Raw genomic sequence first — 101786 nt, forward strand, 5'->3', positions numbered from 1 at the left:
CCATTTGGGCCCTGCATCTGATTGGGCCCTGTGGTCAGGTGATGAGCAGAATGAATGAATCTGTTGGCAACCTTCAGTCTTGAAAGACTATGGTATCGCGCTCTGAATGGTGGTTCTGGAACAGCGTCTAGTGTGGCTGAAAAGGCCGATTCGGGAGTGACAATCCCTTCCACACCGGGAGCAAGTGCAGTCTGTCCCTGGTCTGTCTCCTTGGCTATGGGCCTTCCTTCTTTGCCTCTTAGCCTCAGACTGTTGGCCAAGTGTCAGAATGTTATGTCAGAATGCCAGATGCAAGGGAGGGCACCAGGATGAGGTCTCTTGTTATCTGGTGTGCTCCCTGGGGCATTCGGTGGGCCACTGTGAGATACAGGAAGCTGGACTAGATGGGCCTATGGCCTGATCCAGTGGGGCTGTTCTTATGTAAGTGTCTCTTCAAACTGGGAAAGGCCATGCTGCACAGCCTGCTTCCAAGCGGGCCACTCAGAGGCCAGGGTTTCCCACCTGTTGAGGTCCAGTCCTAAGGCCTTCAGATCCCTCTTGCAGATGTCCTTGTATCGCAGCTGTGGCCTACCTGTAAGGCGCTTTCCTTGCACGAGTTCTCCATAGAGGAGATCCTTTGGGATCCAGCCATCATCCATTCTCACAACATGACCGAGCCAACGCAGGCATCTCTGTTTCAGCAGTGCATACATGCTAGGGATTCCAGCATGTTCCAGGACTGTGTTGTTTGGAACTTTGTCCTGCCAGGTGATGCCGAGAATGCGTCGGAGGCAGCACATGTGAAAAGTGTTCAGTTTCCTGTTGTGAGCGAAGAGTCCATGACTCACTGCAGTACAGAAGTGAATGAATGCAGTACATGTACAGTACATACCGTACATGTACAGTACATACAGCACAATGAATGAATGAGTACAGTACAGTGAATGAATGTAGTAAAGAATGAATGAATAATCCAGCATGAATAATCCATTCCAAGGCATTGCAGTGCTGGTACAGTGAGTGAAGCTTCACCCTCAGTGAGCCCTTCTGCTCACCCCTGTGACAGACTGGCCTCAAATCATGGGGCCCAGAACCAATTGGCAGTGACACAACATAGTCATCCCATCACCTACTTTCAGGAAGGCATGCCTCACTCCAGATGCCATTGGTCCAGTTTCCTGTATCTCACAGTGATACAGGCTGGCTCGTGACTCTTCCTCGTGGGCAGTGAGGGGCCCTGCTCGCCCCCAGGGCCCTCCAAAAGTGTTTTGAATTGGGCCCCACAGCTCCTAAGGCTGAACCTATCAGCATGAAACCTTGTGATGTGATAAACCATAAAATAACCTCCCACAATCTCAGTCTCTAAACAGCAATATTTGCATATAGTGAATCAACTGACACACTAATAAGCACATAGGCATTTGTTAGTCTCCCTCAATTGGGATTTGATTTACTCTGTTTTCGATTGAGGCCCTTTCGTCTAGAGTGTTTCAGTTCTGAAATGAGGCTTCCTAAACAAATCACCTTGGCAACAAGGAAAATAAATGCTTCTTCAGAATTCTGAACTGAATTCCTGAGCCAAGCCGAATGTCTTGCAAGAAAACCTTTGCGCAAGAAATTCACTGCAAATTAGTGAAAATAAAAATTTATGGACCTGCTTCCCACTCCTCCGAAAACCTACTTCCCCTCATCAGCAATTAGAATTAGAATCTAATATTCATTTTGATATTTTTGAAATTACAGTTTGTTATAATATAGAAGACAAGTGTTCAGTTGGAAATCCACTTCTGAAAGGTGCGCATACATATGCATAGCACTTGATTTATCTTTACACCACTAAACAGACAAATTAAGAGCGCAATCCCAAGCCATAAGGCACACCTGTGACAACTCAGGAGTCAGGGAGGCTGGCGCAAGGATGTATGCTGCCTCCTTGGGCTGGAGCAAGCCCTGGGACAGGTGAGTTTGTGCTGGCAGTGGGCTGCCAGCTTGGGGATTGGGGGAGGGTGAAACTGGGGTGTTTGAGGGTGGGGGGAGGGCAAGCCTGTAGGCAGGCTGGGCCTGAGAGGGGAGAGGAGTGAGTAGTAGAAGACTTTCATCCCCTTCTCCTGGGTAAACAGAGTAGTCCTGCGATGGGGCTACTCGATTCTCCGCAGACCCAAAGGTTGGCAGAGAATCAAGAACCTCCATGTCGGGCGGTGAGCTGATGAGCCACCGGTCTCACCTCCCTCCCTCCCCCTGGAATGCTCCTCCCTGCCCTCCCTCCACCGTCCACCCGCCTCTCTCCTCCCCAGAACGCCTCCTCCCTGCCTCCCCCACGCCCCCACTTACCTCTCCACTGTTTAGCAGTCCGTGCGATCACCGAGCAGCAGAGCTCTGGTGGCCACCCAGTGGCCAGTGCTGGGTTAGCACCTGTGCTTGCCCAGTGGTAGGGCCTGCAAACGTGCCTTCCAGCACCTTTGCAACAGTGCGCGCTGGCAGTAAGTTCAGGATTGGGCAGTAAGTGGTGGAAAGATTTATTTACTGTTTTATTTAGGAGACATAGGATTGAGGAAATTCATTAAGGGCCCCATCCTATCCAAATTTCCAGCACCGACGCATCTACAATGCAGCCCTGAAGTAAGGGAACAAACATTCCCTTACTTTGAGGAGGCCTTCAGGACTGCCCCCCCCCCACCACCACTGGAGCAGCACATGCCCATTGGCACAGCTGCCTCAGTGCTGGAGAGTTGGATAGGACTGGGCCCTTAAGAGTATTACTAGTGCTTGGAAAGATATGAAGCTCCTTTATGCAAAAGAACATTAATCCATCTTGGTAAATTACATGTTTGTTTTTGTTTTTTACCCCTTTATTAGTGATAGAAAAAATATATCAAAATATAATCAACCAAACACAAAAAAGAAAAAAAAGAAAACTATACAGTATTTAAATATGACATTAACGCAATATATAAAAATATAGAAAACCTGTAACAATCTATACAGTACTATAATCTTCCTTAAACAGTAAATACAATATGCATTCACATCTAAAAAAGGCTTCCCCCAAAATATATTCATTGCAATTGTCATTTATAAGCTATTTGTTCAAATGCTTATAACAGTAAAAGGTACTCAATTAATTGAGCTGTGGCAGGAGGGCATTTGTGCTTCCAATTTTTTTTTTAATACAAATTTTAATATGAGGCTGCAACTCTCTATACACTTTCCTGGGAGTAGGCCCCATTGACCACAATGGAACTTACTTCTGAGTAGATGTGTATAGGCTTGTGCTATAAGAAGTCTTTTAGCTACAGTAAGGGCACTAAGAGTCCATTTTTGCTGCCCTGCTGTTAATTTCCACAAAACAGATAAATAATTCAAAAGGACATAGGAACACATATTAATGATTGTTGCTGTATAACAGTGCTCACACATTTAGCACAGGGACCCACTTTTTAGAATGAGAATCTGTCAGGACCCACCAGAAGTGATGTCATGACCAGAAGTGACATCATCAATTTCCTCAAGGAAAATTTTTAACAATCCTAGGCTCTAATCCTACCCACACTTACCCAGGAGTACGTCCCACTGACTACATAGGCCAACACACATTTTGCTTCCCTAGACCTGCCCAAGAAAGGTGGTATATAAATACCTATTATTATTATTATTATTATTATTATTATTATTATTATTATTATTATTTGCTTCCTTAAATGTTACACCAATTCCTGGATATATTTTGGGTGCCGATTCAAAAAATGATATCCGTTTTGTCCTATCACGTCTAGTTTTGGAGGCACGACATAGCCTCTTTAGTGAATGGTTCAGGCAGCTTCCTCATGAGGAAGCTGCTTGAACCATTCACTAATGAGGCTATACTCTATCTCCATTTTTGGAATCAGCACCCCACATTCATATCAAACCACCATAAAGTTTGGGAAAAACTTTTCTGACCCTCAATTTTGTAGGCCTGTGCTATCATTGCTAAAAGCATATACATGCTGTTCAAAGTACAGATCTGCAACATTTCCCCAAATCCAGTCACATACCATGGCAGCATCAAGTCTAATATATTAAAAATAAAATATTGAAATGAATGGGGACTCACCTGAAATTGGCTCGCCCACCTAGTGTGTCCTGACCCACAGTTTGAGAATTACAGTGTATAACATTAAGGGCCCAATACTATCCCTCTCCACACCACAGCATGCAGATCTACTGACTATGTTTTGCATGCTGTGGGTGGGAAGGCGCCAAACAGCCCCTCCAGGAGAGATGTTAAAATCCTTTTTACTTACCAATCCATAGGCCACCCAATCTCCAGTGGGTCTTCTTAGACCTATGCCAGCTTATTTGCTGGCCTGAGGAGAGTCCAGGGCCCAAGCTGGGAATGGGGGATAGGACCTCAGTGTGCGTGGCTACCACTGAGATCCTCCCCTGAACAAGCTGCTCTGGCCCAGCCTGCTCTCTGCCCCGATCTGCCCATGATCCTCCCCCAATCCTCCCCCACTGCCAACTTGCCATCAGTAATGGGGGATGAAGATGGTGAGTGGACCGCTGTCACCTGCATGTCGCCTGTGGCTGTGTGGCCCACCAAACAGCAGAGTGGTTTTCCCTCCATTAACCCAGGATTTACATGGACGGATTGCAACATCCATTAGCACAAGGCCTTAATATCTAAACAAGACTCATAAGTGATGCATGCAATATGTTGCAAATCTATATTGCTTACACAACTGAGAACGACTTTCAAGGTTCTAGGTCTTTCCCAGCCTGACCTGGAGACACCAGGGATTGATTAGACCTTCTGTCAGCATGCAAAGCTACGTATCTTTAAGCTGTGGCCTGTGCTCTGCTTTCTTGTTATGCTGTCACATCTCAGAGTCATGTTATTTTAGTGCAGTCTGTTTAACAACCGGGGACATTCTATATTCTCAACATTTCCCTCTAGTAGTCTAAATTCTGCTCCTTGAATGTATCTCCCAGAAAGATTTTATAATAATTCACTTTTAAAACTCCTAAGCAGTTCACAGCATATCAACCTCTGTATGAGCCCAGAGCCCACATGGTTAATATCCACAGGAGCAGCCCTTCAGTCTGCTGTGCCATGATTGGCTACAGGCACTGGTCTTCCTCCTGTTATTTATCCCGGCGTTTCTGCTGGAAGGTAGCAGCCTGTACAAGTGGCAGAGGGAAGCCTACAGCAAGCAGTAGCTACCTGTAGGGGCAAGGAGAAGGTGTTTGCACCTTTGCCCCTGCTCCTGTCACTATCATGAGGGCTAAGCGTTCCTGGATCTTCCCCTTGTTCTTAGCTGGCTTAATTCAGCCAAACTGGGGGCAGGAAGAACAGAAGGTAAGAAATTACATCCCTGGTCAGTGGGAGTGGGTGCCCACACAGTCTCTCAGGACGATATTCTGGGATAGAACATCATTTGATCACAGGGTTTGGTGAGGAGGAGCAACTGTTTTTGAATGATTAAATATGACACAATACTCAGATAGTGAACTGAAATAGCCAATACCCTCTATGAATCTGCAGTGTGTAGCAACTAACCTGTTTGGCTGAGTGGGGGCCAGAGACCTCCAAAACTACAAAGTATTTTTAAACAGAAGGGTTGACAGATCACACTATTCATGTTTACCACTCTCCTTTGTTATCTTTGAAATTATGTCTCTAGATCAAGATGTATATGTGCGCCTACGATTTCACAACTGTGTCTTAGTTAAGGATGACGTTGGTATTTCTCTCAGTATGTATCAGCTGCTTTTTTTGGACTGGTGAGCAGCAAAGGATGCATTTTCTTATCAGTTACCATCCATTCCTGACCTATTAGTTGCTCTGCCTTCTGAAGTGAAAGGCTGATTGTGAGTGCAGCAATTTGTAGAACACCAGATAAATTCCCTTTGCTCACTTTTCATGTGTACAGTGTGAAACACAGGTCTGTCTTGCAGGCTGGTAGCAAAAATGAGTAAGATCATCATTTTAAAAGGGGTAGCGTGAAAGTTAAACATGGCTTGTGTGGTTTTTTAAAAAGAAAACACAGAGGGTTCCTTGGACCTAAACAGAAAAATGAGCTGCAGTAGTGGGAGGAGGAGAACTGTGTTCTCTGGAGCCCCAGACAAGGCAGGTCATCCTCTTGCACAGGATCTTAAGTGGGGACGCGAAAGGGGGAACCGCATGTGATGGATTACTACTGATCACAGGATCTCAGTTTCACTCTTCTTACACACTAATATTATCAGTCCAAAGTCAGGGAAGATGGGATGTGTCTCAACAGACTTGTTTGTTCCAGGGTACAGGGTGAACTGCATGGGCAAACAGTGTGACTGTGGTGTCAGAATCCTCAAGCAGTGGAATTGTCACATGACTGAGAAAGCCACAGATGCCAGAAAGGAAAAATGGGCTAGTTACTTTGTTTCCTGTTTTGCTACTTTTCTCAGCCCGGACCTGCTTCCTGTAGAAAGTGAAATGGAATTAATTTGGTTCAGAAGACTCCTTCTTTAGGAGATCAGCAGGGAAGAGGCTTTGTTGAGTCACTGCAACAGGCTGGCAAAGTACACAAATAAGGAGGTGCAATTGTATTCAGTCATCGTAACCTCTTTGCTGAAAGAATTGTATTGCTATCAAGGATGTTTATATGGTGCCATTCCTCAATAAGATTCTGACTACAGTCCTAAACATATTTACGAGAAAATGAAACCCTAGTGGGATTTGGCACCTGAGTAAAGGTATCTAGGATTGAGCTGCAAAAGTGGTTGGCAACCTTCAGTCTCCAAAGACTATGGTATAAGCCTACAGCACCCAGTATTCCAAGGTGGTCTCCCATCCAAGTACTAACTGGGCCTGACCCTGCTTAGTTTCTGAGATCAGATGAGACTAGGCATGTACAGGGTATGCGATCACTTGTATACTGGAAATGAAATGCAAACTTGTCCATATCCATTTCATAAGATTGCTAACTCCACTCCAGACAAATAACCAATAAAATGTTATAGAAGAGCACAGTTCTATCACCCTGCTTATGAATGCAATGTGGCAATTAATGTATATTTAAGCCATTTCTGCCCAATGTTGCATATACACAACAGGGATCAAATGTGTACACCTGTGGCTGGGCAGAAATGGGTTAAAGAAATAGCTAATCTATGCATCTTTGATATACCCCTTTAAAAAACAATCCTAAAAAAGAAAGATTGTGTCTACCATACAGCAAGTGCTCTTAAAATGTCAATTTTATTTAAATGAACTGTTCAGGGGGGCAGACCCCTTTGCTTAGCTTGGGGAACATAGCACTTTCCTCCACACAGGATCTGCCAGTTTACCTTTTGGAAGCAGCTTGTTGCTCTTCTGGCACAGTTTTCTGGAATGTTCCCCATCTCTCTTAGTTTATCAGCCAGAACATTTAAAAAAATGGCTCCAATGTCTCTTGTAGCAGCTTGATTTACAGAAACCAGTGGGTGAAATTTTCCTCAGTTGCCAGCCCTTGCCTGCAGATCAAGCAGCTGCTGTTAAAGGCACAGGAGGAGGGACCTGTGGGGCTCCTGTACCCCCTTCCATGGTTAATTCCAGATGAAATGGTAAGGATATGAAATATGTAGGTGGATGGATACAGTGTGGACTCCTAGACACAGCAGACGAATCCTATGCACTGTTGTCCTCAGAGGCCCTGCAAAAAGCCAGCATGGAATCATTTAACAGAGCTCTGCTTAATTGCTGTCAAATGCATTTGTCTCTAAATAGTTCAAATACTTTTTGAACGTTTTTATGATTTAACTTCTCCCCGTTGCTGTTTTAACCTCCTTTGAGATCTTCTGACATTTGCACCCAGAGTTGTTCCCTAAAATGGTTGCCTTTTGTTTTGTGTCATGTACTGTACTGGTATTGAGCCATAATTATTTCAGTTTCTGTCCACCACCTTGGGCTCATTTCAAGCAGAAAGGGAGTTTAGAAAGATTTTGACTCAAAACCCCCAACACCACATTCCCCCACCCCACCATTCTTTCCTGTTCCAGTAGCAAAACTATCTCAGATATAAATGTCTAAAGGGAATACATTCCAACAGGGCTTTTGGAGCACTGAGAAATGTAGCTATTCTATGGAAGCGGAATCTTTCCCAAGTTTCTGTTCGCATCCAGTTGGGAGCTTCAACTTGAAGGCTTCTGCTTTTGTTGCCTTAAGACTGTGCTCGGAGATCCATGATCTTGTGGACCACATCTGTAGCCCTGGGCAGTTGCCATGTTCCATGCCCTCAATGAGAACAAGAGACAGAGAGGACATGTTTATCATCTTGATTAAATATCTACCAGGAAGATGTCAAGGGTAAAGGGGACCCATCTCTTATCATTTTGGAGCAGTCCCTGTAAACAGGAAGGCAAACTAGATTTAGCAATGGCTTAGGAGTGCTTGATGACCCAGCTTGTGACCAGCACCTGCTTCTGACGCAAACAGGTTGAACTTTTGGCATCTTCCAGGAGAGAGGCAGAATGAATGATTAAATGCAGTAGTCAGATCCTAGTAACAATGTGTTCCTAGGTGACCATTAAGAGCTAGCTAATGGGGATAGCTCCCTAGAAATGGACTAGAGACTGCTGGGCATAGACCAACCACAAAAGAAAACATTTTCAGCACCCCGCATGCATATGTGTGCATACTCTACACGTTATATTTCATCTGTTTCCATAGTGAGTTTTCCAGTACCTGACCTCAGAGGAGGAATATCCTGTAATTACTGGTGCAGAAAGGTGAGGTTCAGCAGAGGTTCAGTCCATCACTGCACTGTCCTGATGGAAGAAACTGCAGCTGCCAAACCTCTCCCTGCCATATTAAAGGTATAGGAGCAAGAGAAGCGTTCAGAGTTGCCAGTCTGATTCCTTCACTCAAATTGTCCTCTGCACTGCATCATGGATACCTTATTCTTTTGACCTGCTGAGTGTGATATTCACTGAGGGGATGGTACTGCACACAGCCCCCTCTATGGTGCATGTGCTATTCATTGTGGGCAATGGTTTCCAAACTTTTTCACCCGGCAGCTCTCCTGACCTACTGGGCCACTGGCCATGGCTCCCCATTAGGGCTACAATTGTATGTATTTTATAGCAGGGGTCTTCAAACCTTTCAGTACAAGGGCCACATTGTACGATTTTACACATCTTCACAGGCCCCCAAAAATCGTTTTTTTAAATGATTGAGTGAAATTTAAATGACTGAATAAGCTTTACTTTGATCTTTTCTGTAATCGGCATTACATGATTCAGGACAAACGAGAAATGTGACAATTACAAAGAAACCATGCCATACTTTAACTGAGAAATGATGTATAATGAGTAAAAATTCAAACATTAGCAAACACTCTGACAAAAAAGAAAGTTACTATGGGCCAGATAAAATCTTGTGGTGGGCCGGATGTGGCCCCTGAGCCATAGTTTGAAGACCTTTGTTTTATAGTGTGGTGGGTTTTTGGTGAAGATTCCGCAGCTCCCCTGGTTGGTTTCCATGACTCCCTAGGGAGCCACAGCTCACAATTTGGAAACCACTGCACTGTGGGGGTGCTATTGCACACGCCCCCTCCCTGCCGTGATGTTTCCTGCCCCAGTGCTTACCACAGGGCGTTTCCGTGGCCTCCCTGAATGTTCGTTATGGCCCTTGACATGAAAGGCAATGTCCATGGTAAGCACAGCCAAACTTGTTGATGAAGAAAGGATCTCTTATTGCAGGGAAGATGTTTCAGCTGCATCCCCATTGTAGATATAATACTTGTGTCAGCAGACAGTCAGCATTTAACTTGGTTAAAATAATACAGCTCCTAGGAAAGCATTCAGAGATCATTGCTTGTTTTATCATATAGTTCAGCCATTTTCAACCACTGTGCCATGGCACACTGGTGTGCCGCGAATGGTTCCCAGGTGTGCCGTGGGAAATTGGGAGAGGGTCATTTATCAGTAGGACCATTGGGAGATGTGAGCCCCCTACTGACAGCACAGTGTGCCTTGTCAAGTGTCAAAAAACTCATGGTGTGCCTTGACAACTTTAGTGCCTTGCCAGTGTGCCATGAAATGAAAAAGATTGAAAATCACTGATATAGTTTTTCATCTTTGAAGGGGAGAAACAAAGGCTTTTTTTGTGTGCTTCTTGCCCATTAGCCTTCCATGATCTTGAAGCTGTTTTCCTGAACTAGGACAGGGGTCGGCAACCTTAAACACTCAAAGAGCCATTTGGACCCGTTTTCCGGAAAAAAGAAAACCTTGGGAGCCACAAAACCCTTTTGACATCTAAAATGAAGATAACACTGCATATATAGTTTGCGCTCCCCTCTTATAGGTCCCAGTTATATAATACACTCCCCTCTTGTAGGTCACAGTTATATAATACACTCCCCTTTTATAGGTCCCACTAAAAATCAGGTCCAGACCCACAGTTGGAGAACAAATGTTTTAGATTGTGCACAGGTGAACTGCTTGTGAAGGATACTGTCATTCTTTACAGTCATTTACTTCTGTACTTTTGTAAATGCCTTTACACACAATACTACCTCTGAACAAGACCACTTAGTACTACTTAACACTGTTCACAAAAGTGCTCCTGAACAAACAAGCTAAGAGTTCAAAACTGCATAAAATAAAAGGCATACTAACAGTGATTACTTCCCAACAATGAAATATGCTTTGGTGCTACATATACAGTATGTTACACATACAGTATACAAACATATACAGAATACCATCTGGTGCAGGGGTCTCCAAACCCCTTTCAAGTTTCCAAGTGAAGGAAATGGAGCAGTGAGAGTGTGAGTGACAGGGGAATGCTGAGTAGGAAGCTTGAAGGCTGTAATCCTGTGCACACTTTCCTGGGAGTAAGCACAATGGGATTTACTTCTGAGGACACACACACAGGTTTGTGCTCTGAGCTTGGGAGGAGGGCAGAGCAGCTGCACTCAGGAAATGGGGCAGTGAGAGGGTGAGTAAGCCATGGTGGAATGCTGAGTGGGGAACTTGAAGGATGTAATCCTGTGCACACTTTCCTGGGAGCAAGCACAATGGGACTTACTTCTGAGGAAACACGCACAGGATTGTGCTCAGAGCTTGGGAGGAGGACTGAGCAGCTGCACTCAATTGCTTGCTTTTGCGCTGCGGCTCGGGCAGGAGGGAATGTGTGGCGGCGGCAGGGGCTCGCCCTCAGCGGCGGTGCGGGCTCTTTGGGCAGGAGCTTCTCCGCCAGCCCGTTCGTGCCCTCTCCTATGGGGCGCAACTGCAGGATGCGTGGGAGCTGCGCTCGGGTGCTCAGGCTGGTGAGCGGTGGCTGCGTTGTGGGAGGGGTGAGCCCGTCCTCCCCAGATGGGTTGGCCCCGCACGGAGCCGCAGCAAAAGGCTGAAAGAGCCGCTTGCGGCTCCAGAATGGCAGGTTGCCGACCCCAGGCCTAGGAGAAGGGGTAATTTGTACCCGGGCCCAGGGTCAAAAGGGGGACCCAGGAGCCAAAGGAGGGGCCCCAGAAATTTCCTGGGATCTGACATTTTCCTATCTACTCAGACTTGTCGTCCATATGGAATGTTGGGGACAATACCATGACTGAGGTTGCTGGGGACACTACTGATGCCACATGGGTGGGTAGACCTGGGCTCCAAAGACTTTTTCAGCTGTCTCTACCCTCCCCTCACCCTGCTTCACCCCTCCCTGCCCCTATTCTGCTTGCCCATCACCACCCTGTTTCACCCCTCCCCATTTGCAAAGGGGCCCAAAAGAAATGTTATACCCCCTGATAAAATTTCTCTGCGGCCCTGGTGGATGGGATGGATGAATGGGCATAGAATTTTTGGACTTGTGTCAGTGCCCTTGCACTCCTCCGTTCCTAATCATTTGTCTGCTCTTGGGGTTCTTATGATGCAGACCCAGCATTGACAGGATTTATGAAGGAAAAGGCCATCATGGGTGACAAGTCAAGATGGCTGCATATAACCTTTGGATTCTTATGGTGCAAACTGATTATTGGTATAGGTGGGCAAGGTTGATCGGGCTAGAGTTTCTTCAGGAAAATAATTTTCTCACACTGATAGACAAAAGTGGATCACATGTGCAAACTGTATGGTCAGTGGTAGAATTGGTCTGAGCTGTGGCCTGTAGTTGGCAACCTTCAGTCTCGAAAGACTATGGTATCGCGCTCTGAAAGGTGGTTCTGGAACAGCGTCTAGTGTGGCTGAAAAGGCCGATTCGGGAGTGACAATCCCTTCCACACCGGGAGCAAGTGCAGTCTGTCCCTGGTCTGTCTCCCTGGCTATGGGCCTTCCTTCTTTGCCTCTTAGCCTCAGACTGTTGGCCAAGTGTCTCTTCAAACTGGGAAAGGCCATGTTGCACAGCCTGCCTCCAAGCGGGCCGCTCAGAGGCCAGGGTTTCCCACTTGTTGAGGTCCACTCCTAAGGCCTTCACTAAGGAAATCTACACAGTGTCACAGCAACACTTTGATGCAATGTGCCCAAACTCCCTCCTTCCCATGGTGTCTGGCTTGCTGTTTTCCAGGTGAAGTGCTATGACTCGGTAAGAGGCACAATCTATGACTATGGATCCCTCACCATAGATGCGGATGAGTATGTTCCTTTCCAGAAGTATGCAGGAAAGTTGATTCTCTTTGTGAATGTGGCCACCTACTGAGGACTCACAATGCAGTACCTTGGTAAGATCCCCAGAAAGGGAGAAAAGCTCACAAGCATGCTGCACAATGGTTAATCTTGACAATGAAAGATGCTTGAACAGAAGCCAGCCAGGAAGTTGTAGAAACCGGCTTATCATAGCAAATATGCAGCCTAGGTGGAATTACTTAGTGGGGATGGAAATGTATTCTGCTCATGCTCCAAGGGTCCTTGCCTCTTTCAGACATTATATTGAACACTGAATGTATACACATTAAACTAGTCATACAACTATGTCTCTGTGCATTCAGCATCCATTTGTATGTTCATGGGTATTCTAGCTGCCTCCAATACTGCAGGCATAAAATCTGGCATAAAACTGAGTTCTGGGATTCTGACCTAAGATAGTTAGGTCACAAGGGATAAATTGGTTTAATTGTAATATCCTCTCTCTGTTAAATGCTGGATACTTAGGGCCCAATCCTATCCAACTGTTCAGCACAGTGTAGCTGTGTAGCACAGTGTAGCTAAGTGTAGCTGCAATGCAGCCCCGAGGCATAGGAACAAATGTTCCGTCACCTTGTGGAGGCCTCTGTAACTACCCTCCCACAACAGGTTATAGTGCACACCCCATTGGCACTGCTACACCAGGGGAAAGTTGGATAAGATTTGGCCCTTAGATTCTATGAGGGGATACAGGGTAAGAGAGAATTCACAATCTCTGCACCAAATGACTCTTCAGGGGAAAGGGGACTATAACAGTTAAACTGGTAGGAGAGAAATAGTTTCACAATGTAAATGGGTTGACATCTAGGCTACTGGAAGAGCTTTTTCTTGAGGTATTGGAGATAACGTAAAACTGCATAGGCAACACTGGCTCTTTAGGGAGGGGTGAGAGGCCAACTGACGATCTTAAAGGACCTGGAGACCAATTCTAGACTTCTGTTGATGTCTGTATTCATGTGATTCTTGCAGAACTGAATGCACTACAAGCTGAATTAAGACCTTATGGATTTGTCATCCTGGGTTTCCCATGCAATCAATTTGGAAAACAAGAACCTGGTGACAATGCAGAAATCCTTCCAGGCCTGAAGTGAGTACACTAATTGGGTGATGTTGGAGATAATGAGAAGTCTGGATGGCCTCTGAGTGATGCATGGGCTCATCAGAACATACAAATAGCTCAGTCTTATTGGGCACTTTCCCTGGCAGAATGAGTGTTCTACCAGGGGAGACTGCCTTATGGCATTCATAAATTAGACTCCAGCAACATGCAAAGCTGGAAGGCAGCACCTCTGTGGAGGCCCAGCGACCCAGGTAAGTCAGTGGGGGAGGCAGGACAGGTGAGGGGAGGGAAGAATGGGGTGGGGAAGTAGATAGATCAGGTTCTGGAAGGGGGCAGGTTTGGTGGCAGTGGTAGCCAGTAGTATGAGCCTGCAGCCAAGATCCACATGGACCTGAGCCAGTGATCTCATAGGCACAGATCTCTAAGTAGATGCCTCCACACCTGGGAAGCTTACCCCAAAATAAGGGAATAAATGTTCCCCCACCCCCCAGACAAATGGGGAGAGAGAGGAGGGAAGCGCAGGATTGGGCTGTAAGGCTCATGAACAAATCCCTTCTTTACTATCCTTACCCTTGCCAGCTTTCAGACCTATCTCTATAGGGCCCTGCCATCACACCTTCAGCCCTGGTGCTTTTCCTACACTTCCTTGGCAGTAATGGTGAAACAGGCATACTTGTGCCCTAGACAACAGAGTGTATGCAACCTAAGTAGCCAGGGGTGAGAGTGACTGGCATTGCCTTGGGGGCATGGATGCCCTCTAATGAGAGCAGGCTGTTTCTTATTGCAGTCTCTCTATAGAAGAGACTGTTCATCTTCTTGTATTCCAGATATGTCAGACCTGGAGGAGGCTTTGTTCCAAATTTTGAAATATTTCAGAAAGGAGATGTAAATGGAGAGAATGAACAGAAATTCTACAGCTTCCTGAAGGTTTGTATGGTCTATCTCAGTGGTTCTCAAACTGGTGGGTTGCAACCCACCAGTTCGTGTAACTCTTCTCCCGTCCTTTTAAGGGGTGGGGAAAGGGGAGGGAGGCAGCGATGTGATCACCAGGATCACGTCGCTAAGGGGGGCGAGGGGGGTGCTTGTGACTTACTTTACACGATGCTGGGCTGCAGCAGGCTGCAGGAGGTGCGGGGAGCCCTGCACAGCGCTCTCTGATGCTTGGAACCTGCGAAAGAAGCAGGCGCAAAGCACCTCCTGCAAAACAGAAGTGCTTTGCGCCCGCTTCTTTTGCAGGTTCTAAGCATCAGGGAGCACTGTGCAGGGCTGCCTGCACCTCCTCTGCAGCCTGCTGCAGCCCAGCATCATGTAAAGTAAGTCACAAGCGCCCCCCTTCACGATGCGATCCTGGGGATCACTGTAGCCCCTCCCATGCTGCCTTAGCCCCTCCCATGCAAGAACTTACTGAGGGAGTAAAGCTCCCTCAAAGTTTGAGAAACCCTGGTCTATCTGATTTTTGTAGCCTCTCTGACCCTTTCTAGCTTTTTAGACAACAGAATCTAAAAGATCTTCAGGACAAGCAAGTACCTTGGAATTTTACTTTCATAAAGCAAAGGAGAGGGTGAGTGACTAGAAAGGCACAAGATCACTCTTTCCTCTGCTCTTTAAACAGAGAAGACAGAGCATGCTGGGAATGGCCTTGGCCTGCTTCTTATTTCCTGTTTTGATTCAAGAATCTTCAGGGAAGGAGCCATGTTAAGGGGTGGGGGTAGAGCTATGCGCCCTGCTGCGATGCTGCTATGAAACATACTTCCAGCCTTCCTCTTCATCATGGGTATAGCATGGCATAGCGGTGCCAATGGGACGTGTGCTGCATCCTGCAGTTGGGTGGCACTCATGGAGGTCTCCTCAAAATAAGGGAATGTTTGTTCCCTTACCTCAGAGCTGCATTGCCCTTATGTCCATGCTGGGAAGTGGGTTAGGATTGCATCCGTAAACAAAGATCCAAAACTATACTTGTGCTTGTGCGCAGTTTACAGTTTTGAGGAATCTGCTCCAATTACTGTATGGATACTTGACTTACAGTAATCATCATAAAAGATTTCTGTCTTTTGCCTGGTAGAACTCCTGTCCACCTGTTACAGAAAGCTTTGGGGATACCAAGAAACTGTTCTGGGAACCTTTGAGGATTCATGATATCAAGTGGAACTTTGAGAAGTTTCTGGTTGGTCCAGATGGGAAACCTGCAATGAGGTGGTCTCCTAGGACAAATATCGCCACTGTGAAGAATGACATCATAAGCTACATGAGGGAGAAGAAGCTCCTGTATGGTTAGAGTCCAAAGAGATGTAGAGGAGGCAGGGAGGGAAGCTTGCTGCTTTATCCAGAATCAGTTCATTCCCCTTCAAATTAAACAGAGACCTGAACTTCCTTTGAGTTCTTAGATGACAGAATGCTCTGAACAGTACACCAGTTTGTTCACATACTCATGTTGAAGAGAGAACACCCCTCCTTTACAAACACATTTCCAAACATATATTGGGAGAGAAACTTGACTTCAACCTACTCTGACTATCCAGTTTACTATTATTGTATCCTCCATATTTTGGAGAATCTGACTTGCAATCACTCCAACTGGATACATTTCTGAGTAGTTCATTGCATTTTGTAGTAAATCTGTGTAGAAAAAGGGAAAGTTCCTCCTTGTGCTCTGCTCCTGCAATAGGTTGAGAGAGCAGGGTCTTTCCCTACTCCTTAAGTTTTTATGCAAAAAGGTTCTCTTCTAAAAAAACTCCACAGCCTTTAGTCATCACTCTTCCATCAGCACATCTCCCCCCACCCTCCAAAAAAGTCTTGTGTTAACAGATTTATTATGGGATGATATATTCCTGGACAAGAGAAAATCTCATCACGTCTCCCACCTTCATACAATGACCATCAGGGTGACCAGATACAAAAGAGGACACAGTGCCTATACCTTTAACCACTATATAGAAGAGGGAATTTTGGCAGTTACAGCTTAGCATGGAAGGGTTTAAAAAGCTGCACCTGCCAAAATTGCCTTTTCTATACAGTGGATGAAGTACTCTGCACTCCATTGAATGTGGTCACCCTGCCCTTCATTTACAATCCTTTATCAACCTATCATAGAGCAGTTGTTAAGGTCAAGCAAACCCATCAGGGATTAATAGAGTTCACATTTCAGGCCTTTCTGGTTAAAGCAGAGTCTACCTCCCTTCCTCAGAAAATGATGAGAGCCTCTCAAGACATTTTATGGGCCAGAGTTTTTTCAAGAAGTTTTGTCTCCATTGAGAGTGAATATGATGAGAAAGGGTTGTGGGGCTAGGGAAGATGCATCAGTATGATGGTTTGGTCTGAAAACTCCCAAAGAGTAGACCTAACCTAAGCTTGCAAGGTCGTGGTGTAGCCCTTCTAGTGCATTCAGGCTCCTCCACAACTTCCCTTTGCAAAGATGCACTCCTCCTCAGCCCCAAGATCCCAGACTCTTCTGCCTCCACAACCCCCTTGTATGAACATCTCACAATAAAGACAGCAAATATTCAATGCAGCTTGTTTTGTTGGGTCAATTCTTCAGTGATGTTGTGATAAATTTTGAAGTGCATCCAAAAAACCAGAGGTCTCCATAGTGGGGCCTGGTGATGTCACAAGTCTGACAAACCCTGAAACGAATGAAAAAAATCTGATTCCTGGATAGTGCTCTGTAGTAAAGGTGCAGGATGCAGCGGCAATCCCAAAACAACCTGAGATTAACCTTTGCTGCCTGCCCACATGAGAAAAAAAGGAAAAAGCTGGAGAGTTTCATTTTTGACAAACTGGCAACCCTATACTGTCTGGATATACTATCTTTTTCCTTCTTGTGTGATAGAGGATTGTTTCTTATGAGTGAAAGGGCATTAGTGTTCCTGAGTGAGCTTTTCAAAAACAGTTTATGTGCAGGGATCCTGTGTTATGGCCAATGGCACAGCTATACAGTTTGGTGGGGAAAGGAAGAGGGTGCCAGTGTGAAAGGTGCAACAACATGAACTTTGTGGGGGTTAACAGAATAAAGGGGGAATCAAAAATAAAATAGTGCCTATCAAAGCATCCCCAAATAACTCATAGTCAGTCAAGGCAACAACAATTTCAAACCAATCACTCAATGCCAGACCCAATTGTTAGGGAGAAAAGAGGTCTCCCACTGAATAAATGATCATCGCTAGTTGGCCAAGCCTCTGGAAGTGAATTTGTAAGAGTTTCCAATTTGCAAAATTCTTGAGAGATTGTTACTGGGAGTTGTTTGGAAGCAGAAACTCAAGGCTGAATTCAACACTCACTAAAACTGTGAAAAACTCACTCACAATATTGTGTATTGTATTGACCTGCTCCACAATTCAAATGTCTTGCTGAAGCAGCAGATTTTGCCTTGTGGTTAATTCAGGAAGGCCATTGGTTCATTAGGGCTGCAAACCTATCCACACTTTCCTGGGAGTAAACCTTATTGATCACAATGGGACTTATTTCTGAGGAGACACGAATAGGATTGTGCTGTAACATGCCTCCTTGATTGAGGTTAGGCATCGAAATGACAAGGGCCATTAGAGTTCCTTCTTTATTTGCTAAACTTGTGTTTCCCAAAGGCAACAAGGCAGAATCTGCAGCTCCATTTGAGCAGGACATTTCAATTTTGGAGCAGGCTAACACCATTTGATCCCACCTCATAGAAAGAGGGTGTGTGATCACCCGTTTAATCAGAAATGTAGCCCCGTGCCATCAGACCAATAAACAGTCATGCTGCTGGTCTGCTTCATGCTCTCCTGGCAGGTACTCAGCACCAAGTACAGATGTGCACCACTTAAACTGTTTACTTAACAAAGGACCATATTTATGACCTTGGTCAAAGCACAATAAAGATGCTCTTAATGAGGGAATCGTATAAAATTGCTGCATGCTACAGGAGACACAAGAGAGGCTCTTAATGCAAAGAAGTGGCAATCCATCTCCAGTAGCCTGTGCAGCTGGCTAGTGTATGGCAGGGAGTGTCTGTTTACACAACAAAGGCAATAGATTGGACTGAATGTTCACTTAATGACCTAATCACATAACAGGGACAAGAGAACGTATCCCCGTTGTTAAGTGATGCACCTCTGTACATGTGTATTCAAGGTGTGTAGGTGACATGCATGTAGTAAAAGAGCGATTAAACAACAGACATGCCACTGTGTCCTGCTGTTTACCACTTGTTCTTCTTGTGACAACCTGAAGGAAACCTAGCAAAAGTGCAAGAGACCCAGTAAACCCATTTCTTCAGCAAATGGGACTTTGATGAGACATTTCAGGCACTGTACAGCACAGAAAAACTTGTACTTTATTAAAGGATAAAATCAAATGAATATTTATAATTATGACCATTTTGTATAGACAAAATGTTCTAAAAATTTACAAAAAAGCAAAGTGACTTGGCTGAAAAATTCAGCTGTCCATTTCTATGCATTCCTACACATGGCACGAAATGAGACTGGCTAGCAAAAAAGCAGCATATCTAGATAGAGCGGCAATGTGGAACAGAAGTCTCTGCCAATGTCTAGAAAAGGAGATCCAAAATGAGAGATGCTGACAAATAAAAGGGAATTCTCTTCCGTTTCTCCTCCACTTCTTTCGGTGTTAATATTTCATATACTTTCCTATAAAAGGATGTCAGCTCCATGAACAGGTGAATTTGAGGACAAAAAAAAGAACATATTACTATTCCCTACCCTACCCTATTACACACATTTTCCAGACAGTACGCATTTGTCCTTGGACTGTACACATTTTGAAAGTGACTTTTTTTCTTTGATGAGGAAAAAGGAACATTTCTAGGGTTACATGAACTGCTTTCTTTAAGAAGTTTCTAAGCTACTTATTTGTGAACGTTCATTCTAATTTCAAAAAAGAGCTCAGTTTTTCATTTCTAATAATTCCAATTCTTACAGCAGCATATACCTAACATTTTAGGCTAGCTCTGGCAAAATTGGCCACAAGCTGCTTGGTTAGCCAGACCAGCATTTCAAAAAAATAAAACATTTTAAAATAATGCTTGCTCAGAGCAATCACATTTGAAACAAGTCACTCCCTACATTTTACAGAAAACTAAAATAGAGGACATCATTGTTTCCTACAGGACCATGATGTTCTGGAATGAGAAATCATAGAGTTGGAATGGACCTACAAGGTCATCTAGTCCCACCCCTTGCCTGTAGCAGGAAATCTGCCTAGAACGTCTCTAGTAGGTGCTTGGCAATCCTATGCTTGAAGATCTCCAGTGAGGGAGAATTCACCTTCTCCCTTTGCAATCAGCGGAATATTCTGTAGTCTTATTACCCTGGCTCTTTAACAGGCTCCACTCAGTCCCTAGCCCACGGGTGCCCAAACCCTGGGCCTGGGGCCACTTGCTGCCCTTGAGGACTCCCAATCTGGCCCACAGGGAGCCCCAAGTCTCCAATGAGCCTCTGGCCCTCTGGACTTCCTGGAGTCTGCGCTGGCCTGACACAACTGCTCTCAGCGTGACGGCCAACTGTTTGACCTCTCGCGTTAGTTGTGGGAAGAGGGCTCCCTCCACTGCTTGCTTTTTCACATCTGTGATGCAGTGGCGGCCCCAAAGGAAAGGCTGGCCTTGCTTTGCGTAAGACCTTTTATAGGCTTTGAGTTATTGCAAGACCTTCAGTCATTCATATAAGTTCCATATCTAATATATTCAATTATGTAAATTTATTCAAATTTGAAATGTAAATTAATTCTTTTTTTCTTGGCCCCTGACACAGTGTCAGAGATTATGTGGCCCTCCTGCTAAAACATTTGGACACCCCTGTTCATCCTCCATTTCTATCCAGTACAAATTGCTTTTTCTCCCTGTACAACTCTTTCTTATGTTAACCACTTACTATGTCCTTTCTTATTCAACCTTACCCAGAAAGCAGATGCTGGACAGCCATCTGTTGGGAATGCTATAGTTGCCTGCATGGAAAAGGACATGGAATGAGACAACCTCCAAGGTCCCTTTGAATCCCTTTGTTTCTAACATTCTGTTATCCCAGCTATTTATCAGCTGTGATCTTGCTGCTACCTTATAACTTAGTCTTCTCTCTTCCCATCACTTTCCTGTGTTTCTTCTTCCTCCTATTTGCCCTGTAAATTACTCCTTACCTTAGACAAAACCTCTTCGTTTACATGAGCTGCTGCTTTCCTGGATTAACCAGCTTGTTTTAGGAGGTAACTGGAAACCATGTTAACCATGGAGGTATATGGTTGTTACCATATATATATATATATATATATATATATATATATATATAACCATGGAGGTATATAACCTCCATATATAACCATGGAGGTATATGGAGGTCACCAGGAGGTAACTGGAAACCATGTTAACCATGTTAAGAAGCTGACGGAGAGCTGAGCTATGTTAGCATCCAAGCCATTTCATTACTATCCAAACAGTTAAGACCAAAGTTGTCAAACCCAGCCCATGTGACCAATAGTGGTAACATCAGCAATACTACCTATAATAAAGATTATGCAATTAAATACAATTTAATTAACTGGTTGTAGTCAAAATGTGTTGCATTCCAAATTCTCACTGATTTTATACTTCATAATACTACCGAGACTTTTGCTAGTTATTGCCTATGGTCACTATCAGCACAGCTTTTCATTCTTATGACCTTCCATATTTAACTGAATCAGAATCCAAATTTGAACTATTTCCATTACATACACTCATCCACATTCTTATACAGTAGAACTGTCTTGCAGACCAGATCAGAGGTCTCTCCAAGCTAGCAATCCGTTTCCAACAATGTTTTCTCAAATTCGAGAAAAAACTATGTAGAACCCGCTATTCACACACAGAATTTAGATAAACAGGTGCAATTTCATGGTGTCCTGTGCTGTTGGTTTGGTAAGAGGACTGTAGCAGAGTCTCAGCTAGAATAAACAGAATTGTCACATCCTAAGAGCAGAGCATTTAAGTTACAAGTATGAAGAGAGAGCTGGGTGCAATGCATGAACCAACCAACCATGGCTGAAACCATGATACACAATACTGTTCAGTGGAGAATTGGGCAAAGCATTAGATTAGAACTGCAAGTTCTTTAAAAAAATTCAGGATAGGAAAAGTACCTCTCACTTTTATTCCTATACACTATAGACATTCATGAGAAAAAAACAAAAAAGAGATTACATTTCAATTTCTTTCTCCTTGCCAATAATCATCATCAGAGTCCTTAGTCTGGCTAGGCATTAGCCACAATCAAAGGATAGTCCTCCTGCAAAAGCCTTTTTGTGCACAGAATGTTTCTGCTGCCAACAAATGCAAAATGCCACACCATAACTGCAAAGCTGTCATATTGCAGAAACATTAGCTAAACATAGGATCCGCTGGCTGATCCATTTGCTGTTGGAGTCTGATAGCTGCTCCCCTGTTGACAACTTCTTCTTGATGCAGGGTGGGAAAGTCCTGAAAGAGACTCAGGTAGATTTCTCAAATGGGGATTTCCCCAAAGCACTGGACCACCGGCCACTCCTTGGTAACACATCTTGTATGTCTTCAGAAAAACCCGCTGAAGATGCTGTGGTTTCATAGACTCCAGGTTTACATATATATCAATAATTGTGTCCAGAAGCCCAAGGAGATTAGCTGTACATGCAAGTTCACATGCATACTGCAACTCTGCTTTTGACACCACCACACACTGTCAAAGAGTTAAGCAGGCCTTTGGTTTTTGGGTAACCCAAGACCTGTAGGGTCTGAAAAGCAGAACACACATATGTTACAAAAGATAGTACTTGAGTACTCTTCGCAAGGATCTATTGTTCCTAGCCCACCACCACCACTATTCAGGTTTCTGGGTTGAAATTAATTTGAAGTGTAATCTTCAACATCCACTGGAATGGATTGCAGAGTTAGGTGCTAGTAGAGATTCAGATGGTGGTGTTTCATGTTCAATATCTGACATTCAGCAATTTTTAAAATTTTGAGCAGACACCCTGAAAGTGAAATCAGACCCTTCAAAATTTTAATACTGACAATTTTGTAAAGTTTTTTAAATTTCCATGTCAACAAGAAAATAGTAGACAGAGTGTAAACTTAATATTGTACCTGAATGCAAGAATGCAAAGCCTCCCCTGGCTTTGACCAAAGAGGGTTTACAAAATTTCTAGGTCAAGCAGTCAAGGAAGAGCATTCAAACGGATAGGAATTTTTTCTCTTTCTCCTACAGTCTGGAACAGACTTTATCTATGGGGGAGATAAAGAAGCATCAAGGTACCCTTCACTTATCTGGAGTCTGGCACACACACTCCCTCCTCTATGCCTCTCTTGTTTCAAATGAACAGGAGCATAGTCAGAACCCAGCATGCTTTGCTCCTGTTCATCTGAAGAAGGAATCAGCATGGAGGAGGACGTCTCCATGCCAAACTCCAGGCAAGTGAAGAGTAGGGGGACAGTCTCTAGACTGCCTGTCTCTGCCCACTTGGTGCTTCATTAGCAGCCAGGTAGGTGAGGTGGTTAGCACTGGAGGGAGAAGGGAGCTGTCACAATTCTCTTCCAATTTGCTATTGGTAAGCCAGAAGAGGATGGTAGAGTGATGACAAGAACAGCAAGCTGGGAAATGTGACAAAAAGGTGGGCTAGGCCTCATCAGTTCAATGCCTCTCCAAATTTGTTGCTGTACATGAATGCTTTCACATTGCTTCATGGACAATACAGCCCTGGCATGAAAACTGTAGGTCTCAGATTTCTGCAAATTCTATACATCAGAAATTCCTATGACCATCTGGACATGTCAAAAATGTGTATGTTCAGCTGTCCCTCCCCCCTACATCTTTCCTTTTTGTACAAGGCCTTATATACTACTACAGGTCCAGCCTTTTCATACACAGATTTTTTATACACGATTTGACTCAACACAAACGGCCACTGCAAATGAGAAGGAATGTGCTGATCCCTGGAGAAGGGGAAAAATGCACCCCTTTAAAATCAGTTTAAAAAACTGAACAGTCCTTTAACAATAGCCTCCTTAATGAGAGGGGGGGCAGCTGGCTGACAATCCATCAGTTCTTCTCTCTCCAGCGGGGCCCCTCCCTTCCCCCTGAGGACTTGAAAGAAAGGTGATCACTTTGCATTGGTGAAGGGAGGGGCTGAGTGAAGTGCCTTTCTAAGTGCTTGGAGGATGACTGATTGATGGATTGTCTTCTTCATGACTCTTATGTTACATCACAAGGGTCAGCAAGGCTGTTTTTAAATCACCGGAGCAGTGTTTTTTAAATTGATTTGCTATAGTGCGCTTTTTGCCATCCACTTGAGCGCTTGGAATGGAACCCACGCAAATAATGAGGCTCAACCTGTATAAGCCATGAGATTTCTCTACAAGGCAGTTGTAAAGCACAGAGCAGATCATCATCTGTGTGGCAGGCTGACATCTTGTTAATGTCTGGTGACTTTCCATGCAATGGAAATTATCCACAGTGATCCTCTCCACACATTAAGACCATCATGTGAAGCACCAAGAGCTTCCATGTGCTTTTCAGTGTATTCGGAAATATTTCAGGTACAAGCAAAGAAAAGTCTTAAAAGTGGCCCTTGGTAACTCTTAGATGGCTGAAATGTTTTTCTTACCAGATTCTTTGGTGAGTTGTTTCACACCTTCGACTGCTTGAGAATTATGATTTGGTGACATAGCGCATGGTGGACACCAGGTGTACTCTGGCTAAAGGGAGCAAGAAAATAAAGACATAGTGTTACTGCATGCCTTAAAGTGGAATCTTCACTTCTCCATACCGAATGGCAACTACATACAAAGCAGAAAGAGCACTGGCAAAGGTATGTCCAGCCAGAACAGTTGATTCTGTGGTGTCTCCTGCACACAGAATTTGTGAGCAGAAACAGAAAACGACACATTCCCAAGGACCTACTGAGCTTGTAGATGGGGCCACAGTTCAATGAAAGTTTTGCATGATGAAGATCCCAGTTTCAAATCTTGGCACCTCCACTTAGGGCTGGGAAAGATCCCCCCCCCAAATTCTTCAGAGCTGGTGTCAGTTTCAAACATATTGAGCTAGATGGACTGACTCAGTAAAGGTAGCTTCACATGTTCCTAATCTATCATAAGAATCTCAGCCTCTTTTTTTATATGGACAATGGAGGGCACTATATTTATTGTGTCTAGTTCCCAATGCTCTTCCCAGGACACTGATGCCTTCTCATTTCACCAACTCACTGGAGGGAAACGGTGGTAATTTTGAACGGGAGGACGCTCGTTTGCCATTGTCGAAGGTGGGTAGCGGATCTGCTGCCAATCTTCATAACCGTGATACATGTGTGGTTGGACAGGAGGGCTATACTGGAACTGATACATGGGGCAGGCTGGGGCCACTGGTCCTGGCTGCGGCTCTGGGTGCAATCTGTCACCGGACTGCAAGACAAAAAGCACAAGGTTTAAAAATAGTGTAAGCATTTATTAAGCCTAGTCCCAAAAGGTTAATGATTTACAGAGCCGATTCTTGGAATGTCTGGACACCTGGATTCAAATCATTATGCCCTGACTGATCTGTATCTTGCATGCAATTTAGAACTGACCAACAGAACACCATGGTCCCTGCACAGTTTTTTGATGCCACAGTTGCCAGGAGGAACAGGTAGGAAGACAAAGTTTAGGAAAAATGAGTTACTTGCCGACATAAGGAGCTGTACCCAGAGGGCAATGACAGGTATAGTCAATTTTCCAGTAATTTAGTCCAAACAAAGCGAAGCCCATCTGCAGGGATTTCAACCCAGTGAATATTTTAGAACAAGATGGCTTGTGACAGGGAAGTTGTGGAATTCAGTGGATGACACCAATTGACTTCCATTTCAACAAGGACCAATGGTTTGGGAGAGTTACCTCAATGGTGACTGGGAGGCGGGGGGGGGAGATCCCAGGCCTGTAGGCCTTGTGGGGGCGGCACCATTGTGCCCACCACGCCATTGCTGCCACCTTCACACCACAACTGCCTGCCCTCCAGAGCCATTCCGAAAGCAGGCAAAGCATTTGGGACTGTTCTGAAAGCCTTCCGAGGCTTCTGGTATGGTCTTAAAGCAGCACTTCTGGGAAACCAGAAGGTTTTTGGAGTGCTCCCAAATGCAGTGCAAGGCTCCATACAGAGAGGTAAGTATTCTGGGGGAAGGGGGGGCGGTACTGCAGACCTGCATCCCGAGGTGCCAGGTCCCTGAGTTACCTCCCTTCTCCACACCTTCATTTTTCATAACACGATTATAAAAATCTCGAATATGGGAATATCTATAATCTGTGAACGATAGGCTAGTAAGCTTATGTTGCCTTCATCAGCAAAGCACAATTCGTAGCAGCACCTCACAATCATGAACACCTTGATTTTTGCAAGTCCTCCCCCACATTAAGACACTGCTGTGGTGCTAGTCAGATTTTACTAACAAGATACCAAGATGCCAGACAGCAGGGCCCTTTGCCTAAATTTCTCTGTAGGAGCTTGGGCATGGCCATGAGAAATAAGATCAGTGTGGATCAGGCTGTAAAAAAAAAAAAGTGTGGTGATCCAGCAGCCACTTACATGATCATATCCAAAGCTTGTATAATCAAGCTTACATGAGTCACTTTTCATGTAGTTTGCATGCACATCTGTGAGGACAAATTTAGCAGTATGAAGTATAAAAAAAAGAAACTTGTACATGCAATTGCAGCCTGAGCTGCATGCAGAAGGTGGGGGTCTCCCAGCATCACTGCCAGGGCCCAATTCATCTGGCAACATAAGCCCAGTACTACCCATTTCACACCAATCTTTCACTATGTCTTAAAGGAGCTGGTGCTTTCACCTAGTACCTGTTTTTGCTGCTTGTACAGTTTCTTGAATTTGTCTTTCTCCTCTTTCTCTTTCTGATAGTCCTCTTTAAAGATCCGCAGCTAACATGAAGAGATAAGAGGAGAGGAGGCAACAGGTAAGAAAGGAGTTACAACTCCCATTTCTGCTGCATTTGGCAATTTGTTCCAAGGAGGTCACATAAATGAAAGCAGATCCAGTATCACATTCTGCTCAAAGCTGCTAAACTGGGGGGAATACAGTAGTAACAGCACCATTTATTTGATGCTTGACGAGAGAGCAAGTTGACCAAACTGGCTTGTGAGGTGTCTTCAGCTTCTGGAAAATTTAAGAAAGTTGCAGAAGTCTTGAAGCATCAAGATACTTAATTTGCAAATGAGATTGCCTCTTTTTTTCCCCCTCTGTAAGAAGGAGGCAAAGTCAGAGTAAATGGTCAAGGATCCCCAGAGCTAGGGGAAGGAAAAGAGCAGCAGGCTAAGGGGAGAAGTGACAGAAGAGGAGACAGAGGCAATGGTGGCCAAGAAGGCCATGTCTCAATCACTTGAAGATTCTGGCAAGTACACGACACTGGAGGTTAATCAACTGCCTGGGGCAATGGCAAATACCCTGATTCTCTTCTATGGAGTCAAACTGCAATGAGTAATAACATCCTTGATGTCTGTCTCCTTACCTGGTTATTGGTGAGCATTAACTGCTTCTGAAGCTTCTCCAGTTGCTGCTTCAGCTCCTCCTTCTCCTCATTCATCCTCTCCCTGTCACTCCGCTCCCGCTGGAAGTCCTCCTCAAAGATTTTTACCTAATGGAACAGGAGGTACTGAAGTCACTCAGATGCACCACAAAGTGCCTTGCATGGCAGTGCTCCAACACTGAGGACAAGAAGGGAAAACCTGCTCTGCATACTAGACAACACAGACAAAAATTTGTCCATTCCCATCAAAACCTGTAAATGCTGGCAAATACTTCAAGGAGACATATTTGTATAAAGGATTTGTATAAAGGATCCATATACAGAGTTCACATCTTTTGAGATGTCCAAGGGGAAAAAAAAAACAGCCCATGGATTCAAAATCAAGAGGGCACACCAGGCTGTTGAGCAGGAACAACCACAAAGGAACACTCCTCAAAATGTCTCCTGTAATGTGCCAGCTCAGCCTGCAATGGGTCACATAAAGACACAGGTAAAGGAACTTGCTACCCCACAGTAATATCAGAATACGCTTTCTGTTTCAGCTGGGAATTACTGTGGCTTCATAAATGGACCCAAACAGAGGCACATCTTGCTTTAATAGGGGCATACCATACCTGCTGCTTCAGGAGCTCATTTTGGGTCATCACCTCCTGATGTCGGATGATCATGCTGGGCTCAGAAGGGTTGTTGAAGGCAGAAGGGGAAGGAGCAGAGGCTTGAAAGTTCAGGGCCTCTTCCAGAGCCTGGGGTGAGTGAATGGGAAGATAGAGAGAGTTAGAAAAGATACTACAGCAGACAAAATATTTGCCAGTTGTAGAGATGGAAAGAGATATGGGGCTATTATAAATGTCTACCAAGCCTGTAACCAGGAAAAAAAAACAACCTAAGTCAGAGGCTGCTACAGACAGAGAAGTAGCAGGAACCTGTACTTGAAAGATGACCCACCTTATTTAGTCGGAGAATCTCCTTCTCTTGGTACTCCCTTTGCCTGGTAACTGGAGTCAACTGGTCCTGAAGGAACTTCACTCTCTGCTTTAGCTCCTTCACTTCTCCACTCAATCTCTCTTTTTCTGCCTGAGAAAGACACAAAAGTCACAAGATAAAAGCCCAATGGGACTTTGGCCCCATGTCTATGGTCCTCCCTCCTCCCTGCCCCAGAATGAGAAATAGAAGACAAATGCGGGGGGGGGTAAGTTTCCCCCCACAATTCAGGTTTCTGCCTTACAGATGTTCATTATACGAGAACATTCCCACAAATTAGTGGTACATATGTAGAAAGCCGAATAAAATAAGAACACTTGCCAAATGCCACCAGCCAAAACAGCCCTCAGAATCTCACTGTTTTCCCTCTCCTACATCAAAAGAATACTATCCTCTCTTATCAAAGATGCCATCCTACACATCTACCCAATCAAGTATTCTAGACAAACTCAGAGCTCCATCAGCTTTCTGGTCTTTTTTTAAAAATGGATTATGCCCTAGTGATGCAATGGAAGGTTAAAAGAGGCAGATTACTTCTAGAAAATGTATTCCCAACCTAGGATATTAGTAGAATGGCTCAGACTCAGATATGGCAACATGAACATTTTGCAAGTATTGCTGACTTAAGCTAAAAGTGACAAGCTGTCAGGATTTTCATAGCTAAAAAGCACAACTAGCTGGAACTTTAAGTTCACTGGTGCTAGGCACACAGCTACCTGAATTTCCTGGGACACTTACCTCTTCCTCTTCAATCTTAGATTTTGCCAGCAGAAGCTTGCGGTCAAAATCCCTCTGTTTCTGCTCCCGCTCTGCCTCCAACTCTCCCTGGGCCTTCTGGGAGTCTGCAAGCTTCTGCCGTAGGTCTGTTATCTGTCAGAAGAAAAAACAGCAACCCATTTCAGCTTCCTGGCCATGTTAAAATGAAACATGGTGCAAACCATAGACTGCAAATGCTCCATTTTTTAATGTATGCTAGTAGGGGCCAAAACTACGCTTTGCAATGGAGTGCAGAAACTGAAGCTCCAACATTTCAAATTAGGGAACTTCAGTGTTACGTGTAGCTTAGCCTCAAGATGAAAGATGTGGACAAATGCCAAACATGACAAGACTATAGCCAGAAAAAACACAGCCAATAAAGAGACCCAGTTTTGTCTTGCAAGGCACGCCCATGAACATCCCGTTCTCCTTGACTGTAACAGCAAGACACATTCTCTGTACACTGTGCTACATGGAAGCAATATGCACAATTGCCATCCCTAAAACAGTTCTCATGCCAGACCTTGGCACTCTGCCTTTACCTTCTGCTCATATTGCTGCTTCATGGACCGGAAATGATGGTCCCACTGCTTGTTCACCTCCAACAGCTAGAAACAAATACAGAGTTAAGTTATGTCAAGGTACAGAACTTCAATTCCCTGCTGATCCAGATTGTGAGCCAAACACTGTTTTGCCATGGCTTCCAGTCTGACCAGCTGCTTCCCAAAATGTCTGGTTATCCCCATTTGAATTTGTACTCAGTGCAAAGCCTGAATATTCACAGTCACAAGTGATCCCATCTTGAGCCTCTCTTGGACACAGGCTGCCAAAGAAGCATTACGTGAAAGAGTTGCTTAGGACAACAACATGACAATATTACTGCAGACCAGTTTGCCGAATTTAGATGTAACACAGAGTTGGGCATTGCCAATTGACACATTACAGGTGTCAATTCAAGAGAACATCTTGCTTTGCGCAAGTTACTCATGGCAGAATGGTCAGCCTACCTCATTACGTTGGTGCTCCAGTATCTTTACTTTCTTCTCACTTGTGCCCACAAGGATTTTCCCTGTTGCATTCTCCACTGCTTTCCCCGTTGCTTTCTCTACTGCTCCCTTCTAAAAGAGAGAGACACAAAAAGGCCTTTAGCTTGGGCTCCCAGGGTGGCAGCAGCAGCAGCTGTATCCATGCCTCCTCTCTCAAACCTAGTATTCAAATTGCTATACAATACTGTGATACTCTCTTCCATAATTACCTGCAATGAATGCAATTGGAAGAGAAAGAGTTCAATGTTTAACTAGAATATTTTTTTGCCTTCATGCTTATGCATCTTTTAAACCGTACCATATTCAGAGCAAGGAGGCAAGAGCATCCCCCCATTTTCACATTCTGCTCTTGAACACGCCTTCAACACTCCTTGCCACTATTGGAAATGGGTTAATGTGTCAGGTGGACCAACAGCCTGATTTACAGGGAAAGGTTCTCACCTGTTGCTGCCCGACACTTTCTGTACTTTCCCCTTTCACTCCTTCTTTGCTACCTATCATCACCATCTTCTTCAGCTCCAGATTCTCACACCTAAATTGCAAGGGTCAAGGGTTGTGGGGAAAAGAGAGAAAGCAAATGGTATCAGAAACCCTGTATTAGGGAGAGAAAAGCATTTGCTAGGTTTGCAGCATGAAGTGCAAGTTAGTTCACGGTATACTCTAACCCTGTAAGCATGGAATGGTTCAAGTCAGACACAGGTACCAGAAATAAACAACTAAACTAAAAACACACACACACACAAAACACACACCTCTTTCTTCAAATGACTTTGTAATACAAGGAGTTTCTGCTCGCTTCTAGTCTTTCTCATTGGGATATATCAGGGACATTTTCCTTTGGATGCCAGATAACTTAATAACTTTCTCTGCCTGTATGCCACATTGTCAACTTTGGTTAGTATTACAAAATATACTACTTACTGTACCACTAATTTTACTCCAAGACAAACACAATATCTATTTTTTTCTCCTATAAAGCTCCTATGAAACCTCTAAGATGACAGACTTCTATCAGTCTATATATCACTAGGTCAACCTAGAAAGCAGCAAAGTTGCATGTAGCTATAATTAGTTTCATTCCCAATACTGAATATGTAGTGGTTCAGACAAGCCCCGACGTGCCCAGCTATAACCTAAGCTGGGAAATCATTCCTAAAGCAGGTTATCCCACTATGCCAAGTTTACATCCAAATTTCCTATAAATATGCAATCAAGTCTGGAGTTATGCTTCCTGCAGGGGGCAGCATCCTACCAAGAAAATCTCAAGTGACTGCTTTTGAAAGAACTTCTGCCAATCAACTTGGACAAAGGAACGCAAGTAATATGGGACCAGATTTTTACTAGACCAGTGTTTCTCAAACTTTTTAGAGACCTTAAAGTCTGCTGCCTGATTTATAAATGCCAAGGGGTATGGCTATAATGGTGATTGGCCAGCAGTACTCTTCCCCACAAGTAGCAACTTGTTTAGCCCTTGATGCACATACCCTAATCTGCCCTGCCCGTTTCACAAACCACCAAAACCGGGTCACAACACACTGATGGATCCTAGATGCAAAGTTTGAGAACACTGGACTAGAATACCAAGATGCTGAAGTATGGCTATTCAGAGGAGCTTTCGCAGCTGCAACCATCATGTCACATGTCATCAGCATCACTAGAGAACTACTGTTTGTGTGTCTCTCAACAGCCTAAGGGCTGGCTAAAAGGGCTTCATAGCCTCCAAATAGTTTGCATCAGATGTGAGCAACTCACACTCTTCTGTCTAGCTGCCGCTTTATAGACAGTTTTACATTAACTGCAGAGATTGTGCCACTGCAGAAGGAAGACTTTTAAGAGGTGTGGGCAAAGAATACCTGGGCATATACCCCTAGCCCCAGAAATGAAGAAGATAGACCAACTCTTACACCTTCCAATGAGGCATACCAAGGTAATTTTGTTGCAAACTCTTACTCCTCTCAAAAAACAAACAAAAAAAACCACCTTTCTTAAGGAAAGGCTGAAAATGGTTTTGACATTGCTACTGAGCAATCGAGGTGGTGGCGGAGGACTCTCTGAACCAAAGGGGGTTACTATCTTGGTGCCTCTTTTTTGGGGTGTGGGGAGTTTGGGACCTCTCACAGATGTTATGGGAAACAGTAAACCCAGAAAGGACAACCAAAATGGTCCCAATTGTGGGCCTCTATGTAAACATGGTTTCCCTGTTTATACAGTGGAAGCTCTAGCCCTGTACTGGGTCTCACCTTACATCAACCAACACATGGAAATTTCCATTATCACTATCTGGGGATTCCCAGCACCTGGCCATTTCAAAGGAGTGACTCTGCCCCTTCTGTACCTTATGAACAGGTAGATTCAATCTCTCCCATCACTACTCTCTTCTGCCTCTCTGGGATTGGTGACCATCTTAATGCTGAGTGGGGGTTTGGTGGCTGTAAAGTTGGGTGGATTTTAAGGTCAGCCTCTAGGGCCAGGGGAACCATATTGCATGCTTCAGGATTAACTTTACTGGTATCATACAGCAGAAACATATCAAAAAAACCCTGAACTGCTGCTTTATCTAGCATGCATATTCACCTGGGAAATCTTTTCCCACCTGCCAGACACTCACCTCAGTTTCTCTGAAGCCTGATTCCTTTTATCCAGTTCCTTCTCCAACTTTGCCCTCAGCTCCTCATTCTCCTGCCTCAATTGCTCACACAATGACTATTTAAAAAAACAAGCAAACAATCAGCAATGACAATTATTAATACTACTGATAAAAATAAACACTACACATTTGCATAGCACCTTGGGAGGCATTTCACCGACATTATCTTGACACAAACCTTACACCAGCCCTGCAAGGTATTGCCCCTACATTGCCAACAAGGTTGAGAAAAAATTGTTTGCCTCAAGTCACATAGTGAGTTCACAGCAGAGGAAAGATTCAAGCTGGGGAAGTCCTAATTCACAGTTCAGTCCCTCAGCTGTCGCACTATAGAAAGAAGGATACCACACATTTGCCAATGAGCTTCCGAAAATAGATCACTGACTGCACTAGTGGGCAATCATGTATTACTTGGTGGGGGGGGGATTTCCTAGCCCAGAATCCAACTAACTCTCCCTCCCAATTCTGACAAAAGCCAAAATTGGATTTCTTCTCCCATAACAAAGAAGGACAAGAACAGGAGGTGGCTTCTTCAAATTCATCAGACAAAGAATGAAGCATTTTTCTGAAAAAGGACGGGCATGACTACCAGGGAATAAGAGAGTGACACAATTGTTGTTGTGGGTTGATGATTTTCCCTGGTTGAATTTACTGACAAAAGAAAGCATAAACCTTCCTCATATTGAGCAATTACGCAATATCTTGCCCTGAGAAAAAATGCCTTTTTCCTTACCTAGGCCTTTCAGTGATTAACTCATGGCCTGAAGGATGTTTCTGATGCTTTAGACATTTGCCTCAGTGAGGGTGTGTGTCACATCCTCTGAAAGTTTCACATCCTCATTGCAAACAGAGAAGGGTTACCCAAGGAACCTTTGTCCATCTCAAGGCCGCAGATGGACAAGCCTCCTCTGCAAGCATCTCTAATACTACTAGTGTAACACTGGTGTGTCACTAATCATCAAGAGACTTTCCAAGACCAACAACTGACCATGATGATGACAACTTTGGGTGTATGAGAGGTGTTTCTGCAAACAGAAGCACAAACAGTGACAGTGGCAATGGAATGTTGCTGTGAAGTTACACATTCAGTGGAGTTTAATTACTGCTACCAGAGCGGCCAAGAGAATGAGCTGTGATCCAGAAATCCCCTGGTTGAAGCCTCAGCTCACGGCTCAGCTACACATTACATGAAGTACAGGCTTAATGCCAGTATGTGTGCTTTTTACAAAAACCTAACTAGGACTTGGGATCAGCTATCTCCCCCCCATCCTTGGAAATGCAGAGTAGGGGGAAGGAGTCTTTAACTCTCTGCCCCACATTGATACTATTGGAACATCCTCCCCTCCCCCCAAGGCAGGGGAGCTCCAATGTAGCCTGACCACAAGGAGGGATAAACTGAAGTCCTCCCCACACCATCAGCCCCAATACAGCTGTTATTTCATTTAAAAGAAACAGGTAGATTAACATTAAGCATATGCTAAAAGAAACATATGGTTTGGTCTTGAGCCATAAACTCACTCAGGCAAACCACTACCTCTTAGTCTTGGCCCCACATCTGCTACGCACATCTCTCAAACTGAGCTCCTGCTAACTAGGCTAAGAGACCGCTTTCAAACAGCAATTCTTTTAAATGTAGCAGGAGGAGAACAACAGTTCCCATGCATGGTTCCCCAGCTTAGCCTCATTTACAAAGGCTGTTGGCTGGTATTTTTTTTTCATCTTCCTCTTTAAGATTTTGAGCACTTGTGGAATAGGGAATCTCTTTCCATTTATTTTGCTAAGGAAACTAGATTGTGAACTTTTCATTAAAAAACATTTTATAATTTTAAATACCTAGAACAATGACGACAACAACATGGGGCTAAATAATCCCAAGTAACCAATTATAAATTTAAACAAGAAATGAAGAGCTAGTGAGATGTCAAAGAAAGAGCAGGGAAACTAAGGGCCAAGAGAGATGTGCTACAGACATGCACACCATTGACATAGCAAGGCCATAGACAAAATGGGCCAATGCATATGGTCTAAACACTTAAACAAATGGGACATTTAATATGGTAAGTATGCTCCAAATCACACCCATTTTGACCCTCAGTGGGATTTCTTTATGGAGCAGAGGCACAGAGGGGGGGACGGAGGGGGGGACAAAGACAGCATTCAGGAAGCAAGCAACGAATGAATTGTGCACATCTACCAGTAGCCCTCGGACCTGAAGAATGGATGTCCTCTGTTCATTCTTGTGCACCTTGGAGGACAGACGGTTGAACTCCAATGCCATGCGCCCAAGGTGGGCAAAGAGCTGATTTTTATCCGACTCTTCAGCAAAGAGGCTGATTGTGTTCTCCAAGCGTTGAAGCTGGAGTGTAAGGTTGCTGTCCTCGTTTTGAAGTGGCTCTATATCCTGAAAAAGACACCAAAGATCGAAGACTTAGAACACAGGAAAGATAAGAAATGCTTTCCTGTTACGATGTAGAACTGACTTGGTACTTTCAACATCATCTTAGTGTTTTTATATTTATACACTTGGTCATAATTTGCAAATAGGCTCTCCAGGGCTGTTCCAGAACGTGCTTTCTGTAACAGTGCCTGATTACCAACATGTGAAGAAAAATAAATAAAATTCAGTGCCTCTGATCCCATGCAGAGTGCCTCTCCCTCACCACCAAATAGCAACCTGCTCCTAGACATTTAGGATTAGGATTTCAAGGACCTCCGGTATGACAATTTGATCCTTTTAAAAATGAAACCCGTGTGGGAAGCAAAACCCTCCTTTTCCCCACATCAAAGGGAGGACCAAGATAAGCTTTTGCCTATTAATTAACCAACAAATAAAGCTTAAACAACCAACTTCACACTCTGGCCTGAGCTTCTGGATGAGCAGAGATTTGCCCATCTCAAGATCTGTTGTCGTTCCACTCTCATTTCTACAGCACTACTGGAAGATGCTTCTGTAACATGGACCAACCTTCACCCTTTCCCACTTAGGGCTGCCAACCCTTCAGGATTGGCCCCGATTCTTGAGGAATCAGCATAGTTCAGTTCATAAGTAACTGAAGTAGTTACTTCAGGAGACAACTGAAGTAATCTCAGAGATTTTAACAGGGCCTCCAGGAATTTCCAACATTATGGGGGGGGGGGAGCTCCAGGAGTATCTTCAAGTAGAGTTGGCAACCCTTTTGCTACCACAGCTGCATAATTCCCATCCACCCCCAGTTCCAATATTTACCTCTGTAGAACACTCAGTAATTTTAATTCCGAAGTATTTGAGCAGATAGGTTCCTCTGGCAGAGATGCTTTGCTGAAATGCATAGCCTTTATAAAGGCTCATTAGTCCCTGGTGCAAGGCACACCTGTTACTGCCCTCAAGAGGCACTTCACCACACCCTCTTACTTACGTGAACACTGCCAATCCTCAAGCTCACAAACTAGCCTGGATTATTATGGCCAATTGCTTGGTTGCCTTGGAGACATAAGCTGCCATTCAAAACCAAGAGTTCCAAGCAGGTAACAGCGATCAACCTGACTAGGCATAGTAAGGATATCCAGATCAGGTTGTATGTCAACTAAGAGAGTCATCTCACATGCCCATTAGAGAGGAATGTTTGAAGGTGAAAGGTGGGGAAATATCATCTTTACCCCAGGCTTACTAGCTGACTCATTCTCTTCCCCTCCATGGTTTGCCCCAATGAACTTGGTCCAGAAAAAAAATCCCAGTCTTGCAAGACTTTTTAATCCATCTCTCATGTCTTTTGCTGCTGACTCATATGGGAAACACATATAGAAAACTTCAGTTCTGCAGTGCCAGATCTTTATTGCCTCATCTGTTTTGAGTCCCAATGTACAGCAAGTCATTACAAAGAAGAAAACTACTCTGGGCAGGTCTTGTCTAGTTCTTACACAACATTGCAGCTTTTGCAAGCTACCAAAAACTGTGTGCGAACACATTCATGCATGGAAGATCAAAGAGGTTACAAATTTCCCATGGAAGGAAAGTCAGTATGGAGCAGTATTCTTCAAATGCAGCCACCAAGGTGTATTCCAGCTATTGGAACAGCCTGCAGTTTTTGCCAAAGTTGAAAATCATGGCTGCTGAAATCCTTACCATTTTGACAGTGATATCTTAAACATGACAGACATTTCTTCAAAATGGATTTCTTGAAGAAAATGCAGTTCATGGGCTTCAGGACAAAAAGAGGACGTCTGGGATTCCTTCAACTTCAGAATGGTGGGATGCCCAGAATACTCTGACAAACAATCGCAAGGCCCTGACAACAAAAGACATTACGACTGAACAAAAAAAAAATCCCTCCTGACTGCAGGGAATTGTGCTGCCTTGGCTCACTGTGAACATCTGAAGCACTGCAAATTGTGTGTGCTGTCAGCACAATTAATAAAAGCTTGTGATGTACTAGAGTGGAACTCTTGAGAAGATAGGAAAAACTACTAATAAAACTTGTTGCCTCTGGCTGGAGAGTCGCCCACCATCACCCAGTGTGCCCAACTGGGCTTCCACGGTTGACACATCATTTGAGAGATAGATTCTTCTTATTTGCTTCAACTCCAACAAATGCCATTTCTTCAGGCCAAGAGCTGCATGCCAAGCTTTCAACAGAGCAACACCCACACTGATGAGCTGGACATACACACGGCTATTTGCTCTACCCAGTTCCACAAGCATTGACGCACAACCTCCTCCACACCTTCCCCAACTCTCAAGTGGACATATTTAACTTTTATGCAACAATCATTGTTTCCTTTAACCTCTTAATCAGCTGACCTCACCCTTGCTGGCAGATGCATGAATAGACCTGTTCTGACTGACACTGTTTTAGAATAACTGAATTAGGATTCCCCCTTCCTCTGCGTACAGCCCTGGGAAAGGTGTGGGCAATACTGAAGAGTTGATTCTGACTAGGTTTGGAGGGATTAGTCCTCACCAAGTAGTAGTAAAATGTTTTTCCTTGGGGGGGGGTAAACAAGTCTGCTTTGGACCATGAAAGATTTAAGCTCAATTTCTTGTTCTGTCATATTAAAGAAGATTAGAAGGATAATAATAAGAGACCTCCGGCCTGTGAACCAGATCCAATGTCCCAGCATAATCAGCTCAGGCACCGCACAGTGGTGGCAAAGCCTTACCATTCCACCCCACATCCTCTTTTCTCCACACCCAATCTTTGCAGAGCCTTCTGCTAGGTAGCTGTTTCCCCTGGGAAACTGAGGGAAACATTGCCTGGGGCAATGCGTAGTGGAAGTGGCTGCCCAGAGCAAGGCCCTGCAAAAGTCAGGTGCAGAGGGCCAGGTTTAGAGGCCCCTGCTTTCAGTGAAACAAAGTGTGGGAATTTTCAGCACGACCCTCACTCCCCGATTTGCAGAAAAGGGTTGAGGGGGTAAGGAGCAAAGTAAGTGGCCTTTTTTTGTTTCTGGGTCCGGGGGTGGCACCTGTGGTGTATCTGGTTGGGCCATCCCTGGTGGAAGCACTGAGAATTGGCTGAGGGGCAATTTCAATGCGATACTGTACTCATCTGTTTGCTAGAGCCCTCCAGGTAGAACTCAGAGCCATGAATCCACAGGGGTGATTTGTTCTGAGATATCAATTGCTAACCAATTGATTGGCTTTTATGCTCTGGGGTACCAACTGAGGTTGGTAGGGAGGTAGCTTCAACAATTGAGTAGGAAGTTCAAGTCTGATGAATGCTCTGTCCTGGAAGCCCAATTCCTTTATCACTCCCGGATTGGCCTTATCAGCCACACTAGACGCTGTGCCAGAACCACCTTTCAGAGCGCAATACCATAGTCTTTCGAGACTGAAGGTTGCCAATACAAAAAACTGGGAGGGAAAAAAAACCACAGCAGCAGCATTTCTCTACCTCACTCAATGCACTAAAGATTGTGGAATCTTCAGACTGCACTAAATAAGAGGCAGGGGCAGTACTGGAAGCAGATGCTACAAACCTGTGACGCTTCAGCCAAAGGGTTGTAAAATATCACCTTTCACTTGCTTAAGAGGACCAAGGAGTTAATGCTGGTTTTAGTTTCCTCACACAAGGTTTTTTACAGCCCCTCTCCTCAGCAATGCCTTTGCATCCTGATCTGATGCATGCAGTGTTCACTGCCATCTGCTGGCAGACTGCCCAGCTTGTGAGGAAGTAACCAGCCAACACAATCAGCTTTGCATATGTGAGCGCACAAACACACACAACCCTCTTGACAGCAGCACTTTGAGATTACAGTATTCTTCTCATATCAACGGTCTAAAAGTTCCCATCAGCTTGTTCTGGGAAAGGGCCCAAGTGAAGAAATCGTGCAGCACGTGCTCAGTTGTGTAGTTACACCCTCTTTGTGTGGCAGCCAGTGAGGAGCAGCTTTAACTGGTGGCTCATTCCCAGGAGGGACCCCATCTGTGACACTCAATCACAGGGATGCTTTCCTTGAAATCTTTTTGCTGGTGATGCCCAAAGCAGCAACAGGAAGAAGCCGCCAATCTGGAATGGGAGATCCTACAGGAGGAAGAGAGGCTTCTCCTTCCCTGAGGCCCATTTTCCTACCAAAACTGCTTACCCCTGCTCTGCAGGGGGAAGTTATGGGTAACTATAGGGGAAAAAACAGCTTAGAGAAAGAACTTTGGTCCGGGAAAATGGCCCACAGGGAAAGAGTTAAATGCAATTCCTCCCCACATGACCTTCTACTCTAGTCCTTTGGGTTAAAACAACAAACAGGAAAACAATCCCTTAGATCTAGTTTGCCCCAGAACTGAAAAAACAACTATGTTCTTGCAGAAGCATTTGTTGAGATGAAATTCTTCCTCCTCTCCATGTGTTGTCTCCCCTAATGTCAAAATTAGAATGAAAGCTTCCTAGGGCCAAAATTGGTCTTATTTTTGGCCTATGTTATTCTGTAAAATGCTATATGGTGCAGTCATAATATTAATACCTGTTGACTAATTTCCCACACCCATCTTGCTATTCAGATTACACAGGGACTGCTGGATAGTGATCCATTAGAGTAATTAACAATTCAGTTTTAACAAACTTACAGATTTCCTGCTGGTATCCTGGGAAGATCTCTTATCTTCAGCACCAACAATTTCAAACTCAGAAGATGATCCCTGTAAAGAGGAAAGGGTTTTATCTACCAAACTAGAGGAGTGCTAATACCAACATTCACCCAATAATGATTGAGAAACAGTTGTTTCTATGCTAGAGAAATGGTGCCATAATGTTTCCATGCTAGAGAAATGGTGCTATAATATTTCCAGGTACTATTCTGCAGTACAACAATGACTGTATTTTCAAGTGCAAAATTGTGGGATAAGAGGTATCCTTTTGTATTAAGGGAAATGCAAGAAATTTGGAGATAACCTATCATTATCAGACACTTAAATATGGCAGCAAAGCCCTGAGGCTTAAGCAAAAGAGGATAAAGCATTAGACTTGGACCTCAGTGATGATTACTGAGTGGCTTAGGGTAACTCACTCTTTCAGCCCTGGCTCTTCATCTGTAAACTAGGAACTATTAATGGTACACCTCACAAGACTGTAAAGCATGAAAAGCGCAATGGAAATCAGCAAAAATCCTGCAAGACACAGACTTTCTTCCACATAGATGACTATGCTGAAGACATAATCCCCTAATCTTGGTTGTTTATCAGAAGAAAAAGTCCTCCCTATGTATTTCCCCCTTCCTTTTGGCTTTCATTTAGTGGTCTTGCACTTCAAGTCCATGCATGCTTTCTTAGAAATACATCCCAATGAGTTATTTGGGAATTACTTCCCTGAAAGTGTGCACAGGGTCGCAGTCCCCCCCCCCCCGCCTAGACTGTTAACTGCTTAAGATTTCTTACACTGGAGGATAGCTTCTGTGCAGGTTTTTTCAGCTCCTTCTGATCTTCATCTGGAACTTCTGGGCAAGCACACAGATCTGGTATCCCTCCTGCAAGGAAAGAGAAGTACTTCATTGAAATGCACAGTTCTAACCTCAGAGACCCAAGTTTCTCAGCAGAAAAGCTAAGGGTTGCAGAAAAGGGGAGGAGGTAGGGGGAGAAGAAGTAAGAGAACAAAAATAGATATACAGGTAGTTAAAGCAGGGAGAGATGGGATCTCACTACCATAACCAAAAACAGATTCTACATCTTCTGGGAAAAAATCTCCAATCATTACTGGTACTTCACTGGCCCATTAGGTACAGTTACAACAAATGCATTGAAGGTACAAACAAAACAGACAATATGATCAAGGGTCTAAAGTCGCAACATTCCTCTTTCAGCATTCCCTAGTTCCAGCAGCATGCACAGACTAAAACAGGCACACATACCCTGCATCTCTCCTCATGCAGAAAATCAGCAACTGATCTTTGGGGAAATGGTTCAAGCGCTGTTTGGTAGGCAATGCAAATATCTATGAATGGCCTTTGATCAGTGTCAGATGGAATTTCCCCCTTTCCCTCTGGGCTCAGCAAACTAATTCTGAAAGAGCAAAATCACCTTTCAGTGTTTCCATCTGCAGCCCATTCAGCTCTCACAGAGCCCATGGCATACCTGGGGGACAAGGGGGGAAAAATGCCCTGGGTGACAGCTTAGGGGGAGCAGCATTATGCCACCATCTACCCCCTGTGGCACCCCCTGCAGTACTCAGCCAGTGTGCTGATTTGAGGGCCACCACCCAGAGATATTTGATTTTTCTCTGTAAACTGCTTTGTGAACTTTCTGTTGAAAAGCAGTATATAAATACTGTTAATAATAATAATAATAATAATATATATATATATATATATATATATATATATATATATATATATATATATATATATACACACATATATATATACTCAGGGCCGGGGAAGCCGCATACAAAAATAAGAAGAGCCCTGCTGGATCATCTAGTCCAGCTTCCTGTATCTCACAGTGGCCCACCCCAACCCTCCGAAGGCCTTCCGGTTTCTTCCAGAAGTGATGTTTTTGGCTCTCCAAGGACCTTACAAGGCCTTTGGAGGGTCGGGGAGGCACCTCCCCAGGCCTCTGGGAGGGAGGAAGGGAACAGGACTTGTGGGGGAGTGGCAGCCTGGCTGGTGGGGGGGGGCGGCACCATGCAGTTGTGGCCGTGGGTGGCACCAGGGTCAGGATCACCACTGCACAGAGCTTTCTCAGGTGGATCCATCATACATGTCTGAATCTCCATTTTAGCCACATAGTACTATAGTATATCCTATTTCAGGGGGATGGTGCAGTGTTTTTGCTGCCCGAGGAAGATTTATTGATCTATTTAAGATATTTCTACCCCGACTTTCCCTTCCCCATGGGCTGATCCAGGGGGATCACTTACCTGTGACCCACTGAAAACAATGGGACTTACTTCTGAGTAGACCTGCTCAGTGACCTAGGCTCTTTGCCATCCCCTTGTTTTCAAGCTCGTGGCAGGAGCTACCCTCCTTCTGGAGCCTTGTTTCCTACCCCCATCAGCCAATATTTATTTAAAGCAGCAGAGTTGATTTGCAACTCTGGTGCTTTAAACATCATGGTGCAGAGGGAGATGTCCCTGCACTGAGCAGCTCTACTCAGAAGTAAGCCCCACTGTGTTCAATGAGTCTTACTCCCAGGCAAGTACATACAGGAGTATAGCCTAAAAGTCAACTCCCTCGCTAAGAGCATTGTCCTCCCTCCAACAGGCTGCAAATGGGGGAGCATTAGCTGGCTGGAAAGGAGCATGCCCCAGCAAAGCCTCTGCAAGGCTTTTAAGAAGGAGAATGGTCTCTGGCACAGAGGAAATGGACAGTCAACTACAGCCTTTCTATGGCCAAATCAGAGTCCTACTACTCTTTAGGATGGAGACACAGGCTTCCAGCCTCTCCACACTTTCCTGGGAGTAAGCCCCATAGACTATAATGGGACTCTGAGTAGGCGTGCCTAGGATTAGGCTCTGAGGCTGCAGTCCTGTGCATACTTTCCTGGGGGTAAGCCCCATAGACTATTATGGGACTTACTTCTGAGTGTGCCTGCAGAGGATTGGGCTCTCTTAGGCTGCAATCCTGTCCACACTTAACTGGGAGCAATCCCCATAGTCACTATAATGGAATTTACTTCTGGGTAGACATACCAAGGGTTGGGTTCTCTTAGACTGTAAAGCTATCCACATTTACCTGAGAGTAAGCACCATTGACTATAATGGGACTTCCTAGTAGACATGCATAGGCTTGGGTGTCTCTCAGACAGCAGTCTGTTCCCCCCCCCCCCAATGGCAAGAACTGCAATTAGCCAGCTGGAGCTGTTATGGGATGGGGATGGATGGATGGATATACACACATAAATACATATACACACACGCGCACACACACATAGTGGAACCAACTAAAAAGTCAAAGCAGGAGCAAACATTCCTTTTCAGTTCACTCTCACATTGGACGTTAAGAATTCTCCAAAAAGGGGGGTGGGTGGGGAAAAAATAAAGGATGCTTCATGGTGAAACTGCAGGGAGGGGGGTAGACATGCCCAGGATTCTCTTAGACTGTTCTCTTAGACTGCAAGGCTATCCACATGTTGAAGCAGCAGAAATCAGGCTAAATGATCCTGTTTGGAAGTGTTTGTAACCGATTAGCTACATCTTTGTTTTGAGTTCGATTTAAATATGAAATGAGGGTAGGGTCATTTGCTAGGCATATTCACTATAGGAGAGATCTGAGTTGATGTCAAATGCAAAACTAGAAATCTAGGGAGCTGAACCCCAGAAGAGAAGGTGGTGTTTTATGACTGGCTTGCAGGACTGGATGCACTGATCCCTGAAAAATATCCTATGCAAATGTGCTGTTCTGAGCATTACAAATTTCGTATTATAATGATGATAAATAGTATGTCCAACTCTATGGACCCAAACACCTTTAACTTGTGTGTAAATTTAAGAGCACCTGCTGGAAAGGGGAGCAAAGTTAGGAGAAAAGGGAGCGCCCACTAGAGGGGGGCATCCGACATAGCAGTCAGACTGGGAGCCCAGGTCTACCCTCACAGCAAATCTCGGCCACGGAGGCCACAGATTCAACTTGGAGCCCTGGTCTACCCAGCAGGTAGATCAGGGCTCCAAATCCAGGCAGGAGCCCAGGTCTATCTGCTTGGTTGACCGGGGCTCTGGAATTAAGCTAGTGCTCATGGCCCCCCAACACAAACTCTGGATCAGCCCCTGCCCTTCCCAGAGACGGAAAGCCACTCAAGGTGGCTTACAATAAATTTAAAATCAGTGAAAACGAAATAAAATTATAGGGGCAATGTGTGATGAATGCCCTGTCTCCTCCTCCCCCCATTTTTATACATTTCTAACTTCCTAGAGGCACCTGTGCAGGGTCAGCAGCCTAAACAGCTGCTGGCAAGCAGCTGTTGTCCTTGGTCCATTTGAAACTACACTATCCCTGTTACCCTGCACATGCCCGATCTCGAAAGCTAAGCAGGATCAGGCCTGGTTAGTACTTGGATGGGAGACCGCCTGGGAATACCGGGTGCTGTAGGCTTATACCATAGTCTTTCAAGACTGAAGGTTACCAACCATTTTTATCCCCCCAGCCACATGTAGATATATTAGCAGAAGCTATTCTACCTAAGTTTGTAGAGGTCTGACAGCCCAATGGCAGGCCAAGGGGTGGAGAAGTCAGGTAGTTTGATGACATCAAGCCAAGGCCTTTTAACCCCAAGCACACTGGAAGCTGGGTGTTTTCTACCACTGATATTTTATGCTCTTACATGGAAGCATATCCACTTTCTTGCCAATAAGTATAGGGGAACAGAATTTCTTGGACAACATAGGCTAGGGACTGTTTCTAGTTAGAGGCAATCAGGGAATTAATTTATTTTGCTCTATCAAAGCAAAATCTGCCAATTTTACCGGGGGCCAGCTTGCCAACTTCCTCAGGGTTAGGTAATGAGCATTGCTCTGCAGCAGCATCCCAGCTCCATCTGCTGAGCATGAATGGTTACTGCATCCATTTGATCAAACCTCTTTCTGCCTATCCAGCTGAACTCAGGTTTTTTTCCAATCAGCCTGTTTGTACTTTTTCTTACCCACCCCTTCTCCCCCTTTTGTTTAATTTTTTCTTTTGGACTTTTACAGCTCAATCCAGTGCAAATTTCCACATAGCAATGCATCCTGCGCAGGAATTTCACAGCCTGAAGGTCTCCACAAGATAAGGGGGCATTTATCCCTTGCCCTAGCCAATACAATGGGTCTACTTGGACCTACGCAAGACATATGCTTGGTGCATGTCAAACCTGCCATCTCCAGAGTTCCATCTTTCCTGACACAATAATGAAGGGATGAAAAGCAAGGTGAACAAATACATTTTCAGCCACCACCAGAATATGGTTAATTGCCTAACCTGTGATTTATTTGTACAGTTGGACCTCAGTATTCACGGGGGTTCTATTCTCGGAACCCCTCCAGATGCTGAAAACCACGGATAATTAAATCTGTGGTTCAGGACAACACCCAGGTCCAAGGGGTGGTTTGAGGCCTGCGTGAGGCCTTAGAACAGAACACAGCTAACAAAAATTCAAAACAGAAATTCAGATGATCTTTTGCAAAAACCGGAAGCTGATTTCTAAAGTCTTTTGAGGGCTTTCTGAGGCCCAGGAAGGTCGTGCATGGCCTCTTTGTGCCTTGGTCTTCCTCCTGGCATGACCAGAGTTCCCCAGTTGAATCTGGGAGGTCCAGGTAAGTCCTCCTGATCAGTGTGCCCACACTGGTTCAAATCCACAGACTGACCTGTATTGTGTTATGATTATTGATGTATTTTATTGATTATTTTTATTGTTTTATTGATTGTTTTAATGATTACACAGGCCAACACACATTTTGCTTCCTTAAGCGTTACACCAATGCCTGGGTATATTTGGGGTGCTGATTCCAAAAATGGCATCCATTTTGCCCTTTCACATCTAGTTTTGGAGACACAGCATAGCCTTGGGGTGGTCGACCCAATGAAAGTGTTGACCCAATGTGCAGCGGCAGTGAAGAAGGCCAATTCTATGCTTGGGATCATTAGGAAGGGTATTGAGAACAAAACGGCTAATATTATAATGCCGTTGTACAAATCTATGGTAAGGCCACACCTGGAGTATTGTGTCCAGTTCTGGTCGCCGCATCTCAAAAAAGACATAGTGGAAATGGAGAAGGTGCAAAAGAGAGCGACTAAGATGATTACTGGGCTGGGGCACCTTCCTTACGAGGAAAGGCTACGACGTTTGGGCCTCTTCAGCCTAGAAAAGAGACGCCTGAGGGGGGACATGATTGAGACATACAAAATTATGCAGGGGATGGACAGAGTGGATAGGGAGATGCTCTTTAAACTCTCACATAACACCAGAACCAGGGGACATCCACTAAAATTGAGTGTTGGGAGAGTTAGGACAGACAAGAGAAAATATTTCTTTACTCAGCATATGGTTGGTCTGTGGAACTCCTTGCCACAGGATGTGGTGACAGCATCTGGCCTGGACGCCTTTAAAAGGGGATTGGACAAGTTTCTGGAGGAAAAATCCATTATGGGGTACAAGCCACGATGTATGCGCAACCTCCTGATTTTAGAAATGGGTAATGTCAGAATGCCAGATGCAAGGGAGGGCACCAGGATGAGGTCTCTTGTTATCTGGTGTGCTCCCTGGGGCATTTGGTGGGCCGCTGTGAGATACAAGAAGCTGGACTAGATGGGCCTATGGCCTGATCCAGTGGGGCTGTTCTTATGTAAATAGTTCAAGCAGCTTCCTCTTGAGGAAGCCTACACCATGGCGTCCTCATGAGCAAGCTGCTTGACCCATTCACTAATGAGGCTATGCCGTGTCTCCAAAACTAGACGTGATAGGGCAAAACGGATGCCTTTTTTAGAATTAGCACCCCAAATTCAAATCAAACCACCATAAAGTTTGGGAAAAACTTTTCTGACCCTCAATTTTGTAGGCCTGTGTTATTGATAGGAATTGCTGTTAGCTATCTTGAGCTTTGGAAAGGCAGGATACAAATCTTTAAATAAATATTAGTAGAGAGGGAGCCAACCTGAGCTCAATAGTTCCCCATGTGGGAGGCCAACATGGAAAAGACCCACCTCCCACATCACAGAACCTCTGCTGGTATCTACACATACAAGGGCCCCTCCAGCTGCCCTCAGGGACAGGTCATTTCAGATGGTAACCCCTAAACAAAATCTTTAACAATTTGCTTCAGTTTAATCCATAAATTGTACTGCCTGAGGCAGTCTCTCTCACCCTAATGGTAGGCCTATATCCCACTTGTGTGTACTGGGAGCAGAATGTGTGCCCTTGTTATGAGGAAGGCCTATTTGCTCAGGGCAAGTTGGCATTGACTGACACTAAGGGTTTCACAGGCACAATTCACAGATCAACAACTGCAGTGGACTGAGGAACAAATGCACTTTCCACAAGGCAGATTAACAGTAGCCCGTTGACCTTGTAGAATCTGCATAAGAGACAGCAGTGCCATAAAGATCAAAGTAGATAGCCCATTAAATACATCTCTCCCATGTTTGTTTTTTGAAATGGTATGCCCTGAGATTTTGAAAACAGGTTACAAGGTCCAACCAAGGCCTGAATTATCCCTTGTTGTTCATACTCAATGACCATGATAGTAAGAACATTCACATTAAGATACGCTTATCCTATTATTGTTGCTGGCAAGGCTAGAAATAGTGCTTCATCAGACGATTAGTCTGGACCCAACAATAACAGGATGGAACAAGAGTTTAGAACATTGGTTGGCAACCTTCAGTCTCGAAAGACTATGGTATAAGACTACAGCACCCGGTATTCCCAGGCGGTCTCCCATCCAAGTACTAACCAGGCCTGACCCTGCTTAGCTTCCGAGATCAGACGAGATCGGGCATGTATCTTATTAGAAAAAAAAAAGATATGCATGAGATTCATTTTTCAAGGGGAAGGACTAACCCAGAGGCCTTTTATGCAAAATATGGCATTATTTCACTTTTTCTGTTAACAGAAATTCAGATGATCTGCTGCAGTTGGATTGGAAACACTGGCTAGGGTAACTCATCTGACTATCTCTACTAACCAGCTGAGACTTCATTGGCAAAGTCATATCCCACCCTATTTATTGTGAATATGTGTATAAAGCATCCTCCTGATATGTGTTTCTTATAATTACCTTACGTATCCTGTGGCATTTCAATAACAATTTATTAAAACACTGGTTCCCAACCCATGGTCCAGGGACCACAGGTGGTCCACGAGACCCTGAGAAGTAGTCTGCAAGGTCACAGGGAAAACAAATAGCTTTTGATCACTTCCAGTGTCTCACTGAGCAAGCAGTCCCCCATGGACTACCCGAGAGGGCAGAGAATGGACTGCCTGCAGCTGGTAGCAAAAGTAGCAAACCATAAATCTTCTCTATAAATAATAAACTTTTTAAATTACAGGCAGCCTGCATAATACATGGTGTAGGCCAACATGGAACATCTGGAGGCAAGGAGAGCTGTGCTTCTCTCACCTCTGGAGGTTCCTCTGAAGCCTGCAGAGGCCATGTGCATCTGCCCACGGCCTTTGTAGGCTTCAGAATGAAGCCCAGAATCGTTTAAAGGGGGCTCTGATTTTTGCCAAAAACCACCTTTAAATAGGTCCAGGTCTCATTACCGGCAGAAGCTGTGGGCGGATGCTTGTGGCCTCTGTGGATTTCAGAAGAGCCTCTGGACCATCCGGAGCTCAGTTCTGGTAAAGTTGGGGGAAAACCGCAGGTTTCGAATATCCACAGTTTTCCTTATCCACAGCGGTTCCGGATGATAAAAGTTGCCTGTATCACAAATTTAAGTGTATTTTTTGTGTGTGTTGGGGTGGGGGGTTGCATGTGGTCCATGACAATTCAATTTTTGCCTCAGTGGTCTGCGGTCTCCTAAAGGTTGGGAACCACTGTATTAAAAGAAGAAGAAATGAAAAAGCAAGCAGCTGCAAGGGGTAGAGATCCACAGTGTGACTGGGAAAAGATGCTCTCCCCCCCCCACACCATCTTCCTGCCAAGAATCACACCCAAACTTCCTTCCCTTCCTCCCTGCTCCAAGAGCACAATTTGTTGGAATAGCATCTTCGAGTGCAAATAGCTTCGAGACAATATTTAACAGGAAGAAACAAGGAAAAAGGACAAACACACACAATAACCACCACACCAAATCCTCCTTACACAATGCAATACTGTTCCAGACTGTTCTCCTCACCCCCCCCCGTTCCCATTTCAAAAACAAACAAATATATGAAAAAACATCATGTGATTTGATCCAACAATAAGGTTGTTGTCAGACATAATGTCTGAAGGCTTTATCAGGTTCTTGGGTATTCCAATATGGCCCCAGGTGCCCTTATCCCACTTCACATGAATGACTAAGCTCAGAGCTAAGAAGTGATGACTTATTAGGGCACAATGGAGAATTTACAATGGCTGCCACAGCATGACTCAATGTCAGCCTTTCCCACATTCCATTTAAATAAGCAGTACGGGCATCAAGAAGTGAAATAATAGGGATGTTTAGGCTGACAGGATTGTGGGTTGGGGAATAGCTGTTTAGGTACAGCTAAGGATTCTGGAGGACAAGCAATGGCACTTGGAAAAGGGCCTGAAGCAAGTGGGTAGCTAGACACTGACAGTGGTATGCTGAAGACTTGGGCTACAGGGAGGGGACCTAGTTTGAGGATGTCAGTGAAGGTTTTAAGCAGAAAGGTGGCAGGTGAAGCTGGAGGTGAGGGGTTATTTTTGGATACTAAGCACTTTTCTTCCTGGGTCATTCGACCATCAAAACTGGGCCCCTGAGCACTGGGGGGCGGGGAGTGAGTCTTCAGAACCATCTTAGTTTGATAACTTTGCTATAAGAAATTTGTGAAAGACACAAACTGAGACTGTCTGCTTATTTTTTTCCTACTAGTAAAACTGTGAGCAACAGTGTGTTTGTTCGTTCAACCACTCCTTGAACGAACACTGCCAATGGCATTGCCAGAGGCTTCTTCTCTTCTCAATGTCTGGATACCCCCCACAAATACATAAATGCACAAACAGAGGCCTGCTAGTGAATCCTTTACGATCCTACCTGCTATTTCAGCAAGTTTGTTGAGGGAGGTGGTAGACCTTAGCATTTCATTGTCTTTAACCAGGTTCTCCACCTTTTGCCGCAGCCTGGTGGCTTCTAACTGCGACTCTTCCAATAGCTCCCCTGGCAAAATAGCAAAAACATGAGGTTACCACTTCCTTGTATTCACGTGATCATCCTTGCCAGCAGCATGTTCAGCACAGTTATCGCAATCCACAAGAAGCTGACATTCTAACTGTATTCCACTGCATTTCAATTTGAACAACAATTATACATAATTTTTCTCTCTCTACAGATACAGCCTCTGTATGATGGGGGTGGACCATCATAACCTTGTACGCCACGAAGTTCCAATAACCCATCCAGGGCCTGAGCAGAATGTTGGGGCAACCCCTCTCCCCCTTTCCTGAGGGACTTCTGAAATACCTTGTAGGCACAGGGAAGCCAAGACAGGAGAAACCCAGATCATGAAGCCCTTGTCACCAACTCCTAAGAAACTACTAAGGGCCCAAGACAACGCTGCTCTTTACATCTTTGGCTACATAATATGTTTACATATTGGGTGTCTTTGCTGATGCAGAAAGGCAGCACATAAATGCAAAAAATAAGTGTAGCACAAAAAACTCTGACTGTGAGCACTGCAAGTATGCAATGCAAATATGGAGACACAGATCTCTACATAGAAAATACGTCACTTGTGAAGCTGTCCTAACTTAATGGCAACCTTCTGCACAGCTTCGATGCAAAGCTAATGTTTTTACAACTGTTGAGATAATGTCCATTTCTATGATGCCATGGACCCTGGGGAGTTAGATTACAACAGTAAAATAAAGCCACTTTTCTGCAAAGCTATCACACACTCTGGAATTCCAAAGGTAAGAACAATCAATGTGCACTGCTCCATTTCCATGTCATCCTCACCGTTACCTAGAGATTTAATTCCCTGCATCTTCTCCTTTAGCTTGTTATTTTCTTCCACCAGCCGTTCAAAGGCAGCAGATGCTTCCTCTTGAGTCCCCCCACCAGGGTCATAGATACGATAAGGCCCCTTGCCTTCCATGGGCGCAGCTTAATTATCCAATTCCTAGATAACAACGCCTGAAATGACAGAGCAGAAAGTTAGCATTCCAGGAGCAAGTCCCTTAAGAAGGCTGGGACAGCAAGAAGCATTTAACAGAAAAGAGGTAACAGTTCTCATCAGCATCTGACACCTCAGGAATTTCCCAGGTATAATTTCCTTGGGTCACAGGCTGCAGCATCTATGACTGATTACACTTGCTTGACAGACACAACACTTCTCATTCCAAAGACATGATTAAGCTATCAGAAATGAATTGCATGACTGTGGACTTTCCTTTATGGTGTGAGCTTCCCTGCCCTGTGGTTAACATCTATAACAATGGTTAAGGCCGACTTGGCCTTAACTTGGCCAACAGACTGAGGCAAAGAAGGAAGGCCCATAGCCAGGGAGACACACCAGGGACAGACTGCACTTGTTCCCAGTGTGGAAGGGACTGTCACTCCTGAATTGGCCTTTTCAGCCACACTAGACGCTGTTCCAGAACCACCATTCAGAGTGCGATACCATAGTCTCTCGAGACTGAAGGTTGCCAACTAACAATGGTTAAGGACTATGTCTGCATTGACCTTAACCCTGGTCACCATTAGTTTCATGTCTCCCCTAGTGTCTGGCTGCAGTTCCCCAGCGAGGCATGTACCATACTTGGAGAACTATAGCTCTACAGAATACAATTGTGACACTGTCACAGCTACAGACATTCTAGTTACCTCAAATACCACTTACAGCCTGCAGTTAGACTGTTATTTCTGTAAAGCAATGGTGGCAACTAATGCAGGGCTTCCAAACTTCCCCTGGGTGTCATGGACTGCCGGCAGTGGTAAGAAAATCAGCCTAGCAGGCTGAGCTCCAGCACACAGTTTTCATGCTCAGAAAAGCCCACCTGTTTGTCTTGAGCCTCTAACCGCTATTTGAAGCTCCGTCACTGGTCTCCAACCAGGAAGTAACTGGCAAAGGAAGTAACTGGCCAGTCACTTTGCAGCACACGGGGGCATTGCAGACTGAAGAAGAATGGGATGTGCTGCCTTAATGTAATGGTGGCATCAACCCTAATCCAGCAGTTGATATTTGGTGACTAAATAAAGTACAGTGGAGGAAACCTCACCAGAGGTGAAACAGTCTGTTGGCTGTGTTTTTCTAATTAACAGTTACTGCTACTTTTCCTAGTGCCTTATAACCAAATTGTGAAATTGACTAGACTGATTGAAAAACATCTCAACAATTTTACTCCTAAATGATAGTTTGTGGCATTAGAACCTATCCATACGTTTGACACACACGCACAGTACTGCAGTGCCGAAGAAGATTTGTACCATATACCATCTAAAGAGAATATGGGTTTAAAAATTATGATTTCCCAGAAATGGTGGGGAATATTTGTGAGCTTGCATTTTTTGTTGCAAAACTGTTTAGTATATGAGCATAGGAAAGTGTATTGATTCATTATGGACACTATCCAGTAGGTGTCTCCAACTGCCTTATCAAAACACACACACACATCTGCTACAGCAACACTGTTCATGTTCCTGGGGGCTTAGTTTTCACTTTTCCAGAAACTGAATTCTACAAAAACCTTCAACAGTTGTTCAGTCAGAGATGGCGACAAGATACAAAACCAAAGATTTGGGTTGTGATCACTGCTAGCTCTCAAGTACCACCACTGAGGCTTTGAAAAACTTATCATCCAGACTATCTATACAGGCTTTGTTCTTTCTGTCCTTAGCACCTGGGGGTCAGATGAGATGTGTCATAGGGAGCCAATCTGCCCAACTCACATATAAAGTCAGTGTCACTTTTACAAAAAGGCAAAAACATGTAAGGGAACCTAAACCCTTACTTTCCCTCACTCTGTTTCACATACTTTTCTCTCAGTCCAGCTCCAGTGCCTCAGGTGATCTAGGCTAGTGAGTAAAAATGCTGAAGTGATGGAGGTCAGGGAAGCATGGAAGGAATGGTTAAGACTTTTTCTCGTCTAACCTGTCTCGTCTAAACATGCACACGTTTTAACATAATATTTACAACCCCTTTATACGTTAACACACAAAAGACAGATACTAACAAAGATGCATAGCTGTTCCATCATAGCTAGTTCAGCTCTTAATCAGCAAGTGAAGTTCAGCAAGAATTGTTCTCAGGCGCACATAACTAGGCGTACTATATTCTGGGCAATTCAGAAGGGACCGAAGTAGTAGGGCAAATGTCATTAAAAAGTGTGAAAAGACATGCTTCCCAAGTTTTATACAAACACCTCCAGAATCTTATGTATTGTGGGCTGCAGCCCAGACCAGCAGAACATGGATTCAGTTAAGCCAGGGTAGCATAAACGAATGGCAGATCAGTGAAAGCGTTTGAAACCCAATCAGATGTATTGACAATAGTTAATAAAGAAAAAAGAAGACATTAAAAGCATTTCAAATTGAAGGGGAGTGTATTTTTTAAAAACCATTTTGAAAAACAAGGCAGGCTGACAATTTCTAGTGAGAACTGTGTTGATGTAATTGCACTACATCACAAGGCCAAGCTTTATTAGGCATTATCGGATGCTGCAGTAAAGGAATCACTCATCACACTGGCATGCGTTAAGGTAGGGTTATGAGCAAGTTTAGAAAAGCCTGAATAAAATTTTTGCTGTCACCCGCTTCTAGGAAGGTATTTCTCAGCCCAACCCAGAAGTATTCCCCAGGTGAAAGAAGACAGCCCTCTTGCTAGCTATGCCACTGAAAGTAGCACAAGAACTTTCCCTCAGCAGCCTGCAGGGCTCAGACAACCCAATCTAGATCATCATTCTACAGGTGCAAGCAGCCAAGGCAATGCCTGGTTAAGGTCCAATACACAGCAGCATTCCATGCTACCATTTTGACATTCTTGTGTACCATTTAAAAGGCCCTGTACTGACACAACAAAGCGGGTTGTGAAGACAACACAGCCTGCACTGCAGCCTCATTGCCCTATTCAGCTTGTCTTCCTAGTGTGGGCATATGGGACCAGAAACCAATGACAGGTGTGTACTGAACTACTAGATGAACTCACTGAAAATGCTGCATCTTCAGAATAAGTGATGTGCAGAGGTGCCCTGAGAGATACTAACAAACCCAACCCAGGATCAAGAAAGAGTACAAAAAAAAATATTGCTATACTAATCTCAGGAAGTCAGAGAGAAGAGGTGTGTTTCGGGGGGGGGGGAGAGAATGACATATATTCTTATAACTGCATAGACTCAGAATTAAGGGTCATTGCTTTCAGCATGATTGACTTCCAAACAAGCTGAATTGCAGCCTGACATCAGCTTTTGCAGGCAGCACAAAATGCAAGCTTCAGAACTGCGAACTTGTCAGTGGCATTGCTGGGGGGGGGGTGAGTGAAGTCTACACTTGGTGATGCACCTGGGTGGAGGTGACGTGCACTAGTGACCAAAATCACAGTTTGTAGGAATAATACCAACATGTTATGTACCATTCGATGTGTAATTTACAGCAGAGTGCAATGAAAAAACCCGGAGTGAAATATCTCAACTTTATCAAAGTTATGGCCAAAAATCAGAAAGCAAAAATGCAACTGTCTTCTGTAACAAAAAAAGTACATTTCCTTAATTCAAAACAGACCAATGAGACCGATTGTTCAAAGAGCCAATGAGATGTTATTATGACACAGCATGGAACCAATAAGGTGTTAGTAAAGTGACCCCCTGGAAGGGGTGTCACCACTAAAATCACGATTTGTAGGAATACCACCATCATGTTATACCATTCAATGCATAATTTACAGCAGAATGCAATGAAAAAAAATAACTTTGAACTAGCTCGGAATGAAACTAGATCGGAATGAAACACCTTGAATGTAGTCGTTCTTGAAAGAACCTTCTTTGAAATTGTAAAAATCCCTATTTAATAGGGATTTAATAAAGCCTGCCTATGTAAACCGCCTTGAATAAAGTCTTGAATAAAGACCAAGAAAGGCGGTATATAAATACCTGTTATTATTATTATTAGCTGTGTTCTACCAAAAGATATAGCTAAAAAACCAGTAATGCATGGCAATGGTATATCACCATACCAACCAGCCGGGTAATTGCCCTGTCCACTGCATGGGAGTAGGTCCACCATGGGGGTGACACGCTGGCCTCCTGTACTGAGTGACGCAAACCCTAGTGGCACCACTGGATCTTGTCCACACTGTAAATGTGACACACTGTACCATACTCCTAGCTTCTTATGCACAAATACTCAAGCACAGAATATCTGCCTGTCATATTGGTCATTCCTTCCTTTAAATTACTTAGAAGGCCCAGTTACCACTTCAATGAATTTTAAAAGGCAAAATGACAAATAAGAAACAGGTGTACTTCACAAATGAATGGTGCTTATGCATTTTGTACTTGTGTAAGAAGTCACCCTCAGTGTGGCAAAAGTTCCTGTGAACCCTAAATCAGTAATGCAAACCGATTCTCCATCAAGGTGTTGTTTGGTTCATTCACTTCCCATCCCCAACTTGTCATCTTTTAATCTTTAGTACTATATTCACAAGCAGCAGGGTGCAAATGTTGTCTGTATCCATACTGTACAGCTTGATCATAGATGACCATGCATACGTTATCTTGCTGAAAGCACATACTGAATTGTAATTGGAACCTCACCTGACATTTTCCTACTCCCCTCTTCAACCTTAGACCTCTTTACCTTCACACTTTCATTCTCAACCATTGACCTCTGCTTACCCAGGCTCTCCAAAGGCTATTGGCTGATCTGCTCCATCATGGTGCAGTTGAGAAGACACATATTCGCCTAGCTGCTATGAAGTCAAAGCAAGATAGGGCAATCTGGGGCTAGGGAGCTGGATACTAAGAGAACCTGAGAAGACTGCAGGATTAGAACTGTAAAACTTTGGTTCAATCAAACAATGCAAGTATTAGATACAAAACCATGGACTTTCAACTGCCATCTGGTTAATGTAACTCACTGAGGGCCCAATTCTGTCCAACCTTCCAGTGCTCGTGCTGCTGTGCCTATGGGGTATGCACTGCTTCCTATGTTAGGAAGGCAGTCACAGAGGCCTCCTCAAGCTATGGGAACATTTGTTTCCTTACCTTGGGGCTGCACTGCAGCTGCACAGGTGCTAGAAAGTTGGATAGGATAGGGCCCTGAGTTTTGTGGCTTTGAATTGTCCATAGAAGGAGACCCCTTGCTGTATGTGGTTGTGTGAGGATATTATAGAACTTCATATACTCCTTAAACCAGGAGTGCTCAATAGGTGGATCGTGATCTACCGTTAGATCGCGAGGCAAAATGAGTAGATCGCGGAGTGCCGACCCCCCCTTCAGGTGCCTCTGGGAGGAAACGCCGGGAGTAAGGCCCATTGTACTCAATGGGGCTTACTCCCAGGTAAGTGTGGCTAGGATTGCAGCCTCACAGCCTAATCCTAGGCATGTCTAGTCAGGAGTAAGTCCTGTTATACTCAGTGGGGCTCAAGGTACACCAACATACATTGTACACATAAATGTTATATGTTATGATGGTGCGAACATTGTAAAAAAACTCTGGAAGATCTCCAGGCCTTGCTGGGTTTCAAAGTAGCTCTCGAGCCAAAAATGTGTGAGCACCCCTGCCTTAAACAATCCCATTTGCTTAAGGAAAGTTTTTTCCCCTTTTTTAAGAGAGCGATATTACACTGCTGGTTTTATCTAAAAACAGCATTGATGTTACCAGGGAAGATAAAGTATCACAGCAAAGGCTTAGATCCAAGTCACAAGCAACCAGCATTTTCCATGTACAGGGAGCCCCCCCCCCCATATCCACAGAGCTGGTATCCATGGTTTCACTTATCTGCAGATTGGGGGAAGGGTGCAAACCCCCCCCCCCCTTGTGCCCATTAGTGCTGTTTCCTTGCTTACCAATGCAAAAATGCTTTTCCTTTTACAGGTTGCTGTAAATATGAGTTCATGTCACAAGGTTTTACCTTTTTTGTGTAGAAGGAAAGCTGCAAGGCTCACAACTTGCATTTCAGGAGGTCAACAGGGGAGATTTAAAGACACTTTTAACTCTCCTGTTGGAATCAAGGATCCTTAAAAGAGCTTAACTTGGCTACATTGTGTCCTGCTACATCAACAGGTACCAGCCTGGCAACTGTGTGGTCTCTCCTAGTAGTATACTTAGGACAGCTTCAGAATATTGTGATGATTTCTGTCCATTTTGTTTTTTAGAAGATATTATAGAGCCGGATAATGTACAACAAAAGGACAATAAAAATGATCAAGGGACTTGTAGACATTTTCTTGTCAAGAAAGGTTTCAAGGCTGAGGGCTTTTAATTTTGGCAAATGAGAGACATAGCTGTGGGGCTCGACAATAAAAAGGTTGATCAAACTGATAACTATATAAAATAAAGAGAATCTTTAAAAGAAAATCTCTGAAAGTCATTTATAAACTCATTTCACATTATTCAAGAGTAATCGTAAGCTTCATGTTTCAGGTTATGGACGTAATACAATTAACATTATGGCTTTGAAAGTGTCCTATTCCTAATGCAGACTCCGGTTTGTGCTGGGAATGCGCCAAATGGGGAGAAAAAAAGGCACAAAATCATAAATACTATCTATGCAGTGACTTGTTACAAACTATCTTTAGAGGAGTTAGTCATCTTGTTGAATTTTTTAAAAGCATCTGGCAGTGGTGTGTCTACATAGACTGTTTCCAGACAGCCCCCTGATGTAGCCCCCAGCACTGTCTTTTCTAGTGGCTGTCTGCTGGTGTTCTTTTGAATCTTTTTAGATTGTGAGCCCTTTTGGGACAGGGAGCCAGTTATTTGATTTTTTTCTCTGTAAACCGCTTTGTGAACTTTAGTTGAAAAGAGGTATATAAATACTGTTGTTGTTAATAATAATAATTATTATTAATAATAATAATAGCAGCTGAAGTTGTCATCTGGAAGCATGGGAGGGTTACAAAATCTCCTGCCACTTTAAAATTGATTTTTAAAAGATTTGTGTGCAAGAACAGAAAAGGTTACTATGTAGAAAAAGCTGATCAGCATATCCACATTTCCTCACAATTTTTGTAAATACTGAACATTTTGCTGTTTACCCCCCCCCCCCCAAAAAAAACATCCTAGAGCTTGGGCTCATCCAGTGAAACCGATTGACAGTAGATTCAGAATAAACAGAAAGAAATATTCTACCAAATATATCTCAAAATTAGCTTATGGAATTCATTGCCACAAGACACCATCAGAACTTTAAAAAGTTAACCAATACTTTGTGGATATGTATCTCAATGGATCAGAGCAGAAACAGTTTGTCTTGGTACCAGATGCTCAAGACAGACAACATTTAAATTTCTGCCCAATGTTGTATATATGCAACAGGGACCAAATGCGTACACCTGTGGGCTGGGCAAAAATGGGATAAATAGTGTAAGTCATGAATCACATCTCCAGTTACAGTGGAGCTGGGTCGTTTTGCTAGTTCACGTAAGATAATCTAAAGATAGCTGTTATGAATACATAAGTTATTTTTTAAATTTTTAACTGCATATAGCCTTTTGCTAGATGCCAACTTTCATTAGCATTCTATCAGTCAATTAGTGACCTTGTTTGTTCTGGCTATCCAAATACTCAGTGCTGGTAAGGGTTGTTTTCTGCAATCCAGATCATGGACACTGGTTCCTAAGATTCTATGGGTTCATTTTGCAAAACAAAGTTAACTCTTGGGGTTGCTAGCCCCAATCCAGTAAGTTCCTAGAAAGTATGATTAAAACTACAGTGATCAAACACATAGAATAAGCATAGATCAGGGGTCTCTAAACTTTTTGGCTGAAGGGCCACATCAAATATCTGGCATGGTGTTGAGGGCCGGGAAAAAAATTAAATATAAAATTTAAATAAATACATTACTGATGGAACTTAGATGAATGACTGAAATGAGTGAATGAATGGGCTCAAATGTCCAGGATTTCTCCAAGCACCAACACAGCCCAAGAAATAAAGGACACACACTTAAATGGACCCCCACTCCCCCACCCCACAAGCACAACTCTGGTTGTGTTTGGTCAACTGGGCCAGAGGCTCTCAGGGGATCAGAGACTGGCCGCGGGCCAGATAGAGATTCTCTGTGGGCCGCATCCGGCCCCCGGGCCGGGGTTTGGGAACCCCTGGCCTAGATGATGAAGAAACAGTAAGGCTTCTGAAAGGAGAGTGTTGGCTCACTAACCTTTTAGAATTATTTGTGTGTCAAAAATTTGTAGATGGAAGTGATTCTGTGGGTATTATACACTTGGATTTTCAAAACATTTTCAACAGTCCTTCACCAGACTGCCAAACAACCTCAGTAGTCATATAGCAAGATGACAGATCTTCATACAGACCAGTAAGAATTAAAGATTATTAAAGAATGGGGGGGGGGATAGATAGGGTAGGAACAAAGACAGTCCCCACAATGAAGGGAAGTAAGTAGTGTAAGCAAGCTGGGACCTGGCCTATTTTATTTATTCATAAATGATATGAAGTCCTTGATGAGCAATGATATACCTACATTTGTAGACGACACCAAGATAGCATTTAAGATAGCAAAAATCCATGTAGAAGAGCAAAGAGCTTCAAAAGAAGTTGGGTGAACAAGCAATAAAATGATAAATGAGGTTCAATTAAATTACTGTACATCTAAAGCAGTGGTTCCCAACCTTTAGTGGCTCATGAGCCACTGAGGCAAAAACTGGAGTCATTGTGGACCACATGCAACCCCTATCTCCTGTGCACACAAAATACAATTAATTTGTAATAATTAGAGAAGGTTTATTAGAGGTTTATTAAAGTTATTTATAGAGAAGATTTTGTTGTCAGCTGAGGTTGCAGGTGGTTCATTCTGTGCCTTCTCTGGTGGTCCATGAGGGAGCATCTCCTGAGCGAGTACAGCCCCATGGACTACCAGAGATGGTGGAGAATGGACTGCTCACAACTGACACCTCAGACCTCTCTGGTGGTCAATGGGAGAATGCTTACTCAGTGAGACGCTGGAAGTAATCAAAGGTGATCTTGTTTTTTCTAAGGGTCTTGCAGACCACTTCTGAGGAACTTTGGACCACAGGCTGGGTAACAGTGATCTAACAGTGATGTATGTGAGAGCAAAAAAGCCCAACCTCACATATGCACCAATGAAATCATAGTGGGTAGCCAATGGAGGTATCACGTTAGTGTGCAACAGTGGCAAGAAAGGCAAATTCCTGCACAGAGCATAAAGAGCAATGAAACAGCAGCAAATGCATTGTCATAAGAGAAACAACTGCAGATGTTAAAGTCTGGATAGACAGATAGGACTCCCAGAAGACTCCAAGCACAACAAAGTGAGAGAACAGCTGACCTCTGCCACAATGTGAACGCATCCAAGATCTATTCTTCAGAGGCATTTCCCAGTTTACACAATCTGCCTGTCAGGAACGCTGGGGATTTTCCAGCTAACTGTTGAAACCTGGCAGGATCCGAGATCAGTATAGCAATTAGATTTTGGGTGGCTGAGAGGGGGATCCCCCCCCCATCAATAAGATGTAGAAGGGCTAGCTGAAAGAGCACTGCCATTATCTTCGCTGAATATATCCATGCTGAAATGAGGTCTCCAAACTGTATGATTCTAGGCATTCTTAAGAACATAATAACAGCCCCACTGGATCAGGCCATAGGCCCATCTAGTCCAGCTTCCTGTATCTCACAGCAGCCCACCAAATGCCCCAGGGAACATACCAGATAACATTCTTAATTGCTAAGTAAAAAACTATGAGAAACTCCTATTAATTTAGACCTCCAATACATGACCTGTATTTGCTCTACTGAAGTTCCAATGATTTCAACAAGGTTTGCTTCATAGTGAGCATATGTAAACTGTATTCAGTGCACATAGTTCTTTGAATGCCTGCCATGCACCAGTAAAGACTTCCAGTCTACTATCCCTGTGCATTTCACCATCTCCACTCTTTCCAAATATACAAAGCTGAGTTGGAGAGTACAGAAGAATTCAGATAAATATGTGCTAGCTTTTAAAGTAACACTAGGTTCCCCAAAGCAAAAATCTATCCTACCCTTCTCTACTCTTTGTCAACCAGGAGCAAAAACTCATATTTCCATATGCATTGAGTAGAGTCCCACTCCCAAACTGTTTCTCTCCAACCAAGCAGATTGGGTGTGGCCACATAGCTATGGTTACAGCCACATAGCTATGGTTAACAGATCTTGATTTAAAATACTTCAGAAATAATGGACGTTGTCTGATTCTTTAAAAACTATTCATACGTTTTACACATGTGCATTGCCATAAATGCATTCAGTTTTTGGCACTGACACCCTGTTCCCCCACTAATCTGTTAAACCAAGGTTCACTGGTTATCAGTGGTCATTTAAGCAAACAGTCAAGTGTCCATTAAGGAAGCATCTTTACCTATTAGCTCTATAAACGCCTACAGAAAACATCATCTCTGGCCATAACAATATGCCCGCAGTCTCAATATAAGTTTCCAACTTTTGTCATTGTACGAAAAAAAAACCACTGTGAAAATATGAGCACAATATAACCCTAAAAGCCAAAGAGATCAGAAGAATTCAGAATGAAAGCAGCACACAGTGTGGTGGGGGAGGATTCATGGCTTCAGGCTGCTGTTATGCATCTGGTTTCCAAACTTCTCATCTGCCATGATTTAATGGAGGGGGTTTCCCTTGAAGGAAACTACCGCATCTTTGTCGGTAAGATTTCCAAAGGAATGTTTTGGAAATATCTAGCAAAGAAGAATTCATCTCCCAGTCTTCTCAAGTTCACCCTCAGCTTACAATGTAATATAGCAGTGTTTGTAGTGATCCTGAAGAAGGGAGCCACAGCTTGTGTTGCTCCCTTCCCTCCTTCCAATGAAACAGGAAGAGACCCAGAAGGATCCCTGGCAAATATGAGATGGAAAGCAAAGGCTCTCCTTAGGCCAGGTCTGCAAAACTTTGCATCTCCCAAGTTGTACTTAGTCTACCTGCTGTGTACTTGACAACTCCTGTTTCTGTAGGGAGTAAAACAGGAAGGACTGTTAGGAATCTGGCAGGTTGCAAACACATGGCGATTGGGCCAGTGTCAGCATGGTTGGTGACTAGTTGCACAAGCCTGAGTGAAAGATCAGAAATGTCACCTCTCCTGTTGCATCTGACCCAGTTAACAAGGGACAAAGCATCTTTTTGTACAGTGCTTAGTTTTAATGTTTATTTTTGTTTTGCTTATTACTACTACAAAAACAAAGATGAAGAATTCAAAAGAGAAGTGCTGGCACACACACAAAATAAGGGTGTTTCCAGAACAGTTTAGTAAACTGCATGCATTTCATTCTTCTCCCTCACCTTCCTGGTGCTAATCTTTGAACTTTTCCTCCTCCTTCTGGAATTGCAGGGTGGGGCTGTTTATTCCCCCCTCCCCCCCCCCCTAAAAAACACTTATGCTTCCATATATAGTGGTGCATTAGTTGCAGAGTACCAAGAAAATGAGGAAGGGCACTTCATGATAGGTTCATGAACTAGGTAGCAAGATGTCTAGGCAGCGATCTGGTGTACAAGCGCCTTGGTCTTGCAAAAAGTCCTGTCCTATTATAGGATGGATTGTACTTTTTCCCATTTAGGTAGAAGCTCGATCGCTCTCATACACAGTGTATGTCCAGGAAATCACATGCTAAACAGGTACAATAGGTGACAGATCACAGCATGTGGTGCAGACTGCACCCTTTTTCATGCAATTACCAGTCACAGACTGTATGCACCTTCCAAAGACAGTCACTGGCTATAAACCACAATAGTTAAAGGCAACCTCCTCACACAGAAGCAATATATTCTGGATTCCAGATGCTGTTGCCTTCATTTCCTGCTTGTCAGCTTTCCCAAAACTGCTTTGGGTCCCCTCTGATGGGGGGGGGGGTGGCAGGATAGAAATTAAGTCAGTAAGCAAAACATTTGGGAAGTTAGAAACAATAACGGATTAGATTGAGGTTTGGTCTAATCCAACTGGTCTCTTCTAACATTCTATCAGTGCTGGCTAAAGATTCCTGGTACCTTCTTACCCAGCAGTGCACCAGTACCACTTGCACTGCTCCAACTGATTCTGTTCCCCGTAAAGAAAAACGAAAGAAAGAGAGAGAAGCAGAAGTGTGGGTGACAGAGCAGATAATGGGTTAGTGCAGAGACCCTCTAGCCTACCACTCTCCTATCCACTACACTTCTTCAGTTCCATTCCTCTCTTCATTTCTGAATCTAGGGAGTAGAAGGAGCAGTAGAGGCAGGTGCCTCTCACCAATTTGCAGCCTGAAGCAACTGCTTTAGGCTGCAATTCTATACACACATTCCTGGGAGTAAGGCCCATTGAACACAATGAGACTTACTTCTGAATAGATATGCACAGGCTGGTGCTGTTAGTTCATGGAAGGGCCAACCCTGGTTCCTATGATAAAGATCAATTGTAAATCAGGAAATTAAACTCCTTCAAGTTCTGTATGCCATTTCATCCAGGGTTACTGGCAGCTAGTAACACATACACATCTTCTGCAACAAGAGACTTTTTCAGGGTTTAGAAATGTTGATGCTAACAGCACCAGAACAGCCAATTTTTCCATTTGCCTGCAGTTCTGTCCTTGGTACATTTATTTCAGCACATGCTACTTCACATAGTGCCCACGGCAAAAGCGGATGAAGGACGAAACTGCAAATTCAGGTCCAGCTGACAGTGAAGCAGAAAGCATATCAAAGCGGTCAGACAAAGTCACTGGCTCACCAGGTGACACATGAGCAAAATGTCTATTTCTGGAACAGGCTAGCAGCTGACAGGAAGCTGATAAAGAAATGGAGTTTGTGTGCGTCTATATGCAGATCCCCACGCATACTGATCTCATAGAACACAGGCGTCATCCTCAGCAGTAGGAAACACCAATCTCTGCTGGATCTGAAAAGTCACTATAGCCAACAGGAAAAAAGAAGAAGATATCAATAAGGTTGGAGAGTGAAGGAAATGAGTGACAGAATAACCAATTAAACTTGAAATGAATCCGCATGATGCACAGCATTCCAGACCATAAACCCCTTTAACCACAAACCCCTCAATGAGTGAGTGTATATGATAAGGATGATAACATAAGAAGATCCCTGCTGGATCAGGCCCAGGGCCCATCTAGCCAGCTTCCTGTATCTCACAGCGGCTCACCAGTTGCCTTGGGAGCACACAAGACAAGAAGATACCTGCACCTGGCATTCTATTTACCCTTGCATACCCCAATGAAGATACCAGACTACAGCTTGGGTCACTTTATTAAACACAACTGACTTTCTGAAATTTTAAATATTACAATGTAATGGGAATAGCTTACCAAGAAAGACCATACCAAAGTGACTTTAAATTATGTCATTTGCCCTGGCATGTGTGCGTTTTCTCTGTAAGCAGCATCCACATGAGAAGACATAATCTGAACCACAGCAGAGGGTGGGGGTGTTTTAAGTCTATCCTTCACCATGATCCTGACTTGCATCCCCCCCAGCCTGTGCATGTGTGCACACACACTTTGACCTGAACAAAAAGCTCCCTCTGGAGCCCATGGAAGCTTATTATACAGGGCAAACAACACATGCTAACCAGATTGGGGCCAACTCCTAGGCATGCTGCTTACAGAAAGGAAAGTAAACGGATGTATGCCTGATCCAGTAACATTACTGAAGCGGCATCCAGTACAGTCATCAAATTCTGGTTTACTTCTTGCCACCAGAACTCTTGAGAATGACCAACCCACTCAATATCCTCAATGATTCCATCTCGAACTAGCTACTTGTGTAGACTTTGTGTTCAAAGTATTGGGGAGTAGGCAGCAAAAACCACCTTGAACTTATAGATAGAAACTACAGTAATCATCCTATTAGTCATAAACCAGACAGCCAAATTCTTTCTATGGGCTGCAACTGCATAGAATGAGAAATCACATTCAATGCAGTATGAGCTGGGCTCAGGGAGCAAATATCTTTCTGTCACCTGACATTTCTCTCACTATTCCAGTTTCCTCTGTTGCTAAATTTATCATCTGTCTCCTCCCCCAGTTAGGAAGGATATCTTTATATAAGATAGTAGGCCAGTAGGTGATACTCAAGGATACATAATGGAGTCTCTCACTTTGGCAGACCAGTAGAACCTGCTCACATTGTTCTTCAGAATGGAGGAAATCTCTGCACACAGATCTTAGCATCCCCATACCTCCTCCTATTAAGAAATCTAGAGCTTGCATAACGGTTGTTCTTATTCTTAAGTGTTTTTAGTACGATTACCTGCAAGCCAAGACATTTTTCTAATGAGCTGCATAAAGAAAAGAAAAGAAGATAAATGTGTGGTCTAAAGGGCTCACTCACCTAATTACAGCATGCCTTCAAATAAACTCTACTTAGGACAAAGCTGGCATGAAGGAACTGGGCAAAATTCAGTCAGGCTTGCAAACTTTATGGAATTCTCTACCACGTGAGGCGAGTGCGTTTGTTTTATAGTGCCATCCAAACAGTATTTTGTTTCAGCCTGCATGTTGGCCTATTTTGAGCACACAACCATGTTTAAAACAGCGTTATCTTTCTGCTGACTATGTTTTTATATAAGAAAAGGCTGCTGGATCAGGTCAAAGATTCATGTAGTCTAGCATTTGGCTTCACAGAGTGGCCAACCAGCTGCCACTGGGAAATTCATAAGCAGGAAAGAGAAGCTTCCCTCTCTCCCTCTGCCCTGCAGTTCATATTCAGAGGTCGTGCATTGCCATAATGACCAGTAACCATTGCTAAACCCAGCCTCCATGGCTTTGTTCAATTCCCATTTAAAGTCACCAATGTTAGCGACAGAGTTCACTGGAATTTACTCCTAGGCAAGTGTATGCAGGACTGCAGCCAATGCTCTCTCTCTCTCTTGTTGTTATCAACTGAACAGAGCACTATGGTGGCTGCACAGGCACAACTGTCAACAACCCGGATGCTTGGTGATGACATTGACACTGCCAAACTCTAGCTATAGGGAGCTATGTGGGGCTTCATTTCGAGTTGTGCACCTGCACAGCTTACAGGAAAGGCTGACTACAGCCCTGTTGCGCATTTCAATAGGTACTTCCTTTTGTCTGTCTTAAATCTCCCTACAATCAATTTTATAGAATGACCCCTGGTTTCTGGATTGTGAGAGAGGGAGAAAAGCTCTCCACATCATGCAAAATTTTATAAACCTTTATCATTCCTCCCCCCACCCCAAATAACCTCTCTTCTCCTTCATGTTAAAGAATCTCAAAACACCCATAGCCTTTCCTCATAAGGAAGGCACTCCCCTACGCTCCTTTTGCGCCCTTCCCAGCTCTACTGCTCTTTTATAGGCCTCTGTCAATTCTTTGTATTATATTACTGCATTCTACTTAGGAATGTAAGTTGTCTGGTATAAATCTATAATACACAGTATAATAAACTTAAACCTAGGGCTCAGCTGGTTAAGTAACTCTTACAGAACAATCCTATGCATATTTACTTGGAAGTAGGTTTAGGGCACCATTCATGATATACATTCAAATATAAAACAGATGGGGGGGCTGGAATCTATTTTATGCCTGAAAAGAAGCACAGGGAACAGGAGCAAAACTGTTCTGCTACAGTTTGTTGCTTGAAGCTAGAAGTGAATCGGGTGGGAGAAAATGGCTTAAAGAGCCTGAGCGGACTGAAGTGAGGCTAGGTGTGGAAGGAGGCAGGTTTCATTCCCTTCCCCCCTCCCCATCGCCTGCCTGCCATCTCACATAAAAATGGATCCCACCCACAAGCACTCCCACTTCATATGCGAATGGAGCCCAGACATGAGGATAAATACACAGAATGGCTCAGAAGTGTTTACGTTGGGCTGGACTGTGCCCTTGTTCCAGTCCCTCTCCCAAATTCTTATGGCCTGAATGAGCCCAATATGATCAAGGTCACTTTGGTTTGTAGCCTTAGCTTAAAACTTGAAGAAAAAAATTGAAGACACTTTGTCTGAAAGAGACACACACTGCTGTTCTCAGGAAGCAGAACACCCCCTCAGGATGAAGTCATGCAGCAGTATCTATAGGCTTGTAAAGTGCAAAAAGAAACCACAAGGTAACTTAGATGAGCCCACCTTTTCTCTGCTTCGCCCACTGGTGCAGCCTTCCCCAGAATCAAACAAAAAGCCAGGGGGAGAAGGCAGGTTTGAGAGATAAGGGAGGGGTGGAGAGTGACAAGTACACTTACTGAACACAGACACACACACACACCATGAAACCACTTCTGGGAGAAGATCTATCAGGTACTCAAATTCATTTCTTAAAGGCCAAATGACATGTGTCATTAAGAGAGCACTTAAGACCAGAACCGCCTCCTCTTTAACTAAAAGCAGCCATGGGGCCCCAACCCAAACTGAGATCATGTGCAGGGGAGAGTTTAACCCTTCCCCCCCTCTACTGTTTTCCCACCAAAAAAATATGGGGGGGAGCAGCCTTAAGATTCATTTTTGACAGAAAAAAAGTAGGAGGAGTTACACTGCCACCTTGCCATGTACCATCATCCCAGTGTGAACTGGGCCTCCTTCCCATTGCTACTTTTTGTGACAGAAAAGGCATTCCCAGGCTTAAGTATATCACTTAATAACATCTTCATTGTCATGTATTGTTTTGACCCTATGTATGTTTGTGAATTTATGGCTAGTAACTTACACAATTCCAAAGTGTATTCTGTGACTAACCAACATCCCTTTGCCTGTTCACAGATATTGTGCTAAAAATTATCCCAGATATAACTTCCATGAGAATGGCACTCCCCGAGTCACAAAAAGAAGCACATGCAAATTCGGCCTGTATAATTAAATTGTCTAAAAAACCACTTTGCAAGGTCTCTGATCATGGCTCTTCATGTTAAGTCTTCCAGCACTGAAGTTGTCCTGCTGCTGAGTTGCACTGATGTGATGGGGAGATTCACTCACTGAATGCTGTACGATGAGGCAGGAGGAAGGACAGACAGTTTGCAGAAGTTCTGAGTCTTAGTACCTTTACATCAGGCTGTGCTGGTTACCAATATCTCTGCAGGACAACCTATTCACCCTACATTACAGCTGTCTTCCAACAAGTGAATGAGTCCTCTAGGATCACAGCTTTGTTTCCCATCAGCAATACCTTCCCTCTTGCACAGACCACAGCCTGGCATTGGACTATTGGGCTATGGCTGCATAGACCCCAGAATACTTTTGGCAGGAGTAGACTGAGCGCAAGGACTTAGGCCACTAGTTCCCAATGTCCTCCTTAGGAGGAGGGAACCACATATTCACTGGGGCAAGGGGACTGCAGCAATGCAATCCACAGGATTGCACTGCTGCCAGGGAGGGGGGTTTTCACTTACCTCCAGCCAGCGCTGGAGTTCTGAGAGCCTTCTGCAAGGCTTCTCAAGACTCTGTAACTCCCTCCAAATCCCTCCTTGGCAGCAGTGTGATCCTGAGGATCGCATTGCTGCCTTGCCCGCTTCCTGCCCTTTAAAGGAACATAGGCCAGTGCTTCTTTGGCTGGTGGATTGTAACCCACAAGTTTGGGAACCACTGACTTAGGCTGCTGAATTTCTGGGTACAGAGAGGGAGGCATTTACCTTTTCAAATCGAGCACATTGTTACATCACAGTGGAGGGAGCTCAGGGTATATGCTGCAGCTCAAGATTGGACTAAGGCAGGTGTGTGGTGTTGATCATACCTGGCTTCTGTTGGGTTTGGGCAAGCAAACTGTCTCACTTATGTACAATGGATTCTATTCTAGGTGACTTATGAATGGAATCTGGTTTTTGTTCAAAATGCCCTATTGGAGGACACCATAGCTCAAAAGATGTCAAAAAACCCCTATTCTGACAATCTGAATCTTTTTGAGTACTTGACCAAAGTCCTCCTAAGCGTCAAGCCACAGTTTATGAATTATTTATGCAGATCAAATGACAAACTAGTCAATATATATATTCACTTTAAACAATGCCAACACTGGCACATAGGAAGCTGCCTTATACCAAGTCAGACCATTGGTTTGTCTAGCTTAATGCTGATGACACAGACTAGCAGCAGCTCTCCTGGGTTTTAGACAAGGGTCTTTCCCAACTCTACTTAAAGATGCCAGGGATTGAACCTGGGACCTTCTGAACGCTTTCATCTGCACAACGGAGATAGCTACGAAATCTGCGTTCATAAGATGAGGTGGACAGAATTCCACAAAGAACAAGGCTAAAAAGGAGCTGAAAGACACAGAACAGAAATCAATTTTGCTCTTGGCAATCAAACTGGCAAAGGTCTCTCTCTCTCTCTCTCTCTCTCTCTCTCTCTCTCTCTCTCTCTGATATAGAGGTCCAGGCACAAGTGCAGCTGTTGGCATTGTGTTTCCTTCCTCCCACATACTGTCTTGCACAACTTGCAAATAGGTTCACAGTGAATTGACCTTGACATTGAAAAGCATACACACCTGCACACAACAGTGCAGCAAACCACTGCTGCAGTTGTGAAAAACTCAATATATTTCTGAACAGCAAACATGGCTAGGACCTCACATTCTTTCTAGAATTTCTACCTGCAATACACTGTTTCCTCTAGTAACGGGATAAGCAAAAGTTGAATTCAGCTCAGGCAGTAGGCTGATACTTTCACCTTTTATCACAAGGGATAAAAAGCAGTGCAGTGATGGAGTTTTTGATTTAAAGAAAAGCATACAGGGAAGAGAAACACACAGCCATGCACATCACACAGGCATGTGTGTGCACACACATACAATCACACTTCCAAAGCAGATTGCAGTATCCATCAGCTACTTTGGATTTTTTTCCTATTGGATCATGGGGTTTAAAGAAAAAGAAATAAAGAATTACTCAATTATGTAAATATATGGGAAAACAGAGAATACAGATCCTGCAAACACCTCTCACCATGTCCTTCAAGACCAAACCAGGTGAAATGGCAACTTTGACTTTTCAAGCCAACCAGAATGGACATAGCCAGCAAAATGAAAGCCCAGGAAAAGAACAAGGTCACATCAACTTGGGCAACAAATGGCAACAATGATGCTGATGGATTCCAACACCTCTCTTCAGCCGTTTGTACTTGTGACATTTTATTGAAGGCATTTACACCTCTCCAACTCAGTGTAACTTCTACTATACAAACACAATTCTTGTGGCAGTTCTATCTGTTGTCAGTATAGATCCTGCAAGTATGCCAACAATGACCTGGGAAAACCCATACAGAATCCAAGGTTTTCCAAGATAAGGTTCCTTACAGATCTTTTAGAATCACATGAACATCAGCTGCATACTGAAAACATTTCTCCAGCGTAGGCACGGTACCTTGTTTGCACTAAATGATTTAGATACGTTGTAACTTGGGGGTAGGGAAGATGGTGCTTGTGGGGGAATTGGGATTCATGTGCCTAGATAGCATTCCTCAGCAAGCACTCTTCTCCTAGCCTAGCCCAGTGATTCTCAAACTGGGGCATCGCAACACCCCAGCCAAAAGAGCCCTGGCCTCTTCCCCCTTAAGAGGTGGGGGAAGCAGCAACACAATTGCCAGGATGGTGCCGCTTTGGAGGGGCACAGGGGTTTGGCTGAACTCACCACAGCCTGCAGCAGCCTCTCAAGGTGTGAGGAGCCCCACACAAGCCTCCGCAGGGCTCCCCAGTATGCAGAGAATGCACAAACAACAATCACGACCCACTTCCGGTTTGCGATCGTGAAATTGGAAGTGGGTCGCAATAGTTATTTTGACTGTCCCCGCATGTTGGGGAGCCCTGAGGAGGATGGCAAGGAGTTCCCCGCACCCCTGGGAGACTGCTGCAGGCTGTGGTGAGTGCAGCCAAGCTCCTGCACCCCTCCAAAAAGATGCCATCCTGGTCATCACATCACTGCCTCTCCCCTCCCCCGCAAGGACTTAGCGGGACTCAAACTCCATGAGAATTTGAGAACTGCTGGCCTAGCCCAATGAAGGCCCACAAGGGCTTGCAGTTGGGAAGAGGAAGACCACCTTCAAATAATTAAAATAGCCAGTGGAAAGGAGGCACCTAGCAATGGGTGAAATGGCCCAAAGCAAGCAAGACGTGGAAAGGCTCAGTGCAGATGAAAGAAGTCCTAAGGAAAGATAAATCTGTACAAAGCACAGAAAGGGTAAAGGATCATGGGCAGATGGGAACAGCCTCCTCAGTTTTGTGAAGGGATGAGAAGGGATTAAGAATGCCATCCTACACACTTACCTGGATGTACAAGTATGTACAGGACACTTATTAAAGGGAGTGAAGCTTAATTCTGCTTAGACCTCCAAAGCATAGCACTGTGAAGGAATTTTGACATAGCGCATTGGACAAAGTCTCACACTTAGGAGGTACAGCAAAATTTCAGACTGAACTTGTACAGCCAAATGGGATTCATTATTAGTGAGACATGTGAACATTGCTAGGTATATACTGTAGTGTCTATATATCCAATACAGTGCCCACATATGGTACATATATACCAAAAATATCATGCTAGATTTCTTTTTAATGGGCTGGTAACATTTTTCTCCTGTTTGATTTTGCTGGATAAGGGTGTGTCTCACAGTAAAACTCCCTCAAAAACCAACTTGTCTATCTTGATCTCCATGCCTTGAAGACGGGGCTACTAAGGGCTTATCCAGACAATCAGTTTAAAGCCTGAGCTTGCCACATTTTATAGGTTTTGAAAGGTAACTGCAAGGGACAGTGTGCACTGCAAATCAGAGGTGGTGTACTCAACCTGTGAAGAAGGGACCCACAAGAGGAGCTGAATCTGACTAGCCAAGCCCAAGTTTGTAAACTACTGGAGAAGAAGAAACTGACAAGGAACTCCTCCAGACCTTGCCTTGGGCCTAACTGGTTTCAGGACCCACACCAGCTTCTTTATTCAGGCTGAGCAGCAGGGACACAAAAAGACAAAGGGACAGGGAGGATGCCAAAGACACTACCAAATAAAATGCCTGTGGAATTCAGGTAACCACATTGCAGGTAGAACTTCAAGTTGATATGGTGCTATGTGTCATGGAAAAATTTTTCTCAGGAACAGTATATTGACTATGGGAAAATGCAATATCATTGAAACAGAAACACAGGATAGAGATTGAATAAAGTCTTTGAAAATAGTGAATGATTACCTATTTATTGCTTAAACCAATTGTCTAGAAAGACCCTAAAACAGCAGCAAAGTAATGAATAGCAATAGGACCTAGGACCAAAAATGCAAAGTTTTCACTGAGTTTTTATTCAACTTGCATCTTCCCGTGGTTTAGCAAACCTGGTTTTTACCTTCATGACATGTAATATAGCTTGAAAAGCCAGAACATCTCCAGTAAAAAGAATTCAAAAGTGAAACCTTCCAAGATTGCTTCAACCTCAAGAGGAGAAACTAAAAGTGATTTAGTTCTGAATCTTGTTTAAAGTATCGATGCACATTTCAGGAGTCAGAATTCCAACTGCTGTATTCCCAGAAAAGAATTTAGAAGTAACCTTTCGATTGCTTGGAAAAAGAAATACCAAACACTTAGGAGGGCTAAGCAAAACCTACAACCATCCTCACCACTGGATGATACAACAACATTGGTGTATTTAACTGTATCAGCAGGAATTGTTCACAAACAATGCATTCGATTCTAAAATCTTTATGGCCTAAAGGCCAAGAATAAATGTATTTCAGGAAAATGGATGTACTCTGATTAGCGATTCCATTGCTTTTGTTGCTAAAAGTTCTCTGTGATGGAGAAGCTAGCTCTATATTTCGGGAGCACTGAAGAAGCAACAAGGTTCACAAAATCAGCTTTTATATGATCAGGAAAGGCATATTAAATGACAGCAAAAAGATGTCAGGCACTACTAACATGGGCATGTCCAAGTAGCTGCTTTGGCATGTGCTGTGCAATCGTTTATCAGCTTCATGCTCATGTTCAGTTGCCTATGAGATTTTCTTCAATGGTTCTTAGGAGGAGCTGTTAAATACCCTTTCACAAGAGCCCTTTCCCTGCAAGGATAGTCTAGAATGTAGATACCATCTGCCGCACACAGCACAGAGGTAGGCCTTGCCCACCTTCAACCCTGGACTGTAGGCCACCTGTGCAACACTGCACCTGGTTGCACATGCCACTAGAGAAGGACTGACATATGCCATCTTTTTACTTTAATGCATGCCTAGAACAAACCCATCCAGAAGTCACGCACACCAGTGTTTGGCACGGACTCTCTAGCCCAGCCATTTTCAACCACTGTACCGTGGCACACTGGTGTGCTATGAATGATCTGCAGGTGTGCCGTGGGAGTTTGGGAGAGGGTCATTTATTAGAATAGCCATTGGGGGATGTAAGCAGGGCAGGAGGTCTGGTCTAGAGGGTAGAGCCTCCATTTGCCTGAAGATTAACATCCACAAGGTCGCCAGTTCGAGGCCACCGGCACTGTGCGACCTTGAAGCAGCTGGCAAGCTGCAGCTGAGCTGTTCCATCTGCTCGGAGCGTGGGAGGATGGAGGCCAGAATGTTAAACCAGATCGGAGTGTAACACCTTGAATATGTAGTGGTTCTTGAAAGAAAGAACCTTCTTTCAATTTGTAAAAATCCCTGCGTGGATTTAATAAGCCTGCCTTTGTAAACCGCCTTGAATAAAGTCTTGAATAAAGACCAAGAAAGGCGGTATATAAATACTGTATATTATATTATTATTATTATTATTAAGCCCCCCACCAACAGCATGATGTGCCTTGTCAATTGTCCAAAAACTGATGGTGTGCCTTGACTATTTTAGTACCTTATCAGTGTGCCATGAGACGAATAAGGCTGAAAATCACTGCTCTAGCCACTCTCTTGCCTTGGACTTAGTAACTTATGGATTCTAAACCCACCACTCGTAACACCCTGAAACAGACTTGCATACAATGCCTGAATGTTCTGTGCCTGTGATCACCAATATCTTTCCAATGTATGTAACTGTGCTTCGGGACCTAATTGCTACTCGGTTGTTTTTCTTTGTTTGCAAATGAGAACATTCTCCAATAAATGTTAATCTGCTTGATGGATGATCCCTTATCATCCTTGGAGTGACTTCAGTAGATTCCTACATGGAAAAGTATCTGCAGAAAAGCCTTTAATCTATTTTAATGTATTTCAATAGCAATTGGAAAAGAAGAGTAGATGCTATGGGGACAGTTAGTTTTTTACCCTGCTTATGAACTCTGCAGATCAAAAAAACTCAGAGATAACAACTGCTAGAGTTAAAAAGGTAGCCTCCTCGTAACAATTCCTGCAGCTCATTTGTCTTCCATTATTAGACAGGCCAAAGTGATGAAACCTCAATGACCATATTCCTTTTTTGAATAGATCACAGGGTAGGAAGGGTTTTTTGGAACTAGACATACATCAATAACACTCTATGTATTTCCGGTGACTTTACCCCATTTTAGAAGTCATTTTACATTTAGACTCCAACTGCATGATTAGAACGTGCTTGATTTCTCCTTTGGAATCTAGGTATACAATCTGATGACATGAACAATACAAGTTCGGTTTTTATGGATGCTCATATTTATTCAACAGACTAACACCTCTCTTGAAGAACTGAGACATACCATTATTTTAATTACTGTTCCTGCAGAAGCTACTCCTCATGAAACATTTATATTTATTTTGTAGCATGTCAAATCTGTGTGAACACAGATTAGCAACCTCTGCATGTTTACTCAAAGTAAATTCCACTTAATTCAACTGGACCTACTCCCAAGCACATAAGCACAGGACAGCAGCCTTAGATTTGTTGTCACACACAAATTGTAATCATTTACACTCAGCTTTATTTTTATTAGTTGAAAAAATTAGGAGAATATCTCCTTCCTTTATGCCCAGAAGAAGAGTCTGTAGAAGAAAGTGACAGGAAAAGCAGGATGGCATATTGGATAGCATGGTGGACTTGAACCATAGAGAGCTGAGATTATTCCTTGCTCAGCTAAGAATCTCACTGGGTGGTTTCAGGTCAGTCACTATCTCTCACCTAAACTACCACATAGGATAAAATGGGATAGTGCTGTGTGTATAGAGCTGCTTGGAGGATGAGTGGAATACAAACAAATACATACCTTAAAAAATACATTTATGTTCCTATGCAGATTTGTTGCATAGGCAGATTTGTTGGGTATAAACCCCACTGAAATCAGGGGGATATTTGAAAAGAATTGGACCATAGGTAGGTCAACTGCTCTAGGCTAGACTCAAGACTAACCTCTGATAACATAGTGAAGAGGCATCTGTAAGTGGTAGATTTCTTTAAAAATATTTAGCAGAAGTATAGCAATGGTCCCTACACATCCCAGCATAGCATCTTTTCCAGTGGTTGTTCACTGGTGTTTCCTTTGTGTCTTTAAAGGAAAAGAAAAAGGTTTTCTGACCAGGGGGCTCACAATCTTTTTATTATGATTACCATGTAAACTGCTTCATGAACTTATTTTGTTGAAAAGCAGTAAGTAAATATTCTAAATAATAATTTAAAAAATGATTTTTTTAAATTAGGAAATAATTTGACATGGCCTCACAAGTTTTCCACTCACACTTCCAAAGTATGTGCCTCATTAACATAGCAGATCCGACCTCTTAAGAAGACAAGGAAAATATAATGGAAATGAGATCTGAGAATAAGGCACTGCCAGAGTCCTGGGGGGGGGGGGGGGAGTTTCTAGTCACCTTTGAAAAAAAGACAGCATCGCTCCACAACATTTAGATCCATAGATATTCTATACCCCAATACTTTTCCCATTTACTTCAAAGGTAGCACAGCAGCTTGACAAGTTTTCAGGGCTAACCACTTTGTTACTTGCATGGGGATTTAAGAGCACAGCAGAAACCTACATCCTACTATATAACACTGGAGAAGAGTGACATATCACTGTCCATATATCAGCATCACTGAAAAACTGGTACACACACACACACACACACACACACACACACACACACAGAGTGTATGTGTACATACACATGCACTTACACACTATATATACATATACATATATACACACACTATATATGTATATTGTGTCGGTAAGTATGTGTATGTATATATGTGTGTACATACACATATACTTGAACACTATATACACACATAGTATATATATATATACACACATATACACACACTGTATATACATATACATGCACTATATATGTATATTGTGTGTGTAAGTATGTGTATGTATATATGTGTACATACAGATACTTGAACCCTATATACACACACAAAATATACACACACACACACACGCTGTATATACATATACACGCACTGTATATGTATATCATGTATGTGTATGTATATATGTGTGTACATACACATATTCTTGAACACTATACATACACAAATAATATATATATATATATATATATATATATATATATATATATATATATACACACACACACACACACACACCTCTATATGTAGACACCTGAAGCAGCCAAGCAAAGCTGGCCAAGCCAGAGCACCTTCCCTTGACAGCGCCTCCCTTCCTAGGGCCCCCACATTCCCCCAGCGTCACCCCGAGGCTACTGGGGGCATCCCTGCTGTCGCCTGGCAACGCTGGTCCCTCACTGAGGATGCTCAAAGGGAGGGACCCTCCCCCCGGACACCGCAGGGGCAACGGTCCCATCAGCCGCCAGCGGGGCCTGGTCCTACCTAAGGACGTGCTCGAGTCAGGGGTCCAACCGCCTCCGAGCCCCAGAGCGCCGTGCGGAGCGGACATCTCCCCACTTCCTCTGCCTCCGCCTCCGGCTGGCGAGGAGGAAGCGTGACTGAGCGCCGCCCACTCTGGAATTTCCCGACGCCCTGATTGACAAGGCGCCCGGCCAATCGGCAACTTCCCCCTTTCCTCGCGCAAACAAGCGGCTCGGAACGCAGAGGCGAAGGCGCCGCTGGGGAAGCCCGCCGGCTGGCTGGCTGGGCGGTGCGCGTCACGTGGCGGCTGCGGACCCTCCGGCTGCGGGCAGGTGCATTTCAAAGCCTGTGCAGGAGGCGCGTCGCCTGCTGCGCTGCTTCGGTGGCTGCAACGAGCACACCTGTGCAGTGCGTGAGCCCGGCTGAACGCGGGCTGCGTCCTGTCCACGCCTGCCTGGGAGGAAGCCCCGTGGACTAGAACGGGGCTTGCTTCTGAGGAGACACGCACAAGCTTGGGCTGTAAGGCTGCGCTCCTGTCCACACTTGCCTGGGAGGGAGCCCCATGGACTCTCATGGGACTTCCTTCTGAGTAGACCTGCCTAGGCTTGGGCTCTCCTCTAGTAGCCAGCCATGGGCTGGACTGCAGGCGTGCAGTCTCCCCACTTCCAGGCTGCGCTATGAACTGCATGTTCCACTGTACCGTTTTCTTATTTAAAAAGACAAAGAACTTCATATGAGGCCATTGAAATGCAGCGCATTTAATTGCAATGTCATGAGACTCATATAGAGCAGTGGCTCCCCAGCCCAATCCTATGCATGTCTACTTAGAAATAATTCCCATTAGAGTCAATGGGGCTTACTCCCAGGAAAGTGTGGATAGGGTTGAGCTGCCCAACCTTTAGGAACCCACGGACTACTGGGGCAAAAATTGGCTATAGGGGGCCTGGCCACCCTCTCTGGTGGTCTGTTCCCCAAGCACCCCCCCCCCCACACACACAATCAGAACAGATGAAGAAAGGACTCTCTACAGCCACAGCTGACACTTCAGTGGTTGTGGCTGTGGGCAGTCTGTTCTCTGCCCTTATCAGTGATCTGTGGGATGTTGTTTGTCAGTGAGACACTGAGAGTGAGCAAAGGTGATTTTTTTCCCCCTGAGACGACTTCTCAGGGTCTTGCAGGCCACCGGTAGTCCACGGAGCACAGGTTGGGAAGCAGTGATACAGAGCAAAGGACTGAATGGAGTCAATCATGAAACTTGGAAATGAGTGGGTCTTGCGTTGGTCAGGAGCATCTGGTTCTCTACTGCAGTGTTTCTCAACCAGAGGTACTAGTACCACCATGGTACTTGCAGGACCCACAGGTCCCTGCCACCTGGCAGCGAGACCAACAGTATACTGTGACAAGCAGCAGTAGGAGGCTTGGCTCAGCAGGCAGAGCTCTAGTGTGCACTTTTCATGCACTCAAAAAAGCTCTCCCATCCACCCTGAGCTTTTTACAGGTGTTTGTTGCGTAGCAATCAGGAAATAACAGGCAATGACATCATCACCAGTTACTTCTGGTGGTCCTTCCAGTAGGCAGACCATGCAAAGTGGTACAGTGGGGGGGGGGGGGACAAGCATTGAGAAACACTCTCTATTGCATAGTGTTTGGTCATCTGAGAAGCACACGGTCTATAAAGAATCTTACTGCGTATGTATATATAATACAGAAATACAAATACCAAAAATAAGGAGGAATTGGTGGGATATGTGGGATCATCTTGATACTGTTCTGAAACAGTCCTTTTAAATTCTGTATCAGAGTTGTATAGTGGGAGACCATGTAGCCACATCAGTGGTTTTTTAAAAGAAAACTTGTAAATATTCACATAAAAAGGTTTTACTAAAAAAATATCCAGTAGTCTTAGGCACACTGGTAATATTACAGACAATATCCAATAGTTCCTCCACTCGTATACGATTGCACGTCTGATTCCACACAACAAGTGCAATAACTATATGCGGGTGATTTATTTCATTTTCCCAGGGGCAAAACAGTGTACTTTTGAGTGTTTTGAAAGAGTGAAACATCCCAGGCACAGTACAGCCTTGAGGAAGTACTTGTGGTACATACACAACAAATGATTAACAAATAAGCATTGGTTGCTTCAAATAGTGTGAGGAAAGGCCTTTAGAGAAGAGGCCAGGAAGCAAGAGCCATTGCGGTAGGGTTGGACCTGGACTGAGGAAACATCCGTTCAAAGCTTTGCTCAGTCACTTTGAGCCAGTCACTCTCCCTCAGCTTCATCTACCTCTTAGGGTTGTTGTAACTGATAAACAGGCAAATCCTGTATGTGCCATTGTGTACTCTTTGGAGGTAGGATCGGATACAAATGATATTGGCAGAGCTTGATGAATGAGATTGCTAAAGGAGAAGGAAACATATTCCAGGATTTATTTCAGCTGGACATTCTTATTCCAAAACACAGACATTTAGATGAATCTTGTCATGTTCTTAAATAATCTTGACCTGTTTTTAAAGAATGCCCTGACAGCAAGTTTCAGTCTCCCTCACTGAAGGTATTTACTCCCACACCCTGCACAGGGGCAGCCAGGCTGAACAACAGAGACAATGCACGCACTCATCATCTTTCAACATCAGTGGGTACATTTTGCCACTTGCTTTAGCTGAAACTGAATCCAGTTTGGAAGAACAAGCAGAAAGCTAAGGACAGCAGTTTTTCATCTCCCTCCCTACAGTCAGTTTTTAATTTGTATTCCTTCAAAGGTGGGCAGGTTTTTTAAACTGACACCCTTTTCAAATGAATTTAGATGAGGAATGACCTTGGTGAGAAAGTTTTTGGTTTTTTTTAAATTCCTTGTATTTTGCTTTTCCATTAAACAGAATTCCATTTTCCATTAATTAATTATTTTCCATTAAACAGTAAATAAAAGTTTTCTCAGACATAAAATCAGCACAAACAGACCAGAGAGAGAGAGAGAGAGAGAGAGAGAGAGAGATCCTAACCAGAAGCTTCATAAGAAATATTACCCAAAGACAAGGTGCCCAAAATTCTCCTCAAAGATTAAGGACCCAATCCTATCCAATTTTCCAGTGCCGGTGCAGCCATGCCAATAAACTGCATGCACTGCATCCTGTGGTGGAGAGCCAGTCACAGAGGCCTCCTCAAGGTCAGGTAATGTTTGTTCCCTTACCTCGGGGCTGCATTGCGGCTGAAAAGTTGGATAGGATTGGGCCCTAAGGCCTCCTAATCCTATTCCTGTCTACTCAGAAGTAAGTCCATTTTAGTTCAATAGGACTTACTCGTAGGTACGACTATAGGATTGCAGTTCATATATTCCACATATTAACTCCACAAATACTATTGTTTCAGGATGGAAGCTCCTAGGGCACCTCCCCTTTCAAGTCCAGTGCCATATATTTGAAATTTGCTCCCCCAACAGGAGTAGTTGTAATCAAAGATGCAACAACAACAAAATGATCAGGTCCATGGGGGTATGCTTCCATGATCCCTTTTCTTTAAGTCATTTCCCTGATTTGACCTCATCTGTTCCCACTCTAAAGCTGCTGTCAGATTTATGGGTGGAAAATTACACTAGATAGATACCTCTGTCTATCCCCCTCCCCTAGCACCTGTGTGTATGTGAGAGAGAATGAGTGAGTGAAATATGAACATAGGTTCGAGGAGACCATCAGAGGGCCTACACAGAGGTAAAGGAAAAATATTTCCATGGCACGCCTGCATGCTACAGCATGGTGGGGAGTAGAATTGGGCTGTGAGAGCACAATCCTATGCCTGTTTATTCAGAAATCCCTTTGCGTTCAGTGGAGCTTATTCCCAGGAAAGTATGTACAAGACTGTAGCCTAATTGACTTAACACCACTGATTAGCTTTGCCACTTTTAAACCTGGCAAATTATGCAGCATCAGGGCACAGTTAACCAAAACAAGTAAGCCATCGAGAAGCTTGCTTCAACCACAACACCACTGTGTTGAACTAGTTCAGTTGTTGTAATAATGCTAATTATTAAATATGGTACTGGAAAACCTGCTATCAATGCCTAATGGTTATCATACTTTAGAAAAGAGCAGGGGAAGGGCTTTGGTGCAGATCTATGCTCAAGTTTCACTACACCATGGGAATTTACCCTGTCTAGCAATGCCACATTGATGACAAGAGATTGATAACAATTAAGATTGCTTTGTATTGACACAGGACATATCACTGAATTCAGTCCGCTAACATGGTGAACGCACCTTCTGACTCATCATTCATGTGGCATGTGCTGTTTTGTATTGATATTTTGTTTCTTATGGGGCACAACTTTCTATAACAACAACATGAACAAAATCCATAACAAGCTTTTTGTTTACTATGGACATAACACCTGAATTATGAAACACCCATAAATTGAGATGGGTTGTTTCAGTGCTAATGAAATAAAAACACATGACACAGCTTTCTGCACTTTTCATTTTTGTAAAAATACAAGCACACACCCCTCAAATCTGCGAAAAAATAAATCCGTTCTCCAATGCCTCTAAATATTCTCTAACATCTCTACATGCATGTGGCTGCATCTGCTGGCACTATACCATCTATATCATCTACCTAGTACACTTTTAAAACAATTATAATTTATAATTATAATTTATAAAATTGCACTCTTGGAATAAAAACACATGACACCATTTTCTGCATTTCTCATTTTGGTCAAAAAACAAAACCTGAAAAAAAAAAAACCAAACCAAAAAAGCACACCTCTACCCATAAATATTATGAACTGGTGGAAACTGTTTTAATTATCACTGTGCAATGATTTGCAAGGATAGTCATGGTAAGCAATAAGTACTTAACTTTAAACAAGAGAGGTACATATAGTAATAACATTGGCACAGAACACCTTTCACCAGAGACACCTCTGAAGATACACCTCCATGGTTTGCTTTGGGTCAGATCCACGTTTCAAGGAGTGGTTCTGCCTTGTTCCACAAAGCATGGTATTTTGAAATAAGAAGGTACTGTTTCAAAATAAAGAAACTAATGAGATGTTAAGGTTAGAGGTGATCTGCTCACTAGCTCAACTTCTGCAGTTGTGACATTCAAAGACAACCTCCGGATTTCTATGGTTTCTTGTCCAGATGAGTTAATGTTTCATGTTCCACAGATATGCTGCTGAGGACGTCAACATGCTCAGATATTTAAGGAGCCATCAGCCCTGAGACTTGAATTGGCAGTGCCCTCCGCACTTCTGAGAGCAAAGAATAGTTTCCCGACCCTGTGGCGAACCTCCAAGATCTATTCTTATCTCAATTCTGTTTCTTACATAGGTCTATATAGCATAGCATATATAAAGTAGGCTCCTCTTTAACTATGCGGGGCACATGCTGTGACAAATATTTAAATATTTTTTGGTACAATGGCGTGGTCCTATAGAAAAGTAGAGCCAATAAACCAGCAAGGTGAATTCTAGCTGATTTGATCTAAAGAAAAGCCACATAAAAGACATTTCAATGTGTTCAAATTCTGTTCTGTCTCTGTCTCTCTCTCACACACACATACACACACACACTGCTGCATTAGAAAGAGTGTGTGTTTGTGTACTACAGACTCATGAACACTCTCCCCCTCAATTCCCACAATGTCCAAACCAGGGGCAAATAAATACCCCCTTCCCATACTCACTCAGGCAGGGAAGAGAGAGGGTCCAAAAGTGCCTTCCAGGGTGCTTTAATCAAATGTGAAGAGGAAGGCACACCCAAGCTTACTTTTAGCTAGGAGACAGGGAATTCCCCACGATGGAGGCCTTAGACAGCTCTTCTCTGGTGGTTTTTGAAGAGGATCCAAAAGTAATTTAAAGGGCTCCCCTCTAGCCCAGAGGGGTATGCTGAAGTACGTCACCATCCAGTGAATAATTCCTTGAAGAAAAGAAGTGATTCAGTTCTGGAATCCTGGAAGGGCTTATGATTGTTTCATGCCAAGGAAGGACTATTGTTCTTGCCACATTTCTTAAATGGCAAAAAGGAAATTGTTTCATTTTCCTATGAAGGGAATGCACTGTAGGCCTCTATTTTGTCCCTCACCAAATCCAAAACAGATTATTCCAGCTGTCCTGCAGAATAATGCAACAGCTATCATTTCTGTTTTGTTACAGATACAATGAAATCAAACTGTGATGTGGCAGATGGCAAAGCAGACAGGAAGGACAGATGAGGCCCAGAAAGGAGGTGAGTTTGATGCAGTGGCTGCCGAATCCTTGCTCCCTTCCTGGACCCAATTCCACAGCATAGTCTGTATACCATAGGTCTGAGTAGGCCTCTGCACTGTGGAGACTTACCTCCAGGTAAGGGAACATTTGTTCCCTTACCCAGAGGAGTCTTCCGCAACTGCTTCCCCCCCCCCCACAAGATGCTTTTGACATTGCGGCAATGGTGGGAGGGTGAAAGAATAGGATTAGGCTTTCAGTCTCTCCCCTAGCCTAACTAATACAGGGGTGCCCAAACCCTGGCCCGGGGGCCACTTGTGGCCCTCGGGGTAATCCAATCCAGCCCTTGGGGAACTCCCAGTCTCCAATGAGCCTCTGGCCCTCCAGAGACTTGCTAGAGCCCATGCTGGCCCAATGCAACTGCTCTCAGTATGAGGACGACCGTTCGACTTCTCACCTGAGCTGTGGGACGAAGGCTCCCTCCACTACTTGCTGGTTCATGTCTGTGATGCAGCAGTGGCAGCGAAGGAAAGGCTTGCTTTGTGCAAGGCCTTTTATAGGCCATGAGCTATTGCAAGACCTTCATCATTCATATAAGTTCCATCTCTAATAAATTCATTTATGTAAATTTATTCAAATTTTAAATGTAAATTAATTAATTTTTTCCCCAGCCCCCAACACTGTCAGAGAGATGATGTGGCCCTCCTGCCAAAATGTTTGGACACCCCTGGTCTAATAGAACAGAATTCTGTGACAGTAGGAGTTGCTAATGATCTGTTATAGGGTTGTCAGCAGTGGGGATATGTTGTAGGTGGAGGGAGGGCAAGAGGAGTTTTGGGGTGGATCAGGGAGGGATGGGGATGGATTGGGGAGTGTGGTAGTGAATCCCAGCAGCTCTAGCATGCGCCAGGATCCGATTCCTTCTTCTTTGCTTAGACCCTCCCCTTTCCTCTTATAACACCTATATTTTTCCTTACTTTTCCAGGCTCCCTGATCACCCCTCCCCCCACCATAGCATGCAGGACATACCTCTTTGGGATAGCTCCATGCTATAGTGTGGTGGGGGTTAGTATTGGGTCTGCCTTCAGCTCATGTACAAATGGTTGACTTCTGTGATACGAATTACAGCAGTGGATTTTGTTTGCCACACAAATAACTCATTATATGAGGGTTGCTAACAAACTGGAAAAAACATGGTCTGTTCCTGGACCTTGAAGAGCAGCTTGGTCAGCTGAAATTAGCAGAATTAGCAGATGAAGCTTCTCATAGCATGGAACTATGAATTACTGCCTGCTGATATTTGCAGACCAAGCAGCTGTTAAAGACACAAGAGGGTAAAAAGTTGGCAAGTATTAGTTATGCTCAGATGTCATTGCTTCACAATGGAAGGCCTGCTGCTAGATAATAGAGTAGTACTTCTTTACATTTTGAGCTATGTTTTGTCCTTTTCAACCATAATTTTTTGTTTTTGCTTCCTGCCCATTATAGATGTCACTCCTGGGTTGTGTGCCAATTAGTTCTCCTTCTGAATTACCAGACTGATGGGTGGCAGATAGATCCTAACCAGCTGCATCCGTGTGCACAGAGGATGTTACTACAAGTTTCTCCGCCACTTTCATCAGCCCAGCTTCCATCATTATGGTTTCACCAAAACCAGTGCTTTCATCAAAAGCCAATGAGCAGTGACAAGATCTGCGTAGTTCTTCACAAACTGCTCATCAATCTACCTGCAGTTTCATTTATTTGGAGCCTGGCTCTTATTCACCACTTTCCCGCAGCCCTGCTAGTAGCCTTTCCAAAAGCATGTTCCTTCCAAGGGGAATATTTTAGGAGGAGGAGGAGGAGGATGATGATGATGATGATGATGATGATAGTAGTAGTACAGGTATTTATATACCGCCTTTCATGGTCTTCAGATTTCTCCTCAGACTTTATTTCAAGGCAGTTTACACAGGCAGGCTATACTAAATCCCTATAGGGATTTTTACAATTGAAGAAGGTTCTGTCTTTCAAGAACTACAACATTTCAGATGGATCCTTTTATGATCTGGTATCACATTCTGGCCTCCAGTTTCCTCCCACGCAAGCTGACAATCCTTCATATCTCACTTGAAGGGCGGCCAAAGAGCAGATGGAAAAATTCGGCTGGGCTTGTCAGCTGCTTCAAGGTCTCGCCGTTCACAGTGCTGGTGGCCTCGAACTGGCGACCTTCAGCTGTTATCTTCAGGCAAACGGAGGCTCTACCCTCTAGACCAGACCTCCTGCCCGATGGAGGATGGAGGGATGTCATTTATGTCCTGCCCGTGTTGCAAGGTACTCAGGGCATTTACACCAATGCTTCCCAAACTGTGGGTCAAGACCCACACAAGCCAATTTTTGGTGGGTCATATAAAGATTTTGAAACATTTTTTTTTAAAAACTTTGCAAGTACCCTAGCCAGTTTGCAGAAGAAAATCCTCAGCTGGTATGAGGTAACCTTCATACCCCCAAATTAAAATGTACATTTTCCAATTTTTTCCCTGTAACTGCCATGCCATAGATCATGTGTGAACCCAGTTTCAGCCTCTTCTTAGGCCTGGAAGTCCCTAACTGCATATCTTCCTCTTCAGTTCAGCCTTCTGGGTACCCTGGAATGACCATTAAGGTTTGGGAGAACAGTCCTTGAACTCCATTTCTACAGAAAGTTTAGCAAATGTCCACACACACACACACATACTATATGTACATACATATATAGCATACTATATGCTAAATATGTATCAAGCAGCCTTGGGAGCACAGGACCCCAATTATTATTAATTATTATTAATAAATAAAACATTTCTTTCTAGATCTCTTTTTTTACCTGGTAGGTCATGACAGATTGTCATTTTTAAAAGTGAGTCCCAGTGCTGAAAAGTTTGGGAAGCACCAACTTACACAGTTCTTCCACCACATGTTATTTTCATACCAACCCTGTGAGGTGAGGTAGACTGAGAGAGAATGATTGGCAAATGGTCACCCACTGAGTTTTGTGGCTGATCAGAGCCCAGAATTCTCTGGTCCCAGTTTAAGCACTGCATCGTACTGGCTGTCCAGTATGAAGGGAGGGGTGGGGACCGGGAAAAAGAGATTGGCTGTGTGTTTTTCAGCCTTTGGGGCTGCAAATGTGAAGAATGGATGTGCCAGAGAAAGGATGTAATCTCTAATCTGCAAACCCAGAAGGGCTGCCAAATGTTGTATGGGGGGGGGGGAGGTGTTTTAATAAGGATTATTTTGCAGTGAAATGCTTTAGCACTAAAAGCTTGAGCAGGAGCAGGGAGGGGGCCGTGCAATCACTGCTCTACATTGACTTCATAAATCTGCAGCAAATCAGACTCTGAAATAGCATGGGGAGAGCTGCAACAGATGGGAAACAGATTTCAACAGATGGGAAACCGAGGATGAGTGGATTATACAGTGAGTCAAAGCTACTCAGACCCTTGACTGCTTTCTGCAAGTGCTGGCCCTTTATACTGAAATTACTTAATGAAATTACACTACATATGAATATGCACCCTGTCTTCAGCCACATGTATTTTGAAGTAGGGATAGTCAATGTCAGTCATTAGATCTCTTTACATTTTATCAAACAGGAGTCATGGGGGCAGGGTGTTGAATCAGGATGTTTAATAAACACTGTTTTACCATGAAAATCTGCCACCTTGAGACGGTTCTTTGTCCTGTTAGGGAAAATGTACATGCTAATGAAGAAAATATAAATGGGGTGAGAGAAATTTTCACTTCCCCAGATTTATGCCCCTGAGCCTGCTATTTGCTAAAATTTAAAAAGATGGGTATTCCAATACTGAATTTCCACCATTTCATCTAGCTAGCAAGAACAGAATGAGGCATAGTGAAACATTATCCCAGTGAAAACGTTAAAAAGGCTCTTACTCCAGCTTGTTTGTACCATGAATGTAAAAGGTTCAGACAAATCCCCCCCCCCCTCATATTAACAATAATCATATAAGGACATCAATAGTGCAAAGGTGACTTGAAGTGGTTTATACCTCAGGTACAAAAATTACCTAAGCTCCCCTTTATGTATTGTTTTGACCATGTGAATTCAAAACCATGTTTATATATGACACAAACAATACCCAGCCCCTCCCAAGATCTTTTGTGATTGTGACAGGTAAACATGGTGTGTGGATGAACAGTATGTACAGAAACCTTTACGTGTACCTTCAGAGCTGGGGCACTAGGCACTCTCAAGCTCCCCCAATCAGCCTACTGACACACTACAGGTGCTACTGAAGGCTGCCAACTACTACTGTTACCAGTACTGAGTAACATTGATTTTAGAAATGGACTGTGACAGAATGCCAGATGCAAGGGAGGGCACCAGGATGAGGTCTCTTGTTATCTGGTGTGCTCCCTGGGGCATTTGGTGGGCCGCTGTGAGATACAGGAAGCTGGACTCGATGGGCCTTTGGCCTGATCCAGTGGGGCTGTTTTTATGTTCTTATGTTCTTAGTGCAGAGAGCAGCTGAGCCAAGTGGTCCCTCTGATGGGCATGGGCATTAAACTCTTATGCTAACCCATGTTACTTGGGCAGTGGGGAGCTGTTGTAGAGGCAGTGGGACTCATACTGGCTTTCTGTCTACCCCAGTTTCAGCATGTGCTCCTTGTCCTGGCTTCAAATGCTTCTATGGCCTTGCCCCACACTGTCTGTCTGCTCCAATATCATATCCCTAGCTTCACTCCTCCATCCTTAGCCATTTGCTTCCTTTGCCCTTTCTCCCTGGCTTCCCCTTATTCCAGGAACCGTACGAACACCTGCCACTTCTCACATCTTTAAAATCTGTCCTCCAAACCCACCTTTCTCCATGAAATGTCTCCAACTCCATTTCTTTCCCATTCCTCTGTTACCTACCCAGTGTTGAATATAGATTGTACATCTCTCAAGGCAGGGACCTGACTCTTGTACACTGGAAAGCACCATGCTCATGGATGGCATGATAGACATGAATAAAGATAAAAGGTGGGATTAGCCTTGCCAGTTCTGACAACTTTTCACTGTGAATATATCTGTCAGGATTCTTTGGAAGATGTCATGACTATTAGTTCAGCAAAAAAGTTGGAAATGGCTTGTCTTCAAAATGGTCCACTTCTGGTGTCTTGAAATTTTGCAGCACTGGTTATGTGTAAGTGGTTAAAATAAAAACCGTATGTAAGTGCCTCAAAGCAGTATAACTCTGTAGCAGATAAGATCCCTTCAAGGCTCATTCTAAACATGTTAGCTCAAAAGGAAACTTCTCCAACTTCCTCCCAAGTAAGCATGCAGATGATTGCAGCTATGTATGTATGATACATGCAAGACTAGTTGAAAGTACATCTCAGTGAGTTCAGTGGATATACTCCCAAGTGAATGGACATGCAAATCACAGCTTTGCAGCCTGAATCTGTGCAGAATTAGGTGTATTCCACCCCAGTTTGCTGTTTTCAGGGGACTTTGGCATACCTGCCGATAGTTCATTAATATTCCTCAAGATCCTATCAGGCAACAATATGCAACTTATTAACAAAAAGGAGATTGTACAAATTAGGCATTAAACACTGCAGTCCCCCTTTCCCCTCCCCTGAATGGGAAATGGCCTTCCTCCCTGATCAGGTTCATTTAGAAAAATACACAGCATTCTATGACGCATGAGAAGCTTTAGAAGGTACCTAAAAGGGAAGAAGGGAAAGAACCTATGAGTTTAGGGAGGTAACTATAGCATAGAATTGGGTGCAAGAGGCAGTATCCAAAGCTTTGGATGGCGGTCTCCCTGTTGACATCAGCAACAGGGGCATTGTCTGTTTGTTTATTCCTCCAGTCTCCACTGTTTGGTTACTCTGCTCTGAAAGAAAGCAGTGAAACAAAATGATGACGCCTTCTGAGCCCAGGGAGGAAGTTTTGGTCAGAGAAGGGGATTTCCAGAACACTGAGGCTCTGATGTCTATGCAAATCATGCACTCAGTTTAACCTGAATCCTATCTGAATAGGCCCTGTGGTACAGGGGGATGCATAGGACACAAGGACCTGTGAGCAAAATGGTGACATTAGAAACAACATGGGGAACGGAAAAGGCACTTCTGGAATCTGGAGGACAATAACAACAACTCTGGAGAATAATGTGGAAACACAGGGCTAAGACAGCAGGACCACTCAATGTTAACAAATTTGTGAGTAATGTGAATTCACGTTATCAAAACAAAACGAAGCTTTGGAAAAATAAATTCAGCATGTATCCTGACCCTCCATACTGGCACACTCTTCGAGGTGCAATGCATGTGCCCTTCTGTGGAAATATCAGTATAACAGCCCGAGTTCTGGGAAGAGGACAGGATATGACTCTAGAAGCATAATATTCACTGTTAATTCTGAATGTGGCCAAAGTGTTAAAATAAGCTAGAAAAGGGTACTTTTGGCCTAGTCCACAGCTAGCCAAAAAGGGAGCAGAGACTGGTTGAATCAATTCTGTACATGCAACAAAAAGAGATTTGAAATAGCATCTCCCTTTAGAACTTTGGAAGAGATTTCTAGAAGCTCCGAAACCAATCCCTTCTGAGCAAATATCAATACTAGCAAACTTCTTTCTGGCTAGGACATGTTTCGGTGAACAAGCATGGCAAAAAGGCAGTGTTTTACTATTGGTTCACTGAAACACTTCTCTGGTATGCCAGGACTCAGCCCACAACTTCACGTTGAAGTCATGCCATTTTTTACACTTTCCAGGAAGTTATGATCTCAAGATGCTGGGCCTTAAAGCAGTTCCTTATATTATTACTTTTTGCTGGGAGGAGAGGGGAAAATTTGACTGTGCTTTGAACCAAAGCTTGATCTCTGTGTTTTATAACCAAGCAAGAAAAAGGTCGGGGAACCCAAATGGCAGTCTGTTGTGACCACATTTCCACTGCAGGGGATGTTGATGTCATTTGTCACTCCATTCCTAATTACCAGACACTGGCATTTTGGTAGCCCCTGCCTCCTACAGAGGTGGGGATGAATCGAGTTCTTGAAATTGATTTCTTAATCAAGTTAGTCTGGAAACACACACACACACGCACACGCACAGACACACACACACACACTCCATTCTGTCATGAGAAATCCTATGTGCAACATATCACATGCTATAGGCTTTATTTTAATCATAGCAGATATACATCTTTAATATTTAATTTCTTCTAACAACTAACAATGACAACAACAAAGCCCTTAGGTTAAGGCTGGATAGTGTACCCAGGTAACTCTGATAACCAAGGGTGACTATTAATTAAGAAAAAGTACTGGGGAAATTTTATGTTGATGCAATACCCCTGCTCTGTCTTAGCTCTCAGCAGTATAGAAATGGGTCATTGGAAGCCACAAAGTATCATTTTTCCTTTAACACTAGATTATTCAGATTGCCCATTTGCAAGGTCAGTAATATGAATTGGCAATGGGTTGGTCCCCACCCCAGTCAGGCCTATTTATGAGCTAATGCTTGTTGATATGCAAGGCATGAAAGATAGAGCCCTCTGGCTTTAGCAGTTACAGTCACTGACTGAAATGCTTTACCAGGGTGAACAGGTTCATAAAGGAGCCCACAAGGCAGGTTATGTGCCCTGAACAGCTCTTAGATGAGATCCTAAATGCATGTAAAAAAGAAAAGAAAAACAGCAACATGCCTGGGGGACAGGAGGCCACTTTGGGGTCAGATTCCAAAGCAATGCATCTTACCAAACAGCCTTTCAGTTAATTATTGTCTCCAGCACAAAGACCATCTAGTGCAGGGATGTCAAACTCGTATCATACAGAGGACCGAATAGTATTCATGGTGCCTGCTGAGGGCTGAAGTGATATCATTAAGCAGACAAAGGCCAGACATAAGCACTTCGTTCTCACATAGAAACTCATTAGCTGCAAATGACAGAAGAGAAAATGTGCAAAGCTTGTTCTTATTTTCAAGATATGAGAGAGCACAATTATCAGGCTGAGAGAGTCCAATTGTAACAGGGGCCAAATAAATTGCTTCTGGGGCTGCATTTGGCCAGCGGGCCTTACGTTTGACACCTCTGATCTAGTGATTTTCTCTTGTTCCTTCTTTCCCCCTCTAGTTCCCTTCTGAAGCAGTTAGCAAAGGGGATCATGACTGCAAGTAAGGTCAAAAGATTGAAGCCCCCTCCCACTGTCCTGATATTCTGTAATTGTATCTGGACAGAGAGCAGTCTGGCTGCAGTCTAGGCAGGAGGTCTGACTGAGTGATAGAGCTGCCGCCTATGAAGCCCAAAGAACAGCTGGGAACGCGGTTCGAAACAGCCGGAAATATCCGAGAGCTGCAGAAAGTGCTGATGAGATGAGTCATCCCAGCTTGTGAGAGAAGCAAAAGATGACCACCTTCAGTGAAAGGGAAGGAGTACCATCAGCTATAAGGGGAGGCAAATGCAGCCAAAACGAGACCAGACTGTGAAGGATTTTACGTAGAATGAAGGCGTTCTTGGAAGATAGAACTTGTAAAAATCCCTACAGGGATTTAATAAAGCCTGCCTATGTAAACCACCTTGAATAAAGTTGGAGGAGCAATTCAATGACAAGAAAGTCAGTATATAAATACTGGTGTTTTTGTTGTTGCTGTTGTTTACTTAAAAAAAAGCATTTTTTATTTTTAAAATATTATTTACTTAAGAAAAACAAGCATGTCAGCTTTAAGAAAAAATAAGCACATGGTTAATGTAGCAGGTAGTTTGACCATGACTTTCTCCAGGTTTTACCAGGTGTTAACATCCAGTGAGCAAATTATTGCCAGTGTTAAATCAACTTCAGATGACCCATTTATTAATACTGAGGTTGGATGTGTTTTATTATTAGAAAAATCACAAGAAAAAAATTCAGGAAAGGAGAAGTTGCTTGAACTCCCTTGAAGCAGTTAGAATTGAGCCTTCAACACTTAGAATTTCCTGGAAAAGTTTTGTTGGCTCAAAAAGCAACTGTGGCTTGCAATTCAAGGCCACAATCTGGTTCATACTTTCCTAGGAGTAAGCCCCATTGAACACAATGGAACTTATGTCTGAGTAGGCATGCATAGTATTGTGCTGTAAGAAGTTCAGGTTAGGAGGTCAAAAGACTGTTGGGGTATCAATCCTGGCTGTCCACTCTGGCTGGTCACCCAGAGCCTAATGACCCAGATCATTCCTCAAACACTGGACCTCAATCTGTTTAGATGAAACAGTCAGTTTTTTGAGCTACGGTAGTGGTGTTACACTTCTGTAATCCTGAGCTCACAAAACATCCGTTCCACTACAAGGACGCCCAGTGCATGATGAATTCCACAGCCACCAAGAGCACTGAGAACTATAGGCCTGTCGAAGGAGTTCGTATCTTGAATAGACTTCATGGCAAACTCACCAAAACACACACACAGCGTACTACCTAAGGCTCAAGCTTAGGGATAGTATGCAGGGCAATCCTGGCTTAACTGTCATATAGTTACGCTTTTGAACCGACATTGCACAGTACTCCTGTGAGGGACTGCAGCTCAGTAAGGCTGGAATCCTATGCAGTATATACTTACCTGCAAATAGGTCTCACTGGAATAAATAGGACTCACTTCTGAGTGGATATGCACAGGATTGTGCTGTGAGAGAGCACCTGCTTTGCATAGAGAAGGATCCAACTTCAGTCCCTGGCATCTCCAAGCTGAGAGTCAAAGACCCTCACCTGGAACTCTGGAAAGCCACTGCTGGTCCATGTAGGTCAAAGGTGTCAACCTTGTTCCATGTAGCAGGCCAAATCACATTCATGGTGCCTGGTGAGGATGGGAAGTGACATCCTTAAGCAGGAAGTGACGTCATTGAGCAGATGATGGCCAGGAATAAGCACTCTGTTCTTAAGTAGGAACTCAGCAGCAGCAAGTGACTGAAGAGAAAATATGCAAATCTTGATCATACAGTATTTTCAAAATATGGGAGAGTGTGGTCACCTTTTGAGCAGCACTGCTTCTGCTGAGGCAACACTTCACAGCGCAGTAGCTGAGAGGGGCTCTGTGAAGTGATGCCTCAGCAGAAGCGATGCTGCTGAATGGGCAGCCTGCATGATAATTGGGCTCTCTCAGTGCCTCGGCAGCTCCTCTTGGTCTACTGCTTCCCCTGTAGCGTCCTTTGCCTTCTTAGGCCTCCTTTCATCTCTTCCTCCCAGAGCTTCAGTGGAAGTGGTGCTGAGGAAAGAGGAGCTCAGGGATAGCCTAATTATCATGGGGGCCAGATAAAGATTCTGGGGGCTGTATCCAGCCTGCAGGTCTTATTTTTAATACCCCTGATGTAGGTAGTACTAAGCTTGAGGGATTGTTACCAAAAAGGGCTGTTTTGTACAGGGGAATAATTACACTGCCCTTATTGGAAACTTCAGGACCATAGGCTGGATAACAAGACGGTGTAATGCAGAGAGATTCCCTTTTAGCTTAAGGAGGAGACTGAAAGAAAGATAACTTTTAATAAAAGATTATATTTTTATTACAAAAACACACAGGTAAACATAATGCACATGAAAAATGATGAGTCTTGGTCCTAGTACTTGCATCTAGTGTACCTAGCTTTATGGTGGTTGCATGTGAAAAGTATTTGGTGCATCCGAGGAAATTAGAAAAAGGGAAGGTTGTAGGGAAGGATTTTAGGGGTCCCTGGTCTGCCAAACCCAGTTGCTAACTAAAGATGGGGAGAGAAGGGGAGAAAAAAGGGGGGGAAAGAAAGATGGGAAAGAGTTCCAGACGCGATATATAGTTACCTGTCTTGTAAAGCAGTTGGATGGGCGGGGGGGGGGGGGAGTCCTGTGAGGAAGACCGTCTGACCCAACACAGCGTGTTGGTCCTTGGAAGGGGGAGCAGAGAGACAGATCCTGTGGCATTCCTCTCTTAAAAAGGGTTTTTGCTGACCTAGAGCTGATCTGGATGTGCTTGCTTACTACACACAGTGGGGTACTTGGAATATGTATAGCATTGAAAGGATTATCAGCAAAAATTCAGCTGGGGGAACTTACACAATACAGTATCCCAGAAAAGCAGTTCAAATTTGCATAGAGTACTTAAGCAGTGATTGAGTTAAAACAATACAATGAATAGGGGTGGAGGTTGTGTAGCTTGTGACTTGACCTGAATTTGGCCTGTGTGAGAAGTTTAATGTGTTTGCATAAGCAGTGATTGGATTAGGAGACACTTTTGCATAAACAGTGATTGGGTTAAAACAATGCAATGAATAGGAGACATTTAAACAATGATTTACTGTGCCACACTTCTTGACCCTAGAGAGGTGGATGTTGTCACCATGAGCTTGTGACTTTACCAGGTTTTTTTTTTGAAAAAGTGTGCTGGGTGGCCTGCATGATGTTTTAGTACATAACCAGATATAAAATCACAACTAAGGAAAAAGGGGCTTTTCACGTAACAGGATCACTGGTCCAGGCTAGCCCATCCATGAGGCCTGCTGAACCAGTCACCTCCAGAGGTGCATTGGCAAGGGCACCTGCCCCCTGCCTCTCTGTGCCTGCCTGTGCCAATCCTCCTCTGTCTCCCTGGATTCAGAAAGGGAGAGTAGAGGGGAAAGGGAATAGAAGAGGAGTGTGATGGACTCTAGAGTATCAGGAGGAAAAGCAGCACTGTGGGCAGCTACTGTGCCATCAGGTAAGGGGTGAGTCACTGAGTAAGGGGGGCAACATTTGGCATGTCATCTCAGGTCCTGGGAGGTCTTGGGCTATCCCTACCAATAGTACATAAGGCAACTTCATACAACTGATGCCAGGATTGTACTGCATTCTGCTACAACAGTTGGACAATATTTCCAATGATGGAGGAATAAACAGATATGGACAGAGAGCACCCTTTATACTTCTCCACTCTCTACAGAAATCTCCTCTGCAGCAGCCTCCTCTACTTTCTTTACGAAGGGACCTTCCGAATGTCATTTTCCTGGAAAGCGATGAACACTAAAAACAGAACTTACAGCAATCGCCTGCTATGGACTATAAATGGAACTAGTCACCTTCAGAAACCGGAGACCCTAATGCTTCTTTAAGGCAGCGCTATGTATAGCAATCAAAACTCCAGCCAGAGTCTGCCAGCGGCAAAGGAGATGTGAAATATTGCTGGCTGCTGACTCAGAAGCGAATGCATCAGACATCTGGATGTAGTGTGTATAAGCCTGAATGTTTTGGGCATTGTCCTTTTTTTGTTTTTGGAAATGTCACAATTTGCCAAGCACAATGTTGCTTTTCCTGGAAGCTTCTCTGGGCTGCCCACTTTGAGGCAGGGTCATGCAATGCAGCTGGATCTGGGTGCCCCCTATGAGAACCTATAACCTTTCGTGGTGGATTTCCTGTGGGAATGAGTGAGTGTATTGTTTTTCCCATGACTAGGCTTTTCCCAAATGTGTTGCCTTCCTCATTTCTTTCTGCTGTGCCCTCAAATTTCCTAAAACATTAAGACATTATTTCCTGTTGCATGTCTTCAGTCTACCACAGAGCTTACTGGAGGCAAGATCAGGGGGGGAAAAAAAGAGGGATTGTCAGCAAAAGAGAACCACCACCTCATTAGAGTGCAACAATTGTATTTCCTTCCGATCATGTCATTGTCACACCAGTTTGGACTCATACACACTCTCTTTTGTCTCACCTTTCGGAAATGCACTGGTTTTCCTTCTGAGCAAAACTGTGGACTTCCCCCCCCCCCCCGAACCACTTCTCCATTCAAGTTTGTAGGACTGCCAGTAACCAAATAAAATTTCTTCACGGGTTACATCTGGTGGGCATTCATCCTCTGACAGAGAAATGGGCAGCTGGCAGCCTCTAGCCTGGTTACGACTCCTCAAACAGTTACATCTGAGCGTGGTTGGTCCTTCTGAAAAGACTGTAAGAAATGGTTTCTCAGTTTGCATTCAGTGTGTTATGCTTGAGCATGTATCCTCCATAACTGTGAAGGGCTTGCAGGGAGTTAACTGTGAAGGGCTTGCTGCTTATGGAGCAAACCATTGCTGGCCCCCAGAACTGGGGAACTGCCCTAACTCATCAGGCATGCCTTGAATCAATCAGAACTAATTTTAGGGAAACAGCAGTCAAGCCTCAAGTGGAGGTAATAATTCCCTGTTAATGGCCAGAATAGACAGGACACTGGCAAATCTATTATTATTATTATTATTATTATTAACAGTATTTATATACCGCTTTTCAACTAAAAGTTCACAAATTAGGTTAGACTTTCTCATACAAGATGAGGACTAAAGCAGTCTGGACAGAGCCAACATTCATGTTTCCAGATAAAGCAGGGGGGTAAGAGGTCTTGCCTGGGGCAATAAAAATGGTTGACAAAAATCACTTTTCAAGTGGTGCTCCTCTTACATTTATCAGGGGAGAGTAACTGTTCCTTTTCACCCCAGCACAAGGTCTTTTCTAGAATTGTTTGCTGGTGTTGTTCTATTTCTTTAAATTGTGAATGCTTTTGAACCCTACAGATTGTTTTTTTCTGTAAATCGCTTTGTGAACTTTTTTTTTGTTGAAAAGAGGTATATAAATACTTTTAATAAACAGCTAAACCTTCTCCACCCCATGCATTATTGCTTAATGTATGGAATTGGTTGTCTCAAGGTCAGCCACTGGCTGATATGGCTTTAAAAGGGAACTCGACCAGGGATGACCCATTTACGATACCAACTGAAGGCAGCAGATTGGCAGGGGGTACTCATCTCTACCCATTTGCCTCCACTGTTCTTGGATTGGAAAAGGAAAGGAGGGTGGAGCAAAATATGGGTGGGAGGACAGTGCTGAGCTAGAGCATTGGAGCGTGGGAGGGGAGAAGAAGCTGGCATGTCATTGAATGAGGAGGCATTTGGCCTACCTCCTCAAGCATCAGGAGGGCTTGCTTGGGCCAGCCCATATTTAAACAAATACACAGAGAATGGATCTGTCACTGGATACTTCTCAAAATGGTGATACAGAATGTCCAAAACAGAGAGTTATGGTCCTGTGGAATACCAGTTGCTGGCAAGCAACTATTACAGAAGACTGTTACCCAAGTGACCTGTTTGTTGCTTCCAGAAAGATCTGACTGGCCACTGTGGAAAACAGAATGTTGGATGAGATGATCCAGCAGGGCTATTCTTATGCTGGAACGTGCAAAACAACTCTGAACATCCATTCTACAGGTATAGCTTGAACAGAAAATCCTGTTGCTATGAGAGGTTGGGCCAGGTAACTTGTGTTTCCTACACAAGCTGATTTTATCATCTGTAGAATTTGCTGACAGCATTAGAGTGTATTAGGCTTCCTGATAAAAACCTCTAAGCCACAAAACCCATGAAATGATATAAACAAACATGATGCATGCAAGAACAGTTGCGTTTGCACCCTCATAATGATCTCTGTGGGTTGCTGGGAGCTGGAGAACAAGTATCATCGCCTATTTACAGATTTTTTTCTAATCATGGGAAAATACCAAGTTTGACCAGGGAGCCAGACAACAACATACATTTGAGAAAGCTTTTTGTCCCCAATCACACGTCAAATCTAGTTTCAGTTGAGTATGTTTTCCCTTAAGCAAGAATTGCTTTTGTAATCTAGTTTGTTTTAAAGTGGAATATCAGCTGTCTTCCAGCTCTCCGCTAAGTATCAACACTTCATTCAATGCAATTAGACACAATGGAACAAACCCCCAAACTGGCCCACCAACAGTATCCTCCTCAAGAGTGTATTGGTCACTGCCACCAGTACTGGAGGGTTCAGGGTCAGTCCAATCAAGTTCTCTGCTAGACTTAACCCCTTGGCTAGTGCCCAACCTGGACTACTCCTGATGCCACCTTTGCCCTCATTCCACCTCTGCAACTAGGACGATCTCACTCCATTTGTCCAGCTTCAAGCTGTGTACTCTGACTATGAGGAACGCATGGCCAGCAACATTAAGGGGAATAATAAAAGCTTCTTCAAATATGTTAGAAGCAGGAAACCCGCCAGAGAAGCGGTTGGCCCTCTGGATGGTGAGGGAGGGAAAGGGGAGATAAAAGGAGACTTAGAGATGGCAGAGAAATTAAACGAGTTCTTTGCATCTGTCTTCACGGCAGAAGACCTCGGGCAGATACCGCTGCCCGAACGGCCCCTCCTAACCGAGGAGTTAAGTCAGATAGAGGTTAAAAGAGAAGATGTTTCAGACCTCATTGATAAATTAAAGATCAATAAGTCACCGGGCCCTGATGGCATACACCCAAGGGTTATTAAGGAATTGAAGAATGAAGTTGCAGATCTCTTGACTAAGGTATGCAACTTGTCCCTCAAAACAGCCACAGTACCAGAAGATTGGAGGATAGCAAATGTCACGCCTATTTTTAAAAAGGGAAAGAGGGGGGACCCGGGAAACTATAGGCCGGTCAGCCTAACATCCATACCGGGTAAGATGGTGGAATGCCTCATCAAAGATAGGATCTCAAAACACATAGACGAACAGGCCTTGCTGAGGGAGAGTCAGCATGGCTTCTGTAAGGGTAAGTCTTGCCTCACGAACCTTATAGAATTCTTTGAAAAGGTCAACAGGCATGTGGATGCGGGAGAACCCGTGGACATTATATATCTGGACTTTCAGAAGGCATTTGACACGGTCCCTCACCAAAGGCTACTGAAAAAACTCCACAGTCAGGGAATTAGAGGACAGGTCCTCTCGTGGATTGAGAACTGGTTGGAGGCCAGGAAGCAGAGAGTGGGTGTCAATGGGCAATTTTCACAATGGAGAGAGGTGAAAAGCGGTGTGCCCCAAGGATCTGTCCTGGGACCGGTGCTTTTCAACCTCTTCATAAATGACCTGGAGACAGGGTTGAGCAGTGAAGTGGCTAAGTTTGCAGACGACACCAAACTTTTCCGAGTGGTAAAGACCAGAAGTGATTGTGAGGAGCTCCAGAAGGATCTCTCCAGACTGGCAGAATGGGCAGCAAAATGGCAGATGCGCTTCAATGTCAGTAAGTGTAAAGTCATGCACATTGGGGCAAAAAATCAAAACTTTAGATATAGGCTGATGGGTTCTGAGCTGTCTGTGACAGATCAGGAGAGAGATCTTGGGGTGGTGGTGGACAGGTCGATGAAAGTGTCGACCCAATGTGCGGCGGCAGTGAAGAAGGCCAATTCTATGCTTGGGATCATTAGGAAGGGTATTGAGAACAAAACGGTTAGTATTATAATGCCGTTGTACAAATCGATGGTAAGGCCACACCTGGAGTATTGTGTCCAGTTCTGGTCGCCGCATCTCAAAAAAGACATAGTGGAAATGGAAAAGGTGCAAAAGAGAGCGACTAAGCTGATTACGGGGCTGGGGCACCTTCCTTATGAGGAAAGGCTATGGCGTTTGGGCCTCTTCAGCCTAGAAAAGAGACGCTTGAGGGGGGACATGATTGAGACATACAAAATTATGCAGGGGATGGACAGAGTGGATAGGGAGATGCTCTTTACACTCTCACATAATACCAGAACCAGGGGACATCCACTAAAATTGAGTGTTGGGCGGGTTAGGACAGACAAAAGAAAATATTTCTTTACTCAGCGCGTGGTCAGTCTGTGGAACTCCTTGCCACAGGATGTGGTGCTGGCGTCTAGCCTAGACGCCTTTAAAAGGGGATTGGACGAGTTTCTGGAGGAAAAATCCATTATGGGGTACAAGTGATGATGTGTATGCGCAACCTCCTGATTTTAGGAATGGGTTAAGTCAGAATGCCAGATGTAGGGGAGAGCACCAGGATGAGGTCTCTTGTTATCTGGTGTGCTCCCTGGGGCATTTGGTGGGCCGCTGTGAGATACAGGAAGCTGGACTAGATGGGCCTATGGCCTGATCCAGTGGGGCTGTTCTTATGTTCTTATGTTCTTATGTACTCTGACTTTTTCCTTAGATATGAGGGCAATCCATTTATTAACTTGTCTGCAGGGTGCACTGCCTTCCCTCCAGTTCCCATGTCTGTTGATTTTTCACCCCAGAGTATCTCAAGTACGTGAGAACACAAAGAAGGCTAAATCAACTGAAGGGTACCTTTAGCATCAGTCAGTCCCTAAGTCCTCCTGCATTTCCTTCTACACCAGGGCCAGTCCAAACCCCACTGGTTCCTGGGGCAGCATGCCAAATGTTGCCCTTCCCTACCCGCTGAAGCACCAGCCTCTGTTCCTCTCCTCCCTGGAAAAAGAAACCTACTCTCCCACACATGTCCTCTTCTGTTCTATCCCTCCCTTCCTTTCTGAAACCCAGGGAGCAGAAGCACTGGAGGCAAGCTGAAAGATGGAGGTGGACACCAACACCTCAGTCATGAATGGGCCACTTCTGTTCCAATCAATCTGGAGGGATCTGGGCTTTTTCAGTTGCCTGAGACCAGCAGACTCTGCCATACATACCTATGTTCTCACTGGAAGATAGCCTGCCTACTAAGGCTGTATGTCATTTGCCCAGACATCATCCTGTCTGGGAAGTTCCATCTCTGCAAGAAGAGGCTGTCATGACGCTATGATCCAGCTCCCATTCCCATTGCCTCCTATTCCTTTGTGCCTGCTGTGGAGCAATGTTCTCTTAACAGATGGGGGGGGGAGAGAGACTCTCGCACTGGTGACTTAAAACCTCTGTTGCCTAATCTGCTTTATTACAGAGTCAGTATATCACAGGAGTTTTCTCAGATAAGTTGAGCTAAGAGTACTATAGTTGCATTAGCACCACAGATTTAGCAGCCTTCCCACCCTAGAGAACTTTGTAAACAGACCTCTTCCTTATTTACACCTGCAGGGACATATGTAACATTTTTGCTCTATAAGACCAAAAATAAACCAGAATTTGAACATATGACTAACATGTTCTTGGAGGATATCATGTGCAAGAATGAAGAGGTGATACCAATGTGTCAACTATTTCTTTAATAGAAGCTGGCAAGTCACACTAGGAGTGATTCCATATGGCCAGAACAAATAAACATTTGAGCAACTGAGGGCGCAATCCTAACCTGCACTGGAGCAGGCAAGCCAGGAGGCTTGCGCTGCATCTAACGTGGGATTGCAGCGAGCAGCGGCTCAGCCACGGGCAAGGGGAAATTCTTCCCCTTACAAGTGGGTAAGGGCTGCGCACCCCTATGGGTCTCCTCGGACCTGCGCCACCTCCGGAGGCGGCGCAAGTCCGAAGAGAGCGGAGCAGCTTGAAGCTTCTCCGCTTGTCCCGGGGATAGGGGCTGGGATCCAGCATAACTGCTAGGTCCCAGCCCCGTCCCCGGCTCCCCATGCGCCTGCCCCCGGGCCCACCCTCCCTCCCCCCTCCCCCGCCCAGTAATGCCCCCTCCTGCCCCCTCCCCACGCCCCCCATGCCTACCTTTGCCGCTTATGTTGGCGTGCTCACACCAACACAAGCGGCAGCGCGGGAGCCGCAGCAGAGGCTTCTGCCTCTGTCCGCGCGTCGGCACATCTGAATGTGCCGATGCAGCTCCTGCCGAAGGAGGGGCAAACGTGCTTTACAGCACATTTGCGACCCTCCAGGGCCACCTATAACTGCTGGTTAGGATTGTGCCCCGAGAAGCTTATTTTGTTGTCTCTCCATAGCCTTGAAAAGATCCTTCATTTTTTAAAATTAAGTTACTAGAAAATAATGCTTATTTTCTTGATGTGCAGGAAATGTGGTCCCAAATGCACCTCGATTCTTGCACAGTCCTTTGCTTGAAGAAAATGGACGTGAAAGCAAAGGTGCACAGTCTATAGGTGCTCACAATGAACCTGAGAAAAGTTTCACTCTAATACGCATATACATCATGACAACAAACCATGATGGGGAATTGAAGCAGAGAGGTGGCGATTTCTCCATGGTCACACCAATGAGTTTTCACGGGTGGTGAAACAGACCTGAACTCAGCTCTAAGACCTAAATCTGACACCCCACTGTATAAAGTACTGTAACAGCAACTGTTGTGTCTATCCGGAATTTCTAAAAGGCAGTTCAAAATAATAATCAAAATCAATTAAAAAATAATTTTTTTAAGAGGGTAGAGGGAGTTAAAAGTTCATGTGGAAAATGCCAAGAGCTAATTTTGGCATTTGCAGAAGGAAGAGATGGAGATGGAAGAGGAAGAAGACTTCATAAACTCAAAATATTTAGGAGGCAATCATCAACGGTTGATCTCTACCTCACAAAAGAACTACAGGACAGGGTTCAAG

At 44.1% G+C, this 101786-nt stretch overlaps 2 protein-coding genes and 1 long non-coding RNA gene across 7 annotated transcripts; 2 read left to right on the forward strand and 1 right to left on the reverse strand.

Annotated features, from left to right (window-relative positions):
- The first annotated feature begins 5117 nt into the window (after positions 1 to 5117).
- Positions 5118 to 17156, forward strand: GPX3 (glutathione peroxidase 3). The gene is made up of 5 exons (XM_066616848.1): positions 5118 to 5317; positions 12473 to 12626; positions 13558 to 13675; positions 14476 to 14575; positions 15711 to 17156. The coding sequence occupies exons 1-5, from the start codon at positions 5237 to 5239 to the stop codon at positions 15921 to 15923; spliced, it is 666 nt and encodes a 221-aa protein (XP_066472945.1). The 5' UTR covers positions 5118 to 5236; the 3' UTR covers positions 15924 to 17156.
- Positions 17157 to 21738: 4582 nt separating this feature from the next.
- On the reverse strand, positions 21739 to 76527 carry TNIP1 (TNFAIP3 interacting protein 1). 5 transcript variants are annotated; one of them, XM_066616847.1, is made up of 18 exons: positions 76428 to 76527; positions 50573 to 50743; positions 49646 to 49768; positions 40419 to 40507; positions 39612 to 39683; positions 34788 to 34979; positions 32540 to 32634; positions 30373 to 30463; positions 29893 to 30003; positions 29428 to 29493; positions 28868 to 28999; positions 28094 to 28222; positions 27763 to 27891; positions 27131 to 27256; positions 26463 to 26543; positions 24846 to 25040; positions 24245 to 24335; positions 21739 to 22375 (listed from the first exon to the last, which is right to left on the reverse strand). In XM_066616847.1, the coding sequence occupies exons 2-18, from the start codon at positions 50703 to 50705 to the stop codon at positions 22332 to 22334; spliced, it is 1899 nt and encodes a 632-aa protein (XP_066472944.1). In that variant the 5' UTR covers positions 50706 to 50743; positions 76428 to 76527; the 3' UTR covers positions 21739 to 22331. The 5 variants fall into 5 exon arrangements, with proteins under 5 accessions (XP_066472944.1, XP_066472940.1, XP_066472942.1 ...); XM_066616843.1 differs by having other exon boundaries at positions 34773 to 34979; XM_066616845.1 differs by having other exon boundaries at positions 50567 to 50743.
- A 129-nt stretch (positions 76528 to 76656) lies between these two features.
- Positions 76657 to 84181, forward strand: LOC136640011 (uncharacterized). Its single transcript, XR_010793750.1, has 3 exons — positions 76657 to 76738; positions 82562 to 82634; positions 84101 to 84181. It is a non-coding gene; the product is annotated as an uncharacterized lncRNA (long non-coding RNA).
- Positions 84182 to 101786: the final 17605 nt, after the last annotated feature.

Source organism: Tiliqua scincoides, chromosome 2, assembly GCF_035046505.1.
Source record: "Tiliqua scincoides isolate rTilSci1 chromosome 2, rTilSci1.hap2, whole genome shotgun sequence".
Lineage (NCBI taxonomy): Eukaryota > Metazoa > Chordata > Lepidosauria > Squamata > Scincidae > Tiliqua > Tiliqua scincoides.

Coding starts and splice junctions, on each gene's coding strand:
- TNIP1 (XM_066616842.1), bottom strand. CDS start 50,705: ATGGAAGGCAAGGGGCCTTATCGTATCTATGACCCTGGTGGGGGGACT. Junction 40,508..49,645: donor CAAACTTGCTGAAATAGCAG/GTAGGATCGTAA, acceptor CTTTCCTTGCAG/GAGGGATACCAGATCTGTGT. Junction 30,004..30,372: donor AAAGTGTCGGGCAGCAACAG/GTGAGAACCTTT, acceptor TCTCTCTTTTAG/AAGGGAGCAGTAGAGAAAGC.